Here is a 144,179-nt window from a genome sequence, read left to right as displayed (position 1 = left end):
GGCCGTAAATGGGGTGCTGGGGAAAACAGGAGCAGAATGGAAGAGGACAGCGTGTGAAGGAGGTGTGGTGTCCATAGCTTCCATATTAGAGGTACTGCCTGCCTTATCTGAGAGCAGAGAATGAAAGTGGGAGAGCCTCTTCCTAGATTCTAACTCCTCTGAATTTATAGCACTGGCTCTGCCTGGCTTTATGACATATCCATTGTACGTGTCACAGAGAAAGTGCAGGCGGGGCAGGGGGTGATGCAGGGGTCACATGCAAGCCCAGCTGCTGGCTTAACCCCGGCCCAAAGGCAAAGGGCAGGGCCCCTTCTGGACTTTCTAGTGGCTGGGACTTCTGGCTGTGGGTGGCAGGTGTTTGGCACCAGATGGGCCACCATGCGGAGACTGTTGGGGACTGTGGAAGCCTCCTCCAGAGCTCACCCTGCCTGGCGACTGGCTCTGCAGGCCCCTCAGCCCTGCGTATGTATCGGCCAGGCCTTCCCCACCACGGGGCCCAGAGGCCAGAGCCTGCTCAGACCTGAGGGCAGGAGGCAGCCAGAGCTTACCAGGGTGTGGGCCACCTCGTCCGCAGACCTCCCCAGCTCTTCTGCGAGACCTGGAGACAGGATCGCCTTCTCCAGGGCTGCTCAGCTGCCAGCATCACCATGAGCCAGTTGGCCAAGGTTTCTGAGCAGGAGATGCAGAGCCCTGATCCGACTGGATGCTGCAGCCCACGATGTCCCTTCCTGGCAGATAGGTTCTTTCTTCACTTCTGTTTTGAAATTTGGTAAAAGAACATTTAAACCTTGGCCTGTCCTTCAGGGTATATAGATGGTAGTGGCTTAGCTGGGATTCAATCCAAGCCTGTGTGATTCCAGAGCTTGTGCTCTGGACTGTGGTGCCTCCTTATCGTATATGCTTCATGTGTTACTTGTTTTTCTTTTTTTCTTGTAGTCCTTATGGTACTTAGCCCTAAGTGCCATACCTGTAACGAACAGCTACACTGCCCTGTAGGAGGTCTTCTTTTGTTCAACGCATGAATTGGTCATCCACCACACTGTGTTCTAATCTCAGAAGATACAGGTCAGGGAGCACCAGTTGTCAGCATGGCACCATTCCATATTTCTAACTGAGGCTTGAAGCCCGTATTTTCCCTTTGTCTAGTTTGAAGGATCCAGATATGTAAAGATGATATTCTAGATAAATCATGGTCTATCCTGAAAGAAATTCACCAGTGAATTGTTCCATATGGATTAGAAGCCAGCTTCTCTGGCCTTCCTGGATTATATCCAGTAAGGCGTCTCATTCATGTCTAGAAAGCAAATATATCATTTATTGCAACTTCAGCGTGGAGCGATGTATTGGTATAAAGTACGATCAACACAATTTGGTCATTGTGAGTATGACAGCTGGGTCCACTCTTTACTACCCATATGTAACTCTAGGGATTCTTATGCCCAAGAGAGGAGACGTACTCTTGGCTGTCTAGGACAAGGGAAGCATGTGTTGTTATTCAGGAGCTGGAAGCTTCAGCATGACAGGTAGGAATTGAACAATCCTGGTCTACACATCACTTGACCTTGCTTAAAACTTGTTTCTTTGGCTTGCTTCATTGGAGTGTTTTCTCCCTCCTGGGGCTGACATTGTCTGTTATGTATCACGCATGTGACATGTAGAAGTTTCAGAACCCAAAATCATATAGATCAGTAAAAATGTATATATATATATAAACCTATTGAAACTCATACTGGACATAATTCATATATTCCAAAATCAGTTTGACCCTCTGCTCTTGAGATTCTTTTTATGGTATGTCCCAGCAAATCTGGGCTTCCATCCCCAATAAATTTTGGGGTTGGAGGACACAAAAGCTTTTGCTCAGACCTAAATTCTGTCTGAAAACAAGGGAAATATTATAAGCCCTTTGTAACCTCTCCAAGAGCAGAAATGATTTACAGCTGTGGCATTGAACCATAATTCCTCGATCTCATTTGAGAAGAGTCCAGTTAGAAACAGTGTCTTGATTTTTGTTTCTTTTGTTTCTTCCCTGTTTTCTTGTCTTGCTTACCAACAATCCATTGTAATTCATGAGTTAGTATGGCAGCAGGCTGAGTGTTCCCTGGAGCTCATTAAATGAAGTGTTTTTCCTAAAATGACGTTTGTCTCCTTGTTTTCAGCCCCTCTTCTTTCCTCTGCCCTTTACTATAACCAGAGCTCAGCAAAAGCTGAGTGACTTTGTGCAGACCTTACTTAGGTTCAGCCTTTTTTTCTTCATTATTTCATTCATGGCTCCTCCATTTCATTGCTTGCCTTCTCGACATGTGTTGAAATCTTTCTGTGGTTGACGACTTCCAGAATATCTTGGCTTTTATTGGTTGATTAATTTTGGTATTTCTACAGTTTTATTTAGATATGGTTTCAGGAGGAACAGAAAGTAAATATATTTCCTAGTCTGCCATCTTGAGCTGAAAATCCCTGTGGATTTTAGCATCCAATGTTCCCATGGGAAAACACCCAACCATGGCCTTAATAGATGTAACACTCAAGATTTCAGCTTTTGTTGAGCAATCACTAAGGATTTCATATGTGGTCATTTCTAATGGGGAAATAATAACTATCTCATGACGTTGATTTGAGGATTAAATTAGATAATGAACATGAAAATGCTTTCTAAGATTTAAAAATCAGTCAAAATGTTTTTTGTTATTATTTGATTTGTTGCTATTTCAACTTCACTTGACAGTTGTTTATGACCTTGCGTATGTGAGAAAATGTCCTCTGGGTTATTTTTCTGAAAGCCAGAATGTATTTTTCAATAGCTCAATGGAACTGGCATCATTTGTGAAGGTTAAGGGTGAAGGGGTAAATGTTTCTTGACACCTATCACTTTACAGTGTTTTCAGGAACTAACTGACTCATGTATTCCTCTTCCAAATTTGGTTGAGGACCTCCTACCAGCCACATGCTCTACGTCAGGTGTTGGAAAGCATTTTCTGGATTTGAAATATCTTAGGCTTTGTGGGCCATATACAGTTTCTGTAGCTTCTCCTCCTCTTTCCTCTTCAACAAGCTTTCTAAACGTGAGAACCATTATTAGCTCACAGTCCCACAGATCCAGGCTGAGAGCCTGATTTGATTCGTGGCCATTATTTGCCAAATGCTGCTCTGCGTGTTCACTGAGGAGGGGGACCATGTTTGAGTAATCATTTCTTTGAATCAACTGTTGGTCTTCTGGGGCTTGTCCTTGCTCTCCTACAGTCTCTAATCAGCGTGGCATCCAGAGAGATCTTGTTAAAACATAAGTCAGATCATGTCACTCAAATTTCTTCAGTGGCTTCTTCACAGAAAATGCAAAGTCCTCAGAGTGCCTCCACAGACCTAGAAATCTGGGCCTCTGTTTCCTCTCTGACTGTTTCGTTCTCCTCTCCAATTTGCTCGCTCTGTTTTCCACACGCTGACATCCTTTCTGCTCCTTGGATACTCCAAACCTACTCTTGCCTCATTGACTTTCTGCCGCACGCCAGCCGCAGAAAGAGGATTTCACCGCCCAGGGTCAGAAGGGAAGGGGTGAGGACCTGAAGTAGCACTGACGAATGGGGTCAGAAGCCCATGGGGTCAGAAGGCTGCAATGAGAAGCCTACTCACCGCAACAAAGAATAGACCCCCGCTCGCCGAAACTAGAGAAAGCTCGCATGCAGCAATGAAGACCCAATGCAGCCAAAAATAAATAAATAAAACATAAAGTATAGAATCTTAAAAAAGCAACAAAAAAATCGATAAAGAATATTACGAGAATAGAATCACAGGCCAGTTTCTCCTTTGAACATGCATGCAAAATGTGTAAAGAGAAGCACAAACTGTATCCATGGTATGTAAAACAATCATATATCAGAATCAAAGTAGCTTTATTCTGGCAACGCAAGGTTGCTTTAATGTCCAAACATGAAACTGATCCCAGGAATGAATTAGAGTGGGGAAAGAAGTCATTTAAAACTGAAATCTTGGGACTTCCCTGGTGGTCCAGTATTTAGAACATGACGCTTTCACTGCTGGGGCCCTGGGGTCCAATCCCAGGTCAGGGAACTAAGATCCTGCAAGACATGAGGCAGGGCCCCGAAAAAAACAAAGAAAGGAAAGAAAGAAGTCTTAACCAGGAGACGCACAAGATCGAATAAACATAACAGATAACACCTTATGAAAAGTAGGTGAAGATTATGGAATATTCTAAAATTTAAAACAAAAAGAAAGTTTTAAAGATTCAAAAGGATGTGACAAATATTGTACATAGGCAAAAATAAAATGAAATAAAATATACAAATGATGGGAACCCAAAATTCCAGATGCCCAAGTCCTGTCTCTGAAGAGTCTCATTCAATGGGTTCAGGATTTCCTCTATATTTAAAAACCTGCAGGTGATTCTGGTATGATTCACAGACACAATGTAAAGCTTCTCTTTTACAGGAAAGAATGCCAGATTATTTTGTTATCTTATAGTTATACTAACAGGTTGTACTATTGACGGATAAGTCTGCTGTCAAAATGCACCCCCACTAGGGGTAAAAAAGGAACTAGTAGTCTCTACTGCTACTTGGTGGCAGCATGCATGTATTGCAAGGGCAATTATTGTAGCAGTCCAAATTAGTGGAACATTTTAGAATTGGAAGACTACATACAGATCATCTAGTCAAGGTTCCAACTATTAAAGTTGTGAAAACTAAGGCCCATATAAATGACATGATTTATCTCCAAAGAGCATTAGTGAAAGTATGAAATAAAAAATATCTCTGAACTTTTAATTTAGTGCCGTTTTTATTAATCTCAAGTATTAGCTTAAACTTGAGTGTGCTCACGTTTACTGGTTGCGTGCCTTTTAGTAAGTTACTAAAACACTTTTCTTAAAAATAGACGTATTTATTTATTTATCTTTGGCTGCCTAGGCTCTTCGTTGCTGTGCGCGGGCTTTCTCTAGTTGCGGTGAGCGGGGGCTACTCTTTGTTGCAGTACGCGGGCTTCTCATTGTGGTGGCTTCTCGTTGTTGCTGAGCACGGGGTCTAGGTGCGTGGGCTTCAGTAGCTGTGGTTCACGGGCTCTAGCACACAGGCTCAGTAGTTGTGGCACATGGTCTTAGTTGCTCCGTGGCATGTGGGATCTTCCCGGACCAGGGCTCAAACGTGTGTCCCGTGCACTGGCAGGTGGATCCTTAACCACCGCGCCAACAGGGAAGCCCTACTAATACACTTTTAACTTTGCTTTTCACGTATGTCAAACGGTGAGCCTTGACTGATATAGAATATGAGATAACCTAGCACTGTTCTTAACACATATATGTAGTTAAAATTTTTTGGCTCTCATCCCACTTAAACAGCCTCTATCCCCTTAATAATGAATGTGTCTTTCAGCTAGCAGAGCGCCCCAGAGCTGACCACATTCTGGCAAGAGATATAGGATTCTTTTTCTTACTGGGGGTTCTTTATACCTGATATTTGAAGCGCACTTAAACATGAACAACTCTTGTTTGTACTGTATTAATGGATTTGATGGATGAATTTTAGAAAGTAATATGCAGGAATTGAGCTGCCTTACTCTCAAGAAATATAATTCGATAGTGGTGGCTAGAACGATAAACAGTGTTTGGACAGGGAGTCCATATTGGATGTGAACTTCCTGTACTCCCATTCGTCTATTAAGAATAAATAGAATCCTTTCAAAATGTGTTCTAAAGGGCAGTTATTTCTTTCTGCCTCATTTAAGTTACCTGCAAGAAAAAGACAATCTCCTGCATCCTTGTTTAATAGGCTTTTAACATAAAGCAGATAATTTTTTGCAACATTTCCCAAACTTTTCGTTATCCAATTGGCTGAGGCTTCTCAACGATTATCATTTCACAACACTATCTCCATCTTCAGCTTCTTTCAATGAATTGGCCTAATAGATGTGCCATTAAAACAGAGCTTCACTCTCAACGTAGTTTTAATTTTGTATTCAAAGGGTATGAAGGATTCAGCCATAACAGTGAGTGGATTTCTGATACATGCTACATGATGGATGCAACTAATTGAAAGGAGTCAGGCATGAAAGGCTACATATTGTATGGTTCCATTTATATGAAATGTCCAGCAGTGGCAAATCCATACACACAGAAAAGATTCTACATTAGTGGTTGCCAGGGGTTTGGAAGAGAGGGAAATAGGGAATGACTCCTTAAAATGGGTGTAGGTTTCCTCTTGGTTGATGAAAATGTTTTGCAGCTAGGCAGTGGTGATAGTTGCACAACATTGTGACAGTAGTAAATTCCACTGAATGGTACGGTGAATTGTAAAATGATCCAAATGGTGGATTTTGTGTTATGTTCCTTTTACTACAATAAAAAGGAGAAAGAATTCGGGAAAGACTTAGAGTTTGGGCAACTAAGGTGAACTGGCCAAGAAAAAGACAGCTCTATTGTTCAGTTTTCTCTCAGCTCTCCCAGTGCATTAATCCTCAGCCAAAAGTAGCCTGAACTTGTAGATGATAGTCATTCAACACAGTCCAGGGAAAAGTAAATAAAATAAAACCCAACTCTTCTTCTTTAGCACATGTAGGAAAGGTTAGCTTGCTGCTCAGCCACGTGGACATTCATGAAGACGTTTCACTTTAGGTGTCCTCTACTTCAGTACTTTACTCACTTGAGCTCATTCGCACATGTAGGCAACAGCATTCCTTAATTCGATGGAATCTGCAGCACTGGTTGTGATCGGTCTCATGGAAAGAAAAGGAAAGGTGGCGCGGAAGCCAAGGGAAGAGATTCTCAAGACAGAGACGTTGTTTAAGATCTGACTCGGCTTGGCGGTCACAAAGATAAGGATTGAGAAGTAGTGCCCTGGACTTGTCAACGGAGAAATCATTGGGGGCTTCAAGGAGATCAGTTTCACGAGAGTAGTGGGGCAGAAACCAGACCGCAGTGTGGATGGGAGGGGAGAAATGGGGGGCAAGTCAAGAAATTGATGGCAAAGGGAAAGAAGGGAGGGGTGGATAGGAGGACAGGAGAATGGAATGGAGGAGAGCATTTCCTTGTGGCTCTTTAATATGGCTGGGAGGGGCCAACAGAGAAGGAGAGCGTGAAGATGTAGGAAGAGGGGGTGGCATCCCGAGCCCAAGGAGGACTGGCCCCTGTCTTCAGCTCCCACCAGCTGGATGTTCCCTCCCTCTAGCTTTCCACGTAGGCTGTGGAAGTTGCCCCTTGCCTCCTTGGATCAGCCACCCTTGATTCGTTCGTCCTTTTCTTATTTCTCAGCACATCTGGGTCATACGTTATGTGAAGACAAACAAATCACCACGGATGCTTAATTTTCTTGAAAAATCCCCAGGCAGGTACCATTTTGGAGACCTACATATTGTGTCTCAGCAAGCCAAAGTAGCCCATATTTCCTCTCTCATTGGGAGAGATTGCTGTTTCTTGGAGAACCTGATGAAGAGGGTGACTCGCACTTAGGAATAACGTTGCTTGAAAAGTGCAAAAGGTGAGGTAGTTTGGCTCTGAGGGGCCTCTGAGGCCTGAGACTTCCTGAGAGATGGCAGACTCACAGCTCCCATTTCCCTCTGACCCTGGGCTATGAGCTCATCAAATGAGATGGTAAATAAAGTCACTGACATGGTTTAAAGGATAATTTAGTTCTCTCTTGTTCACTCAGAGCAAATTGAATGGGATTTGCATACAACATATGGATGAAATATCCATACGATGGGGCTTGACCATATCCTCATGGTTCCCCTTCCCTTTTCTACATCTGGCCCCTTTAGCTCTGCAGACTTAACCCCACACCATCAGTCCACCCAGTCGGTCCGCTGAACGTCTCTTGCTCCTTCACATCTGGTCGTTGTCGTCACCTTGTTCTCCACTACCGCCTCCTGCGGTAGCTGTTAGGTCCAGAGAGGTTGGTTCACTGTGAGCAAGTAACTGTCAACTCCATGGACAGGTGGAAGTGACTTGGCAGCCGGGATTTGCCCATCCTGAGTTCATTATACCCATGAGGGTCAAGGAGAATGGGGATGCAGCTGGTCTGCAGAGCCCCGGCAGTTCTGAGACACATGCTCCTGGATCCACAGGTTGCTCCATACCCAGCCTTGCCTTGCTTTGTTCTCTGTCTTGACTCCATCCAGGTTTCTGCTCTCCTTGTCCCTTTGGGGAGGGAGGCCAGTACCAGCCCAGGTGTAGTCCCCCAAAGCTTCCTACTTCCAAGCGTCACGTAGGCTTGTACATCCCCTTGCTTGGGTTGCCCTGGCATTCGTGCCAACAAGTTGAGTGGTTTATGCCCTAGGCTCTCTCTTCTGGCAAGAATGTGCCTGAAAATCTCCATCTCTGGTTTGGTGGCCCCCAAAAATTCCCAGTCAGTTTTGGTGAGGGGACACTTGGTGACAGTGTTGTCTTTCGAAATGAGTAGTTCCGTTACCGACAATACTTTGCTCCCCATACATTATTTATAAGGTTTCCCTGTTTGTATGTGCAAACTATTTGTGTGTATATTTGGAGAAATACATTGTACAGCCCTCTTTTTTATTTCTTCCACACACCCTAGAGATGTCATAGAGACAGTAAATATGTCCAACTTTTTGAGAAATTGGAACAATCAAGACTTACCTGTATGGAATGCTGTTAATGATGTCAATTCCCGCGACAGTACCTTTCATCTGACACACTTAGGGACTGTTAACAGATTAAAAGCAGTAAGAGACACGGATAGAGAGAATTTTCATTATCTTGTGCTCTGAAATCTTGGATTTTCATTGGTTTCAATGGGCCTGAAATTGTATTTTCTTTAGTAGGCACATAGAAGCCTCTAGCGGTATTCTTAATAAAGCAAGGTGAGTTATAAGCAATCATCTGATGGAGGGTAAATGTACCACAGTCCAGTTTAAGAAAAATACAATATAAAAGTCTTACCATGGTAGAAAATCTTTATATGATCTTTTGAAAAAACAAAGCTTCAAGAAACATAAAGGCATGACACCATATTCAGTTTAAAGTCAGTGACTTGTAAGCAAGGCAAAGCAAAGACAGTCTGATTAAGACCGTTGCATTGTTCTGGCATTTTTTAGGTCTCACCCATTTCTGTGGCCTTTTTAGAACCTAAGCTTCTAGGGCACAGAGAACTTCATCTTGACGTAGGGCTGAGCAAATGCACGGAGCATTTCTCAATAAGTAGGCATTAAATTCTTAGTCCAGAAGGAGCCTTGAGATGCCCTCTCTTTACTCCTTGGTAGAACTGTTTTAACCATCCCCTGAAAACAGATTTTTTTCTTTAAATCTCAAAATTCAGAGATTCCACAATCAGAAGTTACTTCTCATTATTGCCTTGTGGTCTGCTGTGGGCATCTGTCGAATGGTGTGAACTCTGCGTGGGGAGCCTGGCCTACCCTCCAGGCCCACGGTTTGGGCTGCGGTGGTGCCATGCTGTGCTCAGGGGCCTTCTTTTTTGGAAGTCTGGGCTCCAGTGAGCCTTGGTCGTGTTCTTTTATGGAACCTTGGGTGCTAGACCACTCTGACCCTCAGTCTCATTTGCAGGTTCTGGGGAGGATTAAATGAGCTCATGGGATATCCAGGTGACTGAGGCAGAGTCGGCTCGGGATGAATCTTTGCTTCGTTTTCATTAGCTGCGGAGAAGACGATGACAGCTTGGTGCCTCTCCAACTTTAATATGGGTATGCCTCTCTTGGGGATCTTGTTAAATGCAGGCTGGTATTCAGTAGTTCTGGGTGGGGCCTGGATTCTGTGCTTCTAACAAGCTCCTAGGTGAGGGTGACGCTGAGGGCAAGGGTTTGGCACCTGTGTTTCTCCCTTTCTGGAAGAGCAGGATGTCTGCCCCACCCCCACCCCGAGAGGAGAAAACATCCGCAATGTGACTACTAGGAACCAGCTTCCCTCACATGCAAGGGTCCTGTACCACTGCTCCCAACCATTCCGTCTGAGGCGCAGCAAGCCAAAACACTGAAATGCTGAGGTTTGCAGCAAAGAGGAGGTTTATTCACAGGGCAGCCAAGCGAGGACGTGACGTGACAATAGGTCTCAAATCCGCCTCCCCAAAGGCAAGGGGCTTTGGGTATCTGTGGGATAAAGAATAAAGAAGCAGGGCAGTATGAGGCATGGGGAGCATGAGGAAAGGTGATTGGAAAAACGTGTGCTCATCATTGTTCTGAGCTGGCCTAACTAGGCTACAGGCCTCAGCACATTCTCAGGCTGGAGTTTTCGGCCCTCTGATGGCAGGAGGTCAAAAGGCACTTGCCCGGGTGGAAGATCGGTGGTCCTCTCCACTCTAAACCAGCTCAGCCTAACCAGGCACAGCTGATTCCAAGTTCCTGGAGGATCACGGGGCAAACATCTTATTGCTTATGCTACATGCTACTTGGAGGACGTGCAGGTGTTCAAGCTACCTTGATGAGTGAAGACCGGGATTTGACTAATCATGACACCTTGTTTCACCTCCAGGCGAGCAGAAGAGAGCTGTAGGCTGAGTCTGGCTCCTAGCACCTGGAATTGGAGGCAGGTGGTTTAAAAACGGGCTTTCCCACCCTCTGTGTGATATAAGGTAGATAGACTATTGAACCTTCCTGTGCCTGTTTCTCCACAAGCAGCATGGGGACACTCAGAGTCCCTCTCTTGGGGGCTGTTATGGGGGTTCAGTGAGATATAGATGCATGCACGGGCACACGGGAGACACCCAGTGTGTGTTCCCTTCGTGCTTATTTTTATTAGGACACCAGTATTGTTAGAACATTTCTGGTTTGGACAACAAATTAGATAGGTGGTCATTGCTATAGTTTATGCGAGAGCAATTCACATTGCCATTTGCAAAAAACTAGTTGGTTGTCCAGTGGGGATTATAAACATCCGTTTAACATGAGCTACTGAACAGATAGTTCACGCAGTAAGTACTTTATTTAAAATCAATTCTCTTTGTTTTCTTAAGCAATTGTTAACCCCCAATTTCGTGAGTACTACCAAGTAAGTCACTTGAAAATCATCTAGAGCAATCTATTTCACTTAGCAAGCCTAAAGCTATAGTTCAACCATTTTATTGACTGTTCTATGACAAAAATTACTCTAAACAGCTATTCCCTGGATAAGTAATCAGCTAAAGCTAGTTTGACTGACTAAATCGATTTACTGAGTTAATAAGCCAGTTGTTTTAGAATAGGACGAATTCATATTTCTCATCCATTCTGCATTAAACTGTTTCCCATTCGTACATACCCACATTCCTACTTCTGTGCTGTAGGGCTTGGCTGAACTACACCTGCCTTCAGTGAAACTTTTCTCTCCTGCACAATTGGAGATAATTTTAGTCTCGTGACTCCCACGGGGTTACCTCTGTTGTGACACTTGACTCTTTGGTGGCATATTTTATTTGAAAAAGCCTTCCGTTACTCCGGGCACGTCAAACAGTAAATGCTTTCTCTTCGTAAACCTGCATAACAATTTTCTGAACTCTTCTGCTCTGGGCAAGATTCATCAGTACACCAGGCAAACATAGTGAAAGAGGAGACAGTACTTGTGTTGCATTCAATTGGGTCTTGATACCTAAGTGTGACTCTTAACCAAGGATTATGCAGTAGTTAAGGACACAGATTCAAGTTGTTTAGGGTGTGTCCTAAAGTGTCAGTGGCAGAATTTAAGTCTCTACTCTGGAAATTGTAGACCTGAGACAAACTACTTCCCTAAACGTCATTTGCTACGTCTGAGAAAGATAATAGTATCTACCTTGTCGTAGACTGAATAATACCATTGCCCCCAAATGTCCACATTCTACTCTCCAGAACCTGTGAATGTGACCTTAAATGGCAGAAGGCACTTTGCCAGTGGGATGAAAGTAATGGTTCTCAGATGGGAAGATTCTCCTGGACTACCTGGATGGGCCCAAATATAACCACTGGTGTTCTCGTAAGAGAGAGGCAGAGGGAATTTGTACTCCAAAGAGAATGTGATGACGAAGTTGGGGTTGCATTGATGTGGCCAGAAGTGAAGGAATGCTGGCGAGGAAACAAACAGATTCTCGCTTAGAGCCTCTAGAAGGAGGATGGATGGCCCTGTCGACTTCTGGTTTCAGCCCAGGGAAACTGGTTTTGGACCTCTGTCTTGCAGAACCATAAGAAAATAAGTGTGTTGTGTTAGAAGCAAGCACATTTGTAGTCATTTGTTACAGCAGCCATAGGGAACTAATGCCTACCTCATAGGAAGTAGTTCTCCAATTAAAATGTGTGACTGGAAACACACTTAGTGGCATGTGTGACACACACTAGTTATGCTACCGTAGGTCGTTCTTGGAAACTGAAGCCTTGGTTTTGAGAGATCATCAAAACCAGTACAATGGTTGCCATGTTTCTCCTTGTTCAGCCTGGTGACCAACCCGGTAGAGAGAGCTCCATCCTTTCCCACAGGACCCCAACTGTGGGTACGTAGAGGGAAGCGGTTATGTCTCCCTTAAGGCACCTTTTTCTTTTCCTTTCTACTTTTGTCTTCATTAATCTTCATCCAACTGACCTTTCTAAATTTTACAGAAAACAAAACCATTTCTCCATGGATTCAGATACTACCCCAAGTTAATATTCCAACCAAGTTCTTGTTCTTCCGGGTCTCATCACCAGAAATTGCTGAGCCTAACTCTACTCTAGTTTCTAGGATCACTCATTTTCTCATTTCTCCCTTCTCCTTTTAGTTCAGAGTCTTGTCAATTTAGTTCCTTCCCTAACCACAACTTATAGTACGGTGGCACAGCAAAGTGATGAAAGTCTAGACGGTCTGGTTTTAATCCCGGGTTTTGCCACCTACTTACTGTGTGGCATTAGGCAAGCTCTTCAACGTCTCTGGGCCTCAGTTGCCCCCAGAAGAGTGAACATTATGAATATTCCCTACCTCTAGGGTTGCCATTATGAGGAATAAGTGAGTTAATATTTGGTAAGCCCTTAGAATAGTACTTGTTATAGTCTAAGCACTACAGTTGTGCTTGTTAATAATAATAAATGAAATTCCAAGCGTATAACTTACTCAACATTCTGTCATAACTTTGAAGTGTTGGTCTATCTGTTGGCTCACGTTGCAGGTAAATGAGTCGAGGCATGGGCTGAGGCATTGCTATCACTGGGTGGTGTGTTCCCAGAACTTGGAACAGCGGTGTGAAATGGGTAGTGGTTCTATTGGAGACAGGGCAGACTGGAAAATGACAGCCTGGGAAGGAGGTGTGGTGTCCATAGCTTTGGTGTTAGAGGTGCTGCCTGCTGAAGCACCAGTGCCGGCCTAAGCCGTAAATGGGGTGCTGGGGTAAAGAGGAGCAGGATGGAAGATGACAGCGTGGGAAGGAGGTGTGGTGTCCATAGGTTCGGGGTCTGACGGGCTTCCTGCTGAAGCACCGATGCCCGGCAGGGCCGTAAATGGGGTGCTGGGAAAAACAGGAGCAGAATGGAAGATGACAGCGTGTGAAGGTGGTGTGGTGTCCATAGGTTCGGGGTCTGACGTGCTTCCTGCTGAAGCACCGATGCCCGCCAGGGACGTAAATGGGGTGGTCGGGAAAACACGAGCAGAACGGAAGATGACAGCGTGTGAAGGTGGTGTGGTGTCCATAGGTTCGGGGTCTGACGTGCTTCCTGCTGAAGCACCGATGCCCGCCAGGGCCGTAAATGGGGTGGTCGGGAAAACAGGAGCAGAATGGAAGATGACAGCGTGTGAAGGTGGTGTGGTGTCCATAGGTTCGGGGTCTGACGTGCTTCCTGCTGAAGCACCGATGCCCGCCAGGGCCGTAAATGGGGTGCTGGGGAAAACAGGAGCAGAATGGGAGAGGACAGCGTGTGAAGGTGGTGTGGTGTCCATAGGTTCGGGGTCTGACGTGCTTCCTGCTGAAGCACCGATGCCCACCAGGGCCGTAAATGGGGTGGTCGGGAAAACAGGAGCAGAATGGAAGATGACAGCGTGTGAAGGTGGTGTGGTGTCCATAGGTTCGGGGTCTGACGTGCTTCCTGCTGAAGCACCGATGCCCGCCAGGGCCGTAAATGGGGTGCTGGGGAAAACAGGAGCAGAATGGGAGAGGACAGCGTGTGAAGGAGGTGTGGTGTCCATAGCTTCCATATTAGAGGTACTGCCTGCCTGATCTGAGAGCAGAGAGTGAAAGTGGGAGAGCCTCTTCCTAGATTCTAACTCGTCTGAATTTATAGCACTGGCTCTGCCTGGCTTTATGACATATCCATTGTACGTGTCACAGAGAAAGTGCAGGCGGGGCAGGGGGTGATGCAGGGGTCACATGCAAGCCCAGCTGCTGGCTTAACCCCGGCCCAAAGGCAAAGGGCAGGGCCCCTTCTGGACTTTCTAGTGGCTGGGACTTCTGGCTGTGGGTGGCAGGTGTTTGGCACCAGATGGGCCACCATGCGGAGACTGTTGGGGACTGTGGAAGCCTCCTCCAGAGCTCACCCTGCCTGGCGACTGGCTCTGCAGGCCCCTCAGCCCTGCGTATGTATCGGCCAGGCCTTCCCCACCACGGGGCCAGAGGCCAGAGCCTGCTCAGACCTGAGGGCAGGAGGCAGCCAGAGCTTACCAGGGTGTGGGCCACCTCGTCCGCAGACCTCCCCAGCTCCTCTGCGAGACCTGGAGACAGGATCGCCTTCTCCAGGGCTGCTCAGCTGCCAGCATCACCATGAGCCAGGTGGCCAAGGTTTCTGAGCAGGAGATGCAGAGCCCTGATCCGACTGGATGCTGCAGCCCACGATGTCCCTTCCTGGCAGATAGGTTCTTTCTTCACTTCTGTTTTGAAATTTGGTAAAAGAACATTTAAACCTTGGCCTGTCCTTCAGGGTATATAGATGGTAGTGGCTTAGCCGGGATTCGATCCAAGCCTGTGTGATTCCAGAGCTTGTGCTCTGGACTGTGGTGCCTCCTTATCGTATATGCTTCATGTGTTACTTGTTTTTCTTTTTTTCTTGTAGTCCTTATGGTACTTAGCCCTAAGTGCCATACCTGTAACGAACAGCTACACTGCCCTGTAGGAGGTCTTCTTTTGTTCAACGCATGAATTGGTCATCCACCACACTGTGTTCTAATCTCAGAAGATACAGGTCAGGGAGCACCAGTTGTCAGCATGGCACCATTCCATATTTCTAACTGAGGCTTGAAGCCCGTATTTTCCCTTTGTCTAGTTTGAAGGATCCAGATATGTAAAGATGATATTCTAGATAAATCATGGTCTATCCTGAAAGAAATTCACCAGTGAATTGTTCCATATGGATTAGAAGCCAGCTTCTCTGGCCTTCCTGGAGTATATCCAGTAAGGCGTCTCATTCATGTCTAGAAAGCAAATATATCATTTATTGCAACTTCAGCGTGGAGCGATGTATTGGTATAAAGTACGATCAACACAATTTGGTCATTGTGAGTATGACAGCTGGGTCCACTCTTTACTACCCATATGTAACTCTAGGGATTCTTATGCCCAAGAGAGGAGACGTACTCTTGGCTGTCTAGGACAAGGGAAGCATGTGTTGTTATTCAGGAGCTGGAAGCTTCAGCATGACAGGTAGGAATTGAACAATCCTGGTCTACACATCACTTGACCTTGCTTAAAACTTGTTTCTTTGGCTTGCTTCATTGGAGTGTTTCCTCCCTCCTGGGGCTGACATTGTCTGTTATGTATCACGCATGTGACATGTAGAAGTTTCAGAACCCAAAATCATATAGATCAGTAAAAATGTATATATATATATATAAACCTATTGAAACTCACACTGGGCATAATTCATATATTCCAAAATCAGTTTGACCCTCTGCTCTTGAGATTCTTTTTATGGTATGTCCCAGCAAATCTGGGCTTCCATCCCCAATAAATTTTGGGGTTGGAGGACACAAAAGCTTTTGCTCAGACCTAAATTCTGTCTGAAAACAAGGGAAATATTATAAGCCCTTTGTAACCTCTCCAAGAGCAGAAATGATTTACAGCTGTGGCATTGAACCATAATTCCTCGATCTCATTTGAGAAGAGTCCAGTTAGAAACAGTGTCTTGATTTTTGTTTCTTTTGTTTCTTCCCTGTTTTCTTGTCTTGCTTACCAACAATCCATTGTAATTCATGAGTTAGTATGGCAGCAGGCTGAGTGTTCCCTGGAGCTCATTAAATGAAGTGTTTTTCCTAAAATGACGTTTGTCTCCTTGTTTTCAGCCCCTCTTCTTTCCTCTGCCCTTTACTATAACCAGAGCTCAGCAAAAGCTGAGTGACTTTGTGCAGACCTTACTTAGGCTCAGCCTTTTTTTCTTCATTATTTTATTCATGGCTCCTCCATTTCATTGCTTGCCTTCTCGAAATGTGTTGAAATCTTTCTGTGGTTGATGACTTCCAGAATATCTTGGCTTTTATTGGTTGATTAATTTTGGTATTTCTACAGTTTTATTTAGATATGGTTTCAGGAGGAACAGAAAGTAAATATATTTCCTAGTCTGCCATCTTGAGCTGAAAATCCCTGTGGATTTTAGCATCCAATGTTCCCATGGGAAAACACCCAACCATGGCCTTAATAGATGTAACACTCAAGATTTCAGCTTTTGTTGAGCAATCACTAAGGATTTCATATGTGGTCATTTCTAATGGGGAAATAATAACTATCTCATGACGTTGATTTGAGGATTAAATTAGATAATGAACATGAAAATGCTTTCTAAGATTTAAAAATCAGTCAAAATGTTTTTTGTTATTATTTGATTTGTTGCTATTTCAACTTCACTTGACAGTTGTTTATGACCTTGCGTATGTGAGAAAATGTCCTCTGGGTTATTTTTCTGAAAGCCAGAATGTATTTTTCAATAGCTCAATGGAACTGGCATCATTTGTGAAGGTTAAGGGTGAAGGGGTAAATGTTTCTTGACACCTATCACTTTACAGTGTTTTCAGGAACTAACTGACTCATGTATTCCTCTTCCAAATTTGGTTGAGGACCTCCTACCAGCCACATGCTCTACGTCAGGTGTTGGAAAGCATTTTCTGGATTTGAAATATCTTAGGCTTTGTGGGCCATATACAGTTTCTGTAGCTTCTCCTCCTCTTTCCTCTTCAACAAGCTTTCTAAACGTGAGAACCATTATTAGCTCACAGTCCCACAGATCCAGGCTGAGAGCCTGATTTGATTCGTGGCCATTATTTGCCAAATGCTGCTCTGCGTGTTCACTGAGGAGGGGGACCATGTTTGAGTAATCATTTCTTTGAATCAACTGTTGGTCTTCTGGGGCTTGTCCTTGCTCTCCTACAGTCTCTAATCAGCGTGGCATCCAGAGAGATCTTGTTAAAACATAAGTCAGATCATGTCACTCAAATTTCTTCAGTGGCTTCTTCACAGAAAATGCAAAGTCCTCAGAGTGCCTCCACAGACCTAGAAATCTGGGCCTCTGTTTCCTCTCTGACTGTTTCGTTCTCCTCTCCAATTTGCTCGCTCTGTTTTCCACACGCTGACATCCTTTCTGCTCCTTGGATACTCCAAACCTACTCTTGCCTCATTGACTTTCTGCCGCACGCCAGCCGCAGAAAGAGGATTTCACCGCCCAGGGTCAGAAGGGAAGGGGTGAGGACCTGAAGTAGCACTGACGAATGGGGTCAGAAGCCCATGGGGTCAGAAGGCTGCAATGAGAAGCCTACTCACCGCAACAAAGAATAGACCCCCGCTCGCCGAAACTAGAGAAAGCTCGCATGCAGCAATGAAGACCCAATGCAGCCAAAAATAAATAAATAAAACATAAAGTATAGAATCTTAAAAAAGCAACAAAAAAATCGATAAAGAATATTACGAGAATAGAATCACAGGCCAGTTTCTCCTTTGAACATGCATGCAAAATGTGTAAAGAGAAGCACAAACTGTATCCATGGTATGTAAAACAATCATATATCAGAATCAAAGTAGCTTTATTCTGGCAACGCAAGGTTGCTTTAATGTCCAAACATGAAACTGATCCCAGGAATGAATTAGAGTGGGGAAAGAAGTCATTTAAAACTGAAATCTTGGGACTTCCCTGGTGGTCCAGTATTTAGAACATGAAGCTTTCACTGCTGGGGCCCTGGGGTCCAATCCCAGGTCAGGGAACTAAGATCCTGCAAGACATGAGGCAGGGCCCCGAAAAAAACAAAGAAAGGAAAGAAAGAAGTCTTAACCAGGAGACGCACAAGATCGAATAAACATAACAGATAACACCTTATGAAAAGTAGGTGAAGATTATGGAATATTCTAAAATTTAAAACAAAAAGAAAGTTTTAAAGATTCAAAAGGATGTGACAAATATTGTACATAGGCAAAAATAAAATGAAATAAAATATACAAATGATGGGAACCCAAAATTCCAGATGCCCAAGTCCTGTCTCTGAAGAGTCTCATTCAATGGGTTCAGGATTTCCTCTATATTTAAAAACCTGCAGGTGATTCTGGTATGATTCACAGACACAATGTAAAGCTTCTCTTTTACAGGAAAGAATGCCAGATTATTTTGTTATCTTATAGTTATACTAACAGGTTGTACTATTGACGGATAAGTCTGCTGTCAAAATGCACCCCCACTAGGGGTAAAAAAGGAACTAGTAGTCTCTACTGCTACTTGGTGGCAGCATGCATGTATTGCAAGGGCAATTATTGTAGCAGTCCAAATTAGTGGAACATTTTAGAATTGGAAGACTACATACAGATCATCTAGTCAAGGTTCCAACTATTAAAGTTGTGAAAACTAAGGCCCATATAAATGACATGATTTATCTCCAAAGAGCATTAGTGAAAGTATGAAATAAAAAATATCTCTGAACTTTTAATTTAGTGCCGTTTTTATTAATCTCAAGTATTAGCTTAAACTTGAGTGTGCTCACGTTTACTGGTTGCGTGCCTTTTAGTAAGTTACTAAAACACTTTTCTTAAAAATAGACGTATTTATTTATTTATCTTTGGCTGCCTAGGCTCTTCGTTGCTGTGCGCGGGCTTTCTCTAGTTGCGGTGAGCGGGGGCTACTCTTTGTTGCAGTACGCGGGCTTCTCATTGTGGTGGCTTCTCGTTGTTGCTGAGCACGGGGTCTAGGTGCGTGGGCTTCAGTAGCTGTGGTTCACGGGCTCTAGCACACAGGCTCAGTAGTTGTGGCACATGGTCTTAGTTGCTCCGTGGCATGTGGGATCTTCCCGGACCAGGGCTCAAACGTGTGTCCCGTGCACTGGCAGGTGGATCCTTAACCACCGCGCCAACAGGGAAGCCCTACTAATACACTTTTAACTTTGCTTTTCACGTATGTCAAACGGTGAGCCTTGACTGATATAGAATATGAGATAACCTAGCACTGTTCTTAACACATATATGTAGTTAAAATTTTTTGGCTCTCATCCCACTTAAACAGCCTCTATCCCCTTAATAATGAATGTGTCTTTCAGCTAGCAGAGCGCCCCAGAGCTGACCACATTCTGGCAAGAGATATAGGATTCTTTTTCTTTCTGGGGGTTCTTTATACCTGATATTTGAAGCGCACTTAAACATGAACAACTCTTGTTTGTACTGTATTAATGGATTTGATGGATGAATTTTAGAAAGTAATATGCAGGAATTGAGCTGCCTTACTCTCAAGAAATATAATTCGATAGTGGTGGCTAGAACGATAAACAGTGTTTGGACAGGGAGTCCATATTGGATGTGAACTTCCTGTACTCCCATTCGTCTATTAAGAATAAATAGAATCCTTTCAAAATGTGTTCTAAAGGGCAGTTATTTCTTTCTGCCTCATTTAAGTTACCTGCAAGAAAAAGACAATCTCCTGCATCCTTGTTTAATAGGCTTTTAACATAAAGCAGATAATTTTTTGCAACATTTCCCAAACTTTTCGTTATCCAATTGGCTGAGGCTTCTCAACGATTATCATTTCACAACACTATCTCCATCTTCAGCTTCTTTCAATGAATTGGCCTAATAGATGTGCCATTAAAACAGAGCTTCACTCTCAACGTAGTTTTAATTTTGTATTCAAAGGGTATGAAGGATTCAGCCATAACAGTGAGTGGATTTCTGATACATGCTACATGATGGATGCAACTAATTGAAAGGAGTCAGGCATGAAAGGCTACATATTGTATGGTTCCATTTATATGAAATGTCCAGCAGTGGCAAATCCATACACACAGAAAAGATTCTACATTAGTGGTTGCCAGGGGTTTGGAAGAGAGGGAAATAGGGAATGACTCCTTAAAATGGGTGTAGGTTTCCTCTTGGTTGATGAAAATGTTTTGCAGCTAGGCAGTGGTGATAGTTGCACAACATTGTGACAGTAGTAAATTCCACTGAATGGTACGGTGAATTGTAAAATGATCCAAATGGTGGATTTTGTGTTATGTTCCTTTTACTACAATAAAAAGGAGAAAGAATTCGGGAAAGACTTAGAGTTTGGGCAACTAAGGTGAACTGGCCAAGAAAAAGACAGCTCTATTGTTCAGTTTTCTCTCAGCTCTCCCAGTGCATTAATCCTCAGCCAAAAGTAGCCTGAACTTGTAGATGATAGTCATTCAACACAGTCCAGGGAAAAGTAAATAAAATAAAACCCAACTCTTCTTCTTTAGCACATGTAGGAAAGGTTAGCTTGCTGCTCAGCCACGTGGACATTCATGAAGACGTTTCACTTTAGGTGTCCTCTACTTCAGTACTTTACTCACTTGAGCTCATTCGCACATGTAGGCAACAGCATTCCTTAATTCGATGGAATCTGCAGCACTGGTTGTGATCGGTCTCATGGAAAGAAAAGGAAAGGTGGCGCGGAAGCCAAGGGAAGAGATTCTCAAGACAGAGACGTTGTTTAAGATCTGACTCGGCTTGGCGGTCACAAAGATAAGGATTGAGAAGTAGTGCCCTGGACTTGTCAACGGAGAAATCATTGGGGGCTTCAAGGAGATCAGTTTCACGAGAGTAGTGGGGCAGAAACCAGACCGCAGTGTGGATGGGAGGGGAGAAATGGGGGGCAAGTCAAGAAATTGATGGCAAAGGGAAAGAAGGGAGGGGTGGATAAGAGGACAGGAGAATGGAATGGAGGAGAGCATTTCCTTGTGGCTCTTTAATATGGCTGGGAGGGGCCAACAGAGAAGGAGAGCGTGAAGATGTAGGAAGAGGGGGTGGCATCCCGAGCCCAAGGAGGACTGGCCCCTGTCTTCAGCTCCCACCAGCTGGATGTTCCCTCCCTCTAGCTTTCCACGTAGGCTGTGGAAGTTGCCCCTTGCCTCCTTGGATCAGCCACCCTTGATTCGTTCGTCCTTTTCTTATTTCTCAGCACATCTGGGTCATACGTTATGTGAAGACAAACAAATCACCACGGATGCTTAATTTTCTTGAAAAATCCCCAGGCAGGTACCATTTTGGAGACCTACATATTGTGCCTCAGCAAGCCAAAGTAGCCCATATTTCCTCTCTCATTGGGAGAGATTGCTGTTTCTTGGAGAACCTGATGAAGAGGGTGACTCGCACTTAGGAATAACGTTGCTTGAAAAGTGCAAAAGGTGAGGTAGTTTGGCTCTGAGGGGCCTCTGAGGCCTGAGACTTCCTGAGAGATGGCAGACTCACAGCTCCCATTTCCCTCTGACCCTGGGCTATGAGCTCATCAAATGAGATGGTAAATAAAGTCACTGACATGGTTTAAAGGATAATTTAGTTCTCTCTTGTTCACTCAGAGCAAATTGAATGGGATTTGCATACAACATATGGATGAAATATCCATACGATGGGGCTTGACCATATCCTCATGGTTCCCCTTCCCTTTTCTACATCTGGCCCCTTTAGCTCTGCAGACTTAACCCCACACCATCAGTCCACCCAGTCGGTCCGCTGAACGTCTCTTGCTCCTTCGCATCTGGTCGTTGTCGTCACCTTGTTCTCCACTACCGCCTCCTGCGGTAGCTGTTAGGTCCAGAGAGGTTGGTTCACTGTGAGCAAGTAACTGTCAACTCCATGGACAGGTGGAAGTGACTTGGCAGCCGGGATTTGCCCATCCTGAGTTCATTATACCCATGAGGGTCAAGGAGAATGGGGATGCAGCTGGTCTGCAGAGCCCCGGCAGTTCTGAGACACATGCTCCTGGATCCACACGTTGCTCCATACCCAGCCTTGCCTTGCTTTGTTCTCTGTCTTGACTCCATCCAGGTTTCTGCTCTCCTTGTCCCTTTGGGGAGGGAGGCCAGTACCAGCCCAGGTGTAGTCCCCCAAAGCTTCCTACTTCCAAGCGTTACGTAGGCTTGTACATCCCCTTGCTTGGGTTGCCCTGGCATTCGTGCCAACAAGTTGAGTGGTTTATGCCCTAGGCTCTCTCTTCTGGCAAGAATGTGCCTGAAAATCTCCATCTCTGGTTTGGTGGCCCCCAAAAATTCCCAGTCAGTTTTGGTGAGGGGACACTTGGTGACAGTGTTGTCTTTCGAAATGAGTAGTTCCGTTACCGACAATACTTTGCTCCCCATACATTATTTATAAGGTTTCCCTGTTTGTATGTGCAAACTATTTGTGTGTATATTTGGAGAAATACATTGTACAGCCCTCTTTTTTATTTCTTCCACACACCCTAGAGATGTCATAGAGACAGTAAATATGTCCAACTTTTTGAGAAATTGGAACAATCAAGACTTACCTGTATGGAATGCTGTTAATGATGTCAATTCCCGCGACAGTACCTTTCATCTGACACACTTAGGGACTGTTAACAGATTAAAAGCAGTAAGAGACACGGATAGAGAGAATTTTCATTATCTTGTGCTCTGAAATCTTGGATTTTCATTGGTTTCAATGGGCCTGAAATTGTATTTTCTTTAGTAGGCACATAGAAGCCTCTAGCGGTATTCTTAATAAAGCAAGGTGAGTTATAAGCAATCATCTGATGGAGGGTAAATGTACCACAGTCCAGTTTAAGAAAAATACAATATAAAAGTCTTACCATGGAAGAAAATCTTTATATGATCTTTTGAAAAAACAAAGCTTCAAGAAACATAAAGACATGACACCATATTCAGTTTAAAGTCAGTGACTTGTAAGCAAGGCAAAGCAAAGACAGTCTGATTAAGACCGTTGCATTGTTCTGGCATTTTTTAGGTCTCACCCATTTCTGTGGCCTTTTTAGAACCTAAGCTTCTAGGGCACAGAGAACTTCATCTTGACGTAGGGCTGAGCAAATGCACGGAGCATTTCTCAATAAGTAGGCATTAAATTCTTAGTCCAGAAGGAGCCTTGAGATGCCCTCTCTTTACTCCTTGGTAGAACTGTTTTAACCATCCCCTGAAAACAGATTTTTTTCTTTAAATCTCAAAATTCAGAGATTCCACAATCAGAAGTTACTTCTCATTATTGCCTTGTGGTCTGCTGTGGGCATCTGTCGAATGGTGTGAACTCTGCGTGGGGAGCCTGGCCTACCCTCCAGGCCCACGGTTTGGGCTGCGGTGGTGCCATGCTGTGCTCAGGGGCCTTCTTTTTTGGAAGTCTGGGCTCCAGTGAGCCTTGGTCGTGTTCTTTTATGGAACCTTGGGTGCTAGACCACTCTGACCCTCAGTCTCATTTGCAGGTTCTGGGGAGGATTAAATGAGCTCATGGGATATCCAGGTGACTGAGGCAGAGTCGGCTCGGGATGAATCTTTGCTTCGTTTTCATTAGCTGCGGAGAAGACGATGACAGCTTGGTGCCTCTCCAACTTTAATATGGGTATGCCTCTCTTGGGGATCTTGTTAAATGCAGGCTGGTATTCAGTAGTTCTGGGTGGGGCCTGGATTCTGTGCTTCTAACAAGCTCCTAGGTGAGGGTGACGCTGAGGGCAAGGGTTTGGCACCTGTGTTTCTCCCTTTCTGGAAGAGCAGGATGTCTGCCCCACCCCCACCCCGAGAGGAGAAAACATCCGCAATGTGACTACTAGGAACCAGCTTCCCTCACATGCAAGGGTCCTGTACCACTGCTCCCAACCATTCCGTCTGAGGCGCAGCAAGCCAAAACACTGAAATGCTGAGGTTTGCAGCAAAGAGGAGGTTTATTCACAGGGCAGCCAAGCGAGGACGTGACGTGACAATAGGTCTCAAATCCGCCTCCCCAAAGGCAAGGGGCTTTGGGTATCTGTGGGATAAAGAATAAAGAAGCAGGGCAGTATGAGGCATGGGGAGCATGAGGAAAGGTGATTGGAAAAACGTGTGCTCATCATTGTTCTGAGCTGGCCTAACTAGGCTACAGGCCTCAGCACATTCTCAGGCTGGAGTTTTCGGCCCTCTGATGGCAGGAGGTCAAAAGGCACTTGCCCGGGTGGAAGATCGGTGGTCCTCTCCACTCTAAACCAGCTCAGCCTAACCAGGCACAGCTGATTCCAAGTTCCTGGAGGATCACGGGGCAAACATCTTATTGCTTATGCTACATGCTACTTGGAGGACGTGCAGGTGTTCAAGCTACCTTGATGAGTGAAGACCGGGATTTGACTAATCATGACACCTTGTTTCACCTCCAGGCCAGCAGAAGAGAGCTGTAGGCTGAGTCTGGCTCCTAGCACCTGGAATTGGAGGCAGGTGGTTTAAAAACGGGCTTTCCCACCCTCTGTGTGATATAAGGTAGATAGACTATTGAACCTTCCTGTGCCTGTTTCTCCACAAGCAGCATGGGGACACTCAGAGTCCCTCTCTTGGGGGCTGTTATGGGGGTTCAGTGAGATATAGATGCATGCACGGGCACACGGGAGACACCCAGTGTGTGTTCCCTTCGTGCTTATTTTTATTAGGACACCAGTATTGTTAGAACATTTCTGGTTTGGACAACAAATTAGATAGGTGGTCATTGCTATAGTTTATGCGAGAGCAATTCACATTGCCATTTGCAAAAAACTAGTTGGTTGTCCAGTGGGGATTATAAACATCCGTTTAACATGAGCTACTGAACAGATAGTTCACGCAGTAAGTACTTTATTTAAAATCAATTCTCTTTGTTTTCTTAAGCAATTGTTAACCCCCAATTTCGTGAGTACTACCAAGTAAGTCACTTGAAAATCATCTAGAGCAATCTATTTCACTTAGCAAGCCTAAAGCTATAGTTCAACCATTTTATTGACTGTTCTATGACAAAAATTACTCTAAACAGCTATTCCCTGGATAAGTAATCAGCTAAAGCTAGTTTGACTGACTAAATCGATTTACTGAGTTAATAAGCCAGTTGTTTTAGAATAGGACGAATTCATATTTCTCATCCATTCTGCATTAAACTGTTTCCCATTCGTACATACCCACATTCCTACTTCTGTGCTGTAGGGCTTGGCTGAACTACACCTGCCTTCAGTGAAACTTTTCTCTCCTGCACAATTGGAGATAATTTTAGTCTCGTGACTCCCACGGGGTTACCTCTGTTGTGACACTTGACTCTTTGGTGGCATATTTTATTTGAAAAAGCCTTCCGTTACTCCGGGCACGTCAAACAGTAAATGCTTTCTCTTCGTAAACCTGCATAACAATTTTCTGAACTCTTCTGCTCTGGGCAAGATTCATCAGTACACCAGGCAAACATAGTGAAAGAGGAGACAGTACTTGTGTTGCATTCAATTGGGTCTTGATACCTAAGTGTGACTCTTAACCAAGGATTATGCAGTAGTTAAGGACACAGATTCAAGTTGTTTAGGGTGTGTCCTAAAGTGTCAGTGGCAGAATTTAAGTCTCTACTCTGGAAATTGTAGACCTGAGACAAACTACTTCCCTAAACGTCATTTGCTACGTCTGAGAAAGATAATAGTATCTACCTTGTCGTAGACTGAATAATACCATTGCCCCCAAATGTCCACATTCTACTCTCCAGAACCTGTGAATGTGACCTTAAATGGCAGAAGGCACTTTGCCAGTGGGATGAAAGTAATGGTTCTCAGATGGGAAGATTCTCCTGGACTACCTGGATGGGCCCAAATATAACCACTGGTGTTCTCGTAAGAGAGAGGCAGAGGGAATTTGTACTCCAAAGAGAATGTGATGACGAAGTTGGGGTTGCATTGATGTGGCCAGAAGTGAAGGAATGCTGGCGAGGAAACAAACAGATTCTCGCTTAGAGCCTCTAGAAGGAGGATGGATGGCCCTGTCGACTTCTGGTTTCAGCCCAGGGAAACTGGTTTTGGACCTCTGTCTTGCAGAACCATAAGAAAATAAGTGTGTTGTGTTAGAAGCAAGCACATTTGTAGTCATTTGTTACAGCAGCCATAGGGAACTAATGCCTACCTCATAGGAAGTAGTTCTCCAATTAAAATGTGTGACTGGAAACACACTTAGTGGCATGTGTGACACACACTAGTTATGCTACCGTAGGTCGTTCTTGGAAACTGAAGCCTTGGTTTTGAGAGATCATCAAAACCAGTACAATGGTTGCCATGTTTCTCCTTGTTCAGCCTGGTGACCAACCCGGTAGAGAGAGCTCCATCCTTTCCCACAGGACCCCAACTGTGGGTACGTAGAGGGAAGCGGTTATGTCTCCCTTAAGGCACCTTTTTCTTTTCCTTTCTACTTTTGTCTTCATTAATCTTCATCCAACTGACCTTTCTAAATTTTACAGAAAACAAAACCATTTCTCCATGGATTCAGATACTACCCCAAGTTAATATTCCAACCAAGTTCTTGTTCTTCCGGGTCTCATCACCAGAAATTGCTGAGCCTAACTCTACTCTAGTTTCTAGGATCACTCATTTTCTCATTTCTCCCTTCTCCTTTTAGTTCAGAGTCTTGTCAATTTAGTTCCTTCCCTAACCACAACTTATAGTACGGTGGCACAGCAAAGTGATGAAAGTCTAGACGGTCTGGTTTTAATCCCGGGTTTTGCCACCTACTTACTGTGTGGCATTAGGCAAGCTCTTCAACGTCTCTGGGCCTCAGTTGCCCCCAGAAGAGTGAACATTATGAATATTCCCTACCTCTAGGGTTGCCATTATGAGGAATAAGTGAGTTAATATTTGGTAAGCCCTTAGAATAGTACTTGTTATAGTCTAAGCACTACAGTTGTGCTTGTTAATAATAATAAATGAAATTCCAAGCGTATAACTTACTCAACATTCTGTCATAACTTTGAAGTGTTGGTCTATCTGTTGGCTCACGTTGCAGGTAAATGAGTCGAGGCATGGGCTGAGGCATTGCTATCACTGGGTGGTGTGTTCCCAGAACTTGGAACAGCGGTGTGAAATGGGTAGTGGTTCTATTGGAGACAGGGCAGACTGGAAAATGACAGCCTGGGAAGGAGGTGTGGTGTCCATAGCTTTGGTGTTAGAGGTGCTGCCTGCTGAAGCACCAGTGCCGGCCTAAGCCGTAAATGGGGTGCTGGGGTAAAGAGGAGCAGGATGGAAGATGACAGCGTGGGAAGGAGGTGTGGTGTCCATAGGTTCGGGGTCTGACGGGCTTCCTGCTGAAGCACCGATGCCCGGCAGGGCCGTAAATGGGGTGCTGGGAAAAACAGGAGCAGAATGGAAGATGACAGCGTGTGAAGGTGGTGTGGTGTCCATAGGTTCGGGGTCTGACGTGCTTCCTGCTGAAGCACCGATGCCCGCCAGGGCCGTAAATGGGGTGGTCGGGAAAACAGGAGCAGAACGGAAGATGACAGCGTGTGAAGGTGGTGTGGTGTCCATAGGTTCGGGGTCTGACGTGCTTCCTGCTGAAGCACCGATGCCCGCCAGGGCCGTAAATGGGGTGGTCGGGAAAACAGGAGCAGAATGGAAGATGACAGCGTGTGAAGGTGGTGTGGTGTCCATAGGTTCGGGGTCTGACGTGCTTCCTGCTGAAGCACCGATGCCCACCAGGGCCGTAAATGGGGTGGTCGGGAAAACAGGAGCAGAATGGAAGATGACAGCGTGTGAAGGTGGTGTGGTGTCCATAGGTTCGGGGTCTGACGTGCTTCCTGCTGAAGCACCGATGCCCGCCAGGGCCGTAAATGGGGTGCTGGGGAAAACAGGAGCAGAATGGGAGAGGACAGCGTGTGAAGGAGGTGTGGTGTCCATAGCTTCCATATTAGAGGTACTGCCTGCCTGATCTGAGAGCAGAGAGTGAAAGTGGGAGAGCCTCTTCCTAGATTCTAACTCGTCTGAATTTATAGCACTGGCTCTGCCTGGCTTTATGACATATCCATTGTACGTGTCACAGAGAAAGTGCAGGCGGGGCAGGGGGTGATGCAGGGGTCACATGCAAGCCCAGCTGCTGGCTTAACCCCGGCCCAAAGGCAAAGGGCAGGGCCCCTTCTGGACTTTCTAGTGGCTGGGACTTCTGGCTGTGGGTGGCAGGTGTTTGGCACCAGATGGGCCACCATGCGGAGACTGTTGGGGACTGTGGAAGCCTCCTCCAGAGCTCACCCTGCCTGGCGACTGGCTCTGCAGGCCCCTCAGCCCTGCGTATGTATCGGCCAGGCCTTCCCCACCACGGGGCCCAGAGGCCAGAGCCTGCTCAGACCTGAGGGCAGGAGGCAGCCAGAGCTTACCAGGGTGTGGGCCACCTCGTCCGCAGACCTCCCCAGCTCTTCTGCGAGACCTGGAGACAGGATCGCCTTCTCCAGGGCTGCTCAGCTGCCAGCATCACCATGAGCCAGGTGGCCAAGGTTTCTGAGCAGGAGATGCAGAGCCCTGATCCGACTGGATGCTGCAGCCCACGATGTCCCTTCCTGGCAGATAGGTTCTTTCTTCACTTCTGTTTTGAAATTTGGTAAAAGAACATTTAAACCTTGGCCTGTCCTTCAGGGTATATAGATGGTAGTGGCTTAGCCGGGATTCAATCCAAGCCTGTGTGATTCCAGAGCTTGTGCTCTGGACTGTGGTGCCTCCTTATCGTATATGCTTCATGTGTTACTTGTTTTTCTTTTTTTCTTGTAGTCCTTATGGTACTTAGCCCTAAGTGCCATACCTGTAACGAACAGCTACACTGCCCTGTAGGAGGTCTTCTTTTGTTCAACGCATGAATTGGTCATCCACCACACTGTGTTCTAATCTCAGAAGATACAGGTCAGGGAGCACCCGTTGTCAGCATGGCACCATTCCATATTTCTAACTGAGGCTTGAAGCCCGTATTTTCCCTTTGTCTAGTTTGAAGGATCCAGATATGTAAAGATGATATTCTAGATAAATCATGGTCTATCCTGAAAGAAATTCACCAGTGAATTGTTCCATATGGATTAGAAGCCAGCTTCTCTGGCCTTCCTGGAGTATATCCAGTAAGGCGTCTCATTCATGTCTAGAAAGCAAATATATCATTTATTGCAACTTCAGCGTGGAGCGATGTATTGGTATAAAGTACGATCAACACAATTTGGTCATTGTGAGTATGACAGCTGGGTCCACTCTTTACTACCCATATGTAACTCTAGGGATTCTTATGCCCAAGAGAGGAGACGTACTCTTGGCTGTCTAGGACAAGGGAAGCATGTGTTGTTATTCAGGAGCTGGAAGCTTCAGCATGACAGGTAGGAATTGAACAATCCTGGTCTACACATCACTTGACCTTGCTTAAAACTTGTTTCTTTGGCTTGCTTCATTGGAGTGTTTCCTCCCTCCTGGGGCTGACATTGTCTGTTATGTATCACGCATGTGACATGTAGAAGTTTCAGAACCCAAAATCATATAGATCAGTAAAAATGTATATATATATATATAAACCTATTGAAACTCACACTGGGCATAATTCATATATTCCAAAATCAGTTTGACCCTCTGCTCTTGAGATTCTTTTTATGGTATGTCCCAGCAAATCTGGGCTTCCATCCCCAATAAATTTTGGGGTTGGAGGACACAAAAGCTTTTGCTCAGACCTAAATTCTGTCTGAAAACAAGGGAAATATTATAAGCCCTTTGTAACCTCTCCAAGAGCAGAAATGATTTACAGCTGTGGCATTGAACCATAATTCCTCGATCTCATTTGAGAAGAGTCCAGTTAGAAACAGTGTCTTGATTTTTGTTTCTTTTGTTTCTTCCCTGTTTTCTTGTCTTGCTTACCAACAATCCATTGTAATTCATGAGTTAGTATGGCAGCAGGCTGAGTGTTCCCTGGAGCTCATTAAATGAAGTGTTTTTCCTAAAATGACGTTTGTCTCCTTGTTTTCAGCCCCTCTTCTTTCCTCTGCCCTTTACTATAACCAGAGCTCAGCAAAAGCTGAGTGACTTTGTGCAGACCTTACTTAGGCTCAGCCTTTTTTTCTTCATTATTTTATTCATGGCTCCTCCATTTCATTGCTTGCCTTCTCGACATGTGTTGAAATCTTTCTGTGGTTGATGACTTCCAGAATATCTTGGCTTTTATTGGTTGATTAATTTTGGTATTTCTACAGTTTTATTTAGATATGGTTTCAGGAGGAACAGAAAGTAAATATATTTCCTAGTCTGCCATCTTGAGCTGAAAATCCCTGTGGATTTTAGCATCCAATGTTCCCATGGGAAAACACCCAACCATGGCCTTAATAGATGTAACACTCAAGATTTCAGCTTTTGTTGAGCAATCACTAAGGATTTCATATGTGGTCATTTCTAATGGGGAAATAATAACTATCTCATGACGTTGATTTGAGGATTAAATTAGATAATGAACATGAAAATGCTTTCTAAGATTTAAAAATCAGTCAAAATGTTTTTTGTTATTATTTGATTTGTTGCTATTTCAACTTCACTTGACAGTTGTTTATGACCTTGCGTATGTGAGAAAATGTCCTCTGGGTTATTTTTCTGAAAACCAGAATGTATTTTTCAATAGCTCAATGGAACTGGCATCATTTGTGAAGGTTAAGGGTGAAGGGGTAAATGTTTCTTGACACCTATCACTTTACAGTGTTTTCAGGAACTAACTGACTCATGTATTCCTCTTCCAAATTTGGTTGAGGACCTCCTACCAGCCACATGCTTTACGTCAGGTGTTGGAAAGCATTTTCTGGATTTGAAATATCTTAGGCTTTGTGGGCCATATACAGTTTCTGTAGCTTCTCCTCCTCTTTCCTCTTCAACAAGCTTTCTAAACGTGAGAACCATTATTAGCTCACAGTCCCACAGATCCAGGCTGAGAGCCTGATTTGATTCGTGGCCATTATTTGCCAATTGCTGCTCTGCGTGTTCACTGAGGAGGGGGACCATGTTTGAGTAATCATTTCTTTGAATCAACTGTTGGTCTTCTGGGGCTTGTCCTTGCTCTCCTACAGTCTCTAATCAGCGTGGCATCCAGAGAGATCTTGCTAAAACATAAGTCAGATCATGTCACTCAAATTTCTTCAGTGGCTTCTTCACAGAAAATGCAAAGTCCTCAGAGTGCCTCCACAGACCTAGAAATCTGGGCCTCTGTTTCCTCTCTGACTGTTTCGTTCTCCTCTCCAATTTGCTCGCTCTGTTTTCCACATGCTGACATCCTTTCTGCTCCTTGGATACTCCAAACCTACTCTTGCCTCATTGACTTTCTGCCGCACGCCAGCCGCAGAAAGAGGATTTCACCGCCCAGGGTCAGAAGGGAAGGGGTGAGGACCTGAAGTAGCACTGACGAATGGGGTCAGAAGCCCATGGGGTCAGAAGGCTGCAATGAGAAGCCTACTCACCGCAACAAAGAATAGACCCCCGCTCGCCGAAACTAGAGAAAGCTCGCATACAGCAATGAAGACCCAATGCAGCCAAAAATAAATAAATAAAACATAAAGTATAGAATCTTAAAAAAGCAACAAAAAATCGATAAAGAATATTACGAGAATAGAATCACAGGCCAGTTTCTCCTTTGAACATGCATGCAAAATGTGTAAAGAGAAGCACAAACTGTATCCATGGTATGTAAAACAATCATATATCAGAATCAAAGTAGCTTTATTCTGGCAATGCAAGGTTGCTTTAATGTCCAAACATGAAACTGATCCCAGGAATGAATTAGAGTGGGGAAAGAAGTCATTTAAAACTGAAATCTTGGGACTTCCCTGGTGGTCCAGTATTTAGAACATGAAGCTTTCACTGCTGGGGCCCTGGGGTCCAATCCCAGGTCAGGGAACTAAGATCCTGCAAGACATGAGGCAGGGCCCCGAAAAAAACAAAGAAAGGAAAGAAAGAAGTCTTAACCAGGAGACGCACAAGATCGAATAAACATAACAGATAACACCTTATGAAAAGTAGGTGAAGATTATGGAATATTCTAAAATTTAAAACAAAAAGAAAGTTTTAAAGATTCAAAAGGATGTGACAAATATTGTACATAGGCAAAAATGAAATGAAATAAAATATACAAATGATGGGAACCCAAAATTCCAGATGCCCAAGTCCTGTCTCTGAAGAGTCTCATTCAATGGGTTCAGGATTTCCTCTATATTTAAAAACCTGCAGGTGATTCTGGTATGATTCACAGACACAATGTAAAGCTTCTCTTTTACAGGAAAGAATGCCAGATTATTTTGTTATCTTATAGTTATACTAACAGGTTGTACTATTGACGGATAAGTCTGCTGTCAAAATGCACCCCCACTAGGGGTAAAAAAGGAACTAGTAGTCTCTACTGCTACTTGGTGGCAGCATGCATGTATTGCAAGGGCAATTATTGTAGCAGTCCAAATTAGTGGAACATTTTAGAATTGGAAGACTACATACAGATCATCTAGTCAAGGTTCCAACTATTAAAGTTGTGAAAACTAAGGCCCATATAAATGACATGATTTATCTCCAAAGAGCATTAGTGAAAGTATGAAATAAAAAATATTTCTGAACTTTTAATTTAGTGCCGTTTTTATTAATCTCAAGTATTAGCTTAAACTTGAGTGTGCTCACGTTTACTGGTTGCGTGCCTTTTAGTAAGTTACTAAAACACTTTTCTTAAAAATAGACGTATTTATTTATTTATCTTTGGCTGCCTAGGCTCTTCGTTGCTGTGCGCGGGCTTTCTCTAGTTGCGGTGAGCGGGGGCTACTCTTTGTTGCAGTACGCGGGCTTCTCATTGTGGTGGCTTCTCGTTGTTGCTGAGCACGGGGTCTAGGTGCGTGGGCTTCAGTAACTGTGGTTCACGGGCTCTAGCACACAGGCTCAGTAGTTGTGGCACATGGTCTTAGTTGCTCCGTGGCATGTGGGATCTTCCCGGACCAGGGCTCAAACGTGTGTCCCGTGCACTGGCAGGTGGATCCTTAACCACCGCGCCAACAGGGAAGCCCTACTAATACACTTTTAACTTTGCTTTTCACGTATGTAAAACGGTGAGCCTTGACTGATATAGAATATGAGATAACCCAGCACTGTTCTTAACACATATATGTAGTTAAAATTTTTTGGCTCTCATCCCACTTAAACAGCCTCTATCCCCTTAATAATGAATGTGTCTTTCAGCTAGCAGAGCGCCCCAGAGCTGACCACATTCTGGCAAGAGATATAGGATTCTTTTTCTTACTGGGGGTTCTTTATACCTGATATTTGAAGCGCACTTAAACTTGAACAACTCTTGTTTATACTGTATTAATGGATTTGATGGATGAATTTTAGAAAGTAATATGCAGGAATTGAGCTGCCTTACTCTCAAGAAATATAATTCGATAGTGGTGGCTAGAACGATAAACAGTGTTTGGACAGGGAGTCCATATTGGATGTGAACTTCCTGTACTCCCATTCGTCTATTAAGAATAAATGGAATCCTTTCAAAATGTGTTCTAAAGGGCAGTTATTTCTTTCTGCCTCATTTAAGTTACCTGCAAGAAAAAGACAATCTCCTGCATCCTTGTTTAATAGGCTTTTAACATAAAGCAGATAATTTTTTGCAACATTTCCCAAACTTTTCGTTATCCAATTGGCTGAGGCTTCTCAACGATTATCATTTCACAACACTATCTCCATCTTCAGCTTCTTTCAATGAATTGGCCTAATAGATGTGCCATTAAAACAGAGCTTCACTCTCAACGTAGTTTTAATTTTGTATTCAAAGGGTATGAAGGATTCAGCCATAACAGTGAGTGGATTTCTGATACATGCTACATGATGGATGCAACTAATTGAAAGGAGTCAGGCATGAAAGGCTACATATTGTATGGTTCCATTTATATGAAATGTCCAGCAGTGGCAAATCCATACACACAGAAAAGATTCTACATTAGTGGTTGCCAGGGGTTTGGAAGAGAGGGAAATAGGGAATGACTCCTTAAAATGGGTGTAGGTTTCCTCTTGGTTGATGAAAATGTTTTGCAGCTAGGCAGTGGTGATAGTTGCACAACATTGTGACAGTAGTAAATTCCACTGAATGGTACGGTGAATTGTAAAATGATCCAAATGGTGGATTTTGTGTTATGTTCCTTTTACTACAATAAAAAGGAGAAAGAATTCGGGAAAGACTTAGAGTTTGGGAAACTAAGGTGAACTGGTCAAGAAAAAGACAGCTCTATTGTTCAGTTTTCTCTCAGCTCTCCCAGTGCATTAATCCTCAGCCAAAAGTAGCCTGAACTTGTAGATGATAGTCATTCAACACAGTCCAGGGAAAAGTAAATAAAATAAAACCCAACTCTTCTTCTTTAGCACATGTAGGAAAGGTTAGCTTGCTGCTCAGCCACGTGGACATTCATGAAGACGTTTCACTTTAGGTGTCCTCTACTTCAGTACTTTACTCACTTGAGCTCATTCACACATGTAGGCAACAGCATTCCTTAATTCGATGGAATCTGCAGCACTGGTTGTGATCGGTCTCATGGAAAGAAAAGGAAAGGTGGTGCGGAAGCCAAGGGAAGAGATTCTCAAGACAGAGACGTTGTTTAAGATCTGACTCGGCTTGGCGGTCACAAAGATAAGGATTGAGAAGTAGTGCCCTGGACTTGTCAACGGAGAAATCATTGGGGGCTTCAAGGAGATCAGTTTCACGAGAGTAGTGGGGCAGAAACCAGACCGCAGTGTGGATGGGAGGGGAGAAATGGGGGGCAAGTCAAGAAATTGATGGCAAAGGGAAAGAAGGGAGGGGTGGATAGGAGGACAGGAGAATGGAATGGAGGAGAGCATTTCCTTGTGGCTCTTTAATATGGCTGGGAGGGGCCAACAGAGAAGGAGAGCGTGAAGATGTAGGAAGAGGGGGTGGCATCCCGAGCCCAAGGAGGACTGGCCCCTGTCTTCAGCTCCCACCAGCTGGATGTTCCCTCCCTCTAGCTTTCCACGTAGGCTGTGGAAGTTGCCCCTTGCCTCCTTGGATCAGCCACCCTTGATTCGTTCGTCCTTTTCTTATTTCTCAGCACATCTGGGTCATACGTTATGTGAAGACAAACAAATCACCACTGATGCTTAATTTTCTTGAAAAATCCCCAGGCAGGTACCATTTTGGAGACCTACATATTGTGCCTCAGCAAGCCAAAGTAGCCCATATTTCCTCTCTCATTGGGAGAGATTGCTGTTTCTTGGAGAACCTGATGAAGAGGGTGACTCGCACTTAGGAATAACGTTGCTTGAAAAGTGCAAAAGGTGAGGTAGTTTGGCTCTGAGGGGCCTCTGAGGCCTGAGACTTCCTGAGAGATGGCAGACTCACAGCTCCCATTTCCCTCTGCCCCTGGGCTATGAGCTCATCAAATGAGATGGTAAATAAAGTCACTGACATGGTTTAAAGGATAATTTAGTTCTCTCTTGTTCACTCAGAGCAAATTGAATGGGATTTGCATACAACATATGGATGAAATATCCATACGATGGGGCTTGACCATATCCTCATGGTTCCCCTTCCCTTTTCTACATCTGGCCCCTTTAGCTCTGCAGACTTAACCCCACACCATCAGTCCACCCAGTCGGTCCGCTGAACGTCTCTTGCTCCTTCGCATCTGGTCGTTGTCGTCACCTTGTTCTCCACTACCGCCTCCTGCGGTAGCTGTTAGGCCCAGGGAGGTTGGTTCACTGTGAGCAAGTAACTGTCAACTCCATGGACAGGTGGAAGTGACTTGGCAGCCGGGATTTGCCCATCCTGAGTTCATTATACCCATGAGGGTCAAGGAGAATGGGGATGCAGCTGGTCTGCAGAGCCCCGGCAGTTCTGAGACACATGCTCCTGGATCCACACGTTGCTCCATACCCAGCCTTGCCTTGCTTTGTTCTCTGTCTTGACTCCATCCAGGTTTCTGCTCTCCTTGTCCCTTTGGGGAGGGAGGCCAGTACCAGCCCAGGTGTAGTCCCCCAAAGCTTCCTACTTCCAAGCGTCACGTAGGCTTGTACATCCCCTTGCTTGGGTTGCCCTGGCATTCGTGCCAACAAGTTGAGTGGTTTATGCCCTAGGCTCTCTCTTCTGGCAAGAATGTGCCTGAAAATCTCCATCTCTGGTTTGGTGGCCCCCAAAAATTCCCAGTCAGTTTTGGTGAGGGGACACTTGGTGACAGTGTTGTCTTTCGAAATGAGTAGTTCCGTTACCGACAATACTTTGCTCCCCATACATTATTTATAAGGTTTCCCTGTTTGTATGTGCAAACTATTTGTGTGTATATTTGGAGAAATACATTGTACAGCCCTCTTTTTTATTTCTTCCACACACCCTAGAGATGTCATAGAGGCAGTAAATATGTCCAACTTTTTGAGAAATTGGAACAATCAAGACTTACCTGTATGGAATGCTGTTAATGATGTCAATTCCCGCGACAGTACCTTTCATCTGACACACTTAGGGACTGTTAACAGATTAAAAGCAGTAAGAGACACGGATAGAGAGAATTTTCATTATCTTGTGCTCTGAAATCTTGGATTTTCATTGGTTTCAATGGGCCTGAAATTGTATTTTCTTTAGTAGGCACATAGAAGCCTCTAGCGGTATTCTTAATAAAGCAAGGTGAGTTATAAGCAATCATCTGATGGAGGGTAAATGTACCACAGTCCAGTTTAAGAAAAATACAATATAAAAGTCTTACCATGGTAGAAAATCTTTATATGATCTTTTGAAAAAACAAAGCTTCAAGAAACATAAAGACATGACACCATATTCAGTTTAAAGTCAGTGACTTGTAAGCAAGGCAAAGCAAAGACAGTCTGATTAAGACCGTTGCATTGTTCTGGCATTTTTTAGGTCTCACCCATTTCTGTGGCCTTTTTAGAACCTAAGCTTCTAGGGCACAGAGAACTTCATCTTGACGTAGGGCTGAGCAAATGCACGGAGCATTTCTCAATAAGTAGGCATTAAATTCTTAGTCCAGAAGGAGCCTTGAGATGCCCTCTCTTTACTCCTTGGTAGAACTGTTTTAACCATCCCCTGAAAACAGATTTTTTTCTTTAAATCTCAAAATTCAGAGATTCCACAATCAGAAGTTACTTCTCATTATTGCCTTGTGGTCTGCTGTGGGCATCTGTCGAATGGTGTGAACTCTGCGTGGGGAGCCTGGCCTACCCTCCAGGCCCACGGTTTGGGCTGTGGTGGTGCCATGCTGTGCTCAGGGGCCTTCTTTTTTGGAAGTCTGGGCTCCAGTGAGCCTTGGTCGTGTTCTTTTATGGAACCTTGGGTGCTAGACCACTCTGACCCTCAGTCTCATTTGCAGGTTCTGGGGAGGATTAAATGAGCTCATGGGATATCCAGGTGACTGAGGCAGAGTCGGCTCGGGATGAATCTTTGCTTCGTTTTCATTAGCTGCGGAGAAGACGATGACAGCTTGGTGCCTCTCCAACTTTAATATGGGTATGCCTCTCTTGGGGATCTTGTTAAATGCAGGCTGGTATTCAGTAGTTCTGGGTGGGGCCTGGATTCTGTGCTTCTAACAAGCTCCTAGGTGAGGGTGACGCTGAGGGCAAGGGTTTGGCACCTGTGTTTCTCCCTTTCTGGAAGAGCAGGATGTCTGCCCCACCCCCACCCCGAGAGGAGAAAACATCCGCAATGTGACTACTAGGAACCAGCTTCCCTCACATGCAAGGGTCCTGTACCACTGCTCCCAACCATTCCGTCTGAGGCGCAGCAAGCCAAAACACTGAAATGCTGAGGTTTGCAGCAAAGAGGAGGTTTATTCACAGGGCAGCCAAGCGAGGACGTGACGTGACAATAGGTCTCAAATCCGCCTCCCCAAAGGCAAGGGGCTTTGGGTATCTGTGGGATAAAGAATAAAGAAGCAGGGCAGTATGAGGCATGGGGAGCATGAGGAAAGGTGATTGGAAAAACGTGTGCTCATCATTGTTCTGAGCTGGCCTAACTAGGCTACAGGCCTCAGCACATTCTCAGGCTGGAGTTTTCGGCCCTCTGATGGCAGGAGGTCAAAAGGCACTTGCCCGGGTGGAAGATCGGTGGTCCTCTCCACTCTAAACCAGCTCAGCCTAACCAAGCACAGCTGATTCCAAGTTCCTGGAGGATCACGGGGCAAACATCTTATTGCTTATGCTACATGCTACTTGGAGGACGTGCAGGTGTTCAAGCTACCTTGATGAGTGAAGACCGGGATTTGACTAATCATGACACCTTGTTTCACCTCCAGGCGAGCAGAAGAGAGCTGTAGGCTGAGTCTGGCTCCTAGCACCTGGAATTGGAGGCAGGTGGTTTAAAAACGGGCTTTCCCACCCTCTGTGTGATATAAGGTAGATAGATTATTGAACCTTCCTGTGCCTGTTTCTCCACAAGCAGCATGGGGACACTCAGAGTCCCTCTCTTGGGGGCTGTTATGGGGGTTCAGTGAGATATAGATGCATGCACGGGCACACGGGAGACACCCAGTGTGTGTTCCCTTCGTGCTTATTTTTATTAGGACACCAGTATTGTTAGAACATTTCTGGTTTGGACAACAAATTAGATAGGTGGTCATTGCTATAGTTTATGCGAGAGCAATTCACATTGCCATTTGCAAAAAAGTAGTTGGTTGTCCAGTGGGGATTATAAACATCCGTTTAACATGAGCTACTGAACAGATAGTTCACACAGTAAGTACTTTATTTAAAATCAATTCTCTTTGTTTTCTTAAGCAATTGTTAACCCCCAATTTCGTGAGTACTACCAAGTAAGTCACTTGAAAATCATCTAGAGCAATCTATTTCACTTAGCAAGCCTAAAGCTATAGTTCAACCATTTTATTGACTGTTCTATGACAAAAATTACTCTAAACAGCTATTCCCTGGATAAGTAATCAGCTAAAGCTAGTTTGACTGACTAAATCGATTTACTGAGTTAATAAGCCAGTTGTTTTAGAATAGGTCGAATTCATATTTCTCATCCATTCTGCATTAAACTGTTTCCCATTCGTACATACCCACATTCCTACTTCTGTGCTGTAGGGCTTGGCTGAACTACACCTGCCTTCAGTGAAACTTTTCTCTCCTGCACAATTGGAGATAATTTTAGTCTCGTGACTCCCACGGGGTTACCTCTGTTGTGACACTTGACTCTTTGGTGGCATATTTTATTTGAAAAAGCCTTCCGTTACTCCGGGCACGTCAAACAGTAAATGCTTTCTCTTCGTAAACCTGCATAACAATTTTCTGAACTCTTCTGCTCTGGGCAAGATTCATCAGTACACCAGGCAAACATAGTGAAAGAGGAGACAGTACTTGTGTTGCATTCAATTGGGTCTTGATACCTAAGTGTGACTCTTAACCAAGGATTATGCAGTAGTTAAGGACACAGATTCAAGTTGTTTAGGGTGTGTCCTAAAGTGTCAGTGGCAGAATTTAAGTCTCTACTCTGGAAATTGTAGACCTGAGACAAACTACTTCCCTAAACGTCATTTGCTACGTCTGAGAAAGATAATAGTATCTACCTTGTCGTAGACTGAATAATACCATTGCCCCCAAATGTCCACATTCTACTCTCCAGAACCTGTGAATGTGACCTTAAATGGCAGAAGGCACTTTGCCAGTGGGATGAAAGTAATGGTTCTCAGATGGGAAGATTCTCCTGGACTACCTGGATGGGCCCAAATATAACCACTGGTGTTCTCGTAAGAGAGAGGCAGAGGGAATTTGTACTCCAAAGAGAATGTGATGACGAAGTTGGGGTTGCATTGATGTGGCCAGAAGTGAAGGAATGCTGGCGAGGAAACAAACAGATTCTCGCTTAGAGCCTCTAGAAGGAGGATGGATGGCCCTGTCGACTTCTGGTTTCAGCCCAGGGAAACTGGTTTTGGACCTCTGTCTTGCAGAACCATAAGAAAATAAGTGTGTTGTGTTAGAAGCAAGCACATTTGTAGTCATTTGTTACAGCAGCCATAGGGAACTAATGCCTACCTCATAGGAAGTAGTTCTCCAATTAAAATGTGTGACTGGAAACACACTTAGTGGCATGTGTGACACACACTAGTTATGCTACCGTAGGTCGTTCTTGGAAACTGAAGCCTTGGTTTTGAGAGATCATCTAAACCAGTACAATGGTTGCCATGTTTCTCCTTGTTCAGCCTGGTGACCAACCCGGTAGAGAGAGCTCCATCCTTTCCCACAGGACCCCAACTGTGGGTACGTAGAGGGAAGCGGTTATGTCTCCCTTAAGGCACCTTTTTCTTTTCCTTTCTACTTTTGTCTTCATTAATCTTCATCCAACTGACCTTTCTAAATTTTACAGAAAACAAAACCATTTCTCCATGGATTCAGATACTACCCCAAGTTAATATTCCAACCAAGTTCTTGTTCTTCCGGGTCTCATCACCAGAAATTGCTGAGCCTAACTCTACTCTAGTTTCTAGGATCACTCATTTTCTCATTTCTCCCTTCTCCTTTTAGTTCAGAGTCTTGTCAATTTAGTTCCTTCCCTAACCACAACTTATAGTACGGTGGCACAGCAAAGTGATGAAAGTCTAGACGGTCTGGTTTTAATCACGGGTTTTGCCACCTACTTACTGTGTGGCATTAGGCAAGCTCTTCAACGTCTCTGGGCCTCAGTTGCCCCCAGAAGAGTGAACATTATGAATATTCCCTACATCTAGGGTTGCCATTATGAGGAATAAGTGAGTTAATATTTGGTAAGCCCTTAGAATAGTACTTGTTATAGTCTAAGCACTACAGTTGTGCTTGTTAATAATAATAAATGAAATTCCAAGCGTATAACTTACTCAACATTCTGTCATAACTTTGAAGTGTTGGTCTATCTGTTGGCTCACGTTGCAGGTAAATGAGTCGAGGCATGGGCTGAGGCATTGTTATCACTGGGTGGTGTGTTCCCAGAACTTGGAACAGTGGTGTGAAATGGGTAGTGGTTCTATTGGAGACAGGGCAGACTGGAAAATGACAGCCTGGGAAGGAGGTGTGGTGTCCATAGCTTTGGTGTTAGAGGTGCTGCCTGCTGAAGCACCAGTGCCGGCCTAAGCCGTAAATGGGGTGCTGGGGTAAAGAGGAGCAGGATGGAAGATGACAGCGTGGGAAGGAGGTGTGGTGTCCATAGGTTCGGGGTCTGACGGGCTTCCTGCTGAAGCACCGATGCCCGGCAGGGCCGTAAATGGGGTGCTGGGAAAAACAGGAGCAGAATGGAAGATGACAGCGTGTGAAAGTGGTGTGGTGTCCATAGGTTCGGGGTCTGACGTGCATCCTGCTGAAGCACCGATGCCCGCCAGGGCCGTAAATGGGGTGGTCGGGAAAACAGGAGCAGAACGGAAGATGACAGCGTGTGAAGGTGGTGTGGTGTCCATAGGTTCGGGGTCTGACGTGCTTCCTGCTGAAGCACCGATGCCCGCCAGGGACATAAATGGGGTGGTCGGGAAAACAGGAGCAGAATGGAAGATGACAGCGTGTGAAGGTGGTGTGGTGTCCATAGGTTCGGGGTCTGACGTGCTTCCTGCTGAAGCACCGATGCCCGCCAGGGCCGTAAATGGGGTGCTGGGGAAAACAGGAGCAGAATGGGAGAGGACAGCGTGTGAAGGAGGTGTGGTGTCCATAGCTTCCATATTAGAGGTACTGCCTGCCTTATCTGAGAGCAGAGAATGAAAATGGGAGAACCTCTTCCTAGATTCTAACTCCTCTGAATTTATAACACTGGCTCTGCCTGGCTTTATGACATATCCATTGTACGTGTCACAGAGAAAGTGCAGGCGGGGCAGGGGGTGATGCAGGGGTCACATGCAAGCCCAGCTGCTGGCTTAACCCCGGCCCAAAGGCAAAGGGCAGGGCCCCTTCTGGACTTTCTAGTGGCTGGGACTTCTGGCTGTGGGTGGCAGGTGTTTGGCACCAGATGGGCCACCATGCGGAGACTGTTGGGGACTGTGGAAGCCTCCTCCAGAGCTCACCCTGCCTGGCGACTGGCTCTGCAGGCCCCTCAGCCCTGCGTATGTATCGGCCAGGCCTTCCCCACCACGGGGCCCAGAGGCCAGAGCCTGCTCAGACCTGAGGGCAGGAGGCAGCCAGAGCTTACCAGGGTGTGGGCCACCTCGTCCGCAGACCTCCCCAGCTCTTCTGCGAGACCTGGAGACAGGATCGCCTTCTCCAGGGCTGCTCAGCTGCCAGCATCACCATGAGCCAGGTGGCCAAGGTTTCTGAGCAGGAGATGCAGAGCCCTGATCCGACTGGATGCTGCAGCCCACGATGTCCCTTCCTGGCAGATAGGTTCTTTCTTCACTTCTGTTTTGAAATTTGGTAAAAGAACATTTAAACCTTGGCCTGTCCTTCAGGGTATATAGATGGTAGTGGCTTAGCCGGGATTCAATCCAAGCCTGTGTGATTCCAGAGCTTGTGCTCTGGACTGTGGTGCCTCCTTATCGTATATGCTTCATGTGTTACTTGTTTTTCTTTTTTTCTTGTAGTCCTTATGGTACTTAGCCCTAAGTGCCATACCTGTAACGAACAGCTACACTGCCCTGTAGGAGGTCTTCTTTTGTTCAACGCATGAATTGGTCATCCACCACACTGTGTTCTAATCTCAGAAGATACAGGTCAGGGAGCACCAGTTGTCAGCATGGCACCATTCCATATTTCTAACTGAGGCTTGAAGCCCGTATTTTCCCTTTGTCTAGTTTGAAGGATCCAGATATGTAAAGATGATATTCTAGATAAATCATGGTCTATCCTGAAAGAAATTCACCAGTGAATTGTTCCATATGGATTAGAAGCCAGCTTCTCTGGCCTTCCTGGAGTATATCCAGTAAGGCGTCTCATTCATGTCTAGAAAGCAAATATATCATTTATTGCAACTTCAGCGTGGAGCGATGTATTGGTATAAAGTACAATCAACACAATTTGGTCATTGTGAGTATGACAGCTGGGTCCACTCTTTACTACCCATATGTAACTCTAGGGATTCTTATGCCCAAGAGAGGAGACGTACTCTTGGCTGTCTAGGACAAGGGAAGCATGTGTTGTTATTCAGGAGCTGGAAGCTTCAGCATGACAGGTAGGAATTGAACAATCCTGGTCTACACATCACTTGACCTTGCTTAAAACTTGTTTCTTTGGCTTGCTTCATTGGAGTGTTTTCTCCCTCCTGGGGCTGACATTGTCTGTTATGTATCACGCATGTGACATGTAGAAGTTTCAGAACCCAAAATCATATAGATCAGTAAAAATGTATATATATATATAAACCTATTGAAACTCATACTGGGCATAATTCATATATTCCAAAATCAGTTTGACCCTCTGCTCTTGAGATTCTTTTTATGGTATGTCCCAGCAAATCTGGGCTTCCATCCCCAATAAATTTTGGGGTTGGAGGACACAAAAGCTTTTGCTCAGACCTAAATTCTGTCTGAAAACAAGGGAAATATTATAAGCCCTTTGTAACCTCTCCAAGAGCAGAAATGATTTACAGCTGTGGCATTGAACCATAATTCCTCGATCTCATTTGAGAAGAGTCCAGTTAGAAACAGTGTCTTGATTTTTGTTTCTTTTGTTTCTTCCCTGTTTTCTTGTCTTGCTTACCAACAATCCATTGTAATTCATGAGTTAGTATGGCAGCAGGCTGAGTGTTCCCTGGAGCTCATTAAATGAAGTGTTTTTCCTAAAATGACGTTTGTCTCCTTGTTTTCAGCCCCTCTTCTTTCCTCTGCCCTTTACTATAACCAGAGCTCAGCAAAAGCTGAGTGACTTTGTGCAGACCTTACTTAGGTTCAGCCTTTTTTTCTTCATTATTTTATTCATGGCTCCTCCATTTCATTGCTTGCCTTCTCGACATGTGTTGAAATCTTTCTGTGGTTGACGACTTCCAGAATATCTTGGCTTTTATTGGTTGATTAATTTTGGTATTTCTACAGTTTTATTTAGATATGGTTTCAGGAGGAACAGAAAGTAAATATATTTCCTAGTCTGCCATCTTGAGCTGAAAATCCCTGTGGATTTTAGCATCCAATGTTCCCATGGGAAAACACCCAACCATGGCCTTAATAGATGTAACACTCAAGATTTCAGCTTTTGTTGAGCAATCACTAAGGATTTCATATGTGGTCATTTCTAATGGGGAAATAATAACTATCTCATGACGTTGATTTGAGGATTAAATTAGATAATGAACATGAAAATGCTTTCTAAGATTTAAAAATCAGTCAAAATGTTTTTTGTTATTATTTGATTTGTTGCTATTTCAACTTCACTTGACAGTTGTTTATGACCTTGCGTATGTGAGAAAATGTCCTCTGGGTTATTTTTCTGAAAGCCAGAATGTATTTTTCAATAGCTCAATGGAACTGGCATCATTTGTGAAGGTTAAGGGTGAAGGGGTAAATGTTTCTTGACACCTATCACTTTACAGTGTTTTCAGGAACTAACTGACTCATGTATTCCTCTTCCAAATTTGGTTGAGGACCTCCTACCAGCCACATGCTTTACGTCAGGTGTTGGAAAGCATTTTCTGGATTTGAAATATCTTAGGCTTTGTGGGCCATATACAGTTTCTGTAGCTTCTCCTCCTCTTTCCTCTTCAACAAGCTTTCTAAACGTGAGAACCATTATTAGCTCACAGTCCCAAAGATCCAGGCTGAGAGCCTGATTTGATTCGTGGCCATTATTTGCCAATTGCTGCTCTGCGTGTTCACTGAGGAGGGGGACCATGTTTGAGTAATCATTTCTTTGAATCAACTGTTGGTCTTCTGGGGCTTGTCCTTGCTCTCCTACAGTCTCTAATCAGCATGGCATCCAGAGAGATCTTGTTAAAACATAAGTCAGATCATGTCACTCAAATTTCTTCAGTGACTTCTTCACAGAAAATGCAAAGTCCTCAGAGTGCCTCCACAGACCTAGAAATCTGGGCCTCTGTTTCCTCTCTGACTGTTTCGTTCTCCTCTCCAATTTGCTCGCTCTGTTTTCCACATGCTGACATCCTTTCTGCTCCTTGGATACTCCAAACCTACTCTTGCCTCATTGACTTTCTGCCGCACGCCAGCCGAAGAAAGAGGATTTCACCGCCCAGGGTCAGAAGGGAAGGGGTGAGGACCTGAAGTAGCACTGACGAATGGGGTCAGAAGCCCATGGGGTCAGAAGGCTGCAATGAGAAGCCTACTCACCGCAACAAAGAATAGACCCCCGCTCGCCGAAACTAGAGAAAGCTCGCATGCAGCAATGAAGACCCAATACAGCCAAAAATAAATAAATAAAACATAAAGTATAGAATCTTAAAAAAGCAACAAAAAATCTATAAAGAATATTACGAGAATAGAATCACAGGCCAGTTTCTCCTTTGAATATGCATGCAAAATGTGTAAAGAGAAGCACAAACTGTATCCATGGTATGTAAAACAATCATATATCAGAATCAAAGTAGCTTTATTCTGGCAATGCAAGGTTGCTTTAATGTCCAAACATGAAACTGATCCCAGGAATGAATTAGAGTGGGGAAAGAAGTCATTTAAAACTGAAATCTTGGGACTTCCCTGGTGGTCCAGTATTTAGAACATGACGCTTTCACTGCTGGGGCCCTGGGGTCCAATCCCAGGTCAGGGAACTAAGATCCTGCAAGACATGAGGCAGGGCCCCGAAAAAAACAAAAAAAGGAAAGAAAGAAGTCTTAACCAGGAGACGCACAAGATCGAATAAACATAACAGATAACACCTTATGAAAAGTAGGTGAAGATTATGGAATATTCTAACATTTAAAACAAAAAGAAAGTTTTAAAGATTCAAAAGGATGTGACAAATATTGTACATCGGCAAAAATGAAATGAAATAAAATATAAAAATGATGGGAACCCAAAATTCCAGATGCCCAAGTCCTGTCTCTGAAGAGTCTCATTCAATGGGTTCAGGATTTCCTCTATATTTAAAAACCTGCAGGTGATTCTGGTATGATTCACAGACACAATGTAAAGCTTCTCTTTTACAGGAAAGAATGCCAGATTATTTTGTTATCTTATAGTTATACTAACAGGTTGTACTATTGACGGATAAGTCTGCTGTCAAAATGCACCCCCACTAGGGGTAAAAAAGGAACTAGTAGTCTCTACTGCTACTTGGTGGCAACATGCATGTATTGCAAGGGCAATTATTGTAACAGTCCAAATTAGTGGAACATTTTAGAATTGGAAGACTACATACAGATCATCTAGTCAAGCTTCCAACTATTAAAGTTGTGAAAACTAAGGCCCATATAAATGACATGATTTATCTCCAAAGAGCATTAGTGAAAGTATGAAATAAAAAATATCTCTGAACTTTTAATTTAGTGCCGTTTTTATTAATCTCAAGTATTAGCTTAAACTTGAGTGTGACAGATTTGGGATTGAATTCTTGCTCACGTTTACTGGTTGCGTGCCTTTTAGTAAGTTACTAAAACACTTTTCTTAAAAATAGACGTATTTATTTATTTATCTTTGGCTGCCTAGGCTCTTCGTTGCTGTGCGCGGGCTTTCTCTAGTTGCGGTGAGCGGGGGCTACTCTTTGTTGCAGTACGCGGGCTTCTCATTGTGGTGGCTTCTCGTTGTTGCTGAGCACGGGGTCTAGGTGCGTGGGCTTCAGTAGCTGTGGTTCACGGGCTCTAGCACGCAGGCTCAGTAGTTGTGGCACATGGTCTTAGTTGCTCCGTGGCATGTGGGATCTTCCCGGACCAGGGCTCAAACGTGTGTCCCGTGCACTGGCAGGTGGATCCTTAACCACCGCGCCAACAGGGAAGCCCTACTAATACACTTTTAACTTTGCTTTTCACGTATGTAAAACGGTGAGCCTTGACTGATATAGAATATGAGATAACCCAGCACTGTTCTTAACACATATATGTAGTTAAAATTTTTTGGCTCTCATCCCACTTAAACAGCCTCTATCCCCTTAATAATGAATGTGTCTTTCAGCTAGCAGAGCGCCCCAGAGCTGACCACATTCTGGCAAGAGATATAGGATTCTTTTTCTTACTGGGGGTTCTTTATACCTGATATTTGAAGCGCACTTAAACTTGAACAACTCTTGTTTATACTGTATTAATGGATTTGATGGATGAATTTTAGAAAGTAATATGCAGGAATTGAGCTGCCTTACTCTCAAGAAATATAATTCGATAGTGGTGGCTAGAACGATAAACAGTGTTTGGACAGGGAGTCCATATTGGATGTGAACTTCCTGTACTCCCATTCATCTATTAAGAATAAATGGAATCCTTTCAAAATGTGTTCTAAAGGGCAGTTATTTCTTTCTGCCTCATTTAAGTTACCTGCAAGAAAAAGACAATCTCCTGCATCCTTGTTTAATAGGCTTTTAACATAAAGCAGATAATTTTTTGCAACATTTCCCAAACTTTTCGTTATCCAATTGGCTGAGGCTTCTCAACGATTATCATTTCACAACAATATCTCCATCTTCAGCTTCTTTCAATGAATTGGCCTAATAGATGTGCCATTAAAACAGAGCTTCACTCTCAACGTAGTTTTAATTTTGTATTCAAAGGGTATGAAGGATTCAGCCATAACAGTGAGTGGATTTCTGATACATGCTACATGATGGATGCAACTAATTGAAAGGAGTCAGGCATGAAAGGCTACATATTGTATGGTTCCATTTATATGAAATGTCCAGCAGTGGCAAATCCATACACACAGAAAAGATTCTACATTAGTGGTTGCCAGGGGTTTGGAAGAGAGGGAAATAGGGAATGACTCCTTAAAATGGGTGTAGGTTTCCTCTTGGTTGATGAAAATGTTTTGCAGCTAGGCAGTGGTGATAGTTGCACAACATTGTGACAGTAGTAAATTCCACTGAATGGTACGGTGAATTGTAAAATGATCCAAATGGTGGATTTTGTGTTATGTTCCTTTTACTACAATAAAAAGGAGAAAGAATTCGGGAAAGACTTAGAGTTTGGGAAACTAAGGTGAACTGGTCAAGAAAAAGACAGCTCTATTGTTCAGTTTTCTCTCAGCTCTCCCAGTGCATTAATCCTCAGCCAAAAGTAGCCTGAACTTGTAGATGATAGTCATTCAACACAGTCCAGGGAAAAGTAAATAAAATAAAACCCAACTCTTCTTCTTTAGCACATGTAGGAAAGGTTAGCTTGCTGCTCAGCCACGTGGACATTCATGAAGACGTTTCACTTTAGGTGTCCTCTACTTCAGTACTTTACTCACTTGAGCTCATTCACACATGTAGGCAACAGCATTCCTTAATTCGATGGAATCTGCAGCACTGGTTGTGATCGGTCTCATGGAAAGAAAAGGAAAGGTGGCGCGGAAGCCAAGGGAAGAGATTTTCAAGACAGAGACGTTGTTTAAGATCTGACTCGGCTTGGCGGTCACAAAGATAAGGATTGAGAAGTAGTGCCCTGGACTTGTCAACGGAGAAATCATTGGGGGCTTCAAGGAGATCAGTTTCACGAGAGTAGTGGGGCAGAAACCAGACCGCAGTGTGGATGGGAGGGGAGAAATGGGGGGCAAGTCAAGAAATTGATGGCAAAGGGAAAGAAGGGAGGGGTGGATAGGAGGACAGGAGAATGGAATGGAGGAGAGCATTTCCTTGTGGCTCTTTAATATGGCTGGGAGGGGCCAACAGAGAAGGAGAGCGTGAAGATGTAGGAAGAGGGGGTGGCATCCCGAGCCCAAGGAGGACTGGCCCCTGTCTTCAGCTCCCACCAGCTGGATGTTCCCTCCCTCTAGCTTTCCACGTAGGCTGTGGAAGTTGCCCCTTGCCTCCTTGGATCAGCCACCCTTGATTCGTTCGTCCTTTTCTTATTTCTCAGCACATCTGGGTCATACGTTATGTGAAGACAAACAAATCACCACGGATGCTTAATTTTCTTGAAAAATCCCCAGGCAGGTACCATTTTGGAGACCTACATATTGTGCCTCAGCAAGCCAAAGTAGCCCATATTTCCTCTCTCATTGGGAGAGATTGCTGTTTCTTGGAGAACCTGATGAAGAGGGTGACTCGCACTTAGGAATAACGTTGCTTGAAAAGTGCAAAAGGTGAGATAGTTTGGCTCTGAGGGGCCTCTGAGGCCTGAGACTTCCTGAGAGATGGCAGACTCACAGCTCCCATTTCCCTCTGCCCCTGGGCTATGAGCTCATCAAATGAGATGGTAAATAAAGTCACTGACATGGTTTAAAGGATAATTTAGTTCTCTCTTGTTCACTCAGAGCAAATTGAATGGAATTTGCATACAACATATGGATGAAATATCCATACGATGGGGCTTGACCATATCCTCATGGTTCCCCTTCCCTTTTCTACATCTGGCCCCTTTAGCTCTGCAGACTTAACCCCACACCATCAGTCCACACAGTCGGTCCGCTGAACGTCTCTTGCTCCTTCGCATCTGGTCGTTGTCGTCACCTTGTTCTCCACTACCGCCTCCTGCAGTAGCTGTTAGGTCCAGGGAGGTTGGTTCACTGTGAGCAAGTAACTGTCAACTCCATGGACAGGTGGAAGTGACTTGGCAGCCGGGATTTGCCCATCCTGAGTTCATTATACCCATGAGGGTCAAGGAGAATGGGGATGCAGCTGGTCTGCAGAGCCCCGGCAGTTCTGAGACACATGCTCCTGGATCCACACGTTGCTCCATACCCAGCCTTGCCTTGCTTTGTTCTCTGTCTTGACTCCATCCAGGTTTCTGCTCTCCTTGTCCCTTTGGGGAGGGAGGCCAGTACCAGCCCAGGTGTAGTCCCCCAAAGCTTCCTACTTCCAAGCGTCACGTAGGCTTGTACATCCCCTTGCTTGGGTTGCCCTGGCATTCGTGCCAACAAGTTGAGTGGTTTATGCCCTAGGCTCTCTCTTCTGGCAAGAATGTGCCTGAAAATCTCCATCTCTGGTTTGGTGGCCCCCAAAAATTCCCAGTCAGTTTTGGTGAGGGGACACTTGGTGACAGTGTTGTCTTTCGAAATGAGTAGTTCCGTTACCGACAATACTTTGCTCCCCATACATTATTTATAAGGTTTCCCTGTTTGTATGTGCAAACTATTTGTGTGTATATTTGGAGAAATACATTGTACAGCCCTCTTTTTTATTTCTTCCACACACCCTAGAGATGTCATAGAGGCAGTAAATATGTCCAACTTTTTGAGAAATTGGAACAATCAAGACTTACCTGTATGGAATGCTGTTAATGATGTCAATTCCCGCGACAGTACCTTTCATCTGACACACTTAGGGACTGTTAACAGATTAAAAGCAGTAAGAGACACGGATAGAGAGAATTTTCATTATCTTGTGCTCTGAAATCTTGGATTTTCATTGGTTTCAATGGGCCTGAAATTGTATTTTCTTTAGTAGGCACATAGAAGCCTCTAGCGGTATTCTTAATAAAGCAAGGTGAGTTATAAGCAATCATCTGATGGAGGGTAAATGTACCACAGTCCAGTTTAAGAAAAATACAATATAAAAGTCTTACCATGGAAGAAAATCTTTATATGATCTTTAGAAAAAACAAAGCTTCAAGAAACATAAAGACATGACACCATATTCAGTTTAAAGTCAGTGACTTGTAAGCAAGGCAAAGCAAAGACAGTCTGATTAAGACCGTTGCATTGTTCTGGCATTTTTTAGGTCTCACCCATTTCTGTGGCCTTTTTAGAACCTAAGCTTCTAGGGCACAGAGAACTTCATCTTGACGTAGGGCTGAGCAAATGCACGGAGCATTTCTCAATAAGTAGGCATTAAATTCTTAGTCCAGAAGGAGCCTTGAGATGCCCTCTCTTTACTCCTTGGTAGAACTGTTTTAACCATCCCCTGAAAACAGATTTTTTTCTTTAAATCTCAAAATTCAGAGATTCCACAATCAGAAGTTACTTCTCATTATTGCCTTGTGGTCTGCTGTGGGCATCTGTCGAATGGTGTGAACTCTGCGTGGGGAGCCTGGCCTACCCTCCAGGCCCACGGTTTGGGCTGTGGTGGTGCCATGCTGTGCTCAGGGGCCTTCTTTTTTGGAAGTCTGGGCTCCAGTGAGCCTTGGTCGTGTTCTTTTATGGAACCTTGGGTGCTAGACCACTCTGACCCTCAGTCTCATTTGCAGGTTCTGGGGAGGATTAAATGAGCTCATGGGATATCCAGGTGACTGAGGCAGAGTCGGCTCGGGATGAATCTTTGCTTCGTTTTCATTAGCTGCGGAGAAGACGATGACAGCTTGGTGCCTCTCCAACTTTAATATGGGTATGCCTCTCTTGGGGATCTTGTTAAATGCAGGCTGGTATTCAGTAGTTCTGGGTGGGGCCTGGATTCTGTGCTTCTAACAAGCTCCTAGGTGAGGGTGACGCTGAGGGCAAGGGTTTGGCACCTGTGTTTCTCCCTTTCTGGAAGAGCAGGATGTCTGCCCCACCCCCACCCCGAGAGGAGAAAACATCCGCAATGTGACTACTAGGAACCAGCTTCCCTCACATGCAAGGGTCCTGTACCACTGCTCCCAACCATTCCGTCTGAGGCACAGCAAGCCAAAACACTGAAATGCTGAGGTTTGCAGCAAAGAGGAGGTTTATTCACAGGGCAGCCAAGCGAGGACGTGACGTGACAATAGGTCTCAAATCCGCCTCCCCAAAGGCAAGGGGCTTTGGGTATCTGTGGGATAAAGCATAAAGAAGCAGGGCAGTATGAGGCATGGGGAGCATGAGGAAAGGTGATTGGAAAAACGTGTGCTCATCATTGTTCTGAGCTGGCCTAACTAGGCTACAGGCCTCAGCACATTCTCAGGCTGGAGTTTTCGGCCCTCTGATGGCAGGAGGTCAAAAGGCACTTGCCCGGGTGGAAGATCGGTGGTCCTCTCCACTCTAAACCAGCTCAGCCTAACCAGGCACAGCTGATTCCAAGTTCCTGGAGGATCACGGGGCAAACATCTTATTGCTTATGCTACATGCTACTTGGAGGACGTGCAGGTGTTCAAGCTACCTTGATGAGTGAAGACCGGGATTTGACTAATCATGACACCTTGTTTCACCTCCAGGCGAGCAGAAGAGAGCTGTAGGCTGAGTCTGGCTCCTAGCACCTGGAATTGGAGGCAGGTGGTTTAAAAACGGGCTTTCCCACCCTCTGTGTGATATAAGGTAGATAGATTATTGAACCTTCCTGTGCCTGTTTCTCCACAAGCAGCATGGGGACACTCAGAGTCCCTCTCTTGGGGGCTGTTATGGGGGTTCAGTGAGATATAGATGCATGCACGGGCACACGGGAGACACCCAGTGTGTGTTCCCTTCGTGCTTATTTTTATTAGGACACCAGTATTGTTAGAACATTTCTGGTTTGGACAACAAATTAGATAGGTGGTCATTGCTATAGTTTATGCGAGAGCAATTCACATTGCCATTTGCAAAAAAGTAGTTGGTTGTCCAGTGGGGATTATAAACATCCGTTTAACATGAGCTACTGAACAGATAGTTCACACAGTAAGTACTTTATTTAAAATCAATTCTCTTTGTTTTCTTAAGCAATTGTTAACCCCCAATTTCGTGAGTACTACCAAGTAAGTCACTTGAAAATCATCTAGAGCAATCTATTTCACTTAGCAAGCCTAAAGCTATAGTTCAACCATTTTATTGACTGTTCTATGACAAAAATTACTCTAAACAGCTATTCCCTGGATAAGTAATCAGCTAAAGCTAGTTTGACTGACTAAATCGATTTACTGAGTTAATAAGCCAGTTGTTTTAGAATAGGTCGAATTCATATTTCTCATCCATTCTGCATTAAACTGTTTCCCATTCGTACATACCCACATTCCTACTTCTGTGCTGTAGGGCTTGGCTGAACTACACCTGCCTTCAGTGAAACTTTTCTCTCCTGCACAATTGGAGATAATTTTAGTCTCGTGACTCCCACGGGGTTACCTCTGTTGTGACACTTGACTCTTTGGTGGCATATTTTATTTGAAAAAGCCTTCCGTTACTCCGGGCACGTCAAACAGTAAATGCTTTCTCTTCGTAAACCTGCATAACAATTTTCTGAACTCTTCTGCTCTGGGCAAGATTCATCAGTACACCAGGCAAACATAGTGAAAGAGGAGACAGTACTTGTGTTGCATTCAATTGGGTCTTGATACCTAAGTGTGACTCTTAACCAAGGATTATGCAGTAGTTAAGGACACAGATTCAAGTTGTTTAGGGTGTGTCCTAAAGTGTCAGTGGCAGAATTTAAGTCTCTACTCTGGAAATTGTAGACCTGAGACAAACTACTTCCCTAAACGTCATTTGCTACGTCTGAGAAAGATAATAGTATCTACCTTGTCGTAGACTGAATAATACCATTGCCCCCAAATGTCCACATTCTACTCTCCAGAACCTGTGAATGTGACCTTAAATGGCAGAAGGCACTTTGCCAGTGGGATGAAAGTAATGGTTCTCAGATGGGAAGATTCTCCTGGACTACCTGGATGGGCCCAAATATAACCACTGGTGTTCTCGTAAGAGAGAGGCAGAGGGAATTTGTACTCCAAAGAGAATGTGATGACGAAGTTGGGGTTGCATTGATGTGGCCAGAAGTGAAGGAATGCTGGCGAGGAAACAAACAGATTCTCGCTTAGAGCCTCTAGAAGGAGGATGGATGGCCCTGTCGACTTCTGGTTTCAGCCCAGGGAAACTGGTTTTGGACCTCTGTCTTGCAGAACCATAAGAAAATAAGTGTGTTGTGTTAGAAGCAAGCACATTTGTAGTCATTTGTTACAGCAGCCATAGGGAACTAATGCCTACCTCATAGGAAGTAGTTCTCCAATTAAAATGTGTGACTGGAAACACACTTAGTGGCATGTGTGACACACACTAGTTATGCTACCGTAGGTCGTTCTTGGAAACTGAAGCCTTGGTTTTGAGAGATCATCAAAACCAGTACAATGGTTGCCATGTTTCTCCTTGTTCAGCCTGGTGACCAACCCGGTAGAGAGAGCTCCATCCTTTCCCACAGGACCCCAACTGTGGGTACGTAGAGGGAAGCAGTTATGTCTCCCTTAAGGCACCTTTTTCTTTTCCTTTCTACTTTTGTCTTCATTAATCTTCATCCAACTGACCTTTCTAAATTTTACAGAAAACAAAACCATTTCTCCATGGATTCAGATACTACCCCAAGTTAATATTCCAACCAAGTTCTTGTTCTTCCGGGTCTCATCACCAGAAATTGCTGAGCCTAACTCTACTCTAGTTTCTAGGATCACTCATTTTCTCATTTCTCCCTTCTCCTTTTAGTTCAGAGTCTTGTCAATTTAGTTCCTTCCCTAACCACAACTTATAGTACGGTGGCACAGCAAAGTGATGAAAGTCTAGACGGTCTGGTTTTAATCCCGGGTTTTGCCACCTACTTACTGTGTGGCATTAGGCAAGCTCTTCAACGTCTCTGGGCCTCAGTTGCCCCCAGAAGAGTGAACATTATGAATATTCCCTACCTCTAGGGTTGCCATTATGAGGAATAAGTGAGTTAATATTTGGTAAGCCCTTAGAATAGTACTTGTTATAGTCTAAGCACTACAGTTGTGCTTGTTAATAATAATAAATGAAATTCCAAGCGTATAACTTACTCAACATTCTGTCATAACTTTGAAGTGTTGGTCTATCTGTTGGCTCACGTTGCAGGTAAATGAGTCGAGGCATGGGCTGAGGCATTGCTATCACTGGGTGGTGTGTTCCCAGAACTTGGAACAGCGGTGTGAAATGGGTAGTGGTTCTATTGGAGACAGGGCAGACTGGAAAATGACAGCCTGGGAAGGAGGTGTGGTGTCCATAGCTTTGGTGTTAGAGGTGCTGCCTGCTGAAGCACCAGTGCCGGCCTAAGCCATAAATGGGGTGCTGGGGTAAAGAGGAGCAGGATGGAAGATGACAGCGTGGGAAGGAGGTGTGGTGTCCATAGGTTCGGGGTCTGACGGGCTTCCTGCTGAAGCACCGATGCCCGGCAGGGCCGTAAATGGGGTGCTGGGAAAAACAGGAGCAGAATGGAAGATGACAGCGTGTGAAGGTGGTGTGGTGTCCATAGGTTCGGGGTCTGACGTGCTTCCTGCTGAAGCACCGATGCCCGCCAGGGCCGTAAATGGGGTGGTCGGGAAAACAGGAGCAGAACGGAAGATGACAGCGTGTGAAGGTGGTGTGGTGTCCATAGGTTCGGGGTCTGACGGGCTTCCTGCTGAAGCACCGATGCCCGCCAGGGACATAAATGGGGTGGTCGGGAAAACAGGAGCAGAATGGAAGATGACAGCGTGTGAAGGTGGTGTGGTGTCCATAGGTTCGGGGTCTGACGTGCTTCCTGCTGAAGCACCGATGCCCGCCAGGGCCGTAAATGGGGTGGTCGGGAAAACAGGAGCAGAATGGAAGATGACAGCGTGTGAAGGTGGTGTGGTGTCCATAGGTTCGGGGTCTGACGTGCTTCCTGCTGAAGCACCGATGCCCGCCAGGGCCGTAAATGGGGTGCTGGGGAAAACAGGAGCAGAATGGGAGAGGACAGCGTGTGAAGGAGGTGTGGTGTCCATAGCTTCCATATTAGAGGTACTGCCTGCCTGATCTGAGAGCAGAGAATGAAAGTGGGAGAGCCTCTTCCTAGATTCTAACTCCTCTGAATTTATAGCACTGGCTCTGCCTGGCTTTATGACATATCCATTGTACGTGTCACAGAGAAAGTGCAGGCGGGGCAGGGGGTGATGCAGGGGTCACATGCAAGCCCAGCTGCTGGCTTAACCCCGGCCCAAAGGCAAAGGGCAGGGCCCCTTCTGGACTTTCTAGTGGCTGGGACTTCTGGCTGTGGGTGGCAGGTGTTTGGCACCAGATGGGCCACCATGCGGAGACTGTTGGGGACTGTGGAAGCCTCCTCCAGAGCTCACCCTGCCTGGCGACTGGCTCTGCAGGCCCCTCAGCCCTGCGTATGTATCGGCCAGGCCTTCCCCACCACGGGGCCCAGAGGCCAGAGCCTGCTCAGACCTGAGGGCAGGAGGCAGCCAGAGCTTACCAGGGTGTGGGCCACCTCGTCCGCAGACCTCCCCAGCTCTTCTGCGAGACCTGGAGACAGGATCGCCTTCTCCAGGGCTGCTCAGCTGCCAGCATCACCATGAGCCAGGTGGCCAAGGTTTCTGAGCAGGAGATGCAGAGCCCTGATCCGACTGGATGCTGCAGCCCACGATGTCCCTTCCTGGCAGATAGGTTCTTTCTTCACTTCTGTTTTGAAATTTGGTAAAAGAACATTTAAACCTTGGCCTGTCCTTCAGGGTATATAGATGGTAGTGGCTTAGCCGGGATTCAATCCAAGCCTGTGTGATTCCAGAGCTTGTGCTCTGGACTGTGGTGCCTCCTTATCGTATATGCTTCATGTGTTACTTGTTTTTCTTTTTTTCTTGTAGTCCTTATGGTACTTAGCCCTAAGTGCCATACCTGTAACGAACAGCTACACTGCCCTGTAGGAGGTCTTCTTTTGTTCAACGCATGAATTGGTCATCCACCACACTGTGTTCTAATCTCAGAAGATACAGGTCAGGGAGCACCAGTTGTCAGCATGGCACCATTCCATATTTCTAACTGAGGCTTGAAGCCCGTATTTTCCCTTTGTCTAGTTTGAAGGATCCAGATATGTAAAGATGATATTCTAGATAAATCATGGTCTATCCTGAAAGAAATTCACCAGTGAATTGTTCCATATGGATTAGAAGCCAGCTTCTCTGGCCTTCCTGGATTATATCCAGTAAGGCGTCTCATTCATGTCTAGAAAGCAAATATATCATTTATTGCAACTTCAGCGTGGAGCGATGTATTGGTATAAAGTACGATCAACACAATTTGGTCATTGTGAGTATGACAGCTGGGTCCACTCTTTACTACCCATATGTAACTCTAGGGATTCTTATGCCCAAGAGAGGAGACGTACTCTTGGCTGTCTAGGACAAGGGAAGCATGTGTTGTTATTCAGGAGCTGGAAGCTTCAGCATGACAGGTAGGAATTGAACAATCCTGGTCTACACATCACTTGACCTTGCTTAAAACTTGTTTCTTTGGCTTGCTTCATTGGAGTGTTTTCTCCCTCCTGGGGCTGACATTGTCTGTTATGTATCACGCATGTGACATGTAGAAGTTTCAGAACCCAAAATCATATAGATCAGTAAAAATGTATATATATATATAAACCTATTGAAACTCATACTGGGCATAATTCATATATTCCAAAATCAGTTTGACCCTCTGCTCTTGAGATTCTTTTTATGGTATGTCCCAGCAAATCTGGGCTTCCATCCCCAATAAATTTTGGGGTTGGAGGACACAAAAGCTTTTGCTCAGACCTAAATTCTGTCTGAAAACAAGGGAAATATTATAAGCCCTTTGTAACCTCTCCAAGAGCAGAAATGATTTACAGCTGTGGCATTGAACCATAATTCCTCGATCTCATTTGAGAAGAGTCCAGTTAGAAACAGTGTCTTGATTTTTGTTTCTTTTGTTTCTTCCCTGTTTTCTTGTCTTGCTTACCAACAATCCATTGTAATTCATGAGTTAGTATGGCAGCAGGCTGAGTGTTCCCTGGAGCTCATTAAATGAAGTGTTTTTCCTAAAATGACGTTTGTCTCCTTGTTTTCAGCCCCTCTTCTTTCCTCTGCCCTTTACTATAACCAGAGCTCAGCAAAAGCTGAGTGACTTTGTGCAGACCTTACTTAGGTTCAGCCTTTTTTTCTTCATTATTTCATTCATGGCTCCTCCATTTCATTGCTTGCTTTCTCGACATGTGTTGAAATCTTTCTGTGGTTGACGACTTCCAGAATATCTTGGCTTTTATTGGTTGATTAATTTTGGTATTTCTACAGTTTTATTTAGATATGGTTTCAGGAGGAACAGAAAGTAAATATATTTCCTAGTCTGCCATCTTGAGCTGAAAATCCCTGTGGATTTTAGCATCCAATGTTCCCATGGGAAAACACCCAACCATGGCCTTAATAGATGTAACACTCAAGATTTCAGCTTTTGTTGAGCAATCACTAAGGATTTCATATGTGGTCATTTCTAATGGGGAAATAATAACTATCTCATGACGTTGATTTGAGGATTAAATTAGATAATGAACATGAAAATGCTTTCTAAGATTTAAAAATCAGTCAAAATGTTTTTTGTTATTATTTGATTTGTTGCTATTTCAACTTCACTTGACAGTTGTTTATGACCTTGCGTATGTGAGAAAATATCCTCTGGGTTATTTTTCTGAAAGCCAGAATGTATTTTTCAATAGCTCAATGGAACTGGCATCATTTGTGAAGGTTAAGGGTGAAGGGGTAAATGTTTCTTGACACCTATCACTTTACAGTGTTTTCAGGAACTAACTGACTCATGTATTCCTCTTCCAAATTTGGTTGAGGACCTCCTACCAGCCACATGCTTTACGTCAGGTGTTGGAAAGCATTTTCTGGATTTGAAATATCTTAGGCTTTGTGGGCCATATACAGTTTCTGTAGCTTCTCCTCCTCTTTCCTCTTCAACAAGCTTTCTAAACGTGAGAACCATTATTAGCTCACAGTCCCACAGATCCAGGCTGAGAGCCTGATTTGATTCGTGGGCATTATTTGCCAATTGCTGCTCTGCGTGTTCACTGAGGAGGGGGACCATGTTTGAGTAATCATTTCTTTGAATCAACTGTTGGTCTTCTGGGGCTTGTCCTTGCTCTCCTACAGTCTCTAATCAGCATGGCATCCAGAGAGATCTTGTTAAAACATAAGTCAGATCATGTCACTCAAATTTCTTCAGTGACTTCTTCACAGAAAATGCAAAGTCCTCAGAGTGCCTCCACAGACCTAGAAATCTGGGCCTCTGTTTCCTCTCTGACTGTTTCGTTCTCCTCTCCAATTTGCTCGCTCTGTTTTCCACATGCTGACATCCTTTCTGCTCCTTGGATACTCCAAACCTACTCTTGCCTCATTGACTTTCTGCCGCACGCCAGCCGAAGAAAGAGGATTTCACCGCCCAGGGTCAGAAGGGAAGGGGTGAGGACCTGAAGTAGCACTGACGAATGGGGTCAGAAGCCCATGGGGTCAGAAGGCTGCAATGAGAAACCTACTCACCGCAACAAAGAATAGACCCCCGCTCGCCGAAACTAGAGAAAGCTCGCATGCAGCAATGAAGACCCAATACAGCCAAAAATAAATAAATAAAACATAAAGTATAGAATCTTAAAAAAGCAACAAAAAATCTATAAAGAATATTACGAGAATAGAATCACAGGCCAGTTTCTCCTTTGAATATGCATGCAAAATGTGTAAAGAGAAGCACAAACTGTATCCATGGTATGTAAAACAATCATATATCAGAATCAAAGTAGCTTTATTCTGGCAATGCAAGGTTGCTTTAATGTCCAAACATGAAACTGATCCCAGGAATGAATTAGAGTGGGGAAAGAAGTCATTTAAAACTGAAATCTTGGGACTTCCCTGGTGGTCCAGTATTTAGAACATGACGCTTTCACTGCTGGGGCCCTGGGGTCCAATCCCAGGTCAGGGAACTAAGATCCTGCAAGACATGAGGCAGGGCCCCGAAAAAAACAAAAAAAGGAAAGAAAGAAGTCTTAACCAGGAGACGCACAAGATCGAATAAACATAACAGATAACACCTTATGAAAAGTAGGTGAAGATTATGGAATATTCTAACATTTAAAACAAAAAGAAAGTTTTAAAGATTCAAAAGGATGTGACAAATATTGTACATCGGCAAAAATGAAATGAAATAAAATATACAAATGATGGGAACCCAAAATTCCAGATGCCCAAGTCCTGTCTCTGAAGAGTCTCATTCAATGGGTTCAGGATTTCCTCTATATTTAAAAACCTGCAGGTGATTCTGGTATGATTCACAGACACAATGTAAAGCTTCTCTTTTACAGGAAAGAATGCCAGATTATTTTGTTATCTTATAGTTATACTAACAGGTTGTACTATTGACGGATAAGTCTGCTGTCAAAATGCACCCCCACTAGGGGTAAAAAAGGAACTAGTAGTCTCTACTGCTACTTGGTGGCAACATGCATGTATTGCAAGGGCAATTATTGTAACAGTCCAAATTAGTGGAACATTTTAGAATTGGAAGACTACATACAGATCATCTAGTCAAGCTTCCAACTATTAAAGTTGTGAAAACTAAGGCCCATATAAATGACATGATTTATCTCCAAAGAGCATTAGTGAAAGTATGAAATAAAAAATATCTCTGAACTTTTAATTTAGTGCCGTTTTTATTAATCTCAAGTATTAGCTTAAACTTGAGTGTGACAGATTTGGGATTGAATTCTTGCTCACGTTTACTGGTTGCGTGCCTTTTAGTAAGTTACTAAAACACTTTTCTTAAAAATAGACGTATTTATTTATTTATCTTTGGCTGCCTAGGCTCTTCGTTGCTGTGCGCGGGCTTTCTCTAGTTGCGGTGAGCGGGGGCTACTCTTTGTTGCAGTACGCGGGCTTCTCATTGTGGTGGCTTCTCGTTGTTGCTGAGCACGGGGTCTAGGTGCGTGGGCTTCAGTAGCTGTGGTTCACGGGCTCTAGCACGCAGGCTCAGTAGTTGTGGCACATGGTCTTAGTTGCTCCGTGGCATGTGGGATCTTCCCGGACCAGGGCTCAAACGTGTGTCCCGTGCACTGGCAGGTGGATCCTTAACCACCGCGCCAACAGGGAAGCCCTACTAATACACTTTTAACTTTGCTTTTCACGTATGTAAAACGGTGAGCCTTGACTGATATAGAATATGAGATAACCCAGCACTGTTCTTAACACATATATGTAGTTAAAATTTTTTGGCTCTCATCCCACTTAAACAGCCTCTATCCCCTTAATAATGAATGTGTCTTTCAGCTAGCAGAGCGCCCCAGAGCTGACCACATTCTGGCAAGAGATATAGGATTCTTTTTCTTACTGGGGGTTCTTTATACCTGATATTTGAAGCGCACTTAAACTTGAACAACTCTTGTTTATACTGTATTAATGGATTTGATGGATGAATTTTAGAAAGTAATATGCAGGAATTGAGCTGCCTTACTCTCAAGAAATATAATTCGATAGTGGTGGCTAGAACGATAAACAGTGTTTGGACAGGGAGTCCATATTGGATGTGAACTTCCTGTACTCCCATTCGTCTATTAAGAATAAATGGAATCCTTTCAAAATGTGTTCTAAAGGGCAGTTATTTCTTTCTGCCTCATTTAAGTTACCTGCAAGAAAAAGACAATCTCCTGCATCCTTGTTTAATAGGCTTTTAACATAAAGCAGATAATTTTTTGCAACATTTCCCAAACTTTTCGTTATCCAATTGGCTGAGGCTTCTCAACGATTATCATTTCACAACACTATCTCCATCTTCAGCTTCTTTCAATGAATTGGCCTAATAGATGTGCCATTAAAACAGAGCTTCACTCTCAACGTAGTTTTAATTTTGTATTCAAAGGGTATGAAGGATTCAGCCATAACAGTGAGTGGATTTCTGATACATGCTACATGATGGATGCAACTAATTGAAAGGAGTCAGGCATGAAAGGCTACATATTGTATGGTTCCATTTATATGAAATGTCCAGCAGTGGCAAATCCATACACACAGAAAAGATTCTACATTAGTGGTTGCCAGGGGTTTGGAAGAGAGGGAAATAGGGAATGACTCCTTAAAATGGGTGTAGGTTTCCTCTTGGTTGATGAAAATGTTTTGCAGCTAGGCAGTGGTGATAGTTGCACAACATTGTGACAGTAGTAAATTCCACTGAATGGTACGGTGAATTGTAAAATGATCCAAATGGTGGATTTTGTGTTATGTTCCTTTTACTACAATAAAAAGGAGAAAGAATTCGGGAAAGACTTAGAGTTTGGGCAACTAAGGTGAACTGGTCAAGAAAAAGACAGCTCTATTGTTCAGTTTTCTCTCAGCTCTCCCAGTGCATTAATCCTCAGCCAAAAGTAGCCTGAACTTGTAGATGATAGTCATTCAACACAGTCCAGGGAAAAGTAAATAAAATAAAACCCAACTCTTCTTCTTTAGCACATGTAGGAAAGGTTAGCTTGCTGCTCAGCCACGTGGACATTCATGAAGACGTTTCACTTTAGGTGTCCTCTACTTCAGTACTTTACTCACTTGAGCTCATTCGCACATGTAGGCAACAGCATTCCTTAATTCGATGGAATCTGCAGCACTGGTTGTGATCGGTCTCATGGAAAGAAAAGGAAAGGTGGCGCGGAAGCCAAGGGAAGAGATTCTCAAGACAGAGACGTTGTTTAAGATCTGACTCGGCTTGGCGGTCACAAAGATAAGGATTGAGAAGTAGTGCCCTGGACTTGTCAACGGAGAAATCATTGGGGGCTTCAAGGAGATCAGTTTCACGAGAGTAGTGGGGCAGAAACCAGACCGCAGTGTGGATGGGAGGGGAGAAATGGGGGGCAAGTCAAGAAATTGATGGCAAAGGGAAAGAAGGGAGGGGTGGATAGGAGGACAGGAGAATGGAATGGAGGAGAGCATTTCCTTGTGGCTCTTTAATATGGCTGGGAGGGGCCAACAGAGAAGGAGAGCGTGAAGATGTAGGAAGAGGGGGTGGCATCCCGAGCCCAAGGAGGACTGGCCCCTGTCTTCAGCTCCCACCAGCTGGATGTTCCCTCCCTCTAGCTTTCCACGTAGGCTGTGGAAGTTGCCCCTTGCCTCCTTGGATCAGCCACCCTTGATTCGTTCGTCCTTTTCTTATTTCTCAGCACATCTGGGTCATACGTTATGTGAAGACAAACAAATCACCACGGATGCTTAATTTTCTTGAAAAATCCCCAGGCAGGTACCATTTTGGAGACCTACATATTGTGCCTCAGCAAGCCAAAGTAGCCCATATTTCCTCTCTCATTGGGAGAGATTGCTGTTTCTTGGAGAACCTGATGAAGAGGGTGACTCGCACTTAGGAATAACGTTGCTTGAAAAGTGCAAAAGGTGAGATAGTTTGGCTCTGAGGGGCCTCTGAGGCCTGAGACTTCCTGAGAGATGGCAGACTCACAGCTCCCATTTCCCTCTGCCCCTTGGCTATGAGCTCATCAAATGAGATGGTAAATAAAGTCACTGACATGGTTTAAAGGATAATTTAGTTCTCTCTTGTTCACTCAGAGCAAATTGAATGGAATTTGCATACAACATATGGATGAAATATCCATACGATGGGGCTTGACCATATCCTCATGGTTCCCCTTCCCTTTTCTACATCTGGCCCCTTTAGCTCTGCAGACTTAACCCCACACCATCAGTCCACCCAGTCGGTCCGCTGAACGTCTCTTGCTCCTTCGCATCTGGTCGTTGTCGTCACCTTGTTCTCCACTACCGCCTCCTGCGGTAGCTGTTAGGTCCAGAGAGGTTGGTTCACTGTGAGCAAGTAACTGTCAACTCCATGGACAGGTGGAAGTGACTTGGCAGCCGGGATTTGCCCATCCTGAGTTCATTATACCCATGAGGGTCAAGGAGAATGGGGATGCAGCTGGTCTGCAGAGCCCCGGCAGTTCTGAGACACATGCTCCTGGATCCACACGTTGCTCCATACCCAGCCTTGCCTTGCTTTGTTCTCTGTCTTGACTCCATCCAGGTTTCTGCTCTCCTTGTCCCTTTGGGGAGGGAGGCCAGTACCAGCCCAGGTGTAGTCCCCCAAAGCTTCCTACTTCCAAGCGTCACGTAGGCTTGTACATCCCCTTGCTTGGGTTGCCCTGGCATTCGTGCCAACAAGTTGAGTGGTTTATGCCCTAGGCTCTCTCTTCTGGCAAGAATGTGCCTGAAAATCTCCATCTCTGGTTTGGTGGCCCCCAAAAATTCCCAGTCAGTTTTGGTGAGGGGACACTTGGTGACAGTGTTGTCTTTCGAAATGAGTAGTTCCGTTACCGACAATACTTTGCTCCCCATACATTATTTATAAGGTTTCCCTGTTTGTATGTGCAAACTATTTGTGTGTATATTTGGAGAAATACATTGTACAGCCCTCTTTTTTATTTCTTCCACACACCCTAGAGATGTCATAGAGGCAGTAAATATGTCCAACTTTTTGAGAAATTGGAACAATCAAGACTTACCTGTATGGAATGCTGTTAATGATGTCAATTCCCGCGACAGTACCTTTCATCTGACACACTTAGGGACTGTTAACAGATTAAAAGCAGTAAGAGACGCGGATAGAGAGAATTTTCATTATCTTGTGCTCTGAAATCTTGGATTTTCATTGGTTTCAATGGGCCTGAAATTGTATTTTCTTTAGTAGGCACATAGAAGCCTCTAGCGGTATTCTTAATAAAGCAAGGTGAGTTATAAGCAATCATCTGATGGAGGGTAAATGTACCACAGTCCAGTTTAAGAAAAATACAATATAAAAGTCTTACCATGGAAGAAAATCTTTATATGATCTTTTGAAAAAACAAAGCTTCAAGAAACATAAAGACATGACACCATATTCAGTTTAAAGTCAGTGACTTGTAAGCAAGGCAAAGCAAAGACAGTCTGATTAAGACCGTTGCATTGTTCTGGCATTTTTTAGGTCTCACCCATTTCTGTGGCCTTTTTAGAACCTAAGCTTCTAGGGCACAGAGAACTTCATCTTGACGTAGGGCTGAGCAAATGCACGGAGCATTTCTCAATAAGTAGGCATTAAATTCTTAGTCCAGAAGGAGCCTTGAGATGCCCTCTCTTTACTCCTTGGTAGAACTGTTTTAACCATCCCCTGAAAACAGATTTTTTTCTTTAAATCTCAAAATTCAGAGATTCCACAATCAGAAGTTACTTCTCATTATTGCCTTGTGGTCTGCTGTGGGCATCTGTCGAATGGTGTGAACTCTGCGTGGGGAGCCTGGCCTACCCTCCAGGCCCACGGTTTGGGCTGTGGTGGTGCCATGCTGTGCTCAGGGGCCTTCTTTTTTGGAAGTCTGGGCTCCAGTGAGCCTTGGTCGTGTTCTTTTATGGAACCTTGGGTGCTAGACCACTCTGACCCTCAGTCTCATTTGCAGGTTCTGGGGAGGATTAAATGAGCTCATGGGATATCCAGGTGACTGAGGCAGAGTCGGCTCGGGATGAATCTTTGCTTCGTTTTCATTAGCTGCGGAGAAGACGATGACAGCTTGGTGCCTCTCCAACTTTAATATGGGTATGCCTCTCTTGGGGATCTTGTTAAATGCAGGCTGGTATTCAGTAGTTCTGGGTGGGGCCTGGATTCTGTGCTTCTAACAAGCTCCTAGGTGAGGGTGATGCTGAGGGCAAGGGTTTGGCACCTGTGTTTCTCCCTTTCTGGAAGAGCAGGATGTCTGCCCCACCCCCACCCCGAGAGGAGAAAACATCCGCAATGTGACTACTAGGAACCAGCTTCCCTCACATGCAAGGGTCCTGTACCACTGCTCCCAACCATTCCGTCTGAGGCGCAGCAAGCCAAAACACTGAAATGCTGAGGTTTGCAGCAAAGAGGAGGTTTATTCACAGGGCAGCCAAGCGAGGACGTGACGTGACAATAGGTCTCAAATCCGCCTCCCCAAAGGCAAGGGGCTTTGGGTATCTGTGGGATAAAGCATAAAGAAGCAGGGCAGTATGAGGCATGGGGAGCATGAGGAAAGGTGATTGGAAAAACGTGTGCTCATCATTGTTCTGAGCTGGCCTAACTAGGCTACAGGCCTCAGCACATTCTCAGGCTGGAGTTTTCGGCCCTCTGATGGCAGGAGGTCAAAAGGCACTTGCCCGGGTGGAAGATCGGTGGTCCTCTCCACTCTAAACCAGCTCAGCCTAACCAGGCACAGCTGATTCCAAGTTCCTGGAGGATCACGGGGCAAACATCTTATTGCTTATGCTACATGCTACTTGGAGGACGTGCAGGTGTTCAAGCTACCTTGATGAGTGAAGACCGGGATTTGACTAATCATGACACCTTGTTTCACCTCCAGGCGAGCAGAAGAGAGCTGTAGGCTGAGTCTGGCTCCTAGCACCTGGAATTGGAGGCAGGTGGTTTAAAAACGGGCTTTCCCACCCTCTGTGTGATATAAGGTAGATAGATTATTGAACCTTCCTGTGCCTGTTTCTCCACAAGCAGCATGGGGACACTCAGAGTCCCTCTCTTGGGGGCTGTTATGGGGGTTCAGTGAGATATAGATGCATGCACGGGCACACGGGAGACACCCAGTGTGTGTTCCCTTCGTGCTTATTTTTATTAGGACACCAGTATTGTTAGAACATTTCTGGTTTGGACAACAAATTAGATAGGTGGTCATTGCTATAGTTTATGCGAGAGCAATTCACATTGCCATTTGCAAAAAAGTAGTTGGTTGTCCAGTGGGGATTATAAACATCCGTTTAACATGAGCTACTGAACAGATAGTTCACACAGTAAGTACTTTATTTAAAATCAATTCTCTTTGTTTTCTTAAGCAATTGTTAACCCCCAATTTCGTGAGTACTACCAAGTAAGTCACTTGAAAATCATCTAGAGCAATCTATTTCACTTAGCAAGCCTAAAGCTATAGTTCAACCATTTTATTGACTGTTCTATGACAAAAATTACTCTAAACAGCTATTCCCTGGATAAGTAATCAGCTAAAGCTACTTTGACTGACTAAATCGATTTACTGAGTTAATAAGCCAGTTGTTTTAGAATAGGTCGAATTCATATTTCTCATCCATTCTGCATTAAACTGTTTCCCATTCGTACATACCCACATTCCTACTTCTGTGCTGTAGGGCTTGGCTGAACTACACCTGCCTTCAGTGAAACTTTTCTCTCCTGCACAATTGGAGATAATTTTAGTCTCGTGACTCCCACGGGGTTACCTCTGTTGTGACACTTGACTCTTTGGTGGCATATTTTATTTGAAAAAGCCTTCCGTTACTCCGGGCACGTCAAACAGTAAATGCTTTCTCTTCGTAAACCTGCATAACAATTTTCTGAACTCTTCTGCTCTGGGCAAGATTCATCAGTACACCAGGCAAACATAGTGAAAGAGGAGACAGTACTTGTGTTGCATTCAATTGGGTCTTGATACCTAAGTGTGACTCTTAACCAAGGATTATGCAGTAGTTAAGGACACAGATTCAAGTTGTTTAGGGTGTGTCCTAAAGTGTCAGTGGCAGAATTTAAGTCTCTACTCTGGAAATTGTAGACCTGAGACAAACTACTTCCCTAAACGTCATTTGCTACGTCTGAGAAAGATAATAGTATCTACCTTGTCGTAGACTGAATAATACCATTGCCCCCAAATGTCCACATTCTACTCTCCAGAACCTGTGAATGTCACCTTAAATGGCAGAAGGCACTTTGCCAGTGGGATGAAAGTAATGGTTCTCAGATGGGAAGATTCTCCTGGACTACCTGGATGGGCCCAAATATAACCACTGGTGTTCTCGTAAGAGAGAGGCAGAGGGAATTTGTACTCCAAAGAGAATGTGATGACGAAGTTGGGGTTGCATTGATGTGGCCAGAAGTGAAGGAATGCTGGCGAGGAAACAAACAGATTCTCGCTTAGAGCCTCTAGAAGGAGGATGGATGGCCCTGTCGACTTCTGGTTTCAGCCCAGGGAAACTGGTTTTGGACCTCTGTCTTGCAGAACCATAAGAAAATAAGTGTGTTGTGTTAGAAGCAAGCACATTTGTAGTCATTTGTTACAGCAGCCATAGGGAACTAATGCCTACCTCATAGGAAGTAGTTCTCCAATTAAAATGTGTGACTGGAAACACACTTAGTGGCATGTGTGACACACACTAGTTATGCTACCGTAGGTCGTTCTTGGAAACTGAAGCCTTGGTTTTGAGAGATCATCAAAACCAGTACAATGGTTGCCATGTTTCTCCTTGTTCAGCCTGGTGACCAACCCGGTAGAGAGAGCTCCATCCTTTCCCACAGGACCCCAACTGTGGGTACGTAGAGGGAAGCGGTTATGTCTCCCTTAAGGCACCTTTTTCTTTTCCTTTCTACTTTTGTCTTCATTAATCTTCATCCAACTGACCTTTCTAAATTTTACAGAAAACAAAACCATTTCTCCATGGATTCAGATACTACCCCAAGTTAATATTCCAACCAAGTTCTTGTTCTTCCGGGTCTCATCACCAGAAATTGCTGAGCCTAACTCTACTCTAGTTTCTAGGATCACTCATTTTCTCATTTCTCCCTTCTCCTTTTAGTTCAGAGTCTTGTCAATTTAGTTCCTTCCCTAACCACAACTTATAGTACGGTGGCACAGCAAAGTGATGAAAGTCTAGACGGTCTGGTTTTAATCCCGGGTTTTGCCACCTACTTACTGTGTGGCATTAGGCAAGCTCTTCAACGTCTCTGGGCCTCAGTTGCCCCCAGAAGAGTGAACATTATGAATATTCCCTACCTCTAGGGTTGCCATTATGAGGAATAAGTGAGTTAATATTTGGTAAGCCCTTAGAATAGTACTTGTTATAGTCTAAGCACTACAGTTGTGCTTGTTAATAATAATAAATGAAATTCCAAGCGTATAACTTACTCAACATTCTGTCATAACTTTGAAGTGTTGGTCTATCTGTTGGCTCACGTTGCAGGTAAATGAGTCGAGGCATGGGCTGAGGCATTGCTATCACTGGGTGGTGTGTTCCCAGAACTTGGAACAGCGGTGTGAAATGGGTAGTGGTTCTATTGGAGACAGGGCAGACTGGAAAATGACAGCCTGGGAAGGAGGTGTGGTGTCCATAGCTTTGGTGTTAGAGGTGCTGCCTGCTGAAGCACCAGTGCCGGCCTAAGCCATAAATGGGGTGCTGGGGTAAAGAGGAGCAGGATGGAAGATGACAGCGTGGGAAGGAGGTGTGGTGTCCATAGGTTCGGGGTCTGACGGGCTTCCTGCTGAAGCACCGATGCCCGGCAGGGCCGTAAATGGGGTGCTGGGAAAAACAGGAGCAGATGGAAGATGACAGCGTGTGAAGGTGGTGTGGTGTCCATAGGTTCGGGGTCTGACGTGCTTCCTGCTGAAGCACCGATGCCCGCCAGGGCCGTAAATGCGGTGGTCGGGAAAACAGGAGCAGAACGGAAGATGACAGCGTGTGAAGGTGGTGTGGTGTCCATAGGTTCGGGGTCTGACGGGCTTCCTGCTGAAGCACCGATGCCCGCCAGGGACATAAATGGGGTGGTCGGGAAAACAGGAGCAGAATGGAAGATGACAGCGTGTGAAGGTGGTGTGGTGTCCATAGGTTCGGGGTCTGACGTGCTTCCTGCTGAAGCACCGATGCCCGCCAGGGCCGTAAATGGGGTGGTCGGGAAAACAGGAGCAGAATGGAAGATGACAGCGTGTGAAGGTGGTGTGGTGTCCATAGGTTCGGGGTCTGACGTGCTTCCTGCTGAAGCACCGATGCCCACCAGGGCCGTAAATGGGGTGCTGGGGAAAACAGGAGCAGAATGGGAGAGGACAGCGTGTGAAGGAGGTGTGGTGTCCATAGCTTCCATATTAGAGGTACTGCCTGCCTTATCTGAGAGCAGAGAATGAAAGTGGGAGAGCCTCTTCCTAGATTCTAACTCCTCTGAATTTATAGCACTGGCTCTGCCTGGCTTTATGACATATCCATTGTACGTGTCACAGAGAAAGTGCAGGCGGGGCAGGGGGTGATGCAGGGGTCACATGCAAGCCCAGCTGCTGGCTTAACCCCGGCCCAAAGGCAAAGGGCAGGGCCCCTTCTGGACTTTCTAGTGGCTGGGACTTCTGGCTGTGGGTGGCAGGTGTTTGGCACCAGATGGGCCACCATGCGGAGACTGTTGGGGACTGTGGAAGCCTCCTCCAGAGCTCACCCTGCCTGGCGACTGGCTCTGCAGGCCCCTCAGCCCTGCGTATGTATCGGCCAGGCCTTCCCCACCACGGGGCCCAGAGGCCAGAGCCTGCTCAGACCTGAGGGCAGGAGGCAGCCAGAGCTTACCAGGGTGTGGGCCACCTCGTCCGCAGACCTCCCCAGCTCTTCTGCGAGACCTGGAGACAGGATCGCCTTCTCCAGGGCTGCTCAGCTGCCAGCATCACCATGAGCCAGGTGGCCAAGGTTTCTGAGCAGGAGATGCAGAGCCCTGATCCGACTGGATGCTGCAGCCCACGATGTCCCTTCCTGGCAGATAGGTTCTTTCTTCACTTCTGTTTTGAAATTTGGTAAAAGAACATTTAAACCTTGGCCTGTCCTTCAGGGTATATAGATGGTAGTGGCTTAGCCGGGATTCAATCCAAGCCTGTGTGATTCCAGAGCTTGTGCTCTGGACTGTGGTGCCTCCTTATCGTATATGCTTCATGTGTTACTTGTTTTTCTTTTTTTCTTGTAGTCCTTATGGTACTTAGCCCTAAGTGCCATACCTGTAACGAACAGCTACACTGCCCTGTAGGAGGTCTTCTTTTGTTCAACGCATGAATTGGTCATCCACCACACTGTGTTCTAATCTCAGAAGATACAGGTCAGGGAGCACCAGTTGTCAGCATGGCACCATTCCATATTTCTAACTGAGGCTTGAAGCCCGTATTTTCCCTTTGTCTAGTTTGAAGGATCCAGATATGTAAAGATGATATTCTAGATAAATCATGGTCTATCCTGAAAGAAATTCACCAGTGAATTGTTCCATATGGATTAGAAGCCAGCTTCTCTGGCCTTCCTGGATTATATCCAGTAAGGCGTCTCATTCATGTCTAGAAAGCAAATATATCATTTATTGCAACTTCAGCGTGGAGCGATGTATTGGTATAAAGTACGATCAACACAATTTGGTCATTGTGAGTATGACAGCTGGGTCCACTCTTTACTACCCATATGTAACTCTAGGGATTCTTATGCCCAAGAGAGGAGACGTACTCTTGGCTGTCTAGGACAAGGGAAGCATGTGTTGTTATTCAGGAGCTGGAAGCTTCAGCATGACAGGTAGGAATTGAACAATCCTGGTCTACACATCACTTGACCTTGCTTAAAACTTGTTTCTTTGGCTTGCTTCATTGGAGTGTTTTCTCCCTCCTGGGGCTGACATTGTCTGTTATGTATCACGCATGTGACATGTAGAAGTTTCAGAACCCAAAATCATATAGATCAGTAAAAATGTATATATATATATAAACCTATTGAAACTCATACTGGGCATAATTCATATATTCCAAAATCAGTTTGACCCTCTGCTCTTGAGATTCTTTTTATGGTATGTCCCAGCAAATCTGGGCTTCCATCCCCAATAAATTTTGGGGTTGGAGGACACAAAAGCTTTTGCTCAGACCTAAATTCTGTCTGAAAACAAGGGAAATATTATAAGCCCTTTGTAACCTCTCCAAGAGCAGAAATGATTTACAGCTGTGGCATTGAACCATAATTCCTCGATCTCATTTGAGAAGAGTCCAGTTAGAAACAGTGTCTTGATTTTTGTTTCTTTTGTTTCTTCCCTGTTTTCTTGTCTTGCTTACCAACAATCCATTGTAATTCATGAGTTAGTATGGCAGCAGGCTGAGTGTTCCCTGGAGCTCATTAAATGAAGTGTTTTTCCTAAAATGACGTTTGTCTCCTTGTTTTCAGCCCCTCTTCTTTCCTCTGCCCTTTACTATAACCAGAGCTCAGCAAAAGCTGAGTGACTTTGTGCAGACCTTACTTAGGTTCAGCCTTTTTTTCTTCATTATTTCATTCATGGCTCCTCCATTTCATTGCTTGCCTTCTCGACATGTGTTGAAATCTTTCTGTGGTTGACGACTTCCAGAATATCTTGGCTTTTATTGGTTGATTAATTTTGGTATTTCTACAGTTTTATTTAGATATGGTTTCAGGAGGAACAGAAAGTAAATATATTTCCTAGTCTGCCATCTTGAGCTGAAAATCCCTGTGGATTTTAGCATCCAATGTTCCCATGGGAAAACACCCAACCATGGCCTTAATAGATGTAACACTCAAGATTTCAGCTTTTGTTGAGCAATCACTAAGGATTTCATATGTGGTCATTTCTAATGGGGAAATAATAACTATCTCATGACGTTGATTTGAGGATTAAATTAGATAATGAACATGAAAATGCTTTCTAAGATTTAAAAATCAGTCAAAATGTTTTTTGTTATTATTTGATTTGTTGCTATTTCAACTTCACTTGACAGTTGTTTATGACCTTGCGTATGTGAGAAAATGTCCTCTGGGTTATTTTTCTGAAAGCCAGAATGTATTTTTCAATAGCTCAATGGAACTGGCATCATTTGTGAAGGTTAAGGGTGAAGGGGTAAATGTTTCTTGACACCTATCACTTTACAGTGTTTTCAGGAACTAACTGACTCATGTATTCCTCTTCCAAATTTGGTTGAGGACCTCCTACCAGCCACATGCTTTACGTCAGGTGTTGGAAAGCATTTTCTGGATTTGAAATATCTTAGGCTTTGTGGGCCATATACAGTTTCTGTAGCTTCTCCTCCTCTTTCCTCTTCAACAAGCTTTCTAAACGTGAGAACCATTATTAGCTCACAGTCCCACAGATCCAGGCTGAGAGCCTGATTTGATTCGTGGCCATTATTTGCCAATTGCTGCTCTGCGTGTTCACTGAGGAGGGGGACCATGTTTGAGTAATCATTTCTTTGAATCAACTGTTGGTCTTCTGGGGCTTGTCCTTGCTCTCCTACAGTCTCTAATCAGCATGGCATCCAGAGAGATCTTGTTAAAACATAAGTCAGATCATGTCACTCAAATTTCTTCAGTGGCTTCTTCACAGAAAATGCAAAGTCCTCAGAGTGCCTCCACAGACCTAGAAATCTGGGCCTCTGTTTCCTCTCTGACTGTTTCGTTCTCCTCTCCAATTTGCTCGCTCTGTTTTCCACATGCTGACATCCTTTCTGCTCCTTGGATACTCCAAACCTACTCTTGCCTCATTGACTTTCTGCCGCACGCCAGCCGAAGAAAGAGGATTTCACCGCCCAGGGTCAGAAGGGAAGGGGTGAGGACCTGAAGTAGCACTGACGAATGGGGTCAGAAGCCCATGGGGTCAGAAGGCTGCAATGAGAAGCCTACTCACCGCAACAAAGAATAGACCCCCGCTCGCCGAAACTAGAGAAAGCTCGCATGCAGCAATGAAGACCCAATGCAGCCAAAAATAAATAAATAAAACATAAAGTATAGAATCTTAAAAAAGCAACAAAAAATCTATAAAGAATATTACGAGAATAGAATCACAGGCCAGTTTCTCCTTTGAATATGCATGCAAAATGTGTAAAGAGAAGCACAAACTGTATCCATGGTATGTAAAACAATCATATATCAGAATCAAAGTAGCTTTATTCTGGCAATGCAAGGTTGCTTTAATGTCCAAACATGAAACTGATCCCAGGAATGAATTAGAGTGGGGAAAGAAGTCATTTAAAACTGAAATCTTGGGACTTCCCTGGTGGTCCAGTATTTAGAACATGACGCTTTCACTGCTGGGGCCCTGGGGTCCAATCCCAGGTCAGGGAACTAAGATCCTGCAAGACATGAGGCAGGGCCCCGAAAAAAACAAAAAAAGGAAAGAAAGAAGTCTTAACCAGGAGACACACAAGATCGAATAAACATAACAGATAACACCTTATGAAAAGTAGGTGAAGATTATGGAATATTCTAACATTTAAAACAAAAAGAAAGTTTTAAAGATTCAAAAGGATGTGACAAATATTGTACATCGGCAAAAATGAAATGAAATAAAATATAAAAATGATGGGAACCCAAAATTCCAGATGCCCAAGTCCTGTCTCTGAAGAGTCTCGTTCAATGGGTTCAGGATTTCCTCTATATTTAAAAACCTGCAGGTGATTCTGGTATGATTCACAGACACAATGTAAAGCTTCTCTTTTACAGGAAAGAATGCCAGATTATTTTGTTATCTTATAGTTATACTAACAGGTTGTACTATTGACGGATAAGTCTGCTGTCAAAATGCACCCCCACTAGGGGTAAAAAAGGAACTAGTAGTCTCTACTGCTACTTGGTGGCAACATGCATGTATTGCAAGGGCAATTATTGTAACAGTCCAAATTAGTGGAACATTTTAGAATTGGAAGACTACATACAGATCATCTAGTCAAGCTTCCAACTATTAAAGTTGTGAAAACTAAGGCCCATATAAATGACATGATTTATCTCCAAAGAGCATTAGTGAAAGTATGAAATAAAAAATATCTCTGAACTTTTAATTTAGTGCCGTTTTTATTAATCTCAAGTATTAGCTTAAACTTGAGTGTGACAGATTTGGGATTGAATTCTTGCTCACGTTTACTGGTTGCGTGCCTTTTAGTAAGTTACTAAAACACTTTTCTTAAAAATAGACGTATTTATTTATTTATCTTTGGCTGCCTAGGCTCTTCGTTGCTGTGCGCGGGCTTTCTCTAGTTGTGGTGAGCGGGGGCTACTCTTTGTTGCAGTACGCGGGCTTCTCATTGTGGTGGCTTCTCGTTGTTGCTGAGCACGGGGTCTAGGTGCGTGGGCTTCAGTAGCTGTGGTTCACGGGCTCTAGCACGCAGGCTCAGTAGTTGTGGCACATGGTCTTAGTTGCTCCGTGGCATGTGGGATCTTCCCGGACCAGGGCTCAAACGTGTGTCCCGTGCACTGGCAGGTGGATCCTTAACCACCGCGCCAACAGGGAAGCCCTACTAATACACTTTTAACTTTGCTTTTCACGTATGTAAAACGGTGAGCCTTGACTGATATAGAATATGAGATAACCCAGCACTGTTCTTAACACATATATGTAGTTAAAATTTTTTGGCTCTCATCCCACTTAAACAGCCTCTATCCCCTTAATAATGAATGTGTCTTTCAGCTAGCAGAGCGCCCCAGAGCTGACCACATTCTGGCAAGAGATATAGGATTCTTTTTCTTACTGGGGGTTCTTTATACCTGATATTTGAAGCGCACTTAAACTTGAACAACTCTTGTTTATACTGTATTAATGGATTTGATGGATGAATTTTAGAAAGTAATATGCAGGAATTGAGCTGCCTTACTCTCAAGAAATATAATTTGATAGTGGTGGCTAGAACGATAAACAGTGTTTGGACAGGGAGTCCATATTGGATGTGAACTTCCTGTACTCCCATTCGTCTATTAAGAATAAATGGAATCCTTTCAAAATGTGTTCTAAAGGGCAGTTATTTCTTTCTGCCTCATTTAAGTTACCTGCAAGAAAAAGACAATCTCCTGCATCCTTGTTTAATAGGCTTTTAACATAAAGCAGATAATTTTTTGCAACATTTCCCAAACTTTTCGTTATCCAATTGGCTGAGGCTTCTCAACGATTATCATTTCACAACACTATCTCCATCTTCAGCTTCTTTCAATGAATTGGCCTAATAGATGTGCCATTAAAACAGAGCTTCACTCTCAACGTAGTTTTAATTTTGTATTCAAAGGGTATGAAGGATTCAGCCATAACAGTGAGTGGATTTCTGATACATGCTACATGATGGATGCAACTAATTGAAAGGAGTCAGGCATGAAAGGCTACATATTGTATGGTTCCATTTATATGAAATGTCCAGCAGTGGCAAATCCATACACACAGAAAAGATTCTACATTAGTGGTTGCCAGGGGTTTGGAAGAGAGGGAAATAGGGAATGACTCCTTAAAATGGGTGTAGGTTTCCTCTTGGTTGATGAAAATGTTTTGCAGCTAGGCAGTGGTGATAGTTGCACAACATTGTGACAGTAGTAAATTCCACTGAATGGTACGGTGAATTGTAAAATGATCCAAATGGTGGATTTTGTGTTATGTTCCTTTTACTACAATAAAAAGGAGAAAGAATTCGGGAAAGACTTAGAGTTTGGGAAACTAAGGTGAACTGGTCAAGAAAAAGACAGCTCTATTGTTCAGTTTTCTCTCAGCTCTCCCAGTGCATTAATCCTCAGCCAAAAGTAGCCTGAACTTGTAGATGATAGTCATTCAACACAGTCCAGGGAAAAGTAAATAAAATAAAACCCAACTCTTCTTCTTTAGCACATGTAGGAAAGGTTAGCTTGCTGCTCAGCCACGTGGACATTCATGAAGACGTTTCACTTTAGGTGTCCTCTACTTCAGTACTTTACTCACTTGAGCTCATTCGCACATGTAGGCAACAGCATTCCTTAATTCGATGGAATCTGCAGCACTGGTTGTGATCGGTCTCATGGAAAGAAAAGGAAAGGTGGCGCGGAAGCCAAGGGAAGAGATTCTCAAGACAGAGACGTTGTTTAAGATCTGACTCGGCTTGGCGGTCACAAAGATAAGGATTGAGAAGTAGTGCCCTGGACTTGTCAACGGAGAAATCATTGGGGGCTTCAGGAGATCAGTTTCACGAGAGTAGTGGGGCAGAAACCAGACCGCAGTGTGGATGGGAGGGGAGAAATGGGGGGCAAGTCAAGAAATTGATGGCAAAGGGAAAGAAGGGAGGGGTGGATAGGAGGACAGGAGAATGGAATGGAGGAGAGCATTTCCTTGTGGCTCTTTAATATGGCTGGGAGGGGCCAACAGAGAAGGAGAGCGTGAAGATGTAGGAAGAGGGGGTGGCATCCCGAGCCCAAGGAGGACTGGCCCCTGTCTTCAGCTCCCACCAGCTGGATGTTCCCTCCCTCTAGCTTTCCACGTAGGCTGTGGAAGTTGCCCCTTGCCTCCTTGGATCAGCCACCCTTGATTCGTTCGTCCTTTTCTTATTTCTCAGCACATCTGGGTCATACGTTATGTGAAGACAAACAAATCACCACGGATGCTTAATTTTCTTGAAAAATCCCCAGGCAGGTACCATTTTGGAGACCTACATATTGTGCCTCAGCAAGCCAAAGTAGCCCATATTTCCTCTCTCATTGGGAGAGATTGCTGTTTCTTGGAGAACCTGATGAAGAGGGTGACTCGCACTTAGGAATAACGTTGCTTGAAAAGTGCAAAAGGTGAGATAGTTTGGCTCTGAGGGGCCTCTGAGGCCTGAGACTTCCTGAGAGATGGCAGACTCACAGCTCCCATTTCCCTCTGACCCTGGGCTATGAGCTCATCAAATGAGATGGTAAATAAAGTCACTGACATGGTTTAAAGGATAATTTAGTTCTCTCTTGTTCACTCAGAGCAAATTGAATGGGATTTGCATACAACATATGGATGAAATATCCATACGATGGGGCTTGACCATATCCTCATGGTTCCCCTTCCCTTTTCTACATCTGGCCCCTTTAGCTCTGCAGACTTAACCCCACACCATCAGTCCACCCAGTCGGTCCGCTGAACGTCTCTTGCTCCTTCGCATCTGGTCATTGTCGTCACCTTGTTCTCCACTACCGCCTCCTGCGGTAGCTGTTAGGCCCAGAGAGGTTGGTTCACTGTGAGCAAGTAACTGTCAACTCCATGGACAGGTGGAAGTGACTTGGCAGCCGGGATTTGCCCATCCTGAGTTCATTATACCCATGAGGGTCAAGGAGAATGGGGATGCAGCTGGTCTGCAGAGCCCCGGCAGTTCTGAGACACATGCTCCTGGATCCACACGTTGCTCCATACCCAGCCTTGCCTTGCTTTGTTCTCTGTCTTGACTCCATCCAGGTTTCTGCTCTCCTTGTCCCTTTGGGGAGGGAGGCCAGTACCAGCCCAGGTGTAGTCCCCCAAAGCTTCCTACTTCCAAGCGTCACGTAGGCTTGTACATCCCCTTGCTTGGGTTGCCCTGGCATTCGTGCCAACAAGTTGAGTGGTTTATGCCCTAGGCTCTCTCTTCTGGCAAGAATGTGCCTGAAAATCTCCATCTCTGGTTTGGTGGCCCCCAAAAATTCCCAGTCAGTTTTGGTGAGGGGACACTTGGTGACAGTGTTGTCTTTCGAAATGAGTAGTTCCGTTACCGACAATACTTTGCTCCCCATACATTATTTATAAGGTTTCCCTGTTTGTATGTGCAAACTATTTGTGTGTATATTTGGAGAAATACATTGTACAGCCCTCTTTTTTATTTCTTCCACACACCCTAGAGATGTCATAGAGGCAGTAAATATGTCCAACTTTTTGAGAAATTGGAACAATCAAGACTTACCTGTATGGAATGCTGTTAATGATGTCAATTCCCGCGACAGTACCTTTCATCTGACACACTTAGGGACTGTTAGCAGATTAAAAGCAGTAAGAGACACGGATAGAGAGAATTTTCATTATCTTGTGCTCTGAAATCTTGGATTTTCATTGGTTTCAATGGGCCTGAAATTGTATTTTCTTTAGTAGGCACATAGAAGCCTCTAGCGGTATTCTTAATAAAGCAAGGTGAGTTATAAGCAATCATCTGATGGAGGGTAAATGTACCACAGTCCAGTTTAAGAAAAATACAATATAAAAGTCTTACCATGGTAGAAAATCTTTATATGATCTTTTGAAAAAACAAAGCTTCAAGAAACATAAAGACATGACACCATATTCAGTTTAAAGTCAGTGACTTGTAAGCAAGGCAAAGCAAAGACAGTCTGATTAAGACCGTTGCATTGTTCTGGCATTTTTTAGGTCTCACCCATTTCTGTGGCCTTTTTAGAACCTAAGCTTCTAGGGCACAGAGAACTTCATCTTGACGTAGGGCTGAGCAAATGCACGGAGCATTTCTCAATAAGTAGGCATTAAATTCTTAGTCCAGAAGGAGCCTTGAGATGCCCTCTCTTTACTCCTTGGTAGAACTGTTTTAACCATCCCCTGAAAACAGATTTTTTTCTTTAAATCTCAAAATTCAGAGATTCCACAATCAGAAGTTACTTCTCATTATTGCCTTGTGGTCTGCTGTGGGCATCTGTCGAATGGTGTGAACTCTGCGTGGGGAGCCTGGCCTACCCTCCAGGCCCACGGTTTGGGCTGTGGTGGTGCCATGCTGTGCTCAGGGGCCTTCTTTTTTGGAAGTCTGGGCTCCAGTGAGCCTTGGTCGTGTTCTTTTATGGAACCTTGGGTGCTAGACCACTCTGACCCTCAGTCTCATTTGCAGGTTCTGGGGAGGATTAAATGAGCTCATGGGATATCCAGGTGACTGAGGCAGAGTCGGCTCGGGATGAATCTTTGCTTCGTTTTCATTAGCTGCGGAGAAGACGATGACAGCTTGGTGCCTCTCCAACTTTAATATGGGTATGCCTCTCTTGGGGATCTTGTTAAATGCAGGCTGGTATTCAGTAGTTCTGGGTGGGGCCTGGATTCTGTGCTTCTAACAAGCTCCTAGGTGAGGGTGACGCTGAGGGCAAGGGTTTGGCACCTGTGTTTCTCCCTTTCTGGAAGAGCAGGATGTCTGCCCCACCCCCACCCCGAGAGGAGAAAACATCCGCAATGTGACTACTAGGAACCAGCTTCCCTCACATGCAAGGGTCCTGTACCACTGCTCCCAACCATTCCGTCTGAGGCGCAGCAAGCCAAAACACTGAAATGCTGAGGTTTGCAGCAAAGAGGAGGTTTATTCACAGGGCAGCCAAGCGAGGACGTGACGTGACAATAGGTCTCAAATCCGCCTCCCCAAAGGCAAGGGGCTTTGGGTATCTGTGGGATAAAGAATAAAGAAGCAGGGCAGTATGAGGCATGGGGAGCATGAGGAAAGGTGATTGGAAAAACGTGTGCTCATCATTGTTCTGAGCTGGCCTAACTAGGCTACAGGCCTCAGCACATTCTCAGGCTGGAGTTTTCGGCCCTCTGATGGCAGGAGGTCAAAAGGCACTTGCCCGGGTGGAAGATCGGTGGTCCTCTCCACTCTAAACCAGCTCAGCCTAACCAGGCACAGCTGATTCCAAGTTCCTGGAGGATCACGGGGCAAACATCTTATTGCTTATGCTACATGCTACTTGGAGGACGTGCAGGTGTTCAAGCTACCTTGATGAGTGAAGACCGGGATTTGACTAATCATGACACCTTGTTTCACCTCCAGGCCAGCAGAAGAGAGCTGTAGGCTGAGTCTGGCTCCTAGCACCTGGAATTGGAGGCAGGTGGTTTAAAAACGGGCTTTCCCACCCTCTGTGTGATATAAGGTAGATAGACTATTGAACCTTCCTGTGCCTGTTTCTCCACAAGCAGCATGGGGACACTCAGAGTCCCTCTCTTGGGGGCTGTTATGGGGGTTCAGTGAGATATAGATGCATGCACGGGCACACGGGAGACACCCAGTGTGTGTTCCCTTCGTGCTTATTTTTATTAGGACACCAGTATTGTTAGAACATTTCTGGTTTGGACAACAAATTAGATAGGTGGTCATTGCTATAGTTTATGCGAGAGCAATTCACATTGCCATTTGCAAAAAACTAGTTGGTTGTCCAGTGGGGATTATAAACATCCGTTTAACATGAGCTACTGAACAGATAGTTCACGCAGTAAGTACTTTATTTAAAATCAATTCTCTTTGTTTTCTTAAGCAATTGTTAACCCCCAATTTCGTGAGTACTACCAAGTAAGTCACTTGAAAATCATCTAGAGCAATCTATTTCACTTAGCAAGCCTAAAGCTATAGTTCAACCATTTTATTGACTGTTCTATGACAAAAATTACTCTAAACAGCTATTCCCTGGATAAGTAATCAGCTAAAGCTAGTTTGACTGACTAAATCGATTTACTGAGTTAATAAGCCAGTTGTTTTAGAATAGGACGAATTCATATTTCTCATCCATTCTGCATTAAACTGTTTCCCATTCGTACATACCCACATTCCTACTTCTGTGCTGTAGGGCTTGGCTGAACTACACCTGCCTTCAGTGAAACTTTTCTCTCCTGCACAATTGGAGATAATTTTAGTCTCGTGACTCCCACGGGGTTACCTCTGTTGTGACACTTGACTCTTTGGTGGCATATTTTATTTGAAAAAGCCTTCCGTTACTCCGGGCACGTCAAACAGTAAATGCTTTCTCTTCGTAAACCTGCATAACAATTTTCTGAACTCTTCTGCTCTGGGCAAGATTCATCAGTACACCAGGCAAACATAGTGAAAGAGGAGACAGTACTTGTGTTGCATTCAATTGGGTCTTGATACCTAAGTGTGACTCTTAACCAAGGATTATGCAGTAGTTAAGGACACAGATTCAAGTTGTTTAGGGTGTGTCCTAAAGTGTCAGTGGCAGAATTTAAGTCTCTACTCTGGAAATTGTAGACCTGAGACAAACTACTTCCCTAAACGTCATTTGCTACGTCTGAGAAAGATAATAGTATCTACCTTGTCGTAGACTGAATAATACCATTGCCCCCAAATGTCCACATTCTACTCTCCAGAACCTGTGAATGTCACCTTAAATGGCAGAAGGCACTTTGCCAGTGGGATGAAAGTAATGGTTCTCAGATGGGAAGATTCTCCTGGACTACCTGGATGGGCCCAAATATAACCACTGGTGTTCTCGTAAGAGAGAGGCAGAGGGAATTTGTACTCCAAAGAGAATGTGATGACGAAGTTGGGGTTGCATTGATGTGGCCAGAAGTGAAGGAATGCTGGCGAGGAAACAAACAGATTCTCGCTTAGAGCCTCTAGAAGGAGGATGGATGGCCCTGTCGACTTCTGGTTTCAGCCCAGGGAAACTGGTTTTGGACCTCTGTCTTGCAGAACCATAAGAAAATAAGTGTGTTGTGTTAGAAGCAAGCACATTTGTAGTCATTTGTTACAGCAGCCATAGGGAACTAATGCCTACCTCATAGGAAGTAGTTCTCCAATTAAAATGTGTGACTGGAAACACACTTAGTGGCATGTGTGACACACACTAGTTATGCTACCGTAGGTCGTTCTTGGAAACTGAAGCCTTGGTTTTGAGAGATCATCAAAACCAGTACAATGGTTGCCATGTTTCTCCTTGTTCAGCCTGGTGACCAACCCGGTAGAGAGAGCTCCATCCTTTCCCACAGGACCCCAACTGTGGGTACGTAGAGGGAAGCGGTTATGTCTCCCTTAAGGCACCTTTTTCTTTTCCTTTCTACTTTTGTCTTCATTAATCTTCATCCAACTGACCTTTCTAAATTTTACAGAAAACAAAACCATTTCTCCATGGATTCAGATACTACCCCAAGTTAATATTCCAACCAAGTTCTTGTTCTTCCGGGTCTCATCACCAGAAATTGCTGAGCCTAACTCTACTCTAGTTTCTAGGATCACTCATTTTCTCATTTCTCCCTTCTCCTTTTAGTTCAGAGTCTTGTCAATTTAGTTCCTTCCCTAACCACAACTTATAGTACGGTGGCACAGCAAAGTGATGAAAGTCTAGACGGTCTGGTTTTAATCCCGGGTTTTGCCACCTACTTACTGTGTGGCATTAGGCAAGCTCTTCAACGTCTCTGGGCCTCAGTTGCCCCCAGAAGAGTGAACATTATGAATATTCCCTACCTCTAGGGTTGCCATTATGAGGAATAAGTGAGTTAATATTTGGTAAGCCCTTAGAATAGTACTTGTTATAGTCTAAGCACTACAGTTGTGCTTGTTAATAATAATAAATGAAATTCCAAGCGTATAACTTACTCAACATTCTGTCATAACTTTGAAGTGTTGGTCTATCTGTTGGCTCACGTTGCAGGTAAATGGGTCGAGGCATGGGCTGAGGCATTGCTATCACTGGGTGGTGTGTTCCCAGAACTTGGAACAGCGGTGTGAAATGGGTAGTGGTTCTATTGGAGACAGGGCAGACTGGAAAATGACAGCCTGGGAAGGAGGTGTGGTGTCCATAGCTTTGGTGTTAGAGGTGCTGCCTGCTGAAGCACCAGTGCCGGCCTAAGCCGTAAATGGGGTGCTGGGGTAAAGAGGAGCAGGATGGAAGATGACAGCGTGGGAAGGAGGTGTGGTGTCCATAGGTTCGGGGTCTGACGGGCTTCCTGCTGAAGCACCGATGCCCGGCAGGGCCGTAAATGGGGTGCTGGGAAAAACAGGAGCAGAATGGAAGATGACAGCGTGTGAAGGTGGTGTGGTGTCCATAGGTTCGGGGTCTGACGTGCTTCCTGCTGAAGCACCGATGCCCGCCAGGGCCGTAAATGGGGTGGTCGGGAAAACAGGAGCAGAACGGAAGATGACAGCGTGTGAAGGTGGTGTGGTGTCCATAGGTTCGGGGTCTGACGTGCTTCCTGCTGAAGCACCGATGCCCGCCAGGGCCGTAAATGGGGTGGTCGGGAAAACAGGAGCAGAATGGAAGATGACAGCGTGTGAAGGTGGTGTGGTGTCCATAGGTTCGGGGTCTGACGTGCTTCCTGCTGAAGCACCGATGCCCGCCAGGGCCGTAAATGGGGTGCTGGGGAAAACAGGAGCAGAATGGGAGAGGACAGCGTGTGAAGGTGGTGTGGTGTCCATAGGTTCGGGGTCTGACGTGCTTCCTGCTGAAGCACCGATGCCCGCCAGGGCCGTAAATGGGGTGCTGGGGAAAACAGGAGCAGAATGGGAGAGGACAGCGTGTGAAGGAGGTGTGGTGTCCATAGCTTCCATATTAGAGGTACTGCCTGCCTGATCTGAGAGCAGAGAGTGAAAGTGGGAGAGCCTCTTCCTAGATTCTAACTCGTCTGAATTTATAGCACTGGCTCTGCCTGGCTTTATGACATATCCATTGTACGTGTCACAGAGAAAGTGCAGGCGGGGCAGGGGGTGATGCAGGGGTCACATGCAAGCCCAGCTGCTGGCTTAACCCCGGCCCAAAGGCAAAGGGCAGGGCCCCTTCTGGACTTTCTAGTGGCTGGGACTTCTGGCTGTGGGTGGCAGGTGTTTGGCACCAGATGGGCCACCATGCGGAGACTGTTGGGGACTGTGGAAGCCTCCTCCAGAGCTCACCCTGCCTGGCGACTGGCTCTGCAGGCCCCTCAGCCCTGCGTATGTATCGGCCAGGCCTTCCCCACCACGGGGCCAGAGGCCAGAGCCTGCTCAGACCTGAGGGCAGGAGGCAGCCAGAGCTTACCAGGGTGTGGGCCACCTCGTCCGCAGACCTCCCCAGCTCCTCTGCGAGACCTGGAGACAGGATCGCCTTCTCCAGGGCTGCTCAGCTGCCAGCATCACCATGAGCCAGGTGGCCAAGGTTTCTGAGCAGGAGATGCAGAGCCCTGATCCGACTGGATGCTGCAGCCCACGATGTCCCTTCCTGGCAGATAGGTTCTTTCTTCACTTCTGTTTTGAAATTTGGTAAAAGAACATTTAAACCTTGGCCTGTCCTTCAGGGTATATAGATGGTAGTGGCTTAGCCGGGATTCGATCGAAGCCTGTGTGATTCCAGAGCTTGTGCTCTGGACTGTGGTGCCTCCTTATCGTATATGCTTCATGTGTTACTTGTTTTTCTTCTTTTCTTGTAGTCCTTATGGTACTTAGCCCTAAGTGCCATACCTGTAACGAACAGCTACACTGCCCTGTAGGAGGTCTTCTTTTGTTCAACGCATGAATTGGTCATCCACCACACTGTGTTCTAATCTCAGAAGATACAGGTCAGGGAGCACCCGTTGTCAGCATGGCACCATTCCATATTTCTAACTGAGGCTTGAAGCCCGTATTTTCCCTTTGTCTAGTTTGAAGGATCCAGATATGTAAAGATGATATTCTAGATAAATCATGGTCTATCCTGAAAGAAATTCACCAGTGAATTGTTCCATATGGATTAGAAGCCAGCTTCTCTGGCCTTCCTGGAGTATATCCAGTAAGGCGTCTCATTCATGTCTAGAAAGCAAATATATCATTTATTGCAACTTCAGCGTGGAGCGATGTATTGGTATAAAGTACGATCAACACAATTTGGTCATTGTGAGTATGACAGCTGGGTCCACTCTTTACTACCCATATGTAACTCTAGGGATTCTTATGCCCAAGAGAGGAGACGTACTCTTGGCTGTCTAGGACAAGGGAAGCATGTGTTGTTATTCAGGAGCTGGAAGCTTCAGCATGACAGGTAGGAATTGAACAATCCTGGTCTACACATCACTTGACCTTGCTTAAAACTTGTTTCTTTGGCTTGCTTCATTGGAGTGTTTCCTCCCTCCTGGGGCTGACATTGTCTGTTATGTATCACGCATGTGACATGTAGAAGTTTCAGAACCCAAAATCATATAGATCAGTAAAAATGTATATATATATATATAAACCTATTGAAACTCATACTGGGCATAATTCATATATTCCAAAATCAGTTTGACCCTCTGCTCTTGAGATTCTTTTTATGGTATGTCCCAGCAAATCTGGGCTTCCATCCCCAATAAATTTTGGGGTTGGAGGACACAAAAGCTTTTGCTCAGACCTAAATTCTGTCTGAAAACAAGGGAAATATTATAAGCCCTTTGTAACCTCTCCAAGAGCAGAAATGATTTACAGCTGTGGCATTGAACCATAATTCCTCGATCTCATTTGAGAAGAGTCCAGTTAGAAACAGTGTCTTGATTTTTGTTTCTTTTGTTTCTTCCCTGTTTTCTTGTCTTGCTTACCAACAATCCATTGTAATTCATGAGTTAGTATGGCAGCAGGCTGAGTGTTCCCTGGAGCTCATTAAATGAAGTGTTTTTCCTAAAATGACGTTTGTCTCCTTGTTTTCAGCCCCTCTTCTTTCCTCTGCCCTTTACTATAACCAGAGCTCAGCAAAAGCTGAGTGACTTTGTGCAGACCTTACTTAGGCTCAGCCTTTTTTTCTTCATTATTTTATTCATGGCTCCTCCATTTCATTGCTTGCCTTCTCGAAATGTGTTGAAATCTTTCTGTGGTTGATGACTTCCAGAATATCTTGGCTTTTATTGGTTGATTAATTTTGGTATTTCTACAGTTTTATTTAGATATGGTTTCAGGAGGAACAGAAAGTAAATATATTTCCTAGTCTGCCATCTTGAGCTGAAAATCCCTGTGGATTTTAGCATCCAATGTTCCCATGGGAAAACACCCAACCATGGCCTTAATAGATGTAACACTCAAGATTTCAGCTTTTGTTGAGCAATCACTAAGGATTTCATATGTGGTCATTTCTAATGGGGAAATAATAACTATCTCATGACGTTGATTTGAGGATTAAATTAGATAATGAACATGAAAATGCTTTCTAAGATTTAAAAATCAGTCAAAATGTTTTTTGTTATTATTTGATTTGTTGCTATTTCAACTTCACTTGACAGTTGTTTATGACCTTGCGTATGTGAGAAAATGTCCTCTGGGTTATTTTTCTGAAAGCCAGAATGTATTTTTCAATAGCTCAATGGAACTGGCATCATTTGTGAAGGTTAAGGGTGAAGGGGTAAATGTTTCTTGACACCTATCACTTTACAGTGTTTTCAGGAACTAACTGACTCATGTATTCCTCTTCCAAATTTGGTTGAGGACCTCCTACCAGCCACATGCTCTACGTCAGGTGTTGGAAAGCATTTTCTGGATTTGAAATATCTTAGGCTTTGTGGGCCATATACAGTTTCTGTAGCTTCTCCTCCTCTTTCCTCTTCAACAAGCTTTCTAAACGTGAGAACCATTATTAGCTCACAGTCCCACAGATCCAGGCTGAGAGCCTGATTTGATTCGTGGGCATTATTTGCCAATTGCTGCTCTGCGTGTTCACTGAGGAGGGGGACCATGTTTGAGTAATCATTTCTTTGAATCAACTGTTGGTCTTCTGGGGCTTGTCCTTGCTCTCCTACAGTCTCTAATCAGCGTGGCATCCAGAGAGATCTTGTTAAAACATAAGTCAGATCATGTCACTCAAATTTCTTCAGTGGCTTCTTCACAGAAAATGCAAAGTCCTCAGAGTGCCTCCACAGACCTAGAAATCTGGGCCTCTGTTTCCTCTCTGACTGTTTCGTTCTCCTCTCCAATTTGCTCGCTCTGTTTTCCACACGCTGACATCCTTTCTGCTCCTTGGATACTCCAAACCTACTCTTGCCTCATTGACTTTCTGCCGCACGCCAGCCGCAGAAAGAGGATTTCACCGCCCAGGGTCAGAAGGGAAGGGGTGAGGACCTGAAGTAGCACTGACGAATGGGGTCAGAAGCCCATGGGGTCAGAAGGCTGCAATGAGAAGCCTACTCACCGCAACAAAGAATAGACCCCCGCTCGCCGAAACTAGAGAAAGCTCGCATGCAGCAATGAAGACCCAATGCAGCCAAAAATAAATAAATAAAACATAAAGTATAGAATCTTAAAAAAGCAACAAAAAAATCGATAAAGAATATTACGAGAATAGAATCACAGGCCAGTTTCTCCTTTGAACATGCATGCAAAATGTGTAAAGAGAAGCACAAACTGTATCCATGGTATGTAAAACAATCATATATCAGAATCAAAGTAGCTTTATTCTGGCAATGCAAGGTTGCTTTAATGTCCAAACATGAAAGTGATCCCAGGAATGAATTAGAGTGGGGAAAGAAGTCATTTAAAACTGAAATCTTGGGACTTCCCTGGTGGTCCAGTATTTAGAACATGAAGCTTTCACTGCTGGGGCCCTGGGGTCCAATCCCAGGTCAGGGAACTAAGATCCTGCAAGACATGAGGCAGGGCCCCGAAAAAAACAAAGAAAGGAAAGAAAGAAGTCTTAACCAGGAGACGCACAAGATCGAATAAACATAACAGATAACACCTTATGAAAAGTAGGTGAAGATTATGGAATATTCTAAAATTTAAAACAAAAAGAAAGTTTTAAAGATTCAAAAGGATGTGACAAATATTGTACATAGGCAAAAATAAAATGAAATAAAATATACAAATGATGGGAACCCAAAATTCCAGATGCCCAAGTCCTGTCTCTGAAGAGTCTCATTCAATGGGTTCAGGATTTCCTCTATATTTAAAAACCTGCAGGTGATTCTGGTATGATTCACAGACACAATGTAAAGCTTCTCTTTTACAGGAAAGAATGCCAGATTATTTTGTTATCTTATAGTTATACTAACAGGTTGTACTATTGACGGATAAGTCTGCTGTCAAAATGCACCCCCACTAGGGGTAAAAAAGGAACTAGTAGTCTCTACTGCTACTTGGTGGCAGCATGCATGTATTGCAAGGGCAATTATTGTAGCAGTCCAAATTAGTGGAACATTTTAGAATTGGAAGACTACATACAGATCATCTAGTCAAGGTTCCAACTATTAAAGTTGTGAAAACTAAGGCCCATATAAATGACATGATTTATCTCCAAAGAGCATTAGTGAAAGTATGAAATAAAAAATATCTCTGAACTTTTAATTTAGTGCCGTTTTTATTAATCTCAAGTATTAGCTTAAACTTGAGTGTGCTCACGTTTACTGGTTGCGTGCCTTTTAGTAAGTTACTAAAACACTTTTCTTAAAAATAGACGTATTTATTTATTTATCTTTGGCTGCCTAGGCTCTTCGTTGCTGTGCGCGGGCTTTCTCTAGTTGCGGTGAGCGGGGGCTACTCTTTGTTGCAGTACGCGGGCTTCTCATTGTGGTGGCTTCTCGTTGTTGCTGAGCACGGGGTCTAGGTGCGTGGGCTTCAGTAGCTGTGGTTCACGGGCTCTAGCACACAGGCTCAGTAGTTGTGGCACATGGTCTTAGTTGCTCCGTGGCATGTGGGATCTTCCCGGACCAGGGCTCAAACGTGTGTCCCGTGCACTGGCAGGTGGATCCTTAACCACCGCGCCAACAGGGAAGCCCTACTAATACACTTTTAACTTTGCTTTTCACGTATGTCAAACGGTGAGCCTTGACTGATATAGAATATGAGATAACCTAGCACTGTTCTTAACACATATATGTAGTTAAAATTTTTTGGCTCTCATCCCACTTAAACAGCCTCTATCCCCTTAATAATGAATGTGTCTTTCAGCTAGCAGAGCGCCCCAGAGCTGACCACATTCTGGCAAGAGATATAGGATTCTTTTTCTTACTGGGGGTTCTTTATACCTGATATTTGAAGCGCACTTAAACATGAACAACTCTTGTTTGTACTGTATTAATGGATTTGATGGATGAATTTTAGAAAGTAATATGCAGGAATTGAGCTGCCTTACTCTCAAGAAATATAATTCGATAGTGGTGGCTAGAACGATAAACAGTGTTTGGACAGGGAGTCCATATTGGATGTGAACTTCCTGTACTCCCATTCGTCTATTAAGAATAAATAGAATCCTTTCAAAATGTGTTCTAAAGGGCAGTTATTTCTTTCTGCCTCATTTAAGTTACCTGCAAGAAAAAGACAATCTCCTGCATCCTTGTTTAATAGGCTTTTAACATAAAGCAGATAATTTTTTGCAACATTTCCCAAACTTTTCGTTATCCAATTGGCTGAGGCTTCTCAACGATTATCATTTCACAACACTATCTCCATCTTCAGCTTCTTTCAATGAATTGGCCTAATAGATGTGCCATTAAAACAGAGCTTCACTCTCAACGTAGTTTTAATTTTGTATTCAAAGGGTATGAAGGATTCAGCCATAACAGTGAGTGGATTTCTGATACATGCTACATGATGGATGCAACTAATTGAAAGGAGTCAGGCATGAAAGGCTACATATTGTATGGTTCCATTTATATGAAATGTCCAGCAGTGGCAAATCCATACACACAGAAAAGATTCTACATTAGTGGTTGCCAGGGGTTTGGAAGAGAGGGAAATAGGGAATGACTCCTTAAAATGGGTGTAGGTTTCCTCTTGGTTGATGAAAATGTTTTGCAGCTAGGCAGTGGTGATAGTTGCACAACATTGTGACAGTAGTAAATTCCACTGAATGGTACGGTGAATTGTAAAATGATCCAAATGGTGGATTTTGTGTTATGTTCCTTTTACTACAATAAAAAGGAGAAAGAATTCGGGAAAGACTTAGAGTTTGGGCAACTAAGGTGAACTGGTCAAGAAAAAGACAGCTCTATTGTTCAGTTTTCTCTCAGCTCTCCCAGTGCATTAATCCTCAGCCAAAAGTAGCCTGAACTTGTAGATGATAGTCATTCAACACAGTCCAGGGAAAAGTAAATAAAATAAAACCCAACTCTTCTTCTTTAGCACATGTAGGAAAGGTTAGCTTGCTGCTCAGCCACGTGGACATTCATGAAGACGTTTCACTTTAGGTGTCCTCTACTTCAGTACTTTACTCACTTGAGCTCATTCACACATGTAGGCAACAGCATTCCTTAATTCGATGGAATCTGCAGCACTGGTTGTGATCGGTCTCATGGAAAGAAAAGGAAAGGTGGCGCGGAAGCCAAGGGAAGAGATTTTCAAGACAGAGACGTTGTTTAAGATCTGACTCGGCTTGGCGGTCACAAAGATAAGGATTGAGAAGTAGTGCCCTGGACTTGTCAACGGAGAAATCATTGGGGGCTTCAAGGAGATCAGTTTCGCGAGAGTAGTGGGGCAGAAACCAGACCGCAGTGTGGATGGGAGGGGAGAAATGGGGGGCAAGTCAAGAAATTGATGGCAAAGGGAAAGAAGGGAGGGGTGGATAGGAGGACAGGAGAATGGAATGGAGGAGAGCATTTCCTTGTGGCTCTTTAATATGGCTGGGAGGGGCCAACAGAGAAGGAGAGCGTGAAGATGTAGGAAGAGGGGGTGGCATCCCGAGCCCAAGGAGGACTGGCCCCTGTCTTCAGCTCCCACCAGCTGGATGTTCCCTCCCTCTAGCTTTCCACGTAGGCTGTGGAAGTTGCCCCTTGCCTCCTTGGATCAGCCACCCTTGATTCGTTCGTCCTTTTCTTATTTCTCAGCACATCTGGGTCATACGTTATGTGAAGACAAACAAATCACCACGGATGCTTAATTTTCTTGAAAAATCCCCAGGCAGGTACCATTTTGGAGACCTACATATTGTGCCTCAGCAAGCCAAAGTAGCCCATATTTCCTCTCTCATTGGGAGAGATTGCTGTTTCTTGGAGAACCTGATGAAGAGGGTGACTCGCACTTAGGAATAACGTTGCTTGAAAAGTGCAAAAGGTGAGGTAGTTTGGCTCTGAGGGGCCTCTGAGGCCTGAGACTTCCTGAGAGATGGCAGACTCACAGCTCCCATTTCCCTCTGACCCTGGGCTATGAGCTCATCAAATGAGATGGTAAATAAAGTCACTGACATGGTTTAAAGGATAATTTAGTTCTCTCTTGTTCACTCAGAGCAAATTGAATGGGATTTGCATACAACATATGGATGAAATATCCATACGATGGGGCTTGACCATATCCTCATGGTTCCCCTTCCCTTTTCTACATCTGGCCCCTTTAGCTCTGCAGACTTAACCCCACACCATCAGTCCACCCAGTCGGTCCGCTGAACGTCTCTTGCTCCTTCGCATCTGGTCGTTGTCGTCACCTTGTTCTCCACTACCGCCTCCTGCGGTAGCTGTTAGGCCCAGGGAGGTTGGTTCACTGTGAGCAAGTAACTGTCAACTCCATGGACAGGTGGAAGTGACTTGGCAGCCGGGATTTGCCCATCCTGAGTTCATTATACCCATGAGGGTCAAGGAGAATGGGGATGCAGCTGGTCTGCAGAGCCCCGGCAGTTCTGAGACACATGCTCCTGGATCCACACGTTGCTCCATACCCAGCCTTGCCTTGCTTTGTTCTCTCTCTTGACTCCATCCAGGTTTCTGCTCTCCTTGTCCCTTTGGGGAGGGAGGCCAGTACCAGCCCAGGTGTAGTCCCCCAAAGCTTCCTACTTCCAAGCGTCACGTAGGCTTGTACATCCCCTTGCTTGGGTTGCCCTGGCATTCGTGCCAACAAGTTGAGTGGTTTATGCCCTAGGCTCTCTCTTCTGGCAAGAATGTGCCTGAAAATCTCCATCTCTGGTTTGGTGGCCCCCAAAAATTCCCAGTCAGTTTTGGTGAGGGGACACTTGGTGACAGTGTTGTCTTTCGAAATGAGTAGTTCCGTTACCGACAATACTTTGCTCCCCATACATTATTTATAAGGTTTCCCTGTTTGTATGTGCAAACTATTTGTGTGTATATTTGGAGAAATACATTGTACAGCCCTCTTTTTTATTTCTTCCACACACCCTAGAGATGTCATAGAGGCAGTAAATATGTCCAACTTTTTGAGAAATTGGAACAATCAAGACTTACCTGTATGGAATGCTGTTAATGATGTCAATTCCCGCGACAGTACCTTTCATCTGACACACTTAGGGACTGTTAACAGATTAAAAGCAGTAAGAGACACGGATAGAGAGAATTTTCATTATCTTGTGCTCTGAAATCTTGGATTTTCATTGGTTTCAATGGGCCTGAAATTGTATTTTCTTTAGTAGGCACATAGAAGCCTCTAGCGGTATTCTTAATAAAGCAAGGTGAGTTATAAGCAATCATCTGATGGAGGGTAAATGTACCACAGTCCAGTTTAAGAAAAATACAATATAAAAGTCTTACCATGGAAGAAAATCTTTATATGATCTTTTGAAAAAACAAAGCTTCAAGAAACATAAAGACATGACACCATATTCAGTTTAAAGTCAGTGACTTGTAAGCAAGGCAAAGCAAAGACAGTCTGATTAAGACCGTTGCATTGTTCTGGCATTGTTTAGGTCTCACCCATTTCTGTGGCCTTTTTAGAACCTAAGCTTCTAGGGCACAGAGAACTTCATCTTGACGTAGGGCTGAGCAAATGCACGGAGCATTTCTCAATAAGTAGGCATTAAATTCTTAGTCCAGAAGGAGCCTTGAGATGCCCTCTCTTTACTCCTTGGTAGAACTGTTTTAACCATCCCCTGAAAACAGATTTTTTTCTTTAAATCTCAAAATTCAGAGATTCCACAATCAGAAGTTACTTCTCATTATTGCCTTGTGGTCTGCTGTGGGCATCTGTCGAATGGTGTGAACTCTGCGTGGGGAGCCTGGCCTACCCTCCAGGCCCACGGTTTGGGCTGTGGTGGTGCCATGCTGTGCTCGGGGGCCTTCTTTTTTGGAAGTCTGGGCTCCAGTGAGCCTTGGTCGTGTTCTTTTATGGAACCTTGGGTGCTAGACCACTCTGACCCTCAGTCTCATTTGCAGGTTCTGGGGAGGATTAAATGAGCTCATGGGATATCCAGGTGACTGAGGCAGAGTCGGCTCGGGATGAATCTTTGCTTCGTTTTCATTAGCTGCGGAGAAGACGATGACAGCTTGGTGCCTCTCCAACTTTAATATGGGTATGCCTCTCTTGGGGATCTTGTTAAATGCAGGCTGGTATTCAGTAGTTCTGGGTGGGGCCTGGATTCTGTGCTTCTAACAAGCTCCTAGGTGAGGGTGACGCTGAGGGCAAGGGTTTGGCACCTGTGTTTCTCCCTTTCTGGAAGAGCAGGATGTCTGCCCCACCCCCACCCCGAGAGGAGAAAACATCCGCAATGTGACTACTAGGAACCAGCTTCCCTCACATGCAAGGGTCCTGTACCACTGCTCCCAACCATTCCGTCTGAGGCGCAGCAAGCCAAAACACTGAAATGCTGAGGTTTGCAGCAAAGAGGAGGTTTATTCACAGGGCAGCCAAGCGAGGACGTGACGTGACAATAGGTCTCAAATCCGCCTCCCCAAAGGCAAGGGGCTTTGGGTATCTGTGGGGTAAAGAATAAAGAAGCAGGGCAGTATGAGGCATGGGGAGCATGAGGAAAGGTGATTGGAAAAACGTGTGCTCATCATTGTTCTGAGCTGGCCTAACTAGGCTACAGGCCTCAGCACATTCTCAGGCTGGAGTTTTCGGCCCTCTGATGGCAGGAGGTCAAAAGGCACTTGCCCGGGTGGAAGATCGGTGGTCCTCTCCACTCTAAACCAGCTCAGCCTAACCAGGCACAGCTGATTCCAAGTTCCTGGAGGATCACGGGGCAAACATCTTATTGCTTATGCTACATGCTACTTGGAGGACGTGCAGGTGTTCAAGCTACCTTGATGAGTGAAGACCGGGATTTGACTAATCATGACACCTTGTTTCACCTCCAGGCGAGCAGAAGAGAGCTGTAGGCTGAGTCTGGCTCCTAGCACCTGGAATTGGAGGCAGGTGGTTTAAAAACGGGCTTTCCCACCCTCTGTGTGATATAAGGTAGATAGACTATTGAACCTTCCTGTGCCTGTTTCTCCACAAGCAGCATGGGGACACTCAGAGTCCCTCTCTTGGGGGCTGTTATGGGGGTTCAGTGAGATATAGATGCATGCACGGGCACACGGGAGACACCCAGTGTGTGTTCCCTTCGTGCTTATTTTTATTAGGACACCAGTATTGTTAGAACATTTCTGGTTTGGACAACAAATTAGATAGGTGGTCATTGCTATAGTTTATGCGAGAGCAATTCACATTGCCATTTGCAAAAAAGTAGTTGGTTGTCCAGTGGGGATTATAAACATCCGTTTAACATGAGCTACTGAACAGATAGTTCACACAGTAAGTACTTTATTTAAAATCAATTCTCTTTGTTTTCTTAAGCAATTGTTAACCCCCAATTTCGTGAGTACTACCAAGTAAGTCACTTGAAAATCATCTAGAGCAATCTATTTCACTTAGCAAGCCTAAAGCTATAGTTCAACCATTTTATTGACTGTTCTATGACAAAAATTACTCTAAACAGCTATTCCCTGGATAAGTAATCAGCTAAAGCTAGTTTGACTGACTAAATCGATTTACTGAGTTAATAAGCCAGTTGTTTTAGAATAGGACGAATTCATATTTCTCATCCATTCTGCATTAAACTGTTTCCCATTCGTACATACCCACATTCCTACTTCTGTGCTGTAGGGCTTGGCTGAACTACACCTGCCTTCAGTGAAACTTTTCTCTCCTGCACAATTGGAGATAATTTTAGTCTCGTGACTCCCACGGGGTTACCTCTGTTGTGACACTTGACTCTTTGGTGGCATATTTTATTTGAAAAAGCCTTCCGTTACTCCGGGCACGTCAAACAGTAAATGCTTTCTCTTCGTAAACCTGCATAACAATTTTCTGAACTCTTCTGCTCTGGGCAAGATTCATCAGTACACCAGGCAAACATAGTGAAAGAGGAGACAGTACTTGTGTTGCATTCAATTGGGTCTTGATACCTAAGTGTGACTCTTAACCAAGGATTATGCAGTAGTTAAGGACACAGATTCAAGTTGTTTAGGGTGTGTCCTAAAGTGTCAGTGGCAGAATTTAAGTCTCTACTCTGGAAATTGTAGACCTGAGACAAACTACTTCCCTAAACGTCATTTGCTACGTCTGAGAAAGATAATAGTATCTACCTTGTCGTAGACTGAATAATACCATTGCCCCCAAATGTCCACATTCTACTCTCCAGAACCTGTGAATGTCACCTTAAATGGCAGAAGGCACTTTGCCAGTGGGATGAAAGTAATGGTTCTCAGATGGGAAGATTCTCCTGGACTACCTGGATGGGCCCAAATATAACCACTGGTGTTCTCGTAAGAGAGAGGCAGAGGGAATTTGTACTCCAAAGAGAATGTGATGACGAAGTTGGGGTTGCATTGATGTGGCCAGAAGTGAAGGAATGCTGGCGAGGAAACAAACAGATTCTCGCTTAGAGCCTCTAGAAGGAGGATGGATGGCCCTGTCGACTTCTGGTTTCAGCCCAGGGAAACTGGTTTTGGACCTCTGTCTTGCAGAACCATAAGAAAATAAGTGTGTTGTGTTAGAAGCAAGCACATTTGTAGTCATTTGTTACAGCAGCCATAGGGAACTAATGCCTACCTCATAGGAAGTAGTTCTCCAATTAAAATGTGTGACTGGAAACACACTTAGTGGCATGTGTGACACACACTAGTTATGCTACCGTAGGTCGTTCTTGGAAACTGAAGCCTTGGTTTTGAGAGATCATCAAAACCAGTACAATGGTTGCCATGTTTCTCCTTGTTCAGCCTGGTGACCAACCCGGTAGAGAGAGCTCCATCCTTTCCCACAGGACCCCAACTGTGGGTACGTAGAGGGAAGCGGTTATGTCTCCCTTAAGGCACCTTTTTCTTTTCCTTTCTACTTTTGTCTTCATTAATCTTCATCCAACTGACCTTTCTAAATTTTACAGAAAACAAAACCATTTCTCCATGGATTCAGATACTACCCCAAGTTAATATTCCAACCAAGTTCTTGTTCTTCCGGGTCTCATCACCAGAAATTGCTGAGCCTAACTCTACTCTAGTTTCTAGGATCACTCATTTTCTCATTTCTCCCTTCTCCTTTTAGTTCAGAGTCTTGTCAATTTAGTTCCTTCCCTAACCACAACTTATAGTACGGTGGCACAGCAAAGTGATGAAAGTCTAGACGGTCTGGTTTTAATCCCGGGTTTTGCCACCTACTTACTGTGTGGCATTAGGCAAGCTCTTCAACGTCTCTGGGCCTCAGTTGCCCCCAGAAGAGTGAACATTATGAATATTCCCTACCTCTAGGGTTGCCATTATGAGGAATAAGTGAGTTAATATTTGGTAAGCCCTTAGAATAGTACTTGTTATAGTCTAAGCACTACAGTTGTGCTTGTTAATAATAATAAATGAAATTCCAAGCGTATAACTTACTCAACATTCTGTCATAACTTTGAAGTGTTGGTCTATCTGTTGGCTCACGTTGCAGGTAAATGGGTCGAGGCATGGGCTGAGGCATTGCTATCACTGGGTGGTGTGTTCCCAGAACTTGGAACAGCGGTGTGAAATGGGTAGTGGTTCTATTGGAGACAGGGCAGACTGGAAAATGACAGCCTGGGAAGGAGGTGTGGTGTCCATAGCTTTGGTGTTAGAGGTGCTGCCTGCTGAAGCACCAGTGCCGGCCTAAGCCGTAAATGGGGTGCTGGGGTAAAGAGGAGCAGGATGGAAGATGACAGCGTGGGAAGGAGGTGTGGTGTCCATAGGTTCGGGGTCTGACGGGCTTCCTGCTGAAGCACCGATGCCCGGCAGGGCCGTAAATGGGGTGCTGGGAAAAACAGGAGCAGAATGGAAGATGACAGCGTGTGAAGGTGGTGTGGTGTCCATAGGTTCGGGGTCTGACGTGCTTCCTGCTGAAGCACCGATGCCCGCCAGGGCCGTAAATGGGGTGGTCGGGAAAACAGGAGCAGAACGGAAGATGACAGCGTGTGAAGGTGGTGTGGTGTCCATAGGTTCGGGGTCTGACGTGCTTCCTGCTGAAGCACCGATGCCCGCCAGGGCCGTAAATGGGGTGGTCGGGAAAACAGGAGCAGAATGGAAGATGACAGCGTGTGAAGGTGGTGTGGTGTCCATAGGTTCGGGGTCTGACGTGCTTCCTGCTGAAGCACCGATGCCCGCCAGGGCCGTAAATGGGGTGGTCGGGAAAACAGGAGCAGAATGGAAGATGACAGCGTGTGAAGGTGGTGTGGTGTCCATAGGTTCGGGGTCTGACGTGCTTCCTGCTGAAGCACCGATGCCCGCCAGGGCCGTAAATGGGGTGTTGGGGAAAACAGGAGCAGAATGGGAGAGGACAGCGTGTGAAGGAGGTGTGGTGTCCATAGCTTCCATATTAGAGGTACTGCCTGCCTGATCTGAGAGCAGAGAGTGAAAGTGGGAGAGCCTCTTCCTAGATTCTAACTCGTCTGAATTTATAGCACTGGCTCTGCCTGGCTTTATGACATATCCATTGTACGTGTCACAGAGAAAGTGCAGGCGGGGCAGGGGGTGATGCAGGGGTCACATGCAAGCCCAGCTGCTGGCTTAACCCCGGCCCAAAGGCAAAGGGCAGGGCCCCTTCTGGACTTTCTAGTGGCTGGGACTTCTGGCTGTGGGTGGCAGGTGTTTGGCACCAGATGGGCCACCATGCGGAGACTGTTGGGGACTGTGGAAGCCTCCTCCAGAGCTCACCCTGCCTGGCGACTGGCTCTGCAGGCCCCTCAGCCCTGCGTATGTATCGGCCAGGCCTTCCACACCACGGGGCCAGAGGCCAGAGCCTGCTCAGACCTGAGGGCAGGAGGCAGCCAGAGCTTACCAGGGTGTGGGCCACCTCGTCCGCAGACCTCCCCAGCTCCTCTGCGAGACCTGGAGACAGGATCGCCTTCTCCAGGGCTGCTCAGCTGCCAGCATCACCATGAGCCAGGTGGCCAAGGTTTCTGAGCAGGAGATGCAGAGCCCTGATCCGACTGGATGCTGCAGCCCACGATGTCCCTTCCTGGCAGATAGGTTCTTTCTTCACTTCTGTTTTGAAATTTGGTAAAAGAACATTTAAACCTTGGCCTGTCCTTCAGGGTATATAGATGGTAGTGGCTTAGCCGGGATTCGATCGAAGCCTGTGTGATTCCAGAGCTTGTGCTCTGGACTGTGGTGCCTCCTTATCGTATATGCTTCATGTGTTACTTGTTTTTCTTTTTTTCTTGTAGTCCTTATGGTACTTAGCCCTAAGTGCCATACCTGTAACGAACAGCTACACTGCCCTGTAGGAGGTCTTCTTTTGTTCAACGCATGAATTGGTCATCCACCACACTGTGTTCTAATCTCAGAAGATACAGGTCAGGGAGCACCAGTTGTCAGCATGGCACCATTCCATATTTCTAACTGAGGCTTGAAGCCCGTATTTTCCCTTTGTCTAGTTTGAAGGATCCAGATATGTAAAGATGATATTCTAGATAAATCATGGTCTATCCTGAAAGAAATTCACCAGTGAATTGTTCCATATGGATTAGAAGCCAGCTTCTCTGGCCTTCCTGGAGTATATCCAGTAAGGCGTCTCATTCATGTCTAGAAAGCAAATATATCATTTATTGCAACTTCAGCGTGGAGCGATGTATTGGTATAAAGTACGATCAACACAATTTGGTCATTGTGAGTATGACAGCTGGGTCCACTCTTTACTACCCATATGTAACTCTAGGGATTCTTATGCCCAAGAGAGGAGACGTACTCTTGGCTGTCTAGGACAAGGGAAGCATGTGTTGTTATTCAGGAGCTGGAAGCTTCAGCATGACAGGTAGGAATTGAACAATCCTGGTCTACACATCACTTGACCTTGCTTAAAACTTGTTTCTTTGGCTTGCTTCATTGGAGTGTTTCCTCCCTCCTGGGGCTGACATTGTCTGTTATGTATCACGCATGTGACATGTAGAAGTTTCAGAACCCAAAATCATATAGATCAGTAAAAATGTATATATATATATATAAACCTATTGAAACTCATACTGGGCATAATTCATATATTCCAAAATCAGTTTGACCCTCTGCTCTTGAGATTCTTTTTATGGTATGTCCCAGCAAATCTGGGCTTCCATCCCCAATAAATTTTGGGGTTGGAGGACACAAAAGCTTTTGCTCAGACCTAAATTCTGTCTGAAAACAAGGGAAATATTATAAGCCCTTTGTAACCTCTCCAAGAGCAGAAATGATTTACAGCTGTGGCATTGAACCATAATTCCTCGATCTCATTTGAGAAGAGTCCAGTTAGAAACAGTGTCTTGATTTTTGTTTCTTTTGTTTCTTCCCTGTTTTCTTGTCTTGCTTACCAACAATCCATTGTAATTCATGAGTTAGTATGGCAGCAGGCTGAGTGTTCCCTGGAGCTCATTAAATGAAGTGTTTTTCCTAAAATGACGTTTGTCTCCTTGTTTTCAGCCCCTCTTCTTTCCTCTGCCCTTTACTATAACCAGAGCTCAGCAAAAGCTGAGTGACTTTGTGCAGACCTTACTTAGGCTCAGCCTTTTTTTCTTCATTATTTTATTCATGGCTCCTCCATTTCATTGCTTGCCTTCTCGAAATGTGTTGAAATCTTTCTGTGGTTGATGACTTCCAGAATATCTTGGCTTTTATTGGTTGATTAATTTTGGTATTTCTACAGTTTTATTTAGATATGGTTTCAGGAGGAACAGAAAGTAAATATATTTCCTAGTCTGCCATCTTGAGCTGAAAATCCCTGTGGATTTTAGCATCCAATGTTCCCATGGGAAAACACCCAACCATGGCCTTAATAGATGTAACACTCAAGATTTCAGCTTTTGTTGAGCAATCACTAAGGATTTCATATGTGGTCATTTCTAATGGGGAAATAATAACTATCTCATGACGTTGATTTGAGGATTAAATTAGATAATGAACATGAAAATGCTTTCTAAGATTTAAAAATCAGTCAAAATGTTTTTTGTTATTATTTGATTTGTTGCTATTTCAACTTCACTTGACAGTTGTTTATGACCTTGCGTATGTGAGAAAATGTCCTCTGGGTTATTTTTCTGAAAGCCAGAATGTATTTTTCAATAGCTCAATGGAACTGGCATCATTTGTGAAGGTTAAGGGTGAAGGGGTAAATGTTTCTTGACACCTATCACTTTACAGTGTTTTCAGGAACTAACTGACTCATGTATTCCTCTTCCAAATTTGGTTGAGGACCTCCTACCAGCCACATGCTCTACGTCAGGTGTTGGAAAGCATTTTCTGGATTTGAAATATCTTAGGCTTTGTGGGCCATATACAGTTTCTGTAGCTTCTCCTCCTCTTTCCTCTTCAACAAGCTTTCTAAACGTGAGAACCATTATTAGCTCACAGTCCCACAGATCCAGGCTGAGAGCCTGATTTGATTCGTGGGCATTATTTGCCAATTGCTGCTCTGCGTGTTCACTGAGGAGGGGGACCATGTTTGAGTAATCATTTCTTTGAATCAACTGTTGGTCTTCTGGGGCTTGTCCTTGCTCTCCTACAGTCTCTAATCAGCGTGGCATCCAGAGAGATCTTGTTAAAACATAAGTCAGATCATGTCACTCAAATTTCTTCAGTGGCTTCTTCACAGAAAATGCAAAGTCCTCAGAGTGCCTCCACAGACCTAGAAATCTGGGCCTCTGTTTCCTCTCTGACTGTTTCGTTCTCCTCTCCAATTTGCTCGCTCTGTTTTCCACACGCTGACATCCTTTCTGCTCCTTGGATACTCCAAACCTACTCTTGCCTCATTGACTTTCTGCCGCACGCCAGCCGCAGAAAGAGGATTTCACCACCCAGGGTCAGAAGGGAAGGGGTGAGGACCTGAAGTAGCACTGACGAATGGGGTCAGAAGCCCATGGGGTCAGAAGGCTGCAATGAGAAGCCTACTCACCGCAACAAAGAATAGACCCCCGCTCGCCGAAACTAGAGAAAGCTCGCATGCAGCAATGAAGACCCAATGCAGCCAAAAATAAATAAATAAAACATAAAGTATAGAATCTTAAAAAAGCAACAAAAAAATCGATAAAGAATATTACGAGAATAGAATCACAGGCCAGTTTCTCCTTTGAACATGCATGCAAAATGTGTAAAGAGAAGCACAAACTGTATCCATGGTATGTAAAACAATCATATATCAGAATCAAAGTAGCTTTATTCTGGCAATGCAAGGTTGCTTTAATGTCCAAACATGAAAGTGATCCCAGGAATGAATTAGAGTGGGGAAAGAAGTCATTTAAAACTGAAATCTTGGGACTTCCCTGGTGGTCCAGTATTTAGAACATGAAGCTTTCACTGCTGGGGCCCTGGGGTCCAATCCCAGGTTAGGGAACTAAGATCCTGCAAGACATGAGGCAGGGCCCCGAAAAAAACAAAGAAAGGAAAGAAAGAAGTCTTAACCAGGAGACGCACAAGATCGAATAAACATAACAGATAACACCTTATGAAAAGTAGGTGAAGATTATGGAATATTCTAACATTTAAAACAAAAAGAAAGTTTTAAAGATTCAAAAGGATGTGACAAATATTGTACATAGGCAAAAATAAAATGAAATAAAATATACAAATGATGGGAACCCAAAATTCCAGATGCCCAAGTCCTGTCTCTGAAGAGTCTCATTCAATGGGTTCAGGATTTCCTCTATATTTAAAAACCTGCAGGTGATTCTGGTATGATTCACAGACACAATGTAAAGCTTCTCTTTTACAGGAAAGAATGCCAGATTATTTTGTTATCTTATAGTTATACTAACAGGTTGTACTATTGACGGATAAGTCTGCTGTCAAAATGCACCCCCACTAGGGGTAAAAAAGGAACTAGTAGTCTCTACTGCTACTTGGTGGCAGCATGCATGTATTGCAAGGGCAATTATTGTAGCAGTCCAAATTAGTGGAACATTTTAGAATTGGAAGACTACATACAGATCATCTAGTCAAGGTTCCAACTATTAAAGTTGTGAAAACTAAGGCCCATATAAATGACATGATTTATCTCCAAAGAGCATTAGTGAAAGTATGAAATAAAAAATATCTCTGAACTTTTAATTTAGTGCCGTTTTTATTAATCTCAAGTATTAGCTTAAACTTGAGTGTGCTCACGTTTCCTGGTTGCGTGCCTTTTAGTAAGTTACTAAAACACTTTTCTTAAAAATAGACGTATTCATTTATTTATCTTTGGCTGCCTAGGCTCTTCGTTGCTGTGCGCGGGCTTTCTCTAGTTGCGGTGAGCGGGGGCTACTCTTTGTTGCAGTACGCGGGCTTCTCATTGTGGTGGCTTCTCGTTGTTGCTGAGCACGGGGTCTAGGTGCGTGGGCTTCAGTAGCTGTGGTTCACGGGCTCTAGCACGCAGGCTCAGTAGTTGTGGCACATGGTCTTAGTTGCTCCGTGGCATGTGGGATCTTCCCGGACCAGGGCTCAAACGTGTGTCCCGTGCACTGGCAGGTGGATCCTTAACCACCGCGCCAACAGGGAAGCCCTACTAATACACTTTTAACTTTGCTTTTCACGTATGTAAAACGGTGAGCCTTGACTGATATAGAATATGAGATAACCCAGCACTGTTCTTAACACATATATGTAGTTAAAATTTTTTGGCTCTCATCCCACTTAAACAGCCTCTATCCCCTTAATAATGAATGTGTCTTTCAGCTAGCAGAGCGCCCCAGAGCTGACCACATTCTGGCAAGAGATATAGGATTCTTTTTCTTACTGGGGGTTCTTTATACCTGATATTTGAAGCGCACTTAAACTTGAACAACTCTTGTTTATACTGTATTAATGGATTTGATGGATGAATTTTAGAAAGTAATATGCAGGAATTGAGCTGCCTTACTCTCAAGAAATATAATTCGATAGTGGTGGCTAGAACGATAAACAGTGTTTGGACAGGGAGTCCATATTGGATGTGAACTTCCTGTACTCCCATTCGTCTATTAAGAATAAATGGAATCCTTTCAAAATGTGTTCTAAAGGGCAGTTATTTCTTTCTGCCTCATTTAAGTTACCTGCAAGAAAAAGACAATCTCCTGCATCCTTGTTTAATAGGCTTTTAACATAAAGCAGATAAGTTTTTGCAACATTTCCCAAACTTTTCGTTATCCAATTGGCTGAGGCTTCTCAACGATTATCATTTCACAACAATATCTCCATCTTCAGCTTCTTTCAATGAATTGGCCTAATAGATGTGCCATTAAAACAGAGCTTCACTCTCAACGTAGTTTTAATTTTGTATTCAAAGGGTATGAAGGATTCAGCCATAACAGTGAGTGGATTTCTGATACATGCTACATGATGGATGCAACTAATTGAAAGGAGTCAGGCATGAAAGGCTACATATTGTATGGTTCCATTTATATGAAATGTCCAGCAGTGGCAAATCCATACACACAGAAAAGATTCTACATTAGTGGTTGCCAGGGGTTTGGAAGAGAGGGAAATGGGGAATGACTCCTTAAAATGGGTGTAGGTTTCCTCTTGGTTGATGAAAATGTTTTGCAGCTAGGCAGTGGTGATAGTTGCACAACATTGTGACAGTAGTAAATTCCACTGAATGGTACGGTGAATTGTAAAATGATCCAAATGGTGGATTTTGTGTTATGTTCCTTTTACTACAATAAAAAGGAGAAAGAATTCGGGAAAGACTTAGAGTTTGGGAAACTAAGGTGAACTGGTCAAGAAAAAGACAGCTCTATTGTTCAGTTTTCTCTCAGCTCTCCCAGTGCATTAATCCTCAGCCAAAAGTAGCCTGAACTTGTAGATGATAGTCATTCAACACAGTCCAGGGAAAAGTAAATAAAATAAAACCCAACTCTTCTTCTTTAGCACATGTAGGAAAGGTTAGCTTGCTGCTCAGCCACGTGGACATTCATGAAGACGTTTCACTTTAGGTGTCCTCTACTTCAGTACTTTACTCACTTGAGCTCATTCACACATGTAGGCAACAGCATTCCTTAATTCGATGGAATCTGCAGCACTGGTTGTGATCGGTCTCATGGAAAGAAAAGGAAAGGTGGCGCGGAAGCCAAGGGAAGAGATTTTCAAGACAGAGACGTTGTTTAAGATCTGACTCGGCTTGGTGGTCACAAAGATAAGGATTGAGAAGTAGTGCCCTGGACTTGTCAACGGAGAAATCATTGGGGGCTTCAAGGAGATCAGTTTCGCGAGAGTAGTGGGGCAGAAACCAGACCGCAGTGTGGATGGGAGGGGAGAAATGGGGGGCAAGTCAAGAAATTGATGGCAAAGGGAAAGAAGGGAGGGGTGGATAGGAGGACAGGAGAATGGAATGGAGGAGAGCATTTCCTTGTGGCTCTTTAATATGGCTGGGAGGGGCCAACAGAGAAGGAGAGCATGAAGATGTAGGAAGAGGGGGTGGCATCCCGAGCCCAAGGAGGACTGGCCCCTGTCTTCAGCTCCCACCAGCTGGATGTTCCCTCCCTCTAGCTTTCCACGTAGGCTGTGGAAGTTGCCCCTTGCCTCCTTGGATCAGCCACCCTTGATTCGTTCGTCCTTTTCTTATTTCTCAGCACATCTGGGTCATACGTTATGTGAAGACAAACAAATCACCACGGATGCTTAATTTTCTTGAAAAATCCCCAGGCAGGTACCATTTTGGAGACCTACATATTGTGCCTCAGCAAGCCAAAGTAGCCCATATTTCCTCTCTCATTGGGAGAGATTGCTGTTTCTTGGAGAACCTGATGAAGAGGGTGACTCGCACTTAGGAATAACGTTGCTTGAAAAGTGCAAAAGGTGAGGTAGTTTGGCTCTGAGGGGCCTCTGAGGCCTGAGACTTCCTGAGAGATGGCAGACTCACAGCTCCCATTTCCCTCTGACCCTGGGCTATGAGCTCATCAAATGAGATGGTAAATAAAGTCACTGACATGGTTTAAAGGATAATTTAGTTCTCTCTTGTTCACTCAGAGCAAATTGAATGGAATTTGCATACAACATATGGATGAAATATCCATACGATGGGGCTTGACCATATCCTCATGGTTCCCCTTCCCTTTTCTACATCTGGCCCCTTTAGCTCTGCAGACTTAACCCCACACCATCAGTCCACCCAGTCGGTCTGCTGAACGTCTCTTGCTCCTTCGCATCTGGTCGTTGTCGTCACCTTGTTCTCCACTACCGCCTCCTGCGGTAGCTGTTAGGCCCAGGGAGGTTGGTTCACTGTGAGCAAGTAACTGTCAACTCCATGGACAGGTGGAAGTGACTTGGCAGCCGGGATTTGCCCATCCTGAGTTCATTATACCCATGAGGGTCAAGGAGAATGGGGATGCAGCTGGTCTGCAGAGCCCCGGCAGTTCTGAGACACATGCTCCTGGATCCACACGTTGCTCCATACCCAGCCTTGCCTTGCTTTGTTCTCTGTCTTGACTCCATCCAGGTTTCTGCTCTCCTTGTCCCTTTGGGGAGGGAGGCCAGTACCAGCCCAGGTGTAGTCCCCCAAAGCTTCCTACTTCCAAGCGTCACGTAGGCTTGTACATCCCCTTGCTTGGGTTGCCCTGGCATTCGTGCCAACAAGTTGAGTGGTTTATGCCCTAGGCTCTCTCTTCTGGCAAGAATGTGCCTGAAAATCTCCATCTCTGGTTTGGTGGCCCCCAAAAATTCCCAGTCAGTTTTGGTGAGGGGACACTTGGTGACAGTGTTGTCTTTCGAAATGAGTAGTTCCGTTACCGACAATACTTTGCTCCCCATACATTATTTATAAGGTTTCCCTGTTTGTATGTGCAAACTATTTGTGTGTATATTTGGAGAAATACATTGTACAGCCCTCTTTTTTATTTCTTCCACACACCCTAGAGATGTCATAGAGGCAGTAAATATGTCCAACTTTTTGAGAAATTGGAACAATCAAGACTTACCTGTATGGAATGCTGTTAATGATGTCAATTCCCGCGACAGTACCTTTCATCTGACACACTTAGGGACTGTAAACAGATTAAAAGCAGTAAGAGACACGGATAGAGAGAATTTTCATTATCTTGTGCTCTGAAATCTTGGATTTTCATTGGTTTCAATGGGCCTGAAATTGTATTTTCTTTAGTAGGGACATAGAAGCCTCTAGCGGTATTCTTAATAAAGCAAGGTGAGTTATAAGCAATCATCTGATGGAGGGTAAATGTACCACAGTCCAGTTTAAGAAAAATACAATATAAAAGTCTTACCATGGAAGAAAATCTTTATATGATCTTTTGAAAAAACAAAGCTTCAAGAAACATAAAGACATGACACCATATTCAGTTTAAAGTCAGTGACTTGTAAGCAAGGCAAAGCAAAGACAGTCTGATTAAGACCGTTGCATTGTTCTGGCATTTTTTAGGTCTCACCCATTTCTGTGGCCTTTTTAGAACCTAAGCTTCTAGGGCACAGAGAACTTCATCTTGACGTAGGGCTGAGCAAATGCACGGAGCATTTCTCAATAAGTAGGCATTAAATTCTTAGTCCAGAAGGAGCCTTGAGATGCCCTCTCTTTACTCCTTGGTAGAACTGTTTTAACCATCCCCTGAAAACAGATTTTTTTCTTTAAATCTCAAAATTCAGAGATTCCACAATCAGAAGTTACTTCTCATTATTGCCTTGTGGTCTGCTGTGGGCATCTGTCGAATGGTGTGAACTCTGCGTGGGGAGCCTGGCCTACCCTCCAGGCCCACGGTTTGGGCTGTGGTGGTGCCATGCTGTGCTCAGGGGCCTTCTTTTTTGGAAGTCTGGGCTCCAGTGAGCCTTGGTCGTGTTCTTTTATGGAACCTTGGGTGCTAGACCACTCTGACCCTCAGTCTCATTTGCAGGTTCTGGGGAGGATTAAATGAGCTCATGGGATATCCAGGTGACTGAGGCAGAGTCGGCTCGGGATGAATCTTTGCTTCGTTTTCATTAGCTGCGGAGAAGACGATGACAGCTTGGTGCCTCTCCAACTTTAATATGGGTATGCCTCTCTTGGGGATCTTGTTAAATGCAGGCTGGTATTCAGTAGTTCTGGGTGGGGCCTGGATTCTGTGCTTCTAACAAGCTCCTAGGTGAGGGTGACGCTGAGGGCAAGGGTTTGGCACCTGTGTTTCTCCCTTTCTGGAAGAGCAGGATGTCTGCCCCACCCCCACCCCGAGAGGAGAAAACATCCGCAATGTGACTACTAGGAACCAGCTTCCCTCACATGCAAGGGTCCTGTACCACTGCTCCCAACCATTCCGTCTGAGGCACAGCAAGCCAAAACACTGAAATGCTGAGGTTTGCAGCAAAGAGGAGGTTTATTCACAGGGCAGCCAAGCGAGGACGTGACGTGACAATAGGTCTCAAATCCGCCTCCCCAAAGGCAAGGGGCTTTGGGTATCTGTGGGGTAAAGAATAAAGAAGCAGGGCAGTATGAGGCATGGGGAGCATGAGGAAAGGTGATTGGAAAAACGTGTGCTCATCATTGTTCTGAGCTGGCCTAACTAGGCTACAGGCCTCAGCACATTCTCAGGCTGGAGTTTTCGGCCCTCTGATGGCAGGAGGTCAAAAGGCACTTGCCCGGGTGGAAGATCGGTGGTCCTCTCCACTCTAAACCAGCTCAGCCTAACCAGGCACAGCTGATTCCAAGTTCCTGGAGGATCACGGGGCAAACATCTTATTGCTTATGCTACATGCTACTTGGAGGACGTGCAGGTGTTCAAGCTACCTTGATGAGTGAAGACCGGGATTTGACTAATCATGACACCTTGTTTCACCTCCAGGCGAGCAGAAGAGAGCTGTAGGCTGAGTCTGGCTCCTAGCACCTGGAATTGGAGGCAGGTGGTTTAAAAACGGGCTTTCCCACCCTCTGTGTGATATAAGGTAGATAGACTATTGAACCTTCCTGTGCCTGTTTCTCCACAAGCAGCATGGGGACACTCAGAGTCCCTCTCTTGGGGGCTGTTATGGGGGTTCAGTGAGATATAGATGCATGCACGGGCACACGGGAGACACCCAGTGTGTGTTCCCTTCGTGCTTATTTTTATTAGGACACCAGTATTGTTAGAACATTTCTGGTTTGGACAACAAATTAGATAGGTGGTCATTGCTATAGTTTATGCGAGAGCAATTCACATTGCCATTTGCAAAAAAGTAGTTGGTTGTCCAGTGGGGATTATAAACATCCGTTTAACATGAGCTACTGAACAGATAGTTCACACAGTAAGTACTTTATTTAAAATCAATTCTCTTTGTTTTCTTAAGCAATTGTTAACCCCCAATTTCGTGAGTACTACCAAGTAAGTCACTTGAAAATCATCTAGAGCAATCTATTTCGCTTAGCAAGCCTAAAGCTATAGTTCAACCATTTTATTGACTGTTCTATGACAAAAATTACTCTAAACAGCTATTCCCTGGATAAGTAATCAGCTAAAGCTAGTTTGACTGACTAAATCGATTTACTGAGTTAATAAGCCAGTTGTTTTAGAATAGGTCGAATTCATATTTCTCATCCATTCTGCATTAAACTGTTTCCCATTCGTACATACCCACATTCCTACTTCTGTGCTGTAGGGCTTGGCTGAACTACACCTGCCTTCAGTGAAACTTTTCTCTCCTGCACAATTGGAGATAATTTTAGTCTCGTGACTCCCACGGGGTTACCTCTGTTGTGACACTTGACTCTTTGGTGGCATATTTTATTTGAAAAAGCCTTCCGTTACTCCGGGCACGTCAAACAGTAAATGCTTTCTCTTCGTAAACCTGCATAACAATTTTCTGAACTCTTCTGCTCTGGGCAAGATTCATCAGTACACCAGGCAAACATAGTGAAAGAGGAGACAGTACTTGTGTTGCATTCAATTGGGTCTTGATACCTAAGTGTGACTCTTAACCAAGGATTATGCAGTAGTTAAGGACACAGATTCAAGTTGTTTAGGGTGTGTCCTAAAGTGTCAGTGGCAGAATTTAAGTCTCTACTCTGGAAATTGTAGACCTGAGACAAACTACTTCCCTAAACGTCATTTGCTACGTCTGAGAAAGATAATAGTATCTACCTTGTCGTAGACTGAATAATACCATTGCCCCCAAATGTCCACATTCTACTCTCCAGAACCTGTGAATGTCACCTTAAATGGCAGAAGGCACTTTGCCAGTGGGATGAAAGTAATGGTTCTCAGATGGGAAGATTCTCCTGGACTACCTGGATGGGCCCAAATATAACCACTGGTGTTCTCGTAAGAGAGAGGCAGAGGGAATTTGTACTCCAAAGAGAATGTGATGACGAAGTTGGGGTTGCATTGATGTGGCCAGAAGTGAAGGAATGCTGGCGAGGAAACAAACAGATTCTCGCTTAGAGCCTCTAGAAGGAGGATGGATGGCCCTGTCGACTTCTGGTTTCAGCCCAGGGAAACTGGTTTTGGACCTCTGTCTTGCAGAACCATAAGAAAATAAGTGTGTTGTGTTAGAAGCAAGCACATTTGTAGTCATTTGTTACAGCAGCCATAGGGAACTAATGCCTACCTCATAGGAAGTAGTTCTCCAATTAAAATGTGTGACTGGAAACACACTTAGTGGCATGTGTGACACACACTAGTTATGCTACCGTAGGTCGTTCTTGGAAACTGAAGCCTTGGTTTTGAGAGATCATCAAAACCAGTACAATGGTTGCCATGTTTCTCCTTGTTCAGCCTGGTGACCAACCCGGTAGAGAGAGCTCCATCCTTTCCCACAGGACCCCAACTGTGGGTACGTAGAGGGAAGCGGTTATGTCTCCCTTAAGGCACCTTTTTCTTTTCCTTTCTACTTTTGTCTTCATTAATCTTCATCCAACTGACCTTTCTAAATTTTACAGAAAACAAAACCATTTCTCCATGGATTCAGATACTACCCCAAGTTAATATTCCAACCAAGTTCTTGTTCTTCCGGGTCTCATCACCAGAAATTGCTGAGCCTAACTCTACTCTAGTTTCTAGGATCACTCATTTTCTCATTTCTCCCTTCTCCTTTTAGTTCAGAGTCTTGTCAATTTAGTTCCTTCCCTAACCACAACTTATAGTACGGTGGCACAGCAAAGTGATGAAAGTCTAGACGGTCTGGTTTTAATCCCGGGTTTTGCCACCTACTTACTGTGTGGCATTAGGCAAGCTCTTCAACGTCTCTGGGCCTCAGTTGCCCCCAGAAGAGTGAACATTATGAATATTCCCTACCTCTAGGGTTGCCATTATGAGGAATAAGTGAGTTAATATTTGGTAAGCCCTTAGAATAGTACTTGTTATAGTCTAAGCACTACAGTTGTGCTTGTTAATAATAATAAATGAAATTCCAAGCGTATAACTTACTCAACATTCTGTCATAACTTTGAAGTGTTGGTCTATCTGTTGGCTCACGTTGCAGGTAAATGGGTCGAGGCATGGGCTGAGGCATTGCTATCACTGGGTGGTGTGTTCCCAGAACTTGGAACAGCGGTGTGAAATGGGTAGTGGTTCTATTGGAGACAGGGCAGACTGGAAAATGACAGCCTGGGAAGGAGGTGTGGTGTCCATAGCTTTGGTGTTAGAGGTGCTGCCTGCTGAAGCACCAGTGCCGGCCTAAGCCGTAAATGGGGTGCTGGGGTAAAGAGGAGCAGGATGGAAGATGACAGCGTGGGAAGGAGGTGTGGTGTCCATAGGTTCGGGGTCTGACGGGCTTCCTGCTGAAGCACCGATGCCCGGCAGGGCCGTAAATGGGGTGCTGGGAAAAACAGGAGCAGAATGGAAGATGACAGCGTGTGAAGGTGGTGTGGTGTCCATAGGTTCGGGGTCTGACGTGCTTCCTGCTGAAGCACCGATGCCCGCCAGGGCCGTAAATGGGGTGGTCGGGAAAACAGGAGCAGAACGGAAGATGACAGCGTGTGAAGGTGGTGTGGTGTCCATAGGTTCGGGGTCTGACGTGCTTCCTGCTGAAGCACCGATGCCCGCCAGGGCCGTAAATGGGGTGGTCGGGAAAACAGGAGCAGAATGGAAGATGACAGCGTGTGAAGGTGGTGTGGTGTCCATAGGTTCGGGGTCTGACGTGCTTCCTGCTGAAGCACCGATGCCCGCCAGGGCCGTAAATGGGGTGGTCGGGAAAACAGGAGCAGAATGGAAGATGACAGCGTGTGAAGGTGGTGTGGTGTCCATAGGTTCGGGGTCTGACGTGCTTCCTGCTGAAGCACCGATGCCCGCCAGGGCCGTAAATGGGGTGCTGGGGAAAACAGGAGCAGAATGGGAGAGGACAGCGTGTGAAGGTGGTGTGGTGTCCATAGGTTCGGGGTCTGACGTGCTTCCTGCTGAAGCACCGATGCCCGCCAGGGCCGTAAATGGGGTGCTGGGGAAAACAGGAGCAGAATGGGAGAGGACAGCGTGTGAAGGAGGTGTGGTGTCCATAGCTTCCATATTAGAGGTACTGCCTGCCTGATCTGAGAGCAGAGAGTGAAAGTGGGAGAGCCTCTTCCTAGATTCTAACTCGTCTGAATTTATAGCACTGGCTCTGCCTGGCTTTATGACATATCCATTGTACGTGTCACAGAGAAAGTGCAGGCGGGGCAGGGGGTGATGCAGGGGTCACATGCAAGCCCAGCTGCTGGCTTAACCCCGGCCCAAAGGCAAAGGGCAGGGCCCCTTCTGGACTTTCTAGTGGCTGGGACTTCTGGCTGTGGGTGGCAGGTGTTTGGCACCAGATGGGCCACCATGCGGAGACTGTTGGGGACTGTGGAAGCCTCCTCCAGAGCTCACCCTGCCTGGCGACTGGCTCTGCAGGCCCCTCAGCCCTGCGTATGTATCGGCCAGGCCTTCCACACCACGGGGCCAGAGGCCAGAGCCTGCTCAGACCTGAGGGCAGGAGGCAGCCAGAGCTTACCAGGGTGTGGGCCACCTCGTCCGCAGACCTCCCCAGCTCCTCTGCGAGACCTGGAGACAGGATCGCCTTCTCCAGGGCTGCTCAGCTGCCAGCATCACCATGAGCCAGGTGGCCAAGGTTTCTGAGCAGGAGATGCAGAGCCCTGATCCGACTGGATGCTGCAGCCCACGATGTCCCTTCCTGGCAGATAGGTTCTTTCTTCACTTCTGTTTTGAAATTTGGTAAAAGAACATTTAAACCTTGGCCTGTCCTTCAGGGTATATAGATGGTAGTGGCTTAGCCGGGATTCAATCCAAGCCTGTGTGATTCCAGAGCTTGTGCTCTGGACTGTGGTGCCTCCTTATCGTATATGCTTCATGTGTTACTTGTTTTTCTTTTTTTCTTGTAGTCCTTATGGTACTTAGCCCTAAGTGCCATACCTGTAACGAACAGCTACACTGCCCTGTAGGAGGTCTTCTTTTGTTCAACGCATGAATTGGTCATCCACCACACTGTGTTCTAATCTCAGAAGATACAGGTCAGGGAGCACCAGTTGTCAGCATGGCACCATTCCATATTTCTAACTGAGGCTTGAAGCCCGTATTTTCCCTTTGTCTAGTTTGAAGGATCCAGATATGTAAAGATGATATTCTAGATAAATCATGGTCTATCCTGAAAGAAATTCACCAGTGAATTGTTCCATATGGATTAGAAGCCAGCTTCTCTGGCCTTCCTGGATTATATCCAGTAAGGCGTCTCATTCATGTCTAGAAAGCAAATATATCATTTATTGCAACTTCAGCGTGGAGCGATGTATTGGTATAAAGTACGATCAACACAATTTGGTCATTGTGAGTATGACAGCTGGGTCCACTCTTTACTACCCATATGTAACTCTAGGGATTCTTATGCCCAAGAGAGGAGACGTACTCTTGGCTGTCTAGGACAAGGGAAGCATGTGTTGTTATTCAGGAGCTGGAAGCTTCAGCATGACAGGTAGGAATTGAACAATCCTGGTCTACACATCACTTGACCTTGCTTAAAACTTGTTTCTTTGGCTTGCTTCATTGGAGTGTTTTCTCCCTCCTGGGGCTGACATTGTCTGTTATGTATCACGCATGTGACATGTAGAAGTTTCAGAACCCAAAATCATATAGATCAGTAAAAATGTATATATATATATAAACCTATTGAAACTCATACTGGGCATAATTCATATATTCCAAAATCAGTTTGACCCTCTGCTCTTGAGATTCTTTTTATGGTATGTCCCAGCAAATCTGGGCTTCCATCCCCAATAAATTTTGGGGTTGGAGGACACAAAAGCTTTTGCTCAGACCTAAATTCTGTCTGAAAACAAGGGAAATATTATAAGCCCTTTGTAACCTCTCCAAGAGCAGAAATGATTTACAGCTGTGGCATTGAACCATAATTCCTCGATCTCATTTGAGAAGAGTCCAGTTAGAAACAGTGTCTTGATTTTTGTTTCTTTTGTTTCTTCCCTGTTTTCTTGTCTTGCTTACCAACAATCCATTGTAATTCATGAGTTAGTATGGCAGCAGGCTGAGTGTTCCCTGGAGCTCATTAAATGAAGTGTTTTTCCTAAAATGACGTTTGTCTCCTTGTTTTCAGCCCCTCTTCTTTCCTCTGCCCTTTACTATAACCAGAGCTCAGCAAAAGCTGAGTGACTTTGTGCAGACCTTACTTAGGTTCAGCCTTTTTTTCTTCATTATTTCATTCATGGCTCCTCCATTTCATTGCTTGCCTTCTCGACATGTGTTGAAATCTTTCTGTGGTTGACGACTTCCAGAATATCTTGGCTTTTATTGGTTGATTAATTTTGGTATTTCTACAGTTTTATTTAGATATGGTTTCAGGAGGAACAGAAAGTAAATATATTTCCTAGTCTGCCATCTTGAGCTGAAAATCCCTGTGGATTTTAGCATCCAATGTTCCCATGGGAAAACACCCAACCATGGCCTTAATAGATGTAACACTCAAGATTTCAGCTTTTGTTGAGCAATCACTAAGGATTTCATATGTGGTCATTTCTAATGGGGAAATAATAACTATCTCATGACGTTGATTTGAGGATTAAATTAGATAATGAACATGAAAATGCTTTCTAAGATTTAAAAATCAGTCAAAATGTTTTTTGTTATTATTTGATTTGTTGCTATTTCAACTTCACTTGACAGTTGTTTATGACCTTGCGTATGTGAGAAAATGTCCTCTGGGTTATTTTTCTGAAAGCCAGAATGTATTTTTCAATAGCTCAATGGAACTGGCATCATTTGTGAAGGTTAAGGGTGAAGGGGTAAATGTTTCTTGACACCTATCACTTTACAGTGTTTTCAGGAACTAACTGACTCATGTATTCCTCTTCCAAATTTGGTTGAGGACCTCCTACCAGCCACATGCTCTACGTCAGGTGTTGGAAAGCATTTTCTGGATTTGAAATATCTTAGGCTTTGTGGGCCATATACAGTTTCTGTAGCTTCTCCTCCTCTTTCCTCTTCAACAAGCTTTCTAAACGTGAGAACCATTATTAGCTCACAGTCCCACAGATCCAGGCTGAGAGCCTGATTTGATTCGTGGGCATTATTTGCCAATTGCTGCTCTGCGTGTTCACTGAGGAGGGGGACCATGTTTGAGTAATCATTTCTTTGAATCAACTGTTGGTCTTCTGGGGCTTGTCCTTGCTCTCCTACAGTCTCTAATCAGCGTGGCATCCAGAGAGATCTTGTTAAAACATAAGTCAGATCATGTCACTCAAATTTCTTCAGTGGCTTCTTCACAGAAAATGCAAAGTCCTCAGAGTGCCTCCACAGACCTAGAAATCTGGGCCTCTGTTTCCTCTCTGACTGTTTCGTTCTCCTCTCCAATTTGCTCGCTCTGTTTTCCACACGCTGACATCCTTTCTGCTCCTTGGATACTCCAAACCTACTCTTGCCTCATTGACTTTCTGCCGCACGCCAGCCGCAGAAAGAGGATTTCACCGCCCAGGGTCAGAAGGGAAGGGGTGAGGACCTGAAGTAGCACTGACGAATGGGGTCAGAAGCCCATGGGGTCAGAAGGCTGCAATGAGAAGCCTACTCACCGCAACAAAGAATAGACCCCCGCTCGCCGAAACTAGAGAAAGCTCGCATGCAGCAATGAAGACCCAATGCAGCCAAAAATAAATAAATAAAACATAAAGTATAGAATCTTAAAAAAGCAACAAAAAATCGATAAAGAATATTACGAGAATAGAATCACAGGCCAGTTTCTCCTTTGAACATGCATGCAAAATGTGTAAAGAGAAGCACAAACTGTATCCATGGTATGTAAAACAATCATATATCAGAATCAAAGTAGCTTTATTCTGGCAATGCAAGGTTGCTTTAATGTCCAAACATGAAACTGATCCCAGGAATGAATTAGAGTGGGGAAAGAAGTCATTTAAAACTGAAATCTTGGGACTTCCCTGGTGGTCCAGTATTTAGAACATGAAGCTTTCACTGCTGGGGCCCTGGGGTCCAATCCCAGGTCAGGGAACTAAGATCCTGCAAGACATGAGGCAGGGCCCCGAAAAAAACAAAGAAAGGAAAGAAAGAAGTCTTAACCAGGAGACGCACAAGATCGAATAAACATAACAGATAACACCTTATGAAAAGTAGGTGAAGATTATGGAATATTCTAAAATTTAAAACAAAAAGAAAGTTTTAAAGATTCAAAAGGATGTGACAAATATTGTACATAGGCAAAAATAAAATGAAATAAAATATACAAATGATGGGAACCCAAAATTCCAGATGCCCAAGTCCTGTCTCTGAAGAGTCTCATTCAATGGGTTCAGGATTTCCTCTATATTTAAAAACCTGCAGGTGATTCTGGTATGATTCACAGACACAATGTAAAGCTTCTCTTTTACAGGAAAGAATGCCAGATTATTTTGTTATCTTATAGTTATACTAACAGGTTGTACTATTGACGGATAAGTCTGCTGTCAAAATGCACCCCCACTAGGGGTAAAAAAGGAACTAGTAGTCTCTACTGCTACTTGGTGGCAGCATGCATGTATTGCAAGGGCAATTATTGTAGCAGTCCAAATTAGTGGAACATTTTAGAATTGGAAGACTACATACAGATCATCTAGTCAAGGTTCCAACTATTAAAGTTGTGAAAACTAAGGCCCATATAAATGACATGATTTATCTCCAAAGAGCATTAGTGAAAGTATGAAATAAAAAATATCTCTGAACTTTTAATTTAGTGCCGTTTTTATTAATCTCAAGTATTAGCTTAAACTTGAGTGTGCTCACGTTTACTGGTTGCGTGCCTTTTAGTAAGTTACTAAAACACTTTTCTTAAAAATAGACGTATTTATTTATTTATCTTTGGCTGCCTAGGCTCTTCGTTGCTGTGCGCGGGCTTTCTCTAGTTGCGGTGAGCGGGGGCTACTCTTTGTTGCAGTACGCGGGCTTCTCATTGTGGTGGCTTCTCGTTGTTGCTGAGCACGGGGTCTAGGTGCGTGGGCTTCAGTAGCTGTGGTTCACGGGCTCTAGCACGCAGGCTCAGTAGTTGTGGCACATGGTCTTAGTTGCTCCGTGGCATGTGGGATCTTCCCGGACCAGGGCTCAAACGTGTGTCCCGTGCACTGGCAGGTGGATCCTTAACCACCGCGCCAACAGGGAAGCCCTACTAATACACTTTTAACTTTGCTTTTCACGTATGTCAAACGGTGAGCCTTGACTGATATAGAATATGAGATAACCCAGCACTGTTCTTAACACATATATGTAGTTAAAATTTTTTGGCTCTCATCCCACTTAAACAGCCTCTATCCCCTTAATAATGAATGTGTCTTTCAGCTAGCAGAGCGCCCCAGAGCTGACCACATTCTGGCAAGAGATATAGGATTCTTTTTCTTACTGGGGGTTCTTTATACCTGATATTTGAAGCGCACTTAAACTTGAACAACTCTTGTTTATACTGTATTAATGGATTTGATGGATGAATTTTAGAAAGTAATATGCAGGAATTGAGCTGCCTTACTCTCAAGAAATATAATTTGATAGTGGTGGCTAGAACGATAAACAGTGTTTGGACAGGGAGTCCATATTGGATGTGAACTTCCTGTACTCCCATTCGTCTATTAAGAATAAATGGAATCCTTTCAAAATGTGTTCTAAAGGGCAGTTATTTCTTTCTGCCTCATTTAAGTTACCTGCAAGAAAAAGACAATCTCCTGCATCCTTGTTTAATAGGCTTTTAACATAAAGCAGATAATTTTTTGCAACATTTCCCAAACTTTTCGTTATCCAATTGGCTGAGGCTTCTCAACGATTATCATTTCACAACAATATCTCCATCTTCAGCTTCTTTCAATGAATTGGCCTAATAGATGTGCCATTAAAACAGAGCTTCACTCTCAACGTAGTTTTAATTTTGTATTCAAAGGGTATGAAGGATTCAGCCATAACAGTGAGTGGATTTCTGATACATGCTACATGATGGATGCAACTAATTGAAAGGAGTCAGGCATGAAAGGCTACATATTGTATGGTTCCATTTATATGAAATGTCCAGCAGTGGCAAATCCATACACACAGAAAAGATTCTACATTAGTGGTTGCCAGGGGTTTGGAAGAGAGGGAAATAGGGAATGACTCCTTAAAATGGGTGTAGGTTTCCTCTTGGTTGATGAAAATGTTTTGCAGCTAGGCAGTGGTGATAGTTGCACAACATTGTGACAGTAGTAAATTCCACTGAATGGTACGGTGAATTGTAAAATGATCCAAATGGTGGATTTTGTGTTATGTTCCTTTTACTACAATAAAAAGGAGAAAGAATTCGGGAAAGACTTAGAGTTTGGGCAACTAAGGTGAACTGGTCAAGAAAAAGACAGCTCTATTGTTCAGTTTTCTCTCAGCTCTCCCAGTGCATTAATCCTCAGCCAAAAGTAGCCTGAACTTGTAGATGATAGTCATTCAACACAGTCCAGGGAAAAGTAAATAAAATAAAACCCAACTCTTCTTCTTTAGCACATGTAGGAAAGGTTAGCTTGCTGCTCAGCCACGTGGACATTCATGAAGACGTTTCACTTTAGGTGTCCTCTACTTCAGTACTTTACTCACTTGAGCTCATTCGCACATGTAGGCAACAGCATTCCTTAATTCGATGGAATCTGCAGCACTGGTTGTGATCGGTCTCATGGAAAGAAAAGGAAAGGTGGCGCGGAAGCCAAGGGAAGAGATTCTCAAGACAGAGACGTTGTTTAAGATCTGACTCGGCTTGGCGGTCACAAAGATAAGGATTGAGAAGTAGTGCCCTGGACTTGTCAACGGAGAAATCATTGGGGGCTTCAAGGAGATCAGTTTCACGAGAGTAGTGGGGCAGAAACCAGACCGCAGTGTGGATGGGAGGGGAGAAATGGGGGGCAAGTCAAGAAATTGATGGCAAAGGGAAAGAAGGGAGGGGTGGATAGGAGGACAGGAGAATGGAATGGAGGAGAGCATTTCCTTGTGGCTCTTTAATATGGCTGGGAGGGGCCAACAGAGAAGGAGAGCGTGAAGATGTAGGAAGAGGGGGTGGCATCCCGAGCCCAAGGAGGACTGGCCCCTGTCTTCAGCTCCCACCAGCTGGATGTTCCCTCCCTCTAGCTTTCCACGTAGGCTGTGGAAGTTGCCCCTTGCCTCCTTGGATCAGCCACCCTTGATTCGTTCGTCCTTTTCTTATTTCTCAGCACATCTGGGTCATACGTTATGTGAAGACAAACAAATCACCACGGATGCTTAATTTTCTTGAAAAATCCCCAGGCAGGTACCATTTTGGAGACCTACATATTGTGCCTCAGCAAGCCAAAGTAGCCCATATTTCCTCTCTCATTGGGAGAGATTGCTGTTTCTTGGAGAACCTGATGAAGAGGGTGACTCGCACTTAGGAATAACGTTGCTTGAAAAGTGCAAAAGGTGAGATAGTTTGGCTCTGAGGGGCCTCTGAGGCCTGAGACTTCCTGAGAGATGGCAGACTCACAGCTCCCATTTCCCTCTGCCCCTGGGCTATGAGCTCATCAAATGAGATGGTAAATAAAGTCACTGACATGGTTTAAAGGATAATTTAGTTCTCTCTTGTTCACTCAGAGCAAATTGAATGGGATTTGCATACAACATATGGATGAAATATCCATACGATGGGGCTTGACCATATCCTCATGGTTCCCCTTCCCTTTTCTACATCTGGCCCCTTTAGCTCTGCAGACTTAACCCCACACCATCAGTCCACCCAGTCGGTCCGCTGAACGTCTCTTGCTCCTTCGCATCTGGTCATTGTCGTCACCTTGTTCTCCACTACCGCCTCCTGCGGTAGCTGTTAGGCCCAGAGAGGTTGGTTCACTGTGAGCAAGTAACTGTCAACTCCATGGACAGGTGGAAGTGACTTGGCAGCCGGGATTTGCCCATCCTGAGTTCATTATACCCATGAGGGTCAAGGAGAATGGGGATGCAGCTGGTCTGCAGAGCCCCGGCAGTTCTGAGACACATGCTCCTGGATCCACACGTTGCTCCATACCCAGCCTTGCCTTGCTTTGTTCTCTGTCTTGACTCCATCCAGGTTTCTGCTCTCCTTGTCCCTTTGGGGAGGGAGGCCAGTACCAGCCCAGGTGTAGTCCCCCAAAGCTTCCTACTTCCAAGCGTCACGTAGGCTTGTACATCCCCTTGCTTGGGTTGCCCTGGCATTCGTGCCAACAAGTTGAGTGGTTTATGCCCTAGGCTCTCTCTTCTGGCAAGAATGTGCCTGAAAATCTCCATCTCTGGTTTGGTGGCCCCCAAAAATTCCCAGTCAGTTTTGGTGAGGGGACACTTGGTGACAGTGTTGTCTTTCGAAATGAGTAGTTCCGTTACCGACAATACTTTGCTCCCCATACATTATTTATAAGGTTTCCCTGTTTGTATGTGCAAACTATTTGTGTGTATATTTGGAGAAATACATTGTACAGCCCTCTTTTTTATTTCTTCCACACACCCTAGAGATGTCATAGAGGCAGTAAATATGTCCAACTTTTTGAGAAATTGGAACAATCAAGACTTACCTGTATGGAATGCTGTTAATGATGTCAATTCCCGCGACAGTACCTTTCATCTGACACACTTAGGGACTGTTAGCAGATTAAAAGCAGTAAGAGACACGGATAGAGAGAATTTTCATTATCTTGTGCTCTGAAATCTTGGATTTTCATTGGTTTCAATGGGCCTGAAATTGTATTTTCTTTAGTAGGCACATAGAAGCCTCTAGCGGTATTCTTAATAAAGCAAGGTGAGTTATAAGCAATCATCTGATGGAGGGTAAATGTACCACAGTCCAGTTTAAGAAAAATACAATATAAAAGTCTTACCATGGTAGAAAATCTTTATATGATCTTTTGAAAAAACAAAGCTTCAAGAAACATAAAGACATGACACCATATTCAGTTTAAAGTCAGTGACTTGTAAGCAAGGCAAAGCAAAGACAGTCTGATTAAGACCGTTGCATTGTTCTGGCATTTTTTAGGTCTCACCCATTTCTGTGGCCTTTTTAGAACCTAAGCTTCTAGGGCACAGAGAACTTCATCTTGACGTAGGGCTGAGCAAATGCACGGAGCATTTCTCAATAAGTAGGCATTAAATTCTTAGTCCAGAAGGAGCCTTGAGATGCCCTCTCTTTACTCCTTGGTAGAACTGTTTTAACCATCCCCTGAAAACAGATTTTTTTCTTTAAATCTCAAAATTCAGAGATTCCACAATCAGAAGTTACTTCTCATTATTGCCTTGTGGTCTGCTGTGGGCATCTGTCGAATGGTGTGAACTCTGCGTGGGGAGCCTGGCCTACCCTCCAGGCCCACGGTTTGGGCTGTGGTGGTGCCATGCTGTGCTCAGGGGCCTTCTTTTTTGGAAGTCTGGGCTCCAGTGAGCCTTGGTCGTGTTCTTTTATGGAACCTTGGGTGCTAGACCACTCTGACCCTCAGTCTCATTTGCAGGTTCTGGGGAGGATTAAATGAGCTCATGGGATATCCAGGTGACTGAGGCAGAGTCGGCTCGGGATGAATCTTTGCTTCGTTTTCATTAGCTGCGGAGAAGACGATGACAGCTTGGTGCCTCTCCAACTTTAATATGGGTATGCCTCTCTTGGGGATCTTGTTAAATGCAGGCTGGTATTCAGTAGTTCTGGGTGGGGCCTGGATTCTGTGCTTCTAACAAGCTCCTAGGTGAGGGTGACGCTGAGGGCAAGGGTTTGGCACCTGTGTTTCTCCCTTTCTGGAAGAGCAGGATGTCTGCCCCACCCCCACCCCGAGAGGAGAAAACATCCGCAATGTGACTACTAGGAACCAGCTTCCCTCACATGCAAGGGTCCTGTACCACTGCTCCCAACCATTCCGTCTGAGGCGCAGCAAGCCAAAACACTGAAATGCTGAGGTTTGCAGCAAAGAGGAGGTTTATTCACAGGGCAGCCAAGCGAGGACGTGACGTGACAATAGGTCTCAAATCCGCCTCCCCAAAGGCAAGGGGCTTTGGGTATCTGTGGGATAAAGAATAAAGAAGCAGGGCAGTATGAGGCATGGGGAGCATGAGGAAAGGTGATTGGAAAAACGTGTGCTCATCATTGTTCTGAGCTGGCCTAACTAGGCTACAGGCCTCAGCACATTCTCAGGCTGGAGTTTTCGGCCCTCTGATGGCAGGAGGTCAAAAGGCACTTGCCCGGGTGGAAGATCGGTGGTCCTCTCCACTCTAAACCAGCTCAGCCTAACCAGGCACAGCTGATTCCAAGTTCCTGGAGGATCACGGGGCAAACATCTTATTGCTTATGCTACATGCTACTTGGAGGACGTGCAGGTGTTCAAGCTACCTTGATGAGTGAAGACCGGGATTTGACTAATCATGACACCTTGTTTCACCTCCAGGCCAGCAGAAGAGAGCTGTAGGCTGAGTCTGGCTCCTAGCACCTGGAATTGGAGGCAGGTGGTTTAAAAACGGGCTTTCCCACCCTCTGTGTGATATAAGGTAGATAGACTATTGAACCTTCCTGTGCCTGTTTCTCCACAAGCAGCATGGGGACACTCAGAGTCCCTCTCTTGGGGGCTGTTATGGGGGTTCAGTGAGATATAGATGCATGCACGGGCACACGGGAGACACCCAGTGTGTGTTCCCTTCGTGCTTATTTTTATTAGGACACCAGTATTGTTAGAACATTTCTGGTTTGGACAACAAATTAGATAGGTGGTCATTGCTATAGTTTATGCGAGAGCAATTCACATTGCCATTTGCAAAAAACTAGTTGGTTGTCCAGTGGGGATTATAAACATCCGTTTAACATGAGCTACTGAACAGATAGTTCACACAGTAAGTACTTTATTTAAAATCAATTCTCTTTGTTTTCTTAAGCAATTGTTAACCCCCAATTTCGTGAGTACTACCAAGTAAGTCACTTGAAAATCATCTAGAGCAATCTATTTCACTTAGCAAGCCTAAAGCTATAGTTCAACCATTTTATTGACTGTTCTATGACAAAAATTACTCTAAACAGCTATTCCCTGGATAAGTAATCAGCTAAAGCTAGTTTGACTGACTAAATCGATTTACTGAGTTAATAAGCCAGTTGTTTTAGAATAGGACGAATTCATATTTCTCATCCATTCTGCATTAAACTGTTTCCCATTCGTACATACCCACATTCCTACTTCTGTGCTGTAGGGCTTGGCTGAACTACACCTGCCTTCAGTGAAACTTTTCTCTCCTGCACAATTGGAGATAATTTTAGTCTCGTGACTCCCACGGGGTTACCTCTGTTGTGACACTTGACTCTTTGGTGGCATATTTTATTTGAAAAAGCCTTCCGTTACTCCGGGCACGTCAAACAGTAAATGCTTTCTCTTCGTAAACCTGCATAACAATTTTCTGAACTCTTCTGCTCTGGGCAAGATTCATCAGTACACCAGGCAAACATAGTGAAAGAGGAGACAGTACTTGTGTTGCATTCAATTGGGTCTTGATACCTAAGTGTGACTCTTAACCAAGGATTATGCAGTAGTTAAGGACACAGATTCAAGTTGTTTAGGGTGTGTCCTAAAGTGTCAGTGGCAGAATTTAAGTCTCTACTCTGGAAATTGTAGACCTGAGACAAACTACTTCCCTAAACGTCATTTGCTACGTCTGAGAAAGATAATAGTATCTACCTTGTCGTAGACTGAATAATACCATTGCCCCCAAATGTCCACATTCTACTCTCCAGAACCTGTGAATGTCACCTTAAATGGCAGAAGGCACTTTGCCAGTGGGATGAAAGTAATGGTTCTCAGATGGGAAGATTCTCCTGGACTACCTGGATGGGCCCAAATATAACCACTGGTGTTCTCGTAAGAGAGAGGCAGAGGGAATTTGTACTCCAAAGAGAATGTGATGACGAAGTTGGGGTTGCATTGATGTGGCCAGAAGTGAAGGAATGCTGGCGAGGAAACAAACAGATTCTCGCTTAGAGCCTCTAGAAGGAGGATGGATGGCCCTGTCGACTTCTGGTTTCAGCCCAGGGAAACTGGTTTTGGACCTCTGTCTTGCAGAACCATAAGAAAATAAGTGTGTTGTGTTAGAAGCAAGCACATTTGTAGTCATTTGTTACAGCAGCCATAGGGAACTAATGCCTACCTCATAGGAAGTAGTTCTCCAATTAAAATGTGTGACTGGAAACACACTTAGTGGCATGTGTGACACACACTAGTTATGCTACCGTAGGTCGTTCTTGGAAACTGAAGCCTTGGTTTTGAGAGATCATCAAAACCAGTACAATGGTTGCCATGTTTCTCCTTGTTCAGCCTGGTGACCAACCCGGTAGAGAGAGCTCCATCCTTTCCCACAGGACCCCAACTGTGGGTACGTAGAGGGAAGCGGTTATGTCTCCCTTAAGGCACCTTTTTCTTTTCCTTTCTACTTTTGTCTTCATTAATCTTCATCCAACTGACCTTTCTAAATTTTACAGAAAACAAAACCATTTCTCCATGGATTCAGATACTACCCCAAGTTAATATTCCAACCAAGTTCTTGTTCTTCCGGGTCTCATCACCAGAAATTGCTGAGCCTAACTCTACTCTAGTTTCTAGGATCACTCATTTTCTCATTTCTCCCTTCTCCTTTTAGTTCAGAGTCTTGTCAATTTAGTTCCTTCCCTAACCACAACTTATAGTACGGTGGCACAGCAAAGTGATGAAAGTCTAGACGGTCTGGTTTTAATCCCGGGTTTTGCCACCTACTTACTGTGTGGCATTAGGCAAGCTCTTCAACGTCTCTGGGCCTCAGTTGCCCCCAGAAGAGTGAACATTATGAATATTCCCTACCTCTAGGGTTGCCATTATGAGGAATAAGTGAGTTAATATTTGGTAAGCCCTTAGAATAGTACTTGTTATAGTCTAAGCACTACAGTTGTGCTTGTTAATAATAATAAATGAAATTCCAAGCGTATAACTTACTCAACATTCTGTCATAACTTTGAAGTGTTGGTCTATCTGTTGGCTCACGTTGCAGGTAAATGGGTCGAGGCATGGGCTGAGGCATTGCTATCACTGGGTGGTGTGTTCCCAGAACTTGGAACAGCGGTGTGAAATGGGTAGTGGTTCTATTGGAGACAGGGCAGACTGGAAAATGACAGCCTGGGAAGGAGGTGTGGTGTCCATAGCTTTGGTGTTAGAGGTGCTGCCTGCTGAAGCACCAGTGCCGGCCTAAGCCGTAAATGGGGTGCTGGGGTAAAGAGGAGCAGGATGGAAGATGACAGCGTGGGAAGGAGGTGTGGTGTCCATAGGTTCGGGGTCTGACGGGCTTCCTGCTGAAGCACCGATGCCCGGCAGGGCCGTAAATGGGGTGCTGGGAAAAACAGGAGCAGAATGGAAGATGACAGCGTGTGAAGGTGGTGTGGTGTCCATAGGTTCGGGGTCTGACGTGCTTCCTGCTGAAGCACCGATGCCCGCCAGGGCCGTAAATGGGGTGGTCGGGAAAACAGGAGCAGAACGGAAGATGACAGCGTGTGAAGGTGGTGTGGTGTCCATAGGTTCGGGGTCTGACGTGCTTCCTGCTGAAGCACCGATGCCCGCCAGGGCCGTAAATGGGGTGGTCGGGAAAACAGGAGCAGAATGGAAGATGACAGCGTGTGAAGGTGGTGTGGTGTCCATAGGTTCGGGGTCTGACGTGCTTCCTGCTGAAGCACCGATGCCCGCCAGGGCCGTAAATGGGGTGCTGGGGAAAACAGGAGCAGAATGGGAGAGGACAGCGTGTGAAGGTGGTGTGGTGTCCATAGGTTCGGGGTCTGACGTGCTTCCTGCTGAAGCACCGATGCCCGCCAGGGCCGTAAATGGGGTGCTGGGGAAAACAGGAGCAGAATGGGAGAGGACAGCGTGTGAAGGAGGTGTGGTGTCCATAGCTTCCATATTAGAGGTACTGCCTGCCTGATCTGAGAGCAGAGAGTGAAAGTGGGAGAGCCTCTTCCTAGATTCTAACTCGTCTGAATTTATAGCACTGGCTCTGCCTGGCTTTATGACATATCCATTGTACGTGTCACAGAGAAAGTGCAGGCGGGGCAGGGGGTGATGCAGGGGTCACATGCAAGCCCAGCTGCTGGCTTAACCCCGGCCCAAAGGCAAAGGGCAGGGCCCCTTCTGGACTTTCTAGTGGCTGGGACTTCTGGCTGTGGGTGGCAGGTGTTTGGCACCAGATGGGCCACCATGCGGAGACTGTTGGGGACTGTGGAAGCCTCCTCCAGAGCTCACCCTGCCTGGCGACTGGCTCTGCAGGCCCCTCAGCCCTGCGTATGTATCGGCCAGGCCTTCCCCACCACGGGGCCAGAGGCCAGAGCCTGCTCAGACCTGAGGGCAGGAGGCAGCCAGAGCTTACCAGGGTGTGGGCCACCTCGTCCGCAGACCTCCCCAGCTCCTCTGCGAGACCTGGAGACAGGATCGCCTTCTCCAGGGCTGCTCAGCTGCCAGCATCACCATGAGCCAGGTGGCCAAGGTTTCTGAGCAGGAGATGCAGAGCCCTGATCCGACTGGATGCTGCAGCCCACGATGTCCCTTCCTGGCAGATAGGTTCTTTCTTCACTTCTGTTTTGAAATTTGGTAAAAGAACATTTAAACCTTGGCCTGTCCTTCAGGGTATATAGATGGTAGTGGCTTAGCCGGGATTCGATCGAAGCCTGTGTGATTCCAGAGCTTGTGCTCTGGACTGTGGTGCCTCCTTATCGTATATGCTTCATGTGTTACTTGTTTTTCTTTTTTTCTTGTAGTCCTTATGGTACTTAGCCCTAAGTGCCATACCTGTAACGAACAGCTACACTGCCCTGTAGGAGGTCTTCTTTTGTTCAACGCATGAATTGGTCATCCACCACACTGTGTTCTAATCTCAGAAGATACAGGTCAGGGAGCACCCGTTGTCAGCATGGCACCATTCCATATTTCTAACTGAGGCTTGAAGCCCGTATTTTCCCTTTGTCTAGTTTGAAGGATCCAGATATGTAAAGATGATATTCTAGATAAATCATGGTCTATCCTGAAAGAAATTCACCAGTGAATTGTTCCATATGGATTAGAAGCCAGCTTCTCTGGCCTTCCTGGAGTATATCCAGTAAGGCGTCTCATTCATGTCTAGAAAGCAAATATATCATTTATTGCAACTTCAGCGTGGAGCGATGTATTGGTATAAAGTACGATCAACACAATTTGGTCATTGTGAGTATGACAGCTGGGTCCACTCTTTACTACCCATATGTAACTCTAGGGATTCTTATGCCCAAGAGAGGAGACGTACTCTTGGCTGTCTAGGACAAGGGAAGCATGTGTTGTTATTCAGGAGCTGGAAGCTTCAGCATGACAGGTAGGAATTGAACAATCCTGGTCTACACATCACTTGACCTTGCTTAAAACTTGTTTCTTTGGCTTGCTTCATTGGAGTGTTTCCTCCCTCCTGGGGCTGACATTGTCTGTTATGTATCACGCATGTGACATGTAGAAGTTTCAGAACCCAAAATCATATAGATCAGTAAAAATGTATATATATATATATAAACCTATTGAAACTCATACTGGGCATAATTCATATATTCCAAAATCAGTTTGACCCTCTGCTCTTGAGATTCTTTTTATGGTATGTCCCAGCAAATCTGGGCTTCCATCCCCAATAAATTTTGGGGTTGGAGGACACAAAAGCTTTTGCTCAGACCTAAATTCTGTCTGAAAACAAGGGAAATATTATAAGCCCTTTGTAACCTCTCCAAGAGCAGAAATGATTTACAGCTGTGGCATTGAACCATAATTCCTCGATCTCATTTGAGAAGAGTCCAGTTAGAAACAGTGTCTTGATTTTTGTTTCTTTTGTTTCTTCCCTGTTTTCTTGTCTTGCTTACCAACAATCCATTGTAATTCATGAGTTAGTATGGCAGCAGGCTGAGTGTTCCCTGGAGCTCATTAAATGAAGTGTTTTTCCTAAAATGACGTTTGTCTCCTTGTTTTCAGCCCCTCTTCTTTCCTCTGCCCTTTACTATAACCAGAGCTCAGCAAAAGCTGAGTGACTTTGTGCAGACCTTACTTAGGCTCAGCCTTTTTTTCTTCATTATTTTATTCATGGCTCCTCCATTTCATTGCTTGCCTTCTCGAAATGTGTTGAAATCTTTCTGTGGTTGATGACTTCCAGAATATCTTGGCTTTTATTGGTTGATTAATTTTGGTATTTCTACAGTTTTATTTAGATATGGTTTCAGGAGGAACAGAAAGTAAATATATTTCCTAGTCTGCCATCTTGAGCTGAAAATCCCTGTGGATTTTAGCATCCAATGTTCCCATGGGAAAACACCCAACCATGGCCTTAATAGATGTAACACTCAAGATTTCAGCTTTTGTTGAGCAATCACTAAGGATTTCATATGTGGTCATTTCTAATGGGGAAATAATAACTATCTCATGACGTTGATTTGAGGATTAAATTAGATAATGAACATGAAAATGCTTTCTAAGATTTAAAAATCAGTCAAAATGTTTTTTGTTATTATTTGATTTGTTGCTATTTCAACTTCACTTGACAGTTGTTTATGACCTTGCGTATGTGAGAAAATGTCCTCTGGGTTATTTTTCTGAAAGCCAGAATGTATTTTTCAATAGCTCAATGGAACTGGCATCATTTGTGAAGGTTAAGGGTGAAGGGGTAAATGTTTCTTGACACCTATCACTTTACAGTGTTTTCAGGAACTAACTGACTCATGTATTCCTCTTCCAAATTTGGTTGAGGACCTCCTACCAGCCACATGCTCTACGTCAGGTGTTGGAAAGCATTTTCTGGATTTGAAATATCTTAGGCTTTGTGGGCCATATACAGTTTCTGTAGCTTCTCCTCCTCTTTCCTCTTCAACAAGCTTTCTAAACGTGAGAACCATTATTAGCTCACAGTCCCACAGATCCAGGCTGAGAGCCTGATTTGATTCGTGGGCATTATTTGCCAATTGCTGCTCTGCGTGTTCACTGAGGAGGGGGACCATGTTTGAGTAATCATTTCTTTGAATCAACTGTTGGTCTTCTGGGGCTTGTCCTTGCTCTCCTACAGTCTCTAATCAGCGTGGCATCCAGAGAGATCTTGTTAAAACATAAGTCAGATCATGTCACTCAAATTTCTTCAGTGGCTTCTTCACAGAAAATGCAAAGTCCTCAGAGTGCCTCCACAGACCTAGAAATCTGGGCCTCTGTTTCCTCTCTGACTGTTTCGTTCTCCTCTCCAATTTGCTCGCTCTGTTTTCCACACGCTGACATCCTTTCTGCTCCTTGGATACTCCAAACCTACTCTTGCCTCATTGACTTTCTGCCGCACGCCAGCCGCAGAAAGAGGATTTCACCGCCCAGGGTCAGAAGGGAAGGGGTGAGGACCTGAAGTAGCACTGACGAATGGGGTCAGAAGCCCATGGGGTCAGAAGGCTGCAATGAGAAGCCTACTCACCGCAACAAAGAATAGACCCCCGCTCGCCGAAACTAGAGAAAGCTCGCATGCAGCAATGAAGACCCAATGCAGCCAAAAATAAATAAATAAAACATAAAGTATAGAATCTTAAAAAAGCAACAAAAAAATCGATAAAGAATATTACGAGAATAGAATCACAGGCCAGTTTCTCCTTTGAACATGCATGCAAAATGTGTAAAGAGAAGCACAAACTGTATCCATGGTATGTAAAACAATCATATATCAGAATCAAAGTAGCTTTATTCTGGCAATGCAAGGTTGCTTTAATGTCCAAACATGAAAGTGATCCCAGGAATGAATTAGAGTGGGGAAAGAAGTCATTTAAAACTGAAATCTTGGGACTTCCCTGGTGGTCCAGTATTTAGAACATGAAGCTTTCACTGCTGGGGCCCTGGGGTCCAATCCCAGGTCAGGGAACTAAGATCCTGCAAGACATGAGGCAGGGCCCCGAAAAAAACAAAGAAAGGAAAGAAAGAAGTCTTAACCAGGAGACGCACAAGATCGAATAAACATAACAGATAACACCTTATGAAAAGTAGGTGAAGATTATGGAATATTCTAAAATTTAAAACAAAAAGAAAGTTTTAAAGATTCAAAAGGATGTGACAAATATTGTACATAGGCAAAAATAAAATGAAATAAAATATACAAATGATGGGAACCCAAAATTCCAGATGCCCAAGTCCTGTCTCTGAAGAGTCTCATTCAATGGGTTCAGGATTTCCTCTATATTTAAAAACCTGCAGGTGATTCTGGTATGATTCACAGACACAATGTAAAGCTTCTCTTTTACAGGAAAGAATGCCAGATTATATTGTTATCTTATAGTTATACTAACAGGTTGTACTATTGACGGATAAGTCTGCTGTCAAAATGCACCCCCACTAGGGGTAAAAAAGGAACTAGTAGTCTCTACTGCTACTTGGTGGCAGCATGCATGTATTGCAAGGGCAATTATTGTAGCAGTCCAAATTAGTGGAACATTTTAGAATTGGAAGACTACATACAGATCATCTAGTCAAGGTTCCAACTATTAAAGTTGTGAAAACTAAGGCCCATATAAATGACATGATTTATCTCCAAAGAGCATTAGTGAAAGTATGAAATAAAAAATATCTCTGAACTTTTAATTTAGTGCCGTTTTTATTAATCTCAAGTATTAGCTTAAACTTGAGTGTGCTCACGTTTACTGGTTGCGTGCCTTTTAGTAAGTTACTAAAACACTTTTCTTAAAAATAGACGTATTTATTTATTTATCTTTGGCTGCCTAGGCTCTTCGTTGCTGTGCGCGGGCTTTCTCTAGTTGCGGTGAGCGGGGGCTACTCTTTGTTGCAGTACGCGGGCTTCTCATTGTGGTGGCTTCTTGTTGTTGCTGAGCACGGGGTCTAGGTGCGTGGGCTTCAGTAGCTGTGGTTCACGGGCTCTAGCACACAGGCTCAGTAGTTGTGGCACATGGTCTTAGTTGCTCCGTGGCATGTGGGATCTTCCCGGACCAGGGCTCAAACGTGTGTCCCGTGCACTGGCAGGTGGATCCTTAACCACCGCGCCAACAGGGAAGCCCTACTAATACACTTTTAACTTTGCTTTTCACGTATGTCAAACGGTGAGCCTTGACTGATATAGAATATGAGATAACCTAGCACTGTTCTTAACACATATATGTAGTTAAAATTTTTTGGCTCTCATCCCACTTAAACAGCCTCTATCCCCTTAATAATGAATGTGTCTTTCAGCTAGCAGAGCGCCCCAGAGCTGACCACATTCTGGCAAGAGATATAGGATTCTTTTTCTTACTGGGGGTTCTTTATACCTGATATTTGAAGCGCACTTAAACATGAACAACTCTTGTTTGTACTGTATTAATGGATTTGATGGATGAATTTTAGAAAGTAATATGCAGGAATTGAGCTGCCTTACTCTCAAGAAATATAATTCGATAGTGGTGGCTAGAACGATAAACAGTGTTTGGACAGGGAGTCCATATTGGATGTGAACTTCCTGTACTCCCATTCGTCTATTAAGAATAAATAGAATCCTTTCAAAATGTGTTCTAAAGGGCAGTTATTTCTTTCTGCCTCATTTAAGTTACCTGCAAGAAAAAGACAATCTCCTGCATCCTTGTTTAATAGGCTTTTAACATAAAGCAGATAATTTTTTGCAACATTTCCCAAACTTTTCGTTATCCAATTGGCTGAGGCTTCTCAACGATTATCATTTCACAACACTATCTCCATCTTCAGCTTCTTTCAATGAATTGGCCTAATAGATGTGCCATTAAAACAGAGCTTCACTCTCAACGTAGTTTTAATTTTGTATTCAAAGGGTATGAAGGATTCAGCCATAACAGTGAGTGGATTTCTGATACATGCTACATGATGGATGCAACTAATTGAAAGGAGTCAGGCATGAAAGGCTACATATTGTATGGTTCCATTTATATGAAATGTCCAGCAGTGGCAAATCCATACACACAGAAAAGATTCTACATTAGTGGTTGCCAGGGGTTTGGAAGAGAGGGAAATAGGGAATGACTCCTTAAAATGGGTGTAGGTTTCCTCTTGGTTGATGAAAATGTTTTGCAGCTAGGCAGTGGTGATAGTTGCACAACATTGTGACAGTAGTAAATTCCACTGAATGGTACGGTGAATTGTAAAATGATCCAAATGGTGGATTTTGTGTTATGTTCCTTTTACTACAATAAAAAGGAGAAAGAATTCGGGAAAGACTTAGAGTTTGGGCAACTAAGGTGAACTGGTCAAGAAAAAGACAGCTCTATTGTTCAGTTTTCTCTCAGCTCTCCCAGTGCATTAATCCTCAGCCAAAAGTAGCCTGAACTTGTAGATGATAGTCATTCAACACAGTCCAGGGAAAAGTAAATAAAATAAAACCCAACTCTTCTTCTTTAGCACATGTAGGAAAGGTTAGCTTGCTGCTCAGCCACGTGGACATTCATGAAGACGTTTCACTTTAGGTGTCCTCTACTTCAGTACTTTACTCACTTGAGCTCATTCGCACATGTAGGCAACAGCATTCCTTAATTCGATGGAATCTGCAGCACTGGTTGTGATCGGTCTCATGGAAAGAAAAGGAAAGGTGGCGCGGAAGCCAAGGGAAGAGATTCTCAAGACAGAGACGTTGTTTAAGATCTGACTCGGCTTGGCGGTCACAAAGATAAGGATTGAGAAGTAGTGCCCTGGACTTGTCAATGGAGAAATCATTGGGGGCTTCAAGGAGATCAGTTTCACGAGAGTAGTGGGGCAGAAACCAGACCGCAGTGTGGATGGGAGGGGAGAAATGGGGGGCAAGTCAAGAAATTGATGGCAAAGGGAAAGAAGGGAGGGGTGGATAGGAGGACAGGAGAATGGAATGGAGGAGAGCATTTCCTTGTGGCTCTTTAATATGGCTGGGAGGGGCCAACAGAGAAGGAGAGCGTGAAGATGTAGGAAGAGGGGGTGGCATCCCGAGCCCAAGGAGGACTGGCCCCTGTCTTCAGCTCCCACCAGCTGGATGTTCCCTCCCTCTAGCTTTCCACGTAGGCTGTGGAAGTTGCCCCTTGCCTCCTTGGATCAGCCACCCTTGATTCGTTCGTCCTTTTCTTATTTCTCAGCACATCTGGGTCATACGTTATGTGAAGACAAACAAATCACCACGGATGCTTAATTTTCTTGAAAAATCCCCAGGCAGGTACCATTTTGGAGACCTACATATTGTGCCTCAGCAAGCCAAAGTAGCCCATATTTCCTCTCTCATTGGGAGAGATTGCTGTTTCTTGGAGAACCTGATGAAGAGGGTGACTCGCACTTAGGAATAACGTTGCTTGAAAAGTGCAAAAGGTGAGGTAGTTTGGCTCTGAGGGGCCTCTGAGGCCTGAGACTTCCTGAGAGATGGCAGACTCACAGCTCCCATTTCCCTCTGACCCTGGGCTATGAGCTCATCAAATGAGATGGTGAATAAAGTCACTGACATGGTTTAAAGGATAATTTAGTTCTCTCTTGTTCACTCAGAGCAAATTGAATGGGATTTGCATACAACATATGGATGAAATATCCATACGATGGGGCTTGACCATATCCTCATGGTTCCCCTTCCCTTTTCTACATCTGGCCCCTTTAGCTCTGCAGACTTAACCCCACACCATCAGTCCACCCAGTCGGTCCGCTGAACGTCTCTTGCTCCTTCGCATCTGGTCGTTGTCGTCACCTTGTTCTCCACTACCGCCTCCTGCGGTAGCTGTTAGGTCCAGAGAGGTTGGTTCACTGTGAGCAAGTAACTGTCAACTCCATGGACAGGTGGAAGTGACTTGGCAGCCGGGATTTGCCCATCCTGAGTTCATTATACCCATGAGGGTCAAGGAGAATGGGGATGCAGCTGGTCTGCAGAGCCCCGGCAGTTCTGAGACACATGCTCCTGGATCCACACGTTGCTCCATACCCAGCCTTGCCTTGCTTTGTTCTCTCTCTTGACTCCATCCAGGTTTCTGCTCTCCTTGTCCCTTTGGGGAGGGAGGCCAGTACCAGCCCAGGTGTAGTCCCCCAAAGCTTCCTACTTCCAAGCGTTACGTAGGCTTGTACATCCCCTTGCTTGGGTTGCCCTGGCATTCGTGCCAACAAGTTGAGTGGTTTATGCCCTAGGCTCTCTCTTCTGGCAAGAATGTGCCTGAAAATCTCCATCTCTGGTTTGGTGGCCCCCAAAAATTCCCAGTCAGTTTTGGTGAGGGGACACTTGGTGACAGTGTTGTCTTTCGAAATGAGTAGTTCCGTTACCGACAATACTTTGCTCCCCATACATTATTTATAAGGTTTCCCTGTTTGTATGTGCAAACTATTTATGTGTATATTTGGAGAAATACATTGTACAGCCCTCTTTTTTATTTCTTCCACACACCCTAGAGATGTCATAGAGACAGTAAATATGTCCAACTTTTTGAGAAATTGGAACAATCAAGACTTACCTGTATGGAATGCTGTTAATGATGTCAATTCCCGCGACAGTACCTTTCATCTGACACACTTAGGGACTGTTAACAGATTAAAAGCAGTAAGAGACACGGATAGAGAGAATTTTCATTATCTTGTGCTCTGAAATCTTGGATTTTCATTGGTTTCAATGGGCCTGAAATTGTATTTTCTTTAGTAGGCACATAGAAGCCTCTAGCGGTATTCTTAATAAAGCAAGGTGAGTTATAAGCAATCATCTGATGGAGGGTAAATGTACCACAGTCCAGTTTAAGAAAAATACAATATAAAAGTCTTACCATGGAAGAAAATCTTTATATGATCTTTTGAAAAAACAAAGCTTCAAGAAACATAAAGACATGACACCATATTCAGTTTAAAGTCAGTGACTTGTAAGCAAGGCAAAGCAAAGACAGTCTGATTAAGACCGTTGCATTGTTCTGGCATTTTTTAGGTCTCACCCATTTCTGTGGCCTTTTTAGAACCTAAGCTTCTAGGGCACAGAGAACTTCATCTTGACGTAGGGCTGAGCAAATGCACGGAGCATTTCTCAATAAGTAGGCATTAAATTCTTAGTCCAGAAGGAGCCTTGAGATGCCCTCTCTTTACTCCTTGGTAGAACTGTTTTAACCATCCCCTGAAAACAGATTTTTTTCTTTAAATCTCAAAATTCAGAGATTCCACAATCAGAAGTTACTTCTCATTATTGCCTTGTGGTCTGCTGTGGGCATCTGTCGAATGGTGTGAACTCTGCGTGGGGAGCCTGGCCTACCCTCCAGGCCCACGGTTTGGGCTGTGGTGGTGCCATGCTGTGCTCAGGGGCCTTCTTTTTTGGAAGTCTGGGCTCCAGTGAGCCTTGGTCGTGTTCTTTTATGGAACCTTGGGTGCTAGACCACTCTGACCCTCAGTCTCATTTGCAGGTTCTGGGGAGGATTAAATGAGCTCATGGGATATCCAGGTGACTGAGGCAGAGTCGGCTCGGGATGAATCTTTGCTTCGTTTTCATTAGCTGCGGAGAAGACGATGACAGCTTGGTGCCTCTCCAACTTTAATATGGGTATGCCTCTCTTGGGGATCTTGTTAAATGCAGGCTGGTATTCAGTAGTTCTGGGTGGGGCCTGGATTCTGTGCTTCTAACAAGCTCCTAGGTGAGGGTGACGCTGAGGGCAAGGGTTTGGCACCTGTGTTTCTCCCTTTCTGGAAGAGCAGGATGTCTGCCCCACCCCCACCCCGAGAGGAGAAAACATCCGCAATGTGACTACTAGGAACCAGCTTCCCTCACATGCAAGGGTCCTGTACCACTGCTCCCAACCATTCCGTCTGAGGCGCAGCAAGCCAAAACACTGAAATGCTGAGGTTTGCAGCAAAGAGGAGGTTTATTCACGGGCAGCCAAGCGAGGACGTGACGTGACAATAGGTCTCAAATCCGCCTCCCCAAAGGCAAGGGGCTTTGGGTATCTGTGGGATAAAGAATAAAGAAGCAGGGCAGTATGAGGCATGGGGAGCATGAGGAAAGGTGATTGGAAAAACGTGTGCTCATCATTGTTCTGAGCTGGCCTAACTAGGCTACAGGCCTCAGCACATTCTCAGGCTGGAGTTTTCGGCCCTCTGATGGCAGGAGGTCAAAAGGCACTTGCCCGGGTGGAAGATCGGTGGTCCTCTCCACTCTAAACCAGCTCAGCCTAACCAGGCACAGCTGATTCCAAGTTCCTGGAGGATCACGGGGCAAACATCTTATTGCTTATGCTACATGCTACTTGGAGGACGTGCAGGTGTTCAAGCTACCTTGATGAGTGAAGACCGGGATTTGACTAATCATGACACCTTGTTTCACCTCCAGGCCAGCAGAAGAGAGCTGTAGGCTGAGTCTGGCTCCTAGCACCTGGAATTGGAGGCAGGTGGTTTAAAAACGGGCTTTCCCACCCTCTGTGTGATATAAGGTAGATAGACTATTGAACCTTCCTGTGCCTGTTTCTCCACAAGCAGCATGGGGACACTCAGAGTCCCTCTCTTGGGGGCTGTTATGGGGGTTCAGTGAGATATAGATGCATGCACGGGCACACGGGAGACACCCAGTGTGTGTTCCCTTCGTGCTTATTTTTATTAGGACACCAGTATTGTTAGAACATTTCTGGTTTGGACAACAAATTAGATAGGTGGTCATTGCTATAGTTTATGCGAGAGCAATTCACATTGCCATTTGCAAAAAACTAGTTGGTTGTCCAGTGGGGATTATAAACATCCGTTTAACATGAGCTACTGAACAGATAGTTCACGCAGTAAGTACTTTATTTAAAATCAATTCTCTTTGTTTTCTTAAGCAATTGTTAACCCCCAATTTCGTGAGTACTACCAAGTAAGTCACTTGAAAATCATCTAGAGCAATCTATTTCACTTAGCAAGCCTAAAGCTATAGTTCAACCATTTTATTGACTGTTCTATGACAAAAATTACTCTAAACAGCTATTCCCTGGATAAGTAATCAGCTAAAGCTAGTTTGACTGACTAAATCGATTTACTGAGTTAATAAGCCAGTTGTTTTAGAATAGGACGAATTCATATTTCTCATCCATTCTGCATTAAACTGTTTCCCATTCGTACATACCCACATTCCTACTTCTGTGCTGTAGGGCTTGGCTGAACTACACCTGCCTTCAGTGAAACTTTTCTCTCCTGCACAATTGGAGATAATTTTAGTCTCGTGACTCCCACGGGGTTACCTCTGTTGTGACACTTGACTCTTTGGTGGCATATTTTATTTGAAAAAGCCTTCCGTTACTCCGGGCACGTCAAACAGTAAATGCTTTCTCTTCGTAAATCTGCATAACAATTTTCTGAACTCTTCTGCTCTGGGCAAGATTCATCAGTACACCAGGCAAACATAGTGAAAGAGGAGACAGTACTTGTGTTGCATTCAATTGGGTCTTGATACCTAAGTGTGACTCTTAACCAAGGATTATGCAGTAGTTAAGGACACAGATTCAAGTTGTTTAGGGTGTGTCCTAAAGTGTCAGTGGCAGAATTTAAGTCTCTACTCTGGAAATTGTAGACCTGAGACAAACTACTTCCCTAAACGTCATTTGCTACGTCTGAGAAAGATAATAGTATCTACCTTGTCGTAGACTGAATAATACCATTGCCCCCAAATGTCCACATTCTACTCTCCAGAACCTGTGAATGTGACCTTAAATGGCAGAAGGCACTTTGCCAGTGGGATGAAAGTAATGGTTCTCAGATGGGAAGATTCTCCTGGACTACCTGGATGGGCCCAAATATAACCACTGGTGTTCTCGTAAGAGAGAGGCAGAGGGAATTTGTACTCCAAAGAGAATGTGATGACGAAGTTGGGGTTGCATTGATGTGGCCAGAAGTGAAGGAATGCTGGCGAGGAAACAAACAGATTCTCGCTTAGAGCCTCTAGAAGGAGGATGGATGGCCCTGTCGACTTCTGGTTTCAGCCCAGGGAAACTGGTTTTGGACCTCTGTCTTGCAGAACCATAAGAAAATAAGTGTGTTGTGTTAGAAGCAAGCACATTTGTAGTCATTTGTTACAGCAGCCATAGGGAACTAATGCCTACCTCATAGGAAGTAGTTCTCCAATTAAAATGTGTGACTGGAAACACACTTAGTGGCATGTGTGACACACACTAGTTATGCTACCGTAGGTCGTTCTTGGAAACTGAAGCCTTGGTTTTGAGAGATCATCAAAACCAGTACAATGGTTGCCATGTTTCTCCTTGTTCAGCCTGGTGACCAACCCGGTAGAGAGAGCTCCATCCTTTCCCACAGGACCCCAACTGTGGGTACGTAGAGGGAAGCGGTTATGTCTCCCTTAAGGCACCTTTTTCTTTTCCTTTCTACTTTTGTCTTCATTAATCTTCATCCAACTGACCTTTCTAAATTTTACAGAAAACAAAACCATTTCTCCATGGATTCAGATACTACCCCAAGTTAATATTCCAACCAAGTTCTTGTTCTTCCGGGTCTCATCACCAGAAATTGCTGAGCCTAACTCTACTCTAGTTTCTAGGATCACTCATTTTCTCATTTCTCCCTTCTCCTTTTAGTTCAGAGTCTTGTCAATTTAGTTCCTTCCCTAACCACAACTTATAGTACGGTGGCACAGCAAAGTGATGAAAGTCTAGACGGTCTGGTTTTAATCCCGGGTTTTGCCACCTACTTACTGTGTGGCATTAGGCAAGCTCTTCAACGTCTCTGGGCCTCAGTTGCCCCCAGAAGAGTGAACATTATGAATATTCCCTACCTCTAGGGTTGCCATTATGAGGAATAAGTGAGTTAATATTTGGTAAGCCCTTAGAATAGTACTTGTTATAGTCTAAGCACTACAGTTGTGCTTGTTAATAATAATAAATGAAATTCCAAGCGTATAACTTACTCAACATTCTGTCATAACTTTGAAGTGTTGGTCTATCTGTTGGCTCACGTTGCAGGTAAATGGGTCGAGGCATGGGCTGAGGCATTGCTATCACTGGGTGGTGTGTTCCCAGAACTTGGAACAGCGGTGTGAAATGGGTAGTGGTTCTATTGGAGACAGGGCAGACTGGAAAATGACAGCCTGGGAAGGAGGTGTGGTGTCCATAGCTTTGGTGTTAGAGGTGCTGCCTGCTGAAGCACCAGTGCCGGCCTAAGCCGTAAATGGGGTGCTGGGGTAAAGAGGAGCAGGATGGAAGATGACAGCGTGGGAAGGAGGTGTGGTGTCCATAGGTTCGGGGTCTGACGGGCTTCCTGCTGAAGCACCGATGCCCGGCAGGGCCGTAAATGGGGTGCTGGGAAAAACAGGAGCAGAATGGAAGATGACAGCGTGTGAAGGTGGTGTGGTGTCCATAGGTTCGGGGTCTGACGTGCTTCCTGCTGAAGCACCGATGCCCGCCAGGGCCGTAAATGGGGTGGTCGGGAAAACACGAGCAGAACGGAAGATGACAGCGTGTGAAGGTGGTGTGGTGTCCATAGGTTCGGGGTCTGACGTGCTTCCTGCTGAAGCACCGATGCCCGCCAGGGCCGTAAATGGGGTGGTCGGGAAAACAGGAGCAGAATGGAAGATGACAGCGTGTGAAGGTGGTGTGGTGTCCATAGGTTCGGGGTCTGACGTGCTTCCTGCTGAAACACCGATGCCCGCCAGGGCCGTAAATGGGGTGCTGGGGAAAACAGGAGCAGAATGGGAGAGGACAGCGTGTGAAGGTGGTGTGGTGTCCATAGGTTCGGGGTCTGACGTGCTTCCTGCTGAAGCACCGATGCCCGCCAGGGCCGTAAATGGGGTGCTGGGGAAAACAGGAGCAGAATGGGAGAGGACAGCGTGTGAAGGAGGTGTGGTGTCCATAGCTTCCATATTAGAGGTACTGCCTGCCTGATCTGAGAGCAGAGAGTGAAAGTGGGAGAGCCTCTTCCTAGATTCTAACTCGTCTGAATTTATAGCACTGGCTCTGCCTGGCTTTATGACATATCCATTGTACGTGTCACAGAGAAAGTGCAGGCGGGGCAGGGGGTGATGCAGGGGTCACATGCAAGCCCAGCTGCTGGCTTAACCCCGGCCCAAAGGCAAAGGGCAGGGCCCCTTCTGGACTTTCTAGTGGCTGGGACTTCTGGCTGTGGGTGGCAGGTGTTTGGCACCAGATGGGCCACCATGCGGAGACTGTTGGGGACTGTGGAAGCCTCCTCCAGAGCTCACCCTGCCTGGCGACTGGCTCTGCAGGCCCCTCAGCCCTGCGTATGTATCGGCCAGGCCTTCCCCACCACGGGGCCAGAGGCCAGAGCCTGCTCAGACCTGAGGGCAGGAGGCAGCCAGAGCTTACCAGGATGTGGGCCACCTCGTCCGCAGACCTCCCCAGCTCCTCTGCGAGACCTGGAGACAGGATCGCCTTCTCCAGGGCTGCTCAGCTGCCAGCATCACCATGAGCCAGGTGGCCAAGGTTTCTGAGCAGGAGATGCAGAGCCCTGATCCGACTGGATGCTGCAGCCCACGATGTCCCTTCCTGGCAGATAGGTTCTTTCTTCACTTCTGTTTTGAAATTTGGTAAAAGAACATTTAAACCTTGGCCTGTCCTTCAGGGTATATAGATGGTAGTGGCTTAGCCGGGATTCGATCCAAGCCTGTGTGATTCCAGAGCTTGTGCTCTGGACTGTGGTGCCTCCTTATCGTATATGCTTCATGTGTTACTTGTTTTTCTTTTTTTCTTGTAGTCCTTATGGTACTTAGCCCTAAGTGCCATACCTGTAACGAACAGCTACACTGCCCTGTAGGAGGTCTTCTTTTGTTCAACGCATGAATTGGTCATCCACCACACTGTGTTCTAATCTCAGAAGATACAGGTCAGGGAGCACCCGTTGTCAGCATGGCACCATTCCATATTTCTAACTGAGGCTTGAAGCCCGTATTTTCCCTTTGTCTAGTTTGAAGGATCCAGATATGTAAAGATGATATTCTAGATAAATCATGGTCTATCCTGAAAGAAATTCACCAGTGAATTGTTCCATATGGATTAGAAGCCAGCTTCTCTGGCCTTCCTGGAGTATATCCAGTAAGGCGTCTCATTCATGTCTAGAAAGCAAATATATCATTTATTGCAACTTCAGCGTGGAGCGATGTATTGGTATAAAGTACGATCAACACAATTTGGTCATTGTGAGTATGACAGCTGGGTCCACTCTTTACTACCCATATGTAACTCTAGGGATTCTTATGCCCAAGAGAGGAGACGTACTCTTGGCTGTCTAGGACAAGGGAAGCATGTGTTGTTATTCAGGAGCTGGAAGCTTCAGCATGACAGGTAGGAATTGAACAATCCTGGTCTACACATCACTTGACCTTGCTTAAAACTTGTTTCTTTGGCTTGCTTCATTGGAGTGTTTTCTCCCTCCTGGGGCTGACATTGTCTGTTATGTATCACGCATGTGACATGTAGAAGTTTCAGAACCCAAAATCATATAGATCAGTAAAAATGTATATATATATATATAAACCTATTGAAACTCATACTGGGCATAATTCATATATTCCAAAATCAGTTTGACCCTCTGCTCTTGAGATTCTTTTTATGGTATGTCCCAGCAAATCTGGGCTTCCATCCCCAATAAATTTTGGGGTTGGAGGACACAAAAGCTTTTGCTCAGACCTAAATTCTGTCTGAAAACAAGGGAAATATTATAAGCCCTTTGTAACCTCTCCAAGAGCAGAAATGATTTACAGCTGTGGCATTGAACCATAATTCCTCGATCTCATTTGAGAAGAGTCCAGTTAGAAACAGTGTCTTGATTTTTGTTTCTTTTGTTTCTTCCCTGTTTTCTTGTCTTGCTTACCAACAATCCATTGTAATTCATGAGTTAGTATGGCAGCAGGCTGAGTGTTCCCTGGAGCTCATTAAATGAAGTGTTTTTCCTAAAATGACGTTTGTCTCCTTGTTTTCAGCCCCTCTTCTTTCCTCTGCCCTTTACTATAACCAGAGCTCAGCAAAAGCTGAGTGACTTTGTGCAGACCTTACTTAGGCTCAGCCTTTTTTTCTTCATTATTTTATTCATGGCTCCTCCATTTCATTGCTTGCCTTCTCGAAATGTGTTGAAATCTTTCTGTGGTTGATGACTTCCAGAATATCTTGGCTTTTATTGGTTGATTAATTTTGGTATTTCTACAGTTTTATTTAGATATGGTTTCAGGAGGAACAGAAAGTAAATATATTTCCTAGTCTGCCATCTTGAGCTGAAAATCCCTGTGGATTTTAGCATCCAATGTTCCCATGGGAAAACACCCAACCATGGCCTTAATAGATGTAACACTCAAGATTTCAGCTTTTGTTGAGCAATCACTAAGGATTTCATATGTGGTCATTTCTAATGGGGAAATAATAACTATCTCATGACGTTGATTTGAGGATTAAATTAGATAATGAACATGAAAATGCTTTCTAAGATTTAAAAATCAGTCAAAATGTTTTTTGTTATTATTTGATTTGTTGCTATTTCAACTTCACTTGACAGTTGTTTATGACCTTGCGTATGTGAGAAAATGTCCTCTGGGTTATTTTTCTGAAAGCCAGAATGTATTTTTCAATAGCTCAATGGAACTGGCATCATTTGTGAAGGTTAAGGGTGAAGGGGTAAATGTTTCTTGACACCTATCACTTTACAGTGTTTTCAGGAACTAACTGACTCATGTATTCCTCTTCCAAATTTGGTTGAGGACCTCCTACCAGCCACATGCTCTACGTCAGGTGTTGGAAAGCATTTTCTGGATTTGAAATATCTTAGGCTTTGTGGGCCATATACAGTTTCTGTAGCTTCTCCTCCTCTTTCCTCTTCAACAAGCTTTCTAAACGTGAGAACCATTATTAGCTCACAGTCCCACAGATCCAGGCTGAGAGCCTGATTTGATTCGTGGGCATTATTTGCCAATTGCTGCTCTGCGTGTTCACTGAGGAGGGGGACCATGTTTGAGTAATCATTTCTTTGAATCAACTGTTGGTCTTCTGGGGCTTGTCCTTGCTCTCCTACAGTCTCTAATCAGCGTGGCATCCAGAGAGATCTTGTTAAAACATAAGTCAGATCATGTCACTCAAATTTCTTCAGTGGCTTCTTCACAGAAAATGCAAAGTCCTCAGAGTGCCTCCACAGACCTAGAAATCTGGGCCTCTGTTTCCTCTCTGACTGTTTCGTTCTCCTCTCCAATTTGCTCGCTCTGTTTTCCACACGCTGACATCCTTTCTGCTCCTTGGATACTCCAAACCTACTCTTGCCTCATTGACTTTCTGCCGCACGCCAGCCGCAGAAAGAGGATTTCACCGCCCAGGGTCAGAAGGGAAGGGGTGAGGACCTGAAGTAGCACTGACGAATGGGGTCAGAAGCCCATGGGGTCAGAAGGCTGCAATGAGAAGCCTACTCACCGCAACAAAGAATAGACCCCCGCTCGCCGAAACTAGAGAAAGCTCGCATGCAGCAATGAAGACCCAATGCAGCCAAAAATAAATAAATAAAACATAAAGTATAGAATCTTAAAAAAGCAACAAAAAAATCGATAAAGAATATTACGAGAATAGAATCACAGGCCAGTTTCTCCTTTGAACATGCATGCAAAATGTGTAAAGAGAAGCACAAACTGTATCCATGGTATGTAAAACAATCATATATCAGAATCAAAGTAGCTTTATTCTGGCAATGCAAGGTTGCTTTAATGTCCAAACATGAAAGTGATCCCAGGAATGAATTAGAGTGGGGAAAGAAGTCATTTAAAACTGAAATCTTGGGACTTCCCTGGTGGTCCAGTATTTAGAACATGAAGCTTTCACTGCTGGGGCCCTGGGGTCCAATCCCAGGTCAGGGAACTAAGATCCTGCAAGACATGAGGCAGGGCCCCGAAAAAAACAAAGAAAGGAAAGAAAGAAGTCTTAACCAGGAGACGCACAAGATCGAATAAACATAACAGATAACACCTTATGAAAAGTAGGTGAAGATTATGGAATATTCTAAAATTTAAAACAAAAAGAAAGTTTTAAAGATTCAAAAGGATGTGACAAATATTGTACATAGGCAAAAATAAAATGAAATAAAATATACAAATGATGGGAACCCAAAATTCCAGATGCCCAAGTCCTGTCTCTGAAGAGTCTCATTCAATGGGTTCAGGATTTCCTCTATATTTAAAAACCTGCAGGTGATTCTGGTATGATTCACAGACACAATGTAAAGCTTCTCTTTTACAGGAAAGAATGCCAGATTATATTGTTATCTTATAGTTATACTAACAGGTTGTACTATTGACGGATAAGTCTGCTGTCAAAATGCACCCCCACTAGGGGTAAAAAAGGAACTAGTAGTCTCTACTGCTACTTGGTGGCAGCATGCATGTATTGCAAGGGCAATTATTGTAGCAGTCCAAATTAGTGGAACATTTTAGAATTGGAAGACTACATACAGATCATCTAGTCAAGGTTCCAACTATTAAAGTTGTGAAAACTAAGGCCCATATAAATGACATGATTTATCTCCAAAGAGCATTAGTGAAAGTATGAAATAAAAAATATCTCTGAACTTTTAATTTAGTGCCGTTTTTATTAATCTCAAGTATTAGCTTAAACTTGAGTGTGCTCACGTTTACTGGTTGCGTGCCTTTTAGTAAGTTACTAAAACACTTTTCTTAAAAATAGACGTATTTATTTATTTATCTTTGGCTGCCTAGGCTCTTCGTTGCTGTGCGCGGGCTTTCTCTAGTTGCGGTGAGCGGGGGCTACTCTTTGTTGCAGTACGCGGGCTTCTCATTGTGGTGGCTTCTCGTTGTTGCTGAGCACGGGGTCTAGGTGCGTGGGCTTCAGTAGCTGTGGTTCACGGGCTCTAGCACGCAGGCTCAGTAGTTGTGGCACATGGTCTTAGTTGCTCCGTGGCATGTGGGATCTTCCCGGACCAGGGCTCAAACGTGTGTCCCGTGCACTGGCAGGTGGATCCTTAACCACCGCGCCAACAGGGAAGCCCTACTAATACACTTTTAACTTTGCTTTTCACGTATGTAAAACGGTGAGCCTTGACTGATAGAGAATATGAGATAACCCAGCACTGTTCTTAACACATATATGTAGTTAAAA

This window comes from Leucopleurus acutus (assembly GCF_964270905.1).
Source record: "Leucopleurus acutus genome assembly, chromosome: 14".
NCBI classification, from domain to species: domain Eukaryota; kingdom Metazoa; phylum Chordata; class Mammalia; order Artiodactyla; family Delphinidae; genus Leucopleurus; species Leucopleurus acutus.
Note: the sequence above shows the minus strand (reverse complement) of the source record.